Here is a 128,912-nt window from a genome sequence, read left to right on the forward strand (position 1 = left end):
ATGAATCCCTGGTCCAATTATAGAAATAGCTCCCCACTGTCAACAGACACCCCTGATACTTTCTTTGTAGCGCCTACCATGCTCTTCCTATGGTGGTCTTGGCAAATATCCTAACTACCCAAGACACTGGACCGCCCTCTTGGCCTATATAGTACTTCATTGATTATGTGCGGCACATGGCCAAGTGGTTAAGGCGTCGGTCTAGTAATCTGAAGGTCGCTAGTTCGAGTCTTAGCTGAGGCAGTGTGTTGTGTCCTTGAGCAAGGCATTTAACCACACATTGCTCTGTGACGACACCGGTGCCAAGCTGTATGGGTCCTAATGCCCTTCTCTTGGACAACATCGGTGGCGTGGAGAGGGGAGACTTGCAGCAGGTATTCCATACAACCTTGCCCCAGGCCTCAGTCATCGTTGAAAATCGATGGACAGCCGAAGAAGAAGATTTCATTGATAAGAGTATCCAAGTTATTTCCAGAAAAGATTAGGGTTCTCTACCAATCCCTGAAAGCCTTTCTCCTTCACAGCAGCCAAGCAGTGTGTTATTGTTGTGTGGCCACTAAAGGGAATGCCCTGCTCAATTTGGTGCAGGGCAAATTGTTGAGAGTTGTGATGACTAGGATTTGGACCCATTGGGAGCTACAGAAAACTCAGTTTTCTTCATTTTGTTGCCAGTCCAAACATTCTTTTGGCCAATATCTATATTTTTTCTGGGAGTTCCAACTGGAAATATAACAGTTTAGTGTGCTAAGAATTTCAATCACTCTGCAGATATGTTTGTAATTTACCAACAAAAATGGTTTATATTTTTCAGAAATATGATATCCAGCCAATAATGCTGTAGCCAAATGTTAAAGCTTTACAGTAAAAATAATCCAACTATTATTTCATTTGCATTGGACACACACGTTTCTGGATTTCTGAGGTCACAGACCAAGAATGTTTCAGCTTAACCTGGATCTTGGTGGATTTATTTTGGTAATGGAATGATAACTAGATTTGGTTGCAATTTTGTATTAATCATATTTGTGTGACAGGGCCATAGATGGAAGATGTCCTTGTTTTCAAACTTTTTCTCACTGTGGGGATCAGAATCAGTGAATGTTGAGGACAGAATTTTTGGAGGTTGTTTATGTGGGTGAGTGAATGTATGTGACAGTGTGCATGTGCCTGCCTGTGCATACTTACGTAAAGCCAAGATTTTTCTATTAATCAGCAACAGTCACCTCAGACACTCTGCAATGTAGGATTACTACAAGTGAGTTGAAACTGCACTTTTTTAAGAAAGTATTGAAGGCACCAGCATATTTTTATTTATTTTTTATTTGTTTGAGATACAGTGCAGAATAGGCCCTTCTGACTCTTCCAGCCTCGCTGCCCAACAACCCCCAATTTAATCCTACCCTAAGTAGGGGATAATTAACAACGACCAATTAACCTACCAACCAGTACATCTTTGGAATGTGGGAGGAAACCCACACGGTCATGGGGAGAAAGTACAAAATTTTTACAGGCAGCAGTGGGAATTGAACTTGGGCCACTTGTACTATAAAGCATTGTGCTAACCACTACATTACCATGTCACAGTTGTACGACCTTTCACAGTAGCTTCAAAGTCCGGCATATACTAAAAAAAATTGAAAAGTGCATTTGTTGCCAAAACAAATGTAGAATTCTACAGCTACTGGAAATCTGAAAACAAAAATGCTGGAAATACTCAGCAGGCCAGGCAATATCTGTGGAGATAGGCACAGTTGATGTTTCAGACTGATGACCTTTCTATTAGAGCTGGAAAAATGAGAAAACAAGCATATTCTATGCTGCAGAGTGGGGAATGGGTGAAGACCAAGATCGTCCAGATGCTGAAAAGAAGTATCAGTTTCATTACCTCGTCTAGAGTGAGATTTTGGATTCTGGTTGGTAGGAAGAAATACAAGGTCAGGTGTTGAACTTCCTGTAATTCTATAGGAAGGTGCCATTGGATGGGAGTGGGTCCTGCTAGAGATAAATAAGAGAGCAAAATCAGCAAGAAGGGGTAAGAGGAGAAGGTGTGTTTGGCTATAGCATTACCCGGAGGTGTAAGAAGGTGATTTGTTAGATTTGCTGGTGGAGCAGAAGGCAAAAATTGCTTTGGTTTGAAGGCTCTTCCTTTGTTCTCAGCTGAGGATTCTCTTTCTTTATGCCCAGCAAGGCCCTTAACCATATCCATTCGATATCTTAACTATACTCCTTATGGTCTCATGGTTCCAGTTCCCACACTTGGTTTTCACACACTCTGAAAACTGCAATCCTGTTTTCTGAGGGTGGCCTCATCCTGGCACAAGAGGAGGCCATGGAACACATCGGAACGGGAATGGGAATCGGAATATAGCTTTCTTGTGCGATACACACAAAATAAAGGACGAGTTCAGCAGGTCAGGCAGCATCTATGGAGCAGAATAAACGGTTGCTGTTTCGGTCTGAGACCCATGTAGAGTTTCCTTGTGCTTGCTTTCCTCTCTGTCAGCCCCCGCATTCAAAGAAGCATTCTCTGCTCTTTTTTTGACACCACCAAAATAATGTCACCACCAAGTACGTTTCCCTGCCAGCCTTTACAATATTTTGTAAAGAATATTCCCTCCGGAGCTTCGTGATTTACTTTATCACTGACATGAAAACCCATCTCCTTCCCATTCTCTTGCCTTTTTTACCTCTTCTCCTCAGGACCACACATGATCTCCAGATCTCTGCTCGTGCTACAGTTTCCTCAATGTCAAGAAACCAAATGCAGATTGATTGAATGCTCCGTATGACATCTCTGTTCAGCCTACAACCCTCTCTCTTTAGATCTGCTATTCTCCACTCCCTATCTCCTGCCTTTTACCCTATCGCAATAAAGTTCAGTCTAATCATGAGCACCTGATCTTTCATCTGGAAACGTTGCAGCCTTTGGTAATCCAACAATGAATTTGACGACTTCTATAGTCACCACTTCTATGTGGGAGACTAAACTAGCACAATCAGGCCCAGAATTTATGTCCCTCTTGCTACAAATGCTGCCTGGCCTGCTGTTCCAACAAATTCATTTATTTGCTAGTGATGTTATTTAGCACAACTCCAACAATTCAATTAGGAATTCCATGAATCCCCTGAACTATCCAAACATATATGAATATTTTTTCTGACTGTATTGCTAAATATTGTGACACTACAATTTTATCCCAGGACTAATGCTAGGAAACCTATGCCAGTTAGGGGTAGTTTGATTGTGGAATAACTCTGCCAGGATTTGCAGTATTATCCACCTGTATCTGTGGCTCCGCAGAGGCTCCAGGGCACTTCTGTTCATTGTTGACGTTGCTGTTTGCTGCCTTTCCGGTGTCATCTGGTAGTAGTGATGAAATAACACAGTTGATCACATTCCCTGCCTGCTCTTGACGATTATTCCTAGTAAATGTTGTTGCTGGCTTTCTTCTTGAACTGTCAATTCTGCAAAATATTCAAGAATTTGGAGAAAATCGAGTTTGGCACGATACACTATTTATCATCTAAATTACATTAGCATTACACAGAATACACAGATGCAGGCCGTTCAACTGATCTTTGCAGAATTTATGCCCCATGTAAGTTACCACCCATCCCTCCTCCTTCAGCCCATTTTGCACTCCCTTCTATTCATATCAGTTATTGTGTATCCAATGTGCAGTAACTCTGGGTGCTTCCATTTCCTCTCATAGTCCAAAGATGTACAGGTAAGTAAGTTAATCGGTCATTGTAAATTGGCTCGTGATTAGGCTCGGGTTAAATCGGGGTGGGGGGGTGGGTAACTGGGCGGCTTGACTCAAAGAACTGGAAGTTCCTATTCTGCACTGTTTCTCTAAATAAATAAATGAATATCCGGCTCGCTCCCACGTTCCGAAGGCAAACAGTTAAGGATAGGTCAGTCATGGGCATCTATGTTGGCGCCAGAACCATGGTGACACTTGTGAGCTGCCTCCAGTACAATCCTCACGGCTTTGATTCGAAGCATTCAAATGTATGTTTTGATGTTTTGATGTACATGTGACAAATAAAGGTAATCTTTATCTTTAGTAAAATCACAGCCAGTGGTTAACATCCAGGGACAAACCCAAATGAATTTTTTTTCTCGTCCTTTGTCTAAAACCTCTTCCAGCTACTTCCAAGCACCCTCTTGTGCATAACTACGCATCTATGTTATTGACTGGTGACCCACAACTATGTATTGTATATCTTTCATCCTGGAATTTTCTTTCAGCCCCTTTAATTTGCTCCTTAAAGTCAACTCTTTGATTAATCCTATTAGATCACAAGACCATAAGACACGAGAGCAGGTTTGGGCCATGCAGCCCATGAAGTCTGCTTTGCTATTCCATTGTGGCTGATTTATTATCCCTCTTAATTTCGTTCTCCTCCCTTCTCCCTATAACCCTTGATGCCCCTACTATTCAAGAACCTATTAACTTCCGCCTTAAGCATGCCCAATGACTTGGCCTCCACAGCCATCTATTGGAATGAATTCCATAGATTCACCACCCTCTTTCTAAAGCAATTCCTCCTCAACTTTGTTCTAAAAGGGCATCCCTCTATTCTGAGGTTGTGCTCTTTGGCCCTAGACTCCTCCATCATAGGAAACATTCGCTTCACATTCACTCTATCTAGGCCTTCCAATACTTGATTCAGTTCACAGATTTTTCTGGTTAACGCAAGAATGAGAGCCAGCAGAAATTCCAAGATGGTGGCGCGACGCAGCTTGCAATGGCCACTCCAGAGCTGATTATCTGTTATTTGTGAAGTAGGGTGCTGTGCGCAATCATAATCGATTGAAAACTGACATGGGAGCACGGAGGAACATCGGGAAATCTCCAGGAAGACCTTCTTTGTTGCTGCTGCTGCTGCTGTGAGGTCAGGGACTCTGCTGGGAAGAACAGGCCCCCAGTCCTCGGTGGCCGTTGGCAGGGCCATCTTAATACGCTCGGCAGAGGATGGTGCTCGGAGAAGCTGTGCCAGAGGGGATGGTCGTCGGCTCGGAGGTTCGATGGGCTCAGAGTCTGCTGCGGTCAGGTCACTTTTGGTGTGTGCTGCGTCTGTGAGGCTGGGTTTGACGGAGCTTTCATTGTGTGCTACGTCTGCGAGGCTGAGTCGGGCGGCACCATGGAAGTCCATAGCAGGGGTATTCCCTTCTGCCGCCGGCATGGGATGGCGAGTCTGTCAGGACCCTGGGGACTTGTGGAAACTGTGTGGTGATTTCTTTTGAACTTATAGTCCTTTAACATCTTTGGACTATTTTTACTGTGCCAATGGTCTGTTTTTTTTATCAATTATGCTATTGTTTGCACTGTTGTAACTATGTGGTTTTGTGCAGGTCTTGTAGCTTTAGCTTTTGGTCTTGTTTGTCTGGTGGATTTGGAGCTCCTTTCCGGGGAACGCGCTAGTCGATAGCCCAATATTAATACGCAGCAGCCTCTCCGGACTCTGGATTGGGGATTGCCAAACTTTATGTGGATATTCTGGTGCAGTCTGTTTTGTCATATGCTTTTGTGATATCATTCTATTGGAATGTCTCATTTTTTAACTGCATTGCATTTGTGGTTTCTAAATGACAATAAACTGAATCTGAATCTAAACTCATGACTTGTCTTCACATAGGTGTCACAAACAATATCCTTGTAGATAAAGAGCAGAAAGTAGACACAGCTGATGAATCTGGTTGGTAAGTTTTTAAACTGTTGAATTTTTTTTTCAAAGGCTGTATGTATTTTGTATGCATTGGAATAATTATTGCTTTGCATTATTCAAAAGACTATTCCAGCTAGTTAGAATAGAGAGACCTGGGGACACAGTGAGAAGTTCTCAGGCTAAGTGTTCAGTTCTATATCTGCAAAGGGTCTTTGACTTCTGAGTGAGGTTTATGGTATATTCAGAATGCAGGTCCAATATTGTATTCAATTCTAGTTGCCTCATTATAGAAAGGATATGGAAGCTTTGGAGAGTGCAGAGGAGATTAACCAGAATGCTGCCTGGTCTAGAGGACATATCTTATGAAGGTGCCTTGAGCATGTTTAGGCTTTTCACTTTGGGGCGAAATACATGTTTTCCAGTTGACAAGATGTAATCATAAGTGAATAATCTTGGTGAAGTCTCAACCTTTTAATTTGAGATAAAAATGATTTTGGTGAAGGTATATTTGCTAATTTTCTGATGATACATAGAGGGGCAAGAAATTGGTTGCAGATGTTGTTCCATTATTCAAGAAAGGGAGTAGAGAGAGCCCAGGAAATTATAGGCCAGTGAGTCTTACTTCAGTGGTTGGTAAGTTGATTGAGAAGATCCTGAGAAGCAGGATTTATGAACATTTGGAGAGGTATAATATGATTAGGAATAGTCACCATGGCTTTTTCAAAGGCAGGTTGTGCCTTATAAGCCTGATTGAATTTTTTGAGGATGTGACAGAACATATTGATGATGGTAGAGCAGTAGATGCAGTGTATATGGATTTTAGCAAGGCATTTGACAAGGTGCCCCATGCAAGGCTTATTAAGAAAGTAAGGAGGCTTGGATCCAAGGGGACATTACTTTGTGGATCCAGAACTGGCTTGTCCACAGAAGGCAAAGAGTGGTTGTAGATGGGTCATATTCTGCATGGAGGTCGGTCACCTGTGGAGTGCCTCAGGGATCTGTTTTGGGACCCACACTCTTCGTGATTTTTATAAATGACCTGGATAAGGAAGTGGAGGGATGGGTTAGTAAATTTGCTGATGACACAAAGGTTGTAGGTGTTGTGGATAATGTGGAGGAATGTCAGAGGTTACAATGGGACATTGATAGGATGCAAAATTGGGCTGAGAAGTGGCAGATGGAGTTCAACCCAGATAAGTGTGAGGTGGTTCATTTTGGTAGGTCAAATATGATGGCAGAATATAGTATTATTGGTAAGACTCTTGGAAGTGTGGAGAATCAGAAGGATCTTGGGGTCAGAGTCCAGAGGACACTCAAAGCTGCTGCGCAGGTTGACTCTGTGGTTAAGAAACCATATGGTGCATTGGCCGTCATCAATCATGGGATTGAGTTTAGGAGCTGAGAGGTAATGTTGCAGCTATATAGGACCCTGGTCAAACCCCACTTGAAGTACTATGCTCAATTCTGGTCGCCTCGCTATAGGAAGGATGTGGAAGCCGTAGAAAGGGTGCAGAATAGATTTACAAGGATGTTTTTGAGAGAACTCAGCCTTTTTTCCTTGGAGCGATGGAGGACGAGAGGTGACCTGGTAGAGGTGTATAAGATAATCAGAGGCATTGATCATGTGGATAGTTAGAGGCTTTTTCCCAGGGTTGGAATGGCTAATACATGAGGGCACAGTGCTTGGAAGTAGGTACAGAGAAGATGTCAGTGGTAAGTTTTTTACACAGAGAGTGTTGATTGCATGGAATAGGCTGCCAGTGACGGTGGTGGAGGTGGAAATGATAGGGTCTTTTAAGAGTCTCCTGGACAGATACATGGAGCTCAGAAAAATAGAGAGCTATGGTAACCCTAGGTAATTTCTAAGGTAGGGATATGTTCGGCACAGCACTGTGGGCCAAAGGGCCTGTTTTGTGCTGTAGGTTTTCTATTGGGAGAGAAGGCCAATCAGATTACTTTTTTATTACAGGGGTTACACCCAAGGATGCAGATAAATGTTCTATTTACACTGCTGGTTCCCCAAGTCAGTACAAAGGAGGCTATAAAAGGATATAGCTAGTTAAGTAAGTAAGAAAAGATCTGCCAAAATGAGTTAAATGTGGGAAAATGCAAAATTGTCCACTTTGGCAGGAAAATAAGGAAATGTACCTATCAAACTGGTGAGAGATTGCAGAGTTCTGAGATACTGAGTAATCTCCAGGCACATGATTCACAAATTACTTGTTTGCAGGTACACATTATCATAATTTGTTTCTAGTGGAACTAAATACTACAAAAGCAGAGAAATAATGCATCTGCCATATCAGGCACTGGTGAGGCCACATCTAAAGTATTGTGTGTGATATTGGTCTCCTTATTAAAGGAAGGGTATTAAAATGTTGGAAACAGTTTACTAAACTAATACCTGCAATGGGCAGGTTGTCTGGGCAGAAAAGATTGAACAAGCTACACTTGTCCATACTGGAGTACAAACAAAATTAAAACATATGCATCTTAACAGTAGATATGGTGAAGATCTTTCCTTTTAGAACATAGATCATAGAAATCTACAGCGCATTACAGGCCCTTTGGCCCACAATGTTGTGCTAACCATGTAATATACTCTAGAAACTGCCGAGAATTTCTCTACCACATAGCCCTCTATTTTTCTAAGTTCCATGTACCTATCTAAGACTCTCTTAAAAGACCCTATTGTACCTGCCTCTACCACTGTCACTGTGCATTCTACATACCACCACTCTACGTGTGAAATCTTACCTCTGACATCTCCCTTGTACCTACTTCCAAGCTCCTTAAAACTATGCCCCCTCGTGTTAGCTATTTCAGTCCTGGGAAAAAGCTTCTGGCTACTACACGATCAATGCCTCTCGTCATCTTATACACCTCTGTCTGGTCACCTCTCACCCTCATTCGCTCCAAGGAGAAAAGGTCAAGTTCACTCAACCTGTACTCATTAGGCACGCTCTCCAATCCAGGCAACATCCTTGCAAATCTCCTCTGCACTCTTTCTATAGATTCCACATCCTTCCTGGAATGAGGTGACCACAACTGAGCACAATACTCCGTGGGGGTCTAACTAAGGTCTTATATTGTTTTAACATTACCTCACAGCTCTTGTACTCAATCCCACAGTTGATGTAAGCCATCACACCATACACCTTCTTAACAACACTGTCAAACTGCACAGGAGCTTTGAGTGTTCCATGGACACAGACTCCAAGGTCTTACTGATCCTCCACACTCTCACCATTAATATTATATTCTGCCTCAAATTAGACCTACCAAAATTAACTACTTCACATTTATCTGGGTTAAACTCCATCTGCCACTTCTCAACCCAGTTTTGAACCCTATGATGTCATGCTGTATCCAGACTGTCCACAACAACCCCAAACTTTGTGTCATCAGCGAACTTACTAACCCACCCTTCTACTGACTCATCCAATTCACTTATAAAAATCACAAAGAGGAGGGATCCCACAACAGATCCCTGTGGAGAACCATTGGCCACTGTCCTCCATGCAGAATATGAACCATCCACCACCACCCTTTGCCTTCAGTGAGCAAGCCAATTCTGCATCCAGAAAGCAAGGTCTGCTTGGATCCCATGCCTCATTACTTTCTGAATGAGTCTGGCATGGGGAACCTTATCAAATGCCTTACTGAAATCCATATACACTACATCCACTGCTCCAGCTTCAGCAATGTGTTTTGTTACATCCTCAAAGAAGTCAATTAGACTTGTAAGGCACAACCTGCCCTTAACAAAGCTGTGCTGACTATCCCTAATCAGATTATGTCTCTCCAAATGTTCATAAATCCTGCCTCTCAGGATCTTCTCCAACAACTTACGCACTACTGAAGTAAGACTCACTGGCCTATAATTTCCTGAGTCACCTCTACTCCCTTTCTTGAACAACGAACACCATTTGCAACTTTCCAGTCCTCTCCCATTCCTGTTGATGATGCAAAGATCATTGCCAGAAGCTCAGCGATCTCCTCCCTCGCTTTCTACAGTAGCCTGCGGTATAGCTCATCTGGTCCCGGCAACTTACCTAACTTAATACCCTTCAACTTCTCCAGCACATCCTCTTTCTTAATGTCTGTACACTCAAACATTTCAGTCTGCTCTAAGTTATGATTGCCAAGGTTGTTTTCACTGGTGAATACTGAAGCAAAGTATTCATTAAGTATCACCGCTGCCTCCTCCAGCTCCATGCACGTGTTTCCACGATCACACCTGATTGGTCCTATTCTCATATGGCTCATCCTCTTGCTCTTCACATACTTGTAGAATGCCTTGGGGTTTTCCTTAACTCTCACCAAGGCCTTCTCATGGCCCCTTCTAGCTCTCCTAATCTCATTCTTGAGCTCCTTCTTGGCACCCTTGTAATTTTCTAGAGCTCTGAAAGTACCTAGTTTCTTGAACCTTTCTTAAGCTTTTCTTTTCTTAATTAGATTTTCCACATCTTTCTACACCATGGCTCTTTTGCCCTACCATCCTTCCCCTGCCTCAATGGAACATATCTATGCAGTATGCCATGCAAATGTCCCCTGAACATTTGCCACATTTTTGCTGTGCATTTCCCCAAGAACATCTGCTCACAATTTAGCATCATATTACCCCCCACTCCAATTCAATATTTTCCCAAATTGTCTGCTCCTATCCCTCTCCAGCACTATGGTAAAGGAAATATAGAGTTGTGATCACTACCTCCAAAATGCACTCCCACTGAGAGATCTGACACCTGGCCAGGTTCATTTCCCAATACCAGATCAAGTACAGCGTCTCCTCTAGTTGGCTTATCTACATATTGCATCAGGAAACCTTCCTGAACACACCCAACAAACTCTACCCTATCTAAAACCCTTGTTCTGAGAAGATGCCAGTCAATATTAGAAAAGTTAAAATCACCCATCACTACAACCCTATTATTCTTATTATTATTATTGCACTGTTCGAGAATCTGGCCCCCTATCTGGTCCTTGATATCCCTGTTTCTATTGGGGGTCTATCAAAAACACCTGGTAGAGTTATTGCCCCCTTCCTGTTTCTGACTTCCATCCCTCAATAACTCAGTAGACAATCCCTCCATGACTTCCTCCTTTTCTGCAGCTGGGATACTATCCCTGGTTAGCAGTGTCTCTCCCCCACCTCTTTTGCACTTGCAATTAAATGATTAAAAATAAATGGAGAAGCTTCCATTCAACAAAGCATAGTCACTGTTAGAACTGAATAATATAGTACTATTATTGCCAAATTTGATTTGCTCCATACAGAAGCGCCAGCTATTTTACAAACGATTTAAACCCATGGAGGCTCGAGCATCTTCCTCTGAAGTATCCAAATCTGTTCAAAGGAACAAGATATATCATTATGTTTGCATGGCACAAAGAACAGACTCTAAGGTGACTCAGAGTCATCTTTACATACAGAAGCTCCAGCGTCCCCCACTTTACAACTATCTCTAATTAGCCGTAAAATGGGAAAAATGTCCTCGAGCTACTTTCTGAAGATGTTACTCACTAAGAGCAAAATTAGCTCAGGTTATGGTAAAAATAAAACTCATTGGACTGCATAAAATGCATTTACACTGATGTATTGCCTCTGCAAGTGATTCACTAACACATAAAGCATCTCATTGGATGGCAGTTCCTACCGCTGTCTATAAGGAGTTTCTAAGTTCTCCCCATGACAGTGGAAGTTTCCTCCTGGTGCTCTGGTTTCCTCTCATATTGCAAAGACGTACAGGTCAGTAGTTTAATTTGTTACATGGGTGTAATTGGAAAGTGTGGGCTCCTTGGGTCTGGAGGGCCTGTTACCATACCGTATCTCTAACCAAAAATAAAAATAAATAAAATAAAGTCTACCTCAGAGTGCAGCAAATCCATACTAATAAAAAAAGAAAACCAGCTGACTCCAAAGCCATTCATCAGATATGTCAGTGTTACCAGTTCTCATGAATGCTACTAGTCATCTTTGATAGTCATAATTAGGACATATATAAAAAAGAGATTGTTAAAATGTTAGGAATATGTTTTTTATGTTTTGTAAAAATAAATTAAAATCATACAAACTCAGTTGAATATATGATGGATGTCTGTCTTTTTCCTGAGAGCTGATGTTCCCCCATTCAATAGCATGCGGACTGTCTTGCTTGTACCAGGTTTAATCCGGCACTTGCTCAGCAGGCATGGTTCTAGCCTAAGAGCTGGGAGGCTTGTGGGAGATTATGTTGCCCCATTAGACTCCGCAAGGAGCTCATCAGAACAAAACAGGAGAACCATGGCAAGCAGGGGCTGAGCAAAAGAGGCCAACTTGAGTTCAGCCAATACCTGTGCTGAGAACCAAAACCATATAACAATTACAGCATGGAAACAGGCCATCTCAGCTCTTCTAGTCCATGCCAAACACTTACTCCCACCTAGTCCTACTGACCTGTACTCAGCCCATAACCCTCCATTCTTTTCCTGTCCATATACCTATCCAATTTTACTTTAAATGACAATATCGAACCTGCCTCTACCACTTCTACTGGAAGCTCGTTCCACACAGCTACCACTCTATGAGTAAAGAAATTCTCCCTTGTGTTACCCTTAAACTTTTGCCCCCTAACTCTCAATTCATGTCCTCTTGTTTGAATCTCCCTTACTCTCAATGGAAAAAGCCTATCCACATCAACTCTATCAGTCCCCCTCATTATTTGAAATACCTCTATCAAGTCCCCCCTCAACTTTCTACGCTCCAAAGAATAAAGACCGAACTTGTTCAACCTTTCTCTGTAACGTAGGTGCTGAAACTCAAGTAACATTCCAGTAAATCTTCTCTGTACTCTCTCTATTTTGTTGACATCTTTCCCATAATTCGGTGACCAGAACTGTACACAATACTCCATATTTGGCCTCACCAATGCCTTGTACAATTTTAATATTACATCCCAATGTTCACAGAGTTGCTGGGATACGTGCTGGACTTAGCACTGTCATCAGGTCATCAGAGCTGCCACATTAAACACATTAAGCTGTCTGCTCAGCTGGATGCTGAATGATGTACTGCACTATTCAAGGGAAAGAGATGACCCATTATCACAGCCAACAGATCATAATGTTACATATCTTTGATGTTTTTATATATATAATGCACTCATGTTACAGCAGAAACTATACACTTTTGTAAGGTTGTCATGTAGTTTGAGGGAAATTTAACAGCTCATTTATTCTCACCAATGAGCCCAAGCAGCAACAATGGACCATCAAGAGGAGCTCCTTTTGATGATGTTGGGAGCATCCTAAGACCATAAGGTATTGGAGCAGAGTTAGGCCATTCAGCCCATCAAGTCTACTACACTGTTATATCATTGCTGACTTTTTCTCAATCCCATTCTCCTGCCTTCTCTCCATTGCTATTAAGATCTATCAAATTGTCTTTAGTATGAAGAAATACTAAAGGAGTCTGTATTCAGCCTAAAGTGAAATTGTCCAAAAGGTGTTATTACAGGTACTAAGAGCTCATATGAAAGAAGTTTTAATTTAATACGAGGAAATTCATATCTTGTAAATAATTATCAAGTGATGGAATGACTGTCCAAACAAACTCGTGGAGGATGACGGATTAAATGAAATGGATGAAATGATCTTCCTCATTCATGATTTTTTGATAAATAAGATTTTATTTTTTGTCTCATCTTACTCAATGTACATTTAAAGTCTGACATTACTTGGATGCATTGCAGTTTAATGTCAAAGTATAATTTTGTCATGACTTTGATTCAGCAGATAGTTGAAGGTACTGGATAAATATGAAGTAATCATAGTGTTGTACAGCTGCCAGCCATACACACGGTAGAAGAAATGTGTTGGAAAAGCACCATTCAGGACAGATCAGTCTAGTTCATCTATTCCTTCCACTACTAATGCACAGAGGTTGTAGTGTGTAGTATCTACAACTGGGCTACAATTACTTTTCTGAGCTACTCTGGCTCTTTGCTGGCTATCATGCTATAGGGGTGCTATGAGGTTAATAGCTTTTATATGATGCTGACATTTAACCCTTATTAACAATAGTAAATTACTTAGAAAAATAAAATGTCTTGAATATTTATAAAACATATAACTAGTAGCATTTGTGAATAATTAAAATCAATAAACTAAAACAAAATACTAACGCATAATTCCGATTTGGAGGATCTGGCTCTTAATATGAAGCACCTTACTGAGAGATGTGGGATTTTACCCTTGTACCTGATTAGATTTGACGCAGAATACAATCAAGTGAAAAATCTCCAACAAGATTACCTACAAAAAAATTATAGATACCCATAATCGAAGCAGAATAGAGATCAATGCAAACTGTAAAGGTACAACTCTGCTAGTCCGGTGGGTGAAAGTTTGTGTCTGCTGGTCCTGTGGGTGAAAGTTTATGTCCACTAGTCCTGTGGGTGAAGGTTTATGTCTGCCAGTCTGGTAGGTCAAGGTTTATGTCTGCTGGTAAGGTGGGTGAAGGTTTATGTCTGGTGGTCCTGTGGCTGAAGGTTTGTGTCTGCTAGTTTGGTGGGTGAAAGTTTACGCTGCCAGTCTGATGGGTGAAAGTTTATGTCTGCTAGTATGGTGGGTGAAGGTTTTTGTCTGCTAGTCCAGTGGGTTAAGTTTTATGTCTGTTGGTCTGGTGGGTGAAGGTTTATGTCTGTTGGTCCGGTGGGTGAAGGTTTACCTCTGCTGGTTATTTATTGCAGTTATCACTGTCAGCCTACTTACAAATCATTCTACTAAAAGTGGCCATCATAATTTGAAGACAGTATTTCCAAAACCTGCCGCAAGCAATGCCCAGGAGTTCTCCAGTTATAGATTGCTAAAGTTCGATTTCTGTATTGCCTAGCCACCTTCAGATGTGGTTGAATTGGTAACAGTAAGGTCTCATTTGAAGTCTTAATGCTGAGTGTTGTACCCATGGATTAGTTCACACAGGAGAAATGAAAATATGGCCTGAAATTATGCTCTGTAATATCTGGAGAAGTTCTTGAAGGACTGTCAGTTTATCAGTAATGAGCTATAACAAACGTTATTTAGGGACATTTTTTGCCAATGTTTAAGGGCAGCAAGTCTAGATGTGAATGCAAAGTCTTTCAGAAAGTTGAATCTGCATCACTGATTACTATTGTTGTTAAGTGAGTAATCTCAATCCCAAAAGGCTAGAATAATTTTAATAACAAAATTAATTTACTGATATTCATTTCATTCCTGTTCTTGTGCTTATATCTGTACCGAAGTTCCTGATGGATTTACTGACTATTTTATTTAATTTAATGATATGGAATAGCTTGGCATTAATAATCTTATTCTATTAAACACCATTGAAAATGGACAGCAAATTATATGCTTTCATAATATGTGGGTTGACTGACAACGTTCTAGAAATGTGTAGATGTAAGTGTAAATCAAATGCACATTGACAAGTAGAATGAGTCAATAATCATTGGTACTATAATTAATGGACAAGAGATGAGTATATGAAAAAGCCTAATAAATCCACTTACTGTGCTGGTGTAGGGCCAGAGCGTGACATCAACATAAGTATTATGAAGAGAAATATCATGAACACAGCAAGGCCAACCCAAAAAGCTATTACAATGGAATCTGGAAAAAGAGAACACAATTTGATGTACTACACCAACAACTGTTAAAATGTACCTTAAACATGCTAAGGAACCATCACAAAATCAAACACTCAGATTTTATATTTAGCATTAGAAACCATTGGAATCAATTCTATATTTAGAATGAAATATTTTCTCACCTAGATGGACAGTCTGTCTACAGACTGCAATGGCTAATGCGTCACCTGAGAAAAGCTCTTGATTCTTATTTGATCCACACCTTCATATGTGTTTTTAATTCTAATGTTAGTCTTCCAAAGCACAGGGAGAGCAACAATGAAAGAATATCAGATGTCTTACAAATTCAATGATTTGTGGATCTGAATGACCATGAAAGCCAAGTTTCTTTGACTTCAGTCCCTGTAGCACACATAAGATGATGTTTAATAGTTTAATTGAAGCTTTTTGCACTGAGTGCCACCTCACAACTGTAACCGTTTTTGCTCACTCTCCATTATTTGTTAATGGTCCTCTCCATTTTAGTGAGGTGACTCCACTTGCAGTGAGTCTGGACTGTATGACTGACTCACTAAGTTTTTCTGTGTTTGTTTCAGACCTCCAGTGAAGCAGAATTTCATTTCTTCCATTTTGGCATAGGCAATTCATATTTTTTCATGCCACAGCCACTTTTACATTTGAGAAACAAAATGTCGACCGCATGGCCACTTTGCGTGACATGCCCATTCAATCCATGAAGCTCACACTGAGTTTCCATCATCTGCCATTTTAAATCTCTGCTCTGGTTCCACTCAAACTTCTTTGCCTTTGTCCCAATACTGTCCTGAGGAACAGCATCTGATTCCCCAAACGGACATGTTGCAGCCCTTGGAATCTAATTTTGAATTCAAAGATTTTAGGTAACCAACTACTTTTCTCTTCTGTAAATTTCGCTGGAAATTTCAGTTTCAATTTGTTACTTTCTTGTCTGCTGGCTCTTAAAGTAATAGTTACCTTGACAACTTTGGACTGCACCATTTCACAGATAATTCACCTGTTCTTTCCATCCCATATGCTTGTTTTCATGCCTACAGCTTCTCCCACTTTCTCCAATCTCAAGGGGTACCAATGACCGCCTGCATGGGCCCCACCTATGCCTGCTCTTTCATTGGCTGAGTAGAACAGTCCACGTTCCAAGCCTAAATTCCCCAACTCTTCCCGCGCTATATTGACGACTGCATTGTTGCTGCTTTGTGCATTCATGCTGACCTCAACAATTTCATCAACTTTGTCTCCAACTTCCACCCTGTCCTTACATCCACTTGGTCCACTTCTAGCACCCCTCTCTCCTTTCTCGATCTTTTTGTCTCCATCTCAGGAGACAAAATGTTTACCAACATTTTTAAGGACTTACTAATCCCATAGCTATCCTGACCTCTTCCCACACGGTCTCCTGTGACAATGCATTGATCATGTGGATAGTCAGAGGCTTTTTCCCAGGGCCAAAATGGCTAACAGGAGAGGGCATAGTTTTAAGGTGCTTGGAAGAAGGTACAGAGGAGATGTCAGGGTTAAGTTTTTTTACGTAGAGGATTGTGGGTGCGTAGAATGGGCTGCCGGCAATGGTGGTGGAGGTTGATAAAATAGGGTCTTTTAAGGGACTCCTGGATAGGTACATGGAGCTTAGAAAAATAGAGGGCTATGGGTAACCCTAGGTAATTCCTAAGGTCAGTACATGTTCAGCACAGCATTGTGGGCCAAAGGGCCTGTATTGTGCTGAAGGTTTTCTATGTTTCTATGATTCAATGCCTTTCCTTTTTCTCAACTCCTTTGCCTCTACCACATCTGTTCCCAGGTTGAGACTTTCCTGTCTAAGACATCAGAGATGTTCTCCTTCTTAAAAGAACAGAGTTTCTCTTCCTGTACTATTGATGCTGCCCTCACCTGCATCTCCTCCATTTCCCGGACACGTGTGCTTATCCCACCTTCCCGCCACCCTAACAGTGATAGAGTTCCTCCCCACGAGCCTCCTCACCCAATACATCATTCTCCACCACACCACCATCTTCAACAAGATCCTACTACCAAATGCATCTTTACCTCCCCCCCACAACTCCCCCCCCCCCCTGCCGATTCCCTGGTTCATTTGTCGCTCCCCACTAATCTCCCTCCTGACATACCTCCCTGCAAGTGGCAAAAGTGCTACACCAGTCCATTTACCTCCTCCCTTACCTCCATACAGGACCCCAAGGACTCCTTCCAGGTGAAGCAACATTTCGCCTGTGGATCTGTTGGGGTTGTCCATTGCGGCATCCTCTAAACTGATGAGACACAATGTAAATGGGGACCGCTTTCTCAAGCACCTCCACTCTATCCGCCTAAAGCAGAAATCCGCAGTGGCCAACTATTTTAATTCCTATCCCCACTTCCATTCTGACATGTCAGTCCATTGTTTCTTCTCTTGCCATGATGAGGCTACTCTCATTTTCCATCTCAGTTGCCTCCAACCTGATGACATGGACATCGATTTCTCCTTCCAGTAATTATTCTTCTCTCATCTTCTATTCCATATTCCAGCCTCTTGCCTTCCTTTCACCTCCCCCAGTGCTCCTCCTCTTTCCTGTTCTCCTCTGGTCCAATCTCCTCTCCTATCAGATTCCTTCTTCTCTAGCCCTTTACCTTTCCTACCCACTTGGCTTCACCTATCACCTTCCTGCTAGTCCTCTTCCCCTCTCCACCCCCTCCCAACCATTTTATTCCCCCTTCCTTTCCAGTCCTGAAGAAAGGTTTTGGCCCCAAACGTTCACTGTTTATTCATTTCCATTGATGTTGCCTGGCCTGCTGAGATCGTCCAGCATTCTGTGTGAGTTACTGTGGTTTTCCAGCATCTGCAGAATCTCCTGATCTCTTACTATTCCAATTCTAACGAAGTGTCTCTGCCAATAAAGGGTTGTCTCTAATTCATGGCCCATTGTCCCTAGAAACCAGGATTTAAATTCACTGCAATAGCATTTTTCCAATTACTATTTCTTGTATTCAACTATTCCAAAAGGGGTTTACAAGTCAGCCAGCATGAACAAAATTTGCATCAATTGACTGAAATAGAATCAGAAACAATCTGAAATCGAGAGAGATATCAATGAAATGTTTGGTTTGGAAACACAATTGTATATTTTGATTTTCTGATTGGAGTCTGACTAACTGATGGATTCCACTATCAGCAAGCTTCTGTTAGTTCTTCGGTGTAAGCTATTAACAAATACTTCTTATTTTACAAATTATTAACATCTAAGAAAGTTAAACTGTTACTTATACATAAATAAACAGCATAGATTACATGTTGATAGTATTTATTAAAATATTTAATATTATTTCCATTTTTAACATTTGTGAAAGATTATAATGTTCACTGCCTTAAGTTTCCCAAATGATAATTGTCTATTAAAAATAGAACATCATAAGAATTATGTATTTTCAGATTTTAATGTAAGACACTTTTAATCTAATCAAAATAAAATTAATATTGTATAAGAGGTGAGACAGGCAGATAGAAATTTTTTAAGACATTTACCAATTCCTTGGATCCCTAATTGTTACTAAGAGTTAGAAATGAGTCACTAGCTTGAACCTCTGCTGTTTTGGTGGTGTAGGCTCACCCAGAGATGCAAGGCAAGGAGCTTCAAGATTTGGAACTAGTTACTTTAAAGGATATTTGACATAGAGTTGGGGATGACTTGGAACAAACTTACATATAGGCCAGTGATGTCGCCCATGTGCTTATGTCCTTTAATTTCTAGCTTGGTCAGGTACTATTTGAAAACCCCTGGCAATTTGCTACAGTGTAACTTGGAAATGAGACACATAGTGCGGGTTATGTGCCTGAGCTTGATGAAGTGAAAGTTCAGGTTGGTGGTTGGTGTCCCCATCAAGTAGTCTGCCTTTTCCTGGAAGCTGTTGAGTTTTATGAATATTCGTGGAGTGGTGGAATTCCAGTCTTGCCAACTTACATACCTCAACTTACATACGTCACCAGCCCTTGTTCCTCCTGCCTGCACAGATACCTGATCCCACAACCCTCCAACAGCTCGCTAACTTGGAGGGAAGGGCCACCTGCCCTTGTCTACCAGCTTGACCTCCGACCTCTGCCCTCCATCCCCGGTCCGCATCACTGGCCTTCGAGAGCAGAGCACTGGCCCAGACTCCAGCCTGACCTCTAACTCCCCCACACCTTAACCTGACTGCTCCTTCCCCTCCCTGTCCCCAAAACCATCCCTATGAACCTAAAAAAGTACACTGAGTCCAAACCACAATATCGACAGAGACTGCAGCTCAGTGCCATCTTGTCTCTTATTCATTATAAATGCCAAGAGATGAGCTGGACCCCACCTGACAATAATCCTCTAACTTCCTCTTGTTTGCAGTATTTATGTGGCTTGTCTAGTTAGGCATTGGTGACCCATGGATGTTGGTGATGGCCTCAGGATGATACATGCTGTTGAAGACCTTGCCTCAATCCTTATAGAACCAACTGCGTGTGTGTGTGTTAGCAGTGACCATGCAAATTTTATTTCATTTAGTACAGCTATTTTACTATCCTTCTGATAGAACAAGGAACAATGGTGATCTACAAATAAAGTTAACTAAAAAGTGTTTGCACGAATTGGAGAGTGGGCATCATGTGTGGCTCCATGAATAGAGGTCCCTACGAAATGATGAATGCCAGCTAGAATTAGGTGAAGAATGAATACTGTGTATGAGTAAGGGTTCACAGTGAGATGGAGCAGATGAATAAATCTGTGAATAAAGTAAGGGGTGGGAACACAATGGAGATCGTAAATTAGCAGTACTTAAAATGCCACGGTTATGGTTTAAGGGCTTGAGTTGTAAAATCTGATCAACTAGCAGTTTATCACATTGTTACAAATGTTCCGTGCTAAATTTTATAGAAATATACAACACAGAAGGTTATTCAGCCTAATATGCCCTCACAGGAATGGAATTTAGTATAATCCTGACTCCAAGCTCTTGGTCCATGGACTTACAGGTTACAGCTCATCTGAGTACTTTTTAAACTGCTAACCATTTCCAACAAGATCACTTGGGTAGCTCAGACACCAGAGCTGCTCATGTGTTTGGCCAATGGATTTCCAGTGGAACTAGTTGAGTGCCACATGCAACACTCATTGCACAGCCGACATTCCAAAATCCAGCTATTTCAGTGCTGACTCATTTTCCCTTCCTTCCTCGCTCACTACCTGAACACTCATTGAAGTGTCAATTTGTTAACAGAATTAACAAAGAAATAGTTCCTTTGAAAATAATTATCTTTTGTCTGTACTTAAGATAATTAATAGCTAATTAATTTGATTGCCAAAATTACCAGTATTTGTAAGTACCCAAGTGGTAAGGCAGAGCACTGTCGCTTGGACCTGCCACATTGAAAGGCCCACTTGGGCCTATTCCACGCAGTACCTCAATCAATCAATAAATAAATCATTTTGTAGAAAAAATTACAAGCAGGAAAAAAAAACAAGCAAAAGGCTGACAAAATGTCAACAACAGCAATCCCCATTTATGCATCATCTTTAAAGTAACTAAAATATCTCAGTATGTTCCATAGGAGAATTATTGCAATAAAAATATCTACTCTGTAAGTATAGTAAAGGCAAGAGGGTAATCAGGTAAGAGTAGTGCCCAATAGGAAACCAAAACAGGACCAGAGGATATAGGGAAGAGTCTCAATGAAAACTCCTCATCCATATTCACTAAAGAGAAAGACATTGTAGTTGATTAAAGAGCTTCATCCTCTCCAACATCAGATATCTGAATGGTCCTTGAACCCATGGTCACTACCTCATTATTCCTATTTTTTACACTATTTATTTATTTTGTAGTTTTAGTCATTTTTATTTCTTTGCGCTTAAGTGTTGCCACAAAGCAACACAATTCCTGTCACATAAGTCAATGATATTAAACCTGATTCTGATCTTGAGGGGGATAATAAAATTCCAGAATCATGAATCAGATCAGAATTAGGTTTACTATCACTGACATCAGTCGTGAAATGTGTTGCTTTGTGGCAGCAGTACAGTGCAGGCATAATAAATTACAAGTTACAATAAATAAATAAATAAACAAATAATGCAAAAGAGGAATAAAGAGGTAGTGTTCATGGGTTCGTGCATCATTCAGAAATCCAAAGGCAGAGAGGAAGAACCTGTTCCTAATATTGAGAGAGGGTCTTCAGGCTCCTGTACCTCCTCTTTAACGGTAGTAATGAAAAGACAGCATGTCTCAGATGGTGAGGTTCCTTAATGATGGATGCTGCCCTCCAGAGGCACCGCCTTTGAAGGTCTCCTCATTGGAGTAGAGCTTCTGCTTAGGATGGAGCTGGCGAGTCTACAACCTTCTGAAGCCTCTTGTGATCCTGTGCATTGACATCTCCATACCAGACAGTGATACAGCCTGTCAGATTGCTCTCCATGGTGCATCTATAGAAATTTGCTAGAACCTTTGGTGATATACCAAATCGCCTCTGACACGACTGCATCCAGGTGAGCCCAGGATAGATACTCTGAGATGTTGAAACTGAAGCTGCTTTTTTTTTCCCACTGATGGCACTTCAATGATTATCAGTGTGTACTCTCCCCAGTTTCCCTTCCTGGGTCCACAATCAGTTCCTTGGTCTTGCTCACATTGAGCACCAGGTTGTGTTGTCACACTACTTAACCGACCTACCTATCACTTCCCTGTATACTTCCTCATCACCATCTGATATTCTGCCAACAATGGTGGTGTCACTGGCAAATGCACAAATGGTGTCTGAGGTGTGCCTAGTGAGTAGTACAGAGTGATAAGCATACATCCTTGAGGTGAACCTGCATTGATTGTCAGTGATGTTATACCAATCCAAACTGACAGTGGTCTCCTGATGAGAAAGTCAAGGATTCTGTTACAGACGGAGGTACAGAGGCCCAAGCTTGTCAATTAGAATGCATCGCAATTAAAAAGGGTAAGGTATTAGATGGTGCAGTGACATCAGCACCGGACTCCAGAGCGGAAGTTCCCAAGTTCAAACTCAGTCGGGCTGCTCCCGGACACGCTCTCCACCCATGCCGGGTTGAGTGTTAAGCTCGCAACTCAGCCTCGTAAAAAAAAAAACACTGCACTGTGAGAAGGATGTGGGGGACCACTCACAGAATCTTTCCCTCAAGACAAACACTTGAAAAAAAAGTGGTTGCCGAGGCTCTGGCAGAGTATGGCACACAAAAAAAAATTGGATGTCTTGGCAGGATTAAGGGTGGAAAATCCTCAAGGGCCCAAGGGTGCATCGCAGGCTGCAATGGGTGAAAAGGGAGGAGACCGCTATGACCCTAACAGAGATCATTTAAATCACAAAATGCTGGAGGAACTCAGCAGATGGTGTATGTTGCTTTTGACTTCCCTATCTGCAGACTTTCCTCCAAAACCATACAACTTAAATAATTAATTAAAATTTACATCATTAACAAGGCTTTGAAATATGAATAAGGGAATAAGGCAACACTATGAAAGAATGCTACTCTGATTCGAAGAGAGTTCTAAGATCTCAAACCGCTGTCCGATCAATAAGTATAGGAGCCTTAGTTTAACCTCTCAGCCCATAATACCTGACTCAGTCCTATACTCAAGGATTGTGACTTGAATCACTAACTTTGATTCAGAAGTAAGAGCAAACAATGAAGCTAATGCTACATACAGTGGCATGCAAAAGTTTGGGTACCATTGTCAAAATTTTTGTTACTGTGAATAGCTAAATGAGTAAAAGGTGACCTGATTTCCAAAAGGCATGAAGTTAAAGATGACACATTTCTTTAATACTTTAAGCAAGATTACTTTTCTATTTCCATTTTTTACAGTTTCAAAATAACAAAAAAGGAAAAGGGCCCAAAGCAAAAGTTTGGGCACCCTGCATGGTCAGTACTTAGTAACACCCACTTTGGCAAGTATCACAGCTTGTAAATGCTTTCTGTAGCCAGCTAAAAGTCTTTCAATTCTTGTTTGGGAGATTTTTGCCCATTCTTCCTTGCAAAAGGCTTCTAGTTCTGTGAGTTTCTTGGGCCATCTTGCATGCACTGCTCGTGAGGTCTATCCACAGATTTTCAATATAGTTTAGGTTGAAGGACTGTGAGGGCCATGACAAAATCTTCAGCTTGCACCTCTTGAGCTAGTCCATTGTGGATTTTGAGGTGTGGTTAGGATCATTATCCTGTTGTAGAAGCCATCCTCTTTTCATTTTCAGCTTTTTTACATATGGTGTGATGTTTGCTTCCAGAATTTGCTGGTATTTAATTGAATTAATTCTTCCCTCTGCCAGTGAAATGCTCCCTGTGCCACCGGCTGCAACACGAGCCCAAAGCATGATCAATCCACCCTTGTGATTAACAGTTGGAGAGGTGTTCTTTTCATGAAATACTGCACCCTTTTTCCCTCCAAACATACCTTTGCTCATTGCAGCCAAAAAGTTCTATTTTAACTTAATCAGTCCACAGGACTGGTTTCTGAAATGCATTAGGCTTGTTTAGATATTTCTTTGCAAACTTCTGATGCTGAATTTTGTGGTGAGGATGCAGGAAAGGTTTTCTTCTGATGACTCTTCCATGAAGGTCATATTTGTGCAGGTGTTGCTGCACAGTAGAACAGTGCACCACTGTCTGCTAGAGTCTGCTAGATCTTCCTGAAGGTTTTTTGCAGTCAAACGGAGGTCTTGATTTGCCTTTCTAGCAATCCTACAAGCAATTCTCCTGGAAAGTTTTCTTGGTCTTCCAGACCTCAACTTGACCTCCATTGTTCGTGTTAACTGCCATTTCTTAATTACATTACAAATTGAAGAAACGGCTACCTGAAAATGCTTTCCTACCTTCTTATAGCCTTCTCCTGCTTTGTGAGCATCATTTATTTTAATTTTCAGAGTGCTAGGCAGCTGCTTAGAGAAGCCAATGGCTACTGATTGTTGGGACAAGGTTTGAGGAGTCAGGGTAGTTATAAAGCTTTGAAATTTGCATCACCTGGCCTTTCTTAATGATGACTGTGAACAAGGCATAGCCTTAACAAGCTAATTAAGGTCTGAGAGTTATCTGAGAGCTCAAATCTTTTGGGGTGCACAAACTTCTGTCTGGTGCTCCTTTCCTTTTTTTTCATTCCAAAATTGTACAAAGCAAAAATTACACTAATCTTGCTTAAAATGTTGAAAAGAATGTTTCATCCTTAACTTTATCACTTTTGGAGATCAGTTCATCTTCTACTCACTTAACTATTCACAGTAACAGAAATTTTGACCAGAGGAGCCCAGACTTTTGCATGCCACTGTAATTCATCCAAAGTTATGTTGCAATTTATACTATATTTTAAATTGTTTATCATGCAGAACATGCTGTGTTTGTTGAGAGTTCTTAGGCTGGTAGGTAATTTCAGAGATATCTCAGCTATGAATTAAGACCAAGTATAGCCTTCCTATTGAAATTATAACATTTACATTTATAGTAAAAAAAAGAGCACTAAACAAGGATGCTATGTAGATTTAACCTATATTTTCTCAGGTACCATATAAAACTATTACATTCCATGAACTGTCAATTTTAACTCACGTTTGGCCTCATTTTTAAAAGTTAACGTCAGCAAGAGATTATGCCAGTGCAATGTGGTTTTTATAGTTGTAGAAATGGAATGCAAGAGGCAGAAATACTGCCGAGGCTAACCCTTGATTGGGGGGGAGGGGAGGACACTCAGACATTTTGACATCAACATTGCAAATATGAGTCTTTGTAAGTAGAAAATAGCCTGTCTAAAGAACAAAGCAAAGTTACATCTTCTAAGAAAGGTAACCGGAGAAGGAATGTCATCTTCGCCTATTGAGCTTCATCATCAAAAATGAGCTAGTCTGTCATCTCAGCAGCCAGCCTTCCACAATTAGTGAATGTCTCGTGAATCCTCAGTTCATTCTAACATGGCTCTGAGTGAAAAATATACAGAGCGCATCTCAAATATTGGCAATCTTCCATTTGTACATTGGGAGCACACAGGAGTCCTGAATGACAGAACAACAGAAATGTGCCAACTCAGCAACTTCCCAAGTACCCATCCCATCAGGCATTCTCTTGTTGCATTGGTGAAAGAATCTGTGATTTCCACTTTAGGTGTTTCAGTCACCTCAAAACACAAAATCCTTGATTCTCAGTGCCACCTTAAGATAAAAAAGTTAGTCACACCCAAAGAACATTGAGTATTTCTGGACATTACATATTAGGAAAGATCTACGTTCCTTGGAGAGAGTCTGATATAAATTTACTGTACGATACTTGGAATTCAAGGATGAAATGGTAACCAGAAGAAGGGCTGTGTTTGTCTGACTTCATATTAAGGGAAGTGCTGAATTTTATTTTTCAAAATATTGAGAAGAATTCTTGTTAAACCAAGATAATTAAATTTCTGCAGATTATGGAGTCCAGGATGAGTTGATTCAATATACAAAATCATCCAGGCCTTCTAGATATGCCTATGAAGTATTTCAAAACATAAAAAGAGGCTGAAATGTGGAATCTCTTCCAGAAATGATAGTTGATAGCAGATCAATTGTAAATTTTAAAACTGAGATTTTTGTAAGTCACTGGAATGTTAAAGAAAATAAATGTGTTTGAGGATCGATCACTAATCTTATTGAATAACGGGGACCAGCTGTAAGGGTTAACTAGCCTCTAGCTTCTTCCTGTTGTTCCACACACTAAGAAAAAGGTAGAAACATATAAACATAAAGAAAGCTCTCAGCCTGAACGTGGACTGTTTATTCACCTCCATAGATGCTGCCTGACTTGCTGAGTTCCTCCGGTATTTTGTGTGTGCCGCTGAAGAAAAAATGAGGCAATGCATGCACAGCATGCTTGCATTTATATAGAGCCTTAATGGGACTTTTTGAAACACTACCATGGAGCACCAATAGCACTAGGCATTGGGCTCGTAAATAGGTAGGGGCAAGATGATGAAAACAGGTAAAAAAAATATATAGCCATCGAGGAAAGTCTTGGAGGAGAAGGGAAAATGGGGTTTAGATCTTTAGAGATGCGCATCTCGAGAGGTGAAAGCAGAGCTGTCATTGGAGCTGTGATTAAATCAATGATATATACACCAGAACAGAGAATCCTCCAGATCCTGGTCTGTCAAAAAATATCAGTTGGGCAACTCACCTAATCTGTCAGTTCCTTCAAAAAACCGCATCCATTCCGAGCGGATCCCGTTTCACCCATTCGTCGTAATTTACAAACCCGATACTTTTTAAAAAAAACTACAGCGGTTGAGACTCGCTGCCCCGCTGATTTAGGAAAGCCGAGTGTCTCGGTTCCGTGTGAAAACTGACTTACTTTACAGCAAAGCTTACTCACAAAATAATCTTTCGTACTCGTTAGTATTAAAACGACCAATCAATTACAAACATGGGTAAGTGATTCGAAGGTATTAACTGTGTTATGTTATACCCGGTAATTCTCCTCAATAAAAATCCATCGAGTTCCCGGGAATACTCACACTTATTCGCTTTGAGTCCGTCAAATGAAATATCAAAATCGTAATATTCGTAAGCGAACTCGTAAATTGGGCTATTAATGAACGATTCCTCTGAAGAGTTTCCGAAAACGGCAATTTTTTCAGCCTTGGCCATCCTGAAAATGCGAGCAGATCCAGACAGATACAATACACCGAGAGGCTGTGCTCAGCTGCTGTGCATCCACTTCAGTCACCTAACTCGACAGACAAAAATCTCAGCTCGTCCAGTGTCTCTGATGCTGTCGCTTCCTCTGTATGAGGTGGGAAATGATCTCCCTCTGCTGGCCAACATATCCTTTACAGTCGTTGAAAATGTACACACATATAGGTACTGTACCGTCCGATGTACCTAATAAAGTGGCCACAGAGTGTATGATCGTGGTCTTCTGCCGCTGTAGCCCATCCACTTCAAGGTTCGACATGTTGTGCGTTCAGAAATGCTCTTCTGCACACCACTGTTTTAACGTGTAATTATTTGAGTTACGATTGCCTTCCTGTCACCTTGAACCAGTCTGGCCATTCACCTTTGACCTCTCATTAACAAGCGTTTTCACCCACAGAACTGCCGCTCACTGGATTTTTTTGTGTTTTTTTTTGTTTTTGCGTCACTCTCTAGGTAAACTCTAGAGACCACTGTGCATGAAAATCCCAGGAGATCAGCAGTTTCTGAGAAATTCAAACAACACCTTCTGACACCAACAATCATTCCACATTCAAAGACACTTACATCACATTTCTTCCCCAATCTGATGTTTGGTCTGAACAACAACTGAACCTCTTGACTATGTCTGCATTTTTTTTTGCATTGAGTTACTATCACACAATTTGCTGATCCTACAAAATGTAGTGGATGCGGCCTAGTCCATCACATGTAAAGCCTTCCCCACCAGTGAGCTCATCTACACATCGCATTGTTGCAGAAAAGCAGCATCCATCAGCAGGAACCCAACACCCAGGTCACGAATTCTATTCACTGCTGCCATCAGGAAGAAGGTACAGGAGCCTCAGGGCCCACACCACCAGGTTCATTACCCCTCAACCATCAGGCTCTTGAATCAGAGGGGATAACTTCACTCAACTTCACTTGCCCCATCACTGAACTTTTCCCTCAACCTATGGATTCACTTTCAAGGACTCTTCATCTCAGATTCTTGCTATTTATTGTATATTTATTATTATTATTATTGTATTTTTATATTATTACTATTGGGACAATGTATCCTGTTCACGTTATATAGTCTTTCAATTTCCTCTTTTAATTCAGCATATTTCTGGTGTTTTTCACGTCATGATTTCTGTATGTTATGTGTGTTTGGAATCAGTATATCTATTAAGTTATTCTTGTTTTTTTATCCTGAAATCAAAGCTTCAGAAAGTTGTAACCAAAGTCAGCTCCACCCTGTGCACTAGCCTCTGTGGTATCCAAGACAGCGAGAACGAGTGGTGCCTCAGAAAGGTGGCATCCATTATTAAGGACCCAATCACCCAGGACATGCCCTCATCTCAATGTTACTGTCAGGAAGAAGGCACAGGAGCCTGAAGGCACACACTTAGTGATTCAGGAACAGTGAATTCAGGAACAGAATTCAGTGATTCTTCCTCTCTTCCATCTGATTCCTAAATGGACATTGAAACCATGAACACTACCTCACTTTCTTTTTATTATTTCTGCTTTTGCACTATTTTTAATTCAACTATTTAACACACATATCTATAAACTTAATGAATCAATTTACCTTTTATATTATCATTTATTGCATTGTACTGCTACCGCTAAGTTAACAAATTTCACGAGCAAACACGAGGAAATTTCATGACATATGCTGGTGGTATTAAACTTGATTCTGATTCTGATATTATATCCGAATGATTATTATGGATTGTCCTATCTACAATAATGGATCAGTCATAATATAATTTGTTTGACTCTGACATTAAAACTGGATCAGGCTTGTATTTATAAGGTACAGTGTATTCTATGAGTTTGTATTTTAAGGCAAGATTTTGGTGAATGATGTTTGCCACTTGGTTCTACCTGGTAAGTAAGCAGATTGAATTAAACTGCTTCAAGATCCTGTAATGTGTTGGATTGTTTCTGGTTTCTCTTGTCATTTTCTGTCTGCATTGAACTTCTTGGATTGGTTGGACTGATATTGATGCAACACATACAAAATGCTGGTGGAACGCAGCAGGCCAGGCAGCATCTATAGGAAGTAGTACAGTCGATGTTTCAGGCCGAGACCCTTCGTCAGGCCCACCAGCAATTTGTGTGTGTTGCTTGAATTTCCAGCGTCTGCAGATTTCCTCGTGTTTGATCTTTCATTATGTATTTTGATCTTTTTTTTTGTGTTAGCCACCTGGTCCAGCATTGCCACAAGGATCACCTCTTTCTGAGAACATAAGAAATAGGAGCAGGAGTAGGCCATCCAGCCCATCGAGCCTGCCCCACCATTCAATAAGGTATTGGGTGATCTGTCTGTAAACACAGCTCCATCTACCTACCTTTTCCCCATAACCCTTAAATCCCTTATTATGTAAAACCTATCTAACTGTTTTTTAAATATATTTAGTGAAGAAGCCTCAACTGCTTCCCTGGGCAGAGAATGCCACAGATTCACCACTCTTTGGGAAAAACAGTTTCTCCTCATCTCCATCCTAAATCTTTTCCCCTGAATCTTGAGGTCATGTCCCCTAGTTATAGTTTCACCTACCAATGGAAACAACTTTCCTACTTCCATATTATCTATGCCTTTCAAAATGTTGTATGTTTCTATAAGATCCCCTCTCATTCTTCTGAACTCCAGAGAGTATAGTCCCCGGTGACTCGATCTCTCCTCATAGGTGAACCCCTTCATCCCTGGAATCAACCTGGTGAACCTCCTCTGCACTGCCTCCAAAGCCAGTATATTCTTCCTCAAGTATGGAGAGCAGAACTGCATACAGTACTCCAGGTGCGGCCTCACCAGTACCCTGTATAGTTTCAGCATCACCTCCCTGCTCTTGAATTCAATCCCTTTAGCAATGAAGGCCAACATTTTGTTTGCTTTCTTAATAACCTATTGACCTGCAAATCAACTTTTTGCAATTCATGAACAAACGCTTCCAAGTCCCTCTGCACAACAGCATGCTGCAATCTTTCACTATTTGAGTAATAATCTGTTCTTCTATTATTCCTTCCAAAGTGGATGATCTCACATTTACCAACGTTGTATTCCATCTGCCAGACCTTGGCCCACTCATTTAACCTATCTATATTCCTCTGCAGACTCTCCACATCCTCTGTACAATTTGCTTTTCCACTCAGTTTAGCAAATTTCCACATCAGCAAATTTTGCCACACTAGTCAGTCGCCTCTTCCAAATTATCAATGTAAATGGTAAACAGCTGCAGGCTCAGCACCAACCCCTGTGGCACTCCACTCACCACAGACTGCCAACCGGAGAAACACTCATTTATACCAACTCTTTGCCTTCTATTGGTTAACCAATCCACTATCCATGCCAATACACTTCCTCTGACTCCATGCATCTGTATCTTATTTATAAGTCTCTTGTGTGGCACCTTATCAAACACCTTCTGGAAATCCAAGTATATGACATCCACCTGTTCCTCTCTATCCAATGCACTCATTATGTCCTCAAAGAACTCCAGTAAGTTTGTCAAACAGGAGCTGCCCATGCTGGATCCATGCTGCATCTGTCTAATGAAGCCACCCCTTTCTAAATGTTTTGCTATTTCTTCCTTAATGACAGCTTCAAGCATTTTCCCAATTACAGATGTTAAGCTAACTGGCCTATAGTTACCCGTCTTTTGCCTACATCCTTTTTTAACAAATGGCATGACATTTGCTGTCTTCCAATCCACCAGGACCTGCCCAGAGCCTAGAGAGCTTTGATAAATGATTACCAAAGTGTCTACTATAACCTCCGCCAATTCCTTCAGCACCCTGGGATGCATCCCATCAGGACCAGCGGACTTACCAACCTTCAGGCGCTTTAGTTTGCTCATCACTATCTCTTTAGTGACAGTGATTTTATCGAGCTCCTCATCTCCCATTTTGTCTGTAACATCCTTCTTTGGCGTGTCCACCGCCGTGAAGACTGACATAAAATAGTTGTTCAATACCTCAGCCATTTCATTATCACCCAATATCAATTTCCCCTTCTCGTCTTCCAAGGGACCTACATTGACTTTATATATTTATAAAATCTTTTGCTATCTGTTTTTATATTTTGTGCTAATTTACTTTCATACTCTCTCTTCCCTTTATTTATTTTTTAGTTGTTCTCTGTTGTTTTTTAAAATTTTCCCAATCCTCCAGTCTCCCACTACTCTTTGCAATTTTGTACACGAGCTTTTAATTTGAAACTGTGGTGACCCACCTTCTGCGCAGGCGAACAGGGTCGCAAATAGCCCGTGCACAGGAAGAAACTTTGGTAGTGCACCTCTGATGTCATTTCCGCCCTGCGAGGTCGGGCGCTAGGGATTAAAAACCAGCACCGCAAAGTTTGAATAAACTAGTCTCAAAACGATTGTCGTTGTTTCCAGCTCTGTATGTAGTACATCGCTACAATACTATCTTTTATTTCCTTAGTTATCCAAAGCTGGCTCTCCCCACACTTACTTTTGACTGGAATATACTTTTGTTGAGCACTGTGAACAATCTCTTTGAAAGTATTCCACTGTTCCTCAACTGCCATACCAAACAGCCTGTGCTCCCAATCCATATTAGCCAACTCCTCCCTCATCCCATTGTAATCTCCCTTGTTCAAGCATAATACACTAGTTTTTGATCTAACTATTTCATCCTCCATCTGAATGAGAATTTCAATCATACTATGATCACTCTTTCCAAGAGGATCCCAAGTCCAACTCCACATCCAAAACTCAGAAAACCTGGGCAAAATTCTCCCTCTCCATATCAGAATGATCTCACCAGCAATAAAAGGCAGTCTCCCGTCTCCATTAGACCGATCTCACCAGTGATAAAAAGGCAGGCATCCGACATTTCAATCTCCCTTGTCATTTTAATCGGCGAACAATGGAAGCTTTAATTGGCGAAATGAAGTCAAACATCGGCTAGCAGCCTTCTCGCCACGAGGTTCCCGTATGCTGCCTCTGCCTCCTGGAAAACCCACAAAAGTTTCAGAGCACTGGAACACCCAAATGATCTCCAAGCTACAAATCAGTCTTCAACAGTTCCAGAATCACATTCAAGATGAAAAATGTAAAAGACATAAAAGAGAAAAATATGGTTTCATAATCTATCCAGAAGATGTCAACCAAAGGAACATTGAATGCACGTATGCATACAATTGTATGCATCTTGACCAGAAGTATCAGTCTTTAGTATGTCAGCCTTTTTTCCATATGGGTCACCTGCTGCAAACTTACACCGCACTAAGACCATCAGTCATGAAATCTCCATAATGTCAGTGTTGATTACCAGCACTGAGCTTTGATGTACATCATCAGCTGTCTTCATAAAACTGTGAGTGTTTCATTATTAAACTTCCCATTTGCATTATATAATTCTGCTGACATTTCCAATAATGAATTTAAAATCCTTAATAATTTTGAAGCAGCTATCAGTCAATTGATTATTTTACAGCCTCTGCCACCAACTTATTTTATTAGCTTAAGCTAACACTGCGCACTCATTAACAGCTTTATATCAGAAGTATAGCTGAAGGTAAAGTCAGAGCTCTTCAATTACAAGTTCAAGTTTATCGTTATTCAACCGCATATATGTATACTGCCAAATAAAACATCACTTATCCAGACCAAAGTGCACATCATAGTACATATAATTCACACACAATACATAATATAAAGTAATATTAGCACAAATAAGTTAACAACATAGAGCTGGTCACAGGGGGCAAGAGAAGTAGCTTTGAGTTGGTGGACTCGGCTATGTTCAAGGACTCACCAATGGATCTGAATGAATACACCATGGTTGGCATGGACTTTATAAAAAGTACACCAGTACTTCCAAATCCAGAAGCCTCAAGTGAACCATGAGATCCACAATGTGCTGAGGACCAGATCAGCGGCATTCAGGTCTGGTGACCAAGTAAGATACAAGAGGTCCAGGTACGATCTCCAGAGGGCCATCTCACAGGTGAAGTGGTAATTCCAGACTAAACTTGAATCAATGAAAAATACTCAACAGTTGTGGCAGGGCTTGAAAGCTATCACCTCTTACAAAGTGACAGCAAGTGGCACAGGTAACAACAGGGGTTCACTTACAGATAATGTCAATGTCTTCGATGCTCACTTTGACTGATAAAATATCCCACAGCCCCTGATGACTCTATGAATTCAGCCTCTGAGGCTGATGTGAGAGCATCCTTCAGGAGGAAGCCTAGATGGGATACCTGGCTGACTTCTAAAGACCTGTGCTGATCAACTGGCTGGAGTGATTACTGATTTCTTTAACTTCTCCCTCTGGCAGTCTGAGGCACTCAAGAAGGCACCTGCTTCAAGAAGACTTCAACTATACCAGTGCCTAAGAAGAATGTGTTAGCCTGCCTTGATAGCTATTGTCCGGTAGCACTCACATCCACTGTGAAGAAGAATTTTGTGAGGTTCGTGATGAAACACACAAACTGCTGCCTGCGAAGCAACTCGGATATGCTTCAATTTGTCTACTGGCACAACAGGTCCACAGCACATGTCATTTCACTGGCTCTTCACTTAACCCTGGAAATTCTCAACAGCAAAGATGTGTACATCAGGATGCACTTGGTTGACTACAGCTAAGCATTCGATAATATCGTCCCCTCAAATCCAATCAATAAGCTTCAAGACCTTGGCCTCAATTCCTCCTTATGTATTTGGATCCTCAATTTCCTCACTTGCAGACCCCAGTCAGTTTAGTTTGGCAATAGCATCTCCTCCACAATATCCATCAGCACAGGTGCACCACAAGGCTTTGTGCTGAGCCCCCTGCTCTCCTCACTTTACACTTATGACTGTGTGGCTAAGCACAGCTCCAGGGCCACATTTAGAGTTGCTGACAGTCAATGGCTGAATCAAAGTTGGTGCCAACTCAGCATATAGGAAGGAGATTAAAAACCTGGCTGAGTGGTGCCACGACAACAACCTCTCTCTCAATGTCAGCAAGACCCAGGAGCTGATTATTGACTTCAGGATGAGAAAACCTCATTGTGCAATCAGAGATGGAGAGGGTCAGCGACTTTAAATTCCTTGGTGTTATCATTTCAGAGGACCTGCACGTAGTGTAATTACGAAGAAAGCGCAGCAGCACCACTACTTAGAAATTTTTGAAGATTTGTCATGACATCTAAAATTTTGACAAATTTTTATTGATGTGTTGTGGAGAGAATGTTGACTGGTTGCATCGCAGCCTGGAATGGGAACATCAATGCCCTTGATCAGAAAATCCTAAAAAAGTAGTGGACACAACCCAGTACATCATGGGTAAAGCCCTCCTCACCATTCAACACAGCTACACAGATCCAACATCAGGGGCCTCCACCACCCAAATCATGATCTCTTCTCATTGGTGCCATCAGGAAGAAGCCACACGGGCTGCAGGTCTCACATCATCAGTTTCAGGAACAGTTATTGCCCCTCAATCATCAGGCTCTTGAACCGTAGGGGATAACTTCACTCAATTTAACTTGCCTCATCACTGAACTGTTCCCACAACCTATGGACTCACTTTCAAGGACTCTTCATGTCATGTTCCTGATATTTATTGCTTATTTAGTTATTATTTTTTATCTCTTGTATTTGCAGTTTGCTTTCTATTACACATTAGTTGTTTGTCTGCCCTGTTGGGTGCAGTCTTTCATTGATTCTATTATGATTCTTAGACTTACTGAGCATGCCTGCAAGAAAACAAACCTCAGGGTTGTAGATGATGATATATACAGTGTGTACTTTGATAATAAATGTACTATGAACTTGAACTTTGCTTTGAAATAATAAAATATTTTGAAAGATTGACATTTAGCATTGCTCTTCTCCAATCTGGGCTATTAGAGGATCTCTCTCTAAAAAAAGTTAAGTACATGTTTTCTTTTATTTCCTCTTCTGGAAACTATCCAGATATCACCATCCTAGCTAGTTCAATGATTAACGTTCAGACTAGTGGGTCTTTTTCGTTGCTGAGCTGAGTATTTGACCAAGTGGATCTGATAAAAACTTTCAACAAATTTACTAGCTAAATGTGTGTAAATACAACAAAAAAAATCCTGAAAATTATGATTAAGCACTGACATCATGAATGGTATTTGCCTGTAACTATAATGCAATTCAGCAGAAATGTTACACTTGGAAAGTCGAATGCTCCATTGCAGTCCAAACATTCCTTGATTTATGTACAGTCAATTTGTAAACTTTCCCACAAGATTTCTTGCCATTTCTTGTAAAGGTTCAAAAGTGTTCAAAGGTTCATTTATTATCTAAGTATACAACTCTGAAATTCTTCTATTCTCCGGGTAGCTGTGAAACCAAGAAAGAAAAGAAAGGCAGCACGATCATCGACCCCCAAATCCTACCTCCTTGCAAAAAAACAAACAAAAATGGATCAGGCACATCAAACCCCAAATCCCTTTTCCCGCACAAAAACAGGAACAAAACAGATCAGGCACATTAACCCCAAAATCCCCCTCCCCGCATAAAAAATAATGAGATAATCGGGCAAAAAAGCACAAAATACTGTAAGATTGAAAGAAAGTGCCTAAAGCCCACATCCATAACCAAACACAGGGAAAAAACCTGGGCAACACTCTCCGGGCATAGTGGCAGGCTCTCAACTCTCTGGTGCACAGCAGCCAATCAAAAGGCAAGCCACCAGAGTTTACCCTCTGTACCTCACTTTGATCCTTCAATTGCCCTTATTGCTTTAATTGGCAAACAATGGAAGCTATAAGCAGGGAAATGGAGACGAACATTGGCTTGCTCCCTGATATTATAGGAGCCATTTTAAAATTATATCCATATAGTTTATTGTCATTCTGATAATTATTAGAAATTTACAAATATATTTTTATCTTTTAAATAAGGGTATATTGATGGAACACTATCCAATAATATAAGGAGGACACAAAAGTTTTTTTTCCAGATATATAAAGAGGAAAAGACAGGTGAGAGTCAAGTCAAGTCACTTTTATTGTCATTTCGACCATAACTGCTGGTACAGTACATAGTAAAAATTAGACAATGTTTTTCAGGACCATGGTGTTACATGACACAGTACAAAAACTAGACTGAACTATGTAAAAAAACAACACAGAGAAAGCTACACTAGACTACAGGCCTACACAGGACTACATAAAGTGCACAAAAACAGTGCAGGCATTTCAATAAATAATAAACAGGACAGTAGAGCAAGGTGTCAGTCCAGGCTTCGGGTATTGAGGAGTCTGATAGCTTTTGGGAAGAAACTGTTACATAGACCGGCCTTGAGAGCCCAAATGCTTTGGAGCCTTTTCCCAGACAGCAGGAGGGAGAACAGATTGTATGAGTCGATATTAGACTGCTGGAAAATGACGCCGGAGTGTTTGTAATGGGGGACAAGGAAATGTTGGACAAGCTTAATAAGCATTTTTCATGTCTTCACTATTAAAGACACCAGCAGCAGCCCAGAAATTTGATAGTATCAGGGGGCAGAAGTTTGTGAAGTTGCTATTACTAAGGAGAAGGTACTTGGAAAAGTGAAAGGTCTGAAGGTAAATAAGTCAGCCAGACCAGATGGACAACACTCTGGGATTCATAAAGAGGTAACTGAAGAGATTATGGAAGCATTAGTAATGATCTTTCAAGAATTGGTAGATTCTGGAATGGTGTTTAGAGGACTGGAAAATTCCAAATATCACTCCACTCTTTAAGAAGGGAGGGAGGAAGAAGAAAGAAGATTATTGGCCAATTACCCTGAAGTCAGTGGTTGGGAAGATGCTGGATTAGGAATGAGATTTTGTAGTACCTGGAGGAACATGATAAAATTGGCTTCCGTACAAGAAAATCTTGTCCAAAAATCTGTTGGAATTCTTTGAGGAAACAACAAGTAGAATAGACAAAGTAGAGTAGAGTCAATGGATCTTGTATTCTTGAATTTTCAGAAGGCCCTTGACAAGCTGTCATTCAGGATTCTGCTTAACAGGAGACCATAGTATTACAAGAAAAACATTAGCATGGATGGAAGATTAGCTCTCTGGCAGGAGGCAAACAATGAGAATAATGGGAGTCTTTTCTGGTTAGCTGCCTCTCACTAGCAATGTACCACAGGTGTTGATGTTGTGACTGCTTTTTTTCATATTATATATCAATGATTTGAATGATTGAATTGATGGCTTTGTGGCCAATACAAAGAGAGCAGGAGAGACAGATAGTGTTGAGGAGCAGGGAGTCTTCAGAAGGACTTAGACAGATTGCAAGAATGGGAAACAAAGTGGCAGATGGAATATAGTGTAGGGAAGTGTATGGTCATATACTTTGGTAGAAGGAATAAGGGTATAGGCTATTTTCTAAATGGGAAGAAAATTCAAAAATCAGAGGTGCAAAGGGACTTGGGAGTTCTTGTGCAGGATTCCCTAAATGTTAACTTGCAGGTGTTAGGAAGGCAAATGCAATATTTGCATTCATTTTGAAAGGACTAGAATATAAGAACAAGGATGTAATGCTGAGGCTTTATAAGACATGGGTCAGACCACACTTGGAGTATTGTGAGCAGTTTTTGGCCCTTTATCTAAGAAAAGATGTGCTGGCATTAATGGAGGTCTCAAGGGGATTCACAAGCATGACTCTGTGAATGAAAGGGTTAATGTATGAGGAGCATTTGATGGTTCCGGGCCTGTACTCACTGGAGTTTAGAAGAATAAGAGGGGATCTCATTGAATCATGTTGAATATTGAAGGGCCCATATAGAGTGGATGTAGAGATGATGTTTCCTATAGTGTGAGAGTCTAGGACCAGAGGGTACAGCCTTAGACTATTGGGATGTCCATTTAGAACAGAGATGAGAAGGAACTTCTTTAGCCAGAGGGTGGCTAATCTGTGGAATTCATTGCTACAGACAGATCATTGAGTATATTTAAAGCGGAGGTTGATAGGGTTTTGATTAGTCAGAACATCAAAGGTTATGGGGAGGATCGGGTTGGGAAGTATAACAAATCAGCCATGATGGAACGGTGGAGCAGACAATATGGCCTGACACTAATTTCCTGTCCTAAACTCATATTCCTGGAAATCTTTGTAATCCAAAAATCTGCACACCATTTGAATTGAGTTTCCACAACCCAGCCAGGTAAACAACTCTGTTTCACCAATCTATGAGGAAAGAAGTTTCTTTTCATCTATGTCATGAAAGGCTGACCCTTTATTTTGAGACTTTCTTGTTAGGAAAAGTGTCATCCTTCCCTTTACCCTGTCAGACTGTGTAAGAGCTTAATATGCTTCAATGAGATTAACTCTCTGTCTTCAGGAATCTAGAGCCAGTAAACTCTATCTCTTTACATAGGATAATCCATCACTTCCAGGAATCAAGTCAGTGAAGCTGTATTATACTTCCTCTACAGGACCGGTGTTACCAGAGCAACGTATCATCATCGTCATTATGTGCCCTGTTGTATGACGTAAGCAATCATGGGCTTGTGACCATGAATATTCTCGGCAATTTTTTCTCCAGAAATGGTTTGCCATGGCCTTCTTCTGGGCAGTGTCTTTACAAGAGAGGTGACCCCATTCATTATCAGAACTCTTCAGAGATTGTCTGCCTGGCATCAGTGGTCACATAACCAGAAATTGTGATATGCAGCAGCTGATCCTACAGCCATTCACAACCTGCTTCCATGGCTTCATGGGGGGATGAGGGGCTAAGCAGGTGCTACACCTCACCCTAGGGTGACCTGCTGACTAACAGAGGGAAGGAGAGGCCTACTCCTTCGTAGGTAGAGATGTTCCTTAACTAAACATGTTATTGTTTATTTTTAAGGATATTTTTATTGTTTATGAAATTATTGTTCAGTAATATTCCATAGAAATGTAATGTGTTCACAGGTCATTCCCTTTATTTTGTTTAAAGAGTTAATTGTCGCAAGCACTGACGTAGAACAATACAGTTCAGTACAGGCCCTTCAGCCCACAATGTTGTGCCGACCCTTAAACCCTGCTTTCCATTTAACCCCCATTTAAATAAGAATAAAACTGAAAAGTCAGTTACGGTTCTCAAGTAAATTCTCTCAGTTCTGCTCTATGAATTCTGTTTTTTGTGTGTCATATTTTGCCCTTTCAATTACTCTCTGTCAGGTGCCATATCAGCACAAAAGGAAAAGCATATTCTCCCTATGGAATCAGTGAAATCCCTCCAGGGGCTCTAGTTTCCTCCCACATCTGAAAGATATGTTGGTTAGTAGGTTAATTGGTTAGTGTAAAATACTTCAAGGTGGGTGGATTGTGAATCAGGGTAGAATTGACACCCATAGAGATTGCAGGGAAATTAATTGGGGTCTAATGGGGTCTAATTAATGAGTCTAATTGGCTTGAGAGCAGGCATAGATCTGATGAGCCTTTGGGCATCCTTCTGTATCTTTTAAAAAATATGAAAAAAAATAATTTGAGTAAAGTTTGTGTTTTCAGCAAAGAACATTTGCCCACAGCAATGCATATTGAAGCTGAATGGTTATGGCTAATAAATACCCGAATTTTCTGTGGGCACTGCCAACAACATTAAGCTTATAAAATTGGTAATTTATCTCTTTCCTCTTTCTGTTTAATGATTTTTTTTTTAAATTTTATTGAGATACAGCATGGAATAGGCCCTTCTGGCTCTTTGAGCTTCACCACCCAGCACTCCCCCCCCAATCCCCCTAGTCTAATCACAGGACAATTTACAATGTTCAATTAACCTCCCAACCAGTACATCTTTGGACTGCGGTAGGAAACCAGGGCCCCTGGAGGAAACCCACATGGTCACGGGGAGAATGTAAACACTCCTTACAGGCAGTGGCAGGAATTGAACCCAGGTACTGTACTGTAAAGCATTGTGCTAACCACTACACTACCATGCCACCCTAATGATAATGATAGCAGAAACTGGAAGGTCCATTCTATGCGCACATCCCTCTCAGTGACTATTCTGTCAATATCAGTTCTGCTTTTTCCATGTCTACTTTTATCCCATTGGTTTTCCATATGTAGAAACAGGATTGAATAAAATTTGTCCATTTTCTACTGCGTTGCCAATAGCCGAGTTTCACATCTTGTACAAAAGTGAACCACTTGATAGTTTGTCTTCTTAAGTTTTAAAATTGGATCCTCTATTTTTTGGCATATTATTTATTGGTGTTTTCCTCTGTTGACCAAATTGCAGATAACTCTTATTTGCCCTGAAGAGGCTTACCACCTGTCACTGATTCTTATTCATTGAAAAGTACTCTCTATCATATTTTACTTTGCATTTAGTAGTTAATATTATTACACCTTTTTGAAGATTAACATAACAAATTCTATAAAGGAAAACTCATTTATCAATTAAGATTAAGATTCAGAGACTAGGCTCAAAGACTAAAACTACTATTAAATGTCATAGGTTAAGTAAACACATAGTCTTAAGATGAGAACTAATCTATAAGTGAATTCAATTAATGTTGATTATGGCTCATACCTCTGGCTGGTCTGCATATCTTATATCAGTGTTCTGAGAACATAACTGGCTTAAATGCCACACCACAGAAAAAAAAATCCTTTTGGTTAACATGTTCATGCTGACCACCAAGTAACCATACGTGTTTGTGATGTCTGACTTTATGATTCCCTTAGAGATCCAACCTACAGGTAGCTTAAATGAAAAGTAGTTTCATATAAAACACATTCCAGTGCTAACTATAGAGCAGACTATACCAGATAAGACCATAAGATAGGGGGCAGAGTTAGGCCATTCAGCCCATCAATTCTGCTCTGCCATCTAGTCATGGCAGATTCATTTCCCTCTCAACACTATTTTCCTGTCTTCTTTCCTCCAGTATTGTGCAATGCGACAAAATTAATTAATTCTGGAGGCATCATCAGGTAGCAATATGACTGAATTTAATATTCAATTGGAGAGGCAGAAGGGTGGATTCAACACTACTAGTTTGCTCGCAAGTAATGGATGCTATATGGGTGTGCAAACAGAAATAAATAGAGTAATGACATAACCTGTATGAATGGCCTGCAAAACAAAGTTTTTCATTGTACCTTACTCAATACAAATGTAACTCTGATGGTCCCAAACCTGCATGTGAAAGGAGGAGGATTGGGCATGAATCGAGCACCCCCCATCCCATAAAATCCCAGAAACACCAACAGAAGCTCCAAAGACCTCATCCTTGGGAGAGGAGGAATCTTTGAAGATGGGCTACACCTGGGGACAACTTAAAGGACTAGTAGTGGATAGAGGACACTGGCGAACTGCTATTGACAGCTAGTGCCTCAAGAGGCATGATGGGCTGAGGTAATTACGTTGATACAAATGGCAATAATAAACCAATTTACCAATTTAAGGGGAAAGTCCATGGAAATGTAACATACAGTATAGGTGGATCTTTCAGAATAAATTGTGATGCAGAAGAGAAGTTTCATGGGGAGCAGCCACTATCAATTGTTAACTAAAGATAACACCAACACCATTAACTAATGATAGTATCAAATTTAAGAAAGCATACAATTTGGGTATCCAGTCAGAAAGATTGAACAGAATGTAAAAAGCAAACAGAAATAAACCTATTAGATTAATATAGATTAATTAGATTACACGGTAAGGTTAGTCAATAATATAAAAGCAAAGAGTAAACATTTTTATTTATTTAAAGTAAAAAGTTTAAAAAAAAGGTGAGACTTGTGCATTTAGAAGGTGAGTCTGGAGTTACTGATTGAAATCAAAGAGATGCACAGGAATTAACATGTATTTAGCACCAGTCTTCATGATAATGGATACAAAGAAAATAACTATAAATTAGAGAAGGAAAGAACTTGTGGAAGTTATCATCATCAGGGCTGTGGTATTGAGAAAACCACTGGAGCTGTCTGTGGTCTGACAAGTCTCTAATTCCTGGTGGTTACCCTCCTCGATCTTAAAATGAGTAAGATAGCAGCTTCATTGGTTTCCATTGCTTCCCAGAGGCAGCCTGGAAAGTAGAAGAATATAGATACATTTAAGGGTAAATTTAGTACATACAAAGGAGGAATTAGAGTTAGTGGTAAGCAGTGGGAGATGGAGATAATGGCTTATTTCTCTGCTGCAGATTACAGTGTACATAAATATACCCTATGATCTGTGCACTATATTGGAGTGACTTTTGAAAATGAAGTATTGACCAGGACTGGGTGGATGAGGCATCTGGGAATTGTCAATGGGTGAATGAAAAAGTATTGAAAACTAGCCTGGGAATCAGCAATTGAAAGGGTGAGAAGATGTAACTCACTCAGGTTTGCCAATTGAGTACATAAGGCATCGACTCACAACAGTTTGGTGTTCTGAGCAGCAGCTAATCAGCGATTGGGTTTGGTTGGCAAGAACAAATTGAAATGAGGCAGGGGCAAACAGAGCAGCCATTGTTGGAGAGAACAGTGTTTGCTTTAGATTTTCAAGGGGAGGCTTGAGTGAGAGAAGGCAAAAAACCTGAAGGCAGTTTTCTTTCCCCAGTTTATTTATTGTTTTCCTTCTTTATTTTTGCACAGTTGGATCTGTAGGGGTGCCAGGCTGGATAGTTGAATGCTCCTCTTGCAGGATGTGGGAAGACAGGGAGACCTCCAGTTTTCTATGTTTCTATAGCCTAGTAATTTCTAAGGTAGGGACATGTTTGGGACAACTTTGTGGGCTGAAGGGCCTGTATTGTGCTGTAGGTTTTCTATGTTTCTATGTGCATCCAGCTGCAGCTTCTAACACTTTGCATTGAGTTGGAGCTGGACCTGGATGAATTCCAGATAATTCGGAAGGCTGAAGGGATGATACATAGGACATATAGAGAGGTAGTTACCTCAAAGGTGCAGGACCCAGGGGACTTGGTGACAGTCAGGAAGAGGAAAGTGGTTAAACAGCTAGTGCAGAGTACACCTGTGGCCATCCCCCTCAACAACAGGTATACCGCCTTGGGTACTGTTGGAGGGGATGTACTAGCAGAGAAAAGTCACAGAGGTCAGGACTCTGGCACTGTCTGACTCTGTGACTCAGAAGGGAAGGGGAGAGAAGAGGTGAGCTGTGCTGACAGGGGACTTGTTAGAGAATAGAAAGGAGGTTCTGTGGATGAGAACAAGATTCCTACATGGTACGTTGCCCAGGTGCCAGAGTGCTGGACATCTTGCATTGCGTCTTCAGCATTCTGAAGTGGGAGGGTGTGCAGCCTGAGGTAATGGTCCGTGTAGGTACCAATGACATAAGTAGGACAAGGGACGAGGTTCTACAAAGTGAATGCAGGGAGTTAGGTGCTAAGTTATAGGACAGGACTTCCAGGACCGTGATCTCAGGATTGCTACCTATGCCACGTCCTAGAGTGGCCAGATGTAAGAAGATCATTCAGTTTAACGTGTGGCTAAGGATTTGGTGTAGGAGGGAAGGCACCAGAGGTTTGGGTCATTGGGCTCTCTTCCAGTGAAGGTGGAACATGCACCGAAGAACAGTTTGCACCTGAACTGGAAGAGGACTGATATCCAAGCTGGGAGGTTTGCTAGTGCTGCACAGAGAGGTTCAAACTATAGTTACAGGAGGATTAGAACCAGGTTTATTATCACCGGTATGTGACGTGAAATTTGTTAATTTAGCAGCAGCAGTACAATGCAATACATAATCTAGCAGAGAGAGAAAATAAACATAATAAATAAACAAGTAAATCAATTACGTATTGATGCACCATCAATAACTCTCGGAGACGTGAGGCGAGATATAGGCTTTATTGGCTGGAAGAAAGGACAAACAGCAATTGACCACCACACTACATCCTGGAGAGTGAGACCAGGGCTCAGGCTTCAATCGCCTTTATACTGGGGTCCGTGGGAGGAGCCTCAGGAGCAGTCAGCGGGGGGGGGGGGGGGGGCGTGTCCAGACTGGTATATGTAGCTCACCACACGTATATTGAATAGATTTTAAAAAAATGTACAAAAACAGAAATACTGTATATTAAACAAAAGTGAGGTGGCGTCCAAAGCTTCAATGTCCATTTAGGAATCGGATGCCAAAGGGGAAGAAGCAGTTCCTGAATCACTGAGTGTGTACCTTCAGGCCTCTGTATCTCCTACCTGATGCTAACAGTGCACCAGATGAGAACCAGAGTGCCAGATAGTGGAGAGGTTGTGGAGACTGATGTTGTCAAGACCTCAGACAAAGTCAGGAATCAAAAGGTTGAGCATGATGCGACTAATGTTCTGAGCTGCGAATATTTCAATGCAGGGAGAGGTTGAAATGTAGATGAGCTCAGGTCGTGGATCAACACATGGAATTATGATATTGTTGCCCTAAGTGAGATTTGTTTGCAGGAGGGGCAGGACTGGCAGCTCAATGTTCTGATTCTGATGTTTTATATGTAACAGAGTGGGAGGGATTGATAGGGGAGGGGTGGTGTTACTAGTCAGGGAAAATGTCACTGCAGTGCTCAGTCAGGACAAACTGGAGAGCTCATCTAGTGAGGCTTTATGGGTGGAACTGAGAAATCAGAAAGAGATGACCACATTAATGGGGCTATATTACAGACCACCCAGCAGTCAGAGGGATTTAGAGGAACAAATTTGTACAGACTGTTGCAAGAAACATAAAATTGTTAGGGTAGGTAATTTTAACTTTGCAGATATTGACTGGGACTCTCATACTGTAAAAGAACTAGATGGGATAGAGTTTGTCAAATGTGTTCAGGGAAGTTTCTTTAATCAGTACAAAGAAGTGCCAATGAGAGTGTACAATGTTTGATATGCTATTAGGGAATGAGACAGGGCAGATGAAAGAAGTTTGTTTAGGGGAACACTTTGTATCTAGTGATCATAATGTCATTAGTTTCAAAGTAAATATGGAAAAAGATAGGTCTGTCCATGGGTTGAGATTCTAAATGTGAGAAAGGCCAACTTCAATGGTTTCAGAATGGATTGGGACAGGCTGCTTTCTGTCAAAAATGTACTTGGTAAGTGGGAGGCCTTCAAAAGTGAAATTTTGTGAGTATAAAGCTTGTATGTTCCTGTCAGAATAAAAAGTAAAGATAACAAGCATAGGAAACCTTGGCTTTCAAGAGATATTGAGGCACTGATTAAGTAAAAAAGGAGGTGCATAGCAGGTATAGGCAGGTAGGAACAAATGAGATGCTTATGGAGAAATCCAAGAGAACACTTAAGAAAACAATCAGGAGGGCTAAAGAAGGAATGGTGTTGCTATAGCAGACAAGGTGAAGGAGATTCCCAAGAGATTCCACAGACATGTTAAGGGCAAAATGAATGCAAGAGACAAAATTGGTCCTCTGGAAGATCAGAATGGTAATCTATGCAGGAGCTAAAAGAGATTGAGAAGATCTTATCATAAACAAGAGAAAATCCACAGATGCTAGAAATCCGAGCAACACACACAAATGCTAGAGGAACTCAGCAGGCCAGGCAGCATCAATGGAAAAAAGTACAGTCAACATTTCAGGCTGAAGGGTTCCGCCAAAGGTTTTCGGCTGGATGCATCGACTAAAGTTTTTTCCATAGCTGCTGCCTGGCCTATTGAGTTCCTCCAGCATTTTGTGTGTGTCGGGGGAAATCTTAAATGGATTTTTTGCATCTGTATTTACTCAGGAGATGGGCACAGAGTCTATAAAAGTGAGGCAAAGCAGCAGCAAGGTTGTGGACCCTGTACAGATTACAGAGGAGAAGCTGTTTGCTGCCTTGTTCCCTTGGTGTTCCCTTGGACTCTGTGGGAGGCAAGTGCAGAACTTATACAGTCCTAGCAGAGATATTTAAATCATCATTAGTGACAGGTGAGGTACCAGAGGATTGGAGGATAGCCAATGTTGTTCCATTGTTTAAGAATGGCTCTAAAAATAAACCAAGAAATTATAGGCCAGTAAGCCTGACATCAGTAGTGGGAAAGTTATTGGAGGGCATCTTAAGGGACTGGAGATATACTGTAAGTATTTGGATATACATGGACTGATTAAGGATAGTCAGCATAGCTTCGTGTGTGGTACGTCATGTCTAATTAATCTTATCCAGTTTTTTGAGGAAGTTACCAAAAAAGTAGATGAAGACAAAGCAGTGGATTTTATCTACATAGATCTTGGTAAGGCCTTTGACAAGGTCCCACATGGAAGGTTGGTCAAGAGGTTCAGTCACGTGACATTCAAGATGAAGTAGCAAATCGAATTGGACAATTAGTGAGAGAAGCCAGAGAGTGGTAATAGGTGGTTGCCTCTCTGACTGGAGGCATGTGACTAGCGGAGTGCTGCAGGGATCGCTGCTGGGTCCATTGTTGTTTGTCATTTATATCAATGATTTGGGTGATCATGTGGTTAACTGAATCAGCCAATTTGTAGATGGCACCAAGCTTGGGAGTGAACTAGGAAGACTAGCAGAGCTTGGAGTGGGCTTTGGACCAGCTGGAAAAATAGGAGATGGAACTTCATGTAGCTAAATGCGAGGTGTTGTGTGTCAGTTGGACCAACCGCGCTAGGTCTTACACGGTAGGGCACGGAGGAGTGTGATAGAGAAACGGGATCTGGGAATACAGTCCATAATTCATTGAAAGTGGTGTCACAAGTAAATAGGATCATGAAGAAAGCTTTTGGCACATCGGCCTTCATAAACTGAAGTATTGGGTACAAAACATGGAATGTTATGTTGAAGTTGTAAAAGACATTGGGGACACCTAATCAGGAGTATTGGGTGCAGTTTTTGGTCACTGCCCTATAGAAGAGATCTAAAAATGATTGAAAGAGTTCAGAAAAATTTACAAGGATGTTGCCGTTACTGGAGCACCTGCATTATAAGGAAAGACTGAATCGGTTAAAAGTTTATTCCTTGGATTGTAGAAGACTGAGGGGGATATTTGCTAGAGATATAAAAAAAATCAAGGGTATAGGTAGAGTAAATGCAAGCAGGCTTTTTCCACTGAGATGGAGCGGGACTGTATCTAGAGGTTATAGGGAAAGGGTGAAGGGTGAAAAGTTTAAGAGGAATATGAGGGGCAACTTTTTCACTCAGAGGGCCATGAGAGTGTGGAATGAGCTGCCAGAGGAAGTGGAGCAGGTAAGTTTGATTTCAACATTTAAGAGAATTTTTGATATGTACATGGATGACAGGGGTATGCAGGGCTATGGTCTGGGAGCAGATCAATGGGAGTGGACAGTATAAATGGTTTGGCATGGACTAGATAGGCCAAAGGGCCTGTTTCTGAGCTGTACTTTTCTATATCTATGAGAAAAATCAACTGTTTTCATAACCTGTTTTCATCAAGGGCATACACTGGCATAACTTTTTTTTTAGTTTGAAAGGTATTTAGTTGCAATGGCACAGCTAAGATAGAATCCATTTCACTCTGCTATGGACCGGATGAGCAGAAAACAATTCTTGAGACCATGATTCACAAATTTCTTGTGTGTTTCTTCTTTCCTTGGGTGATGGCAAGCAAAGGCAAAATGGAAGATGGAAGGTTATAATATTCAAGTTAGTTACATGTATATTCCTGGCCCTTTGAAAATCTGGAAGTTTTGGTTACAAGTGTCCGGTGTGGCTCACAGACAACACCTTAACAAATTTGTACCTTAGAAAATTATGAAGTCATATTTAGTTTGTCATACATAAATTGTTACTACTTTTAAAATACTGGAATCAATCTTATTTGAATGGTCCATGAAGCTATGAACACTGCCTTGTCATCCACTCTTTGCACTATTTATTTATTTTGTAATTTATAGTAATTTAAAGTCTTTATCATGTGCTGCTATTGCAAAAGACAGATTTCACAATATAAAAGTCAGTAATAAATAACATGACTGATATTTTAGGATATCACCATGCCTGTTCTCCATCTCCCTCTGGTGCTTCACCCCCTCCCCCTTTCTTTCTCCTGAGGCCTCCCATCCCATGATCCTTTCCCTTCTCCAGCTCTGTATCACTTTCGCCAATCAACTTTCCAGCTCTGAGCTTCATCTCTCCCCCTCTGGTCTTCTCCTATCATTTCGCATTTCCCCCTCCCCCCACTACTTTCAAATCTCTTACTATCTCTCCTTTCAGTTAGTCCTGATGAAGGGTCTCGGCCCAAAACGTCGACAGCGCTTCTCCCTATAGATGCTGCCTGGCCTGCTGTGTTCCACCAGCATTTTGTGTGTGTTGTTTGAATTTCCAGCATCTGCAGATTTCCTCGTGTTTGATATTTTAGGATGTATTTTTAAAAACTGGAATTATGAAAGGTATTCAAGCTGTGAAGCATTAAAAGAAATCAACTTTACTACAATAGATCTGCACTAAATTAAAAGCTACAGCTATAAACAACCCAATAAAGCACTTTTTGGATGGAATATGTTCTCATGAGAATGTCAGAAAGATACTCCTCTCCTTGTGAGACTATAATAAACCTGTTTCCCAGAAAGATTCAAAATGTGTCAGAAATACATTGGAACTTTGGCTCATATCTAGAGTATAGTTACTTGAAAACAGGTTTCAAATATATAGTGAAAGTACAGTGTCTCAGAAGTTTTAAGTGCGTCATAAAATTAAGAATAAATTATCTGCAGTTTCCCGTTGACCCTCACCTTTTTATGCTCCCCTTTTGGATCATTCTGTGCTGCTTCACTATCAGTTCTCCACCTCCCCTTGGTTCTGGCTTCCTTTGAAATGTTACATACCCCGTAACTGGGTGTCTGACCAGCAGAGAAAGAAGAATCCATTGGAGTCTGGTGGTACTGTATTCAAAAGTATTTATTAGTAAAATAAGCAAATCAATACCAATAATGCAAATATATAGAGAACTCACGTCAGCAATAATAAACCTAAAAGTGTAGGATAATAGTAAGCAATAATAAACAAGCTCTATCAATGTCTAGGGGTAAATGAATTGTCATAGAATATAAAATTCAGTTCAGTTCATGCGTGCTGAGGTAGATATGGTTGTTGTGTAATCGTTGGAGAGAGAGAGAGAGAGCGCGCAAGTGAGATGTAACAGCTACAGTAAGGCAAACCTTCCTTTGTGTTCTTGATCCGTCGTATCGTTGTGGTCATTCAGTTATGATCATTCTGTCCTTCAGCTAGACCGTTCTTCTGTGGTGGACTCGTCAGTCTGGCATGAGTGGACACACACACACACACACACACAAGTCTCCACCGGCCCTGCTATAACACTGTGAGTTTAACTGACCGGTCTCCTGGTCCGGTCTCCGATGCCCCACACCTTCCCATGGGTTCCAACACTCCATCAGTGTCCACTAGTGTGTCTCCTGGTGTGTCTGAAGGGTGTCTCTCCAGACCTCACTTTTATCCCTGCTCACGGGGTCTCAGCTATCATCAATTTTGAATGGCTGTGTCCATCAAACCAGCCCCCTCCGGCTGTCCACTGAGGAATGTTAATGAACAGAATGGTATAAGACAAATAACCCTCTCAGAAGTCATAATACGGTGAATCAACAAGCCTCCCTCCCCTCTCTTATCTGTAGCAGATGTTCTGGCATGTTTTCTTTTCACCTCTCTCTCTCTCATGAGCAGCATAGCAACAGTAACGGTTTGTGATTCTCCCAGGAGGGGGGAACATGGGCAACTCTGCACCCTTCTGCCCATCAAAACTGTTCATCCTTCATAACACCCCCATCCTTCTGGGAATTTTCACCCAAGTGAAAATGAACTAATACAGCATCTTACAGAATTACAGAGTTTAACAAAATACAGAAGTGGTCTTAACTACAAAAACAATACAGATATACATTCAAATTAACATCTAGATAAGCAATCAGCAATTGCATTGTCACTCCCTTTAATATGTTGTATTTTAATATCAAATTCCTGTAACATCAGACTCCAACTTAGTAACCTCCTATTTTTATTTTTCATGTTAGCCAAAAATACCAAAGGGTTGTGATCAGTATAAACAATTAATGGTCTCTGTGCTGAACAAATGTAGACCTCGAAATGTTGTATCACCAAGGTAAGTGCCAACAATTCTTTTTCCACAGTAGAGTAATTTCTCTGATGCACATTGAACTTTCAAAAGAAATACGTCTCTGGGTGTTCCACTCCATCCCCTGCTTTCTGCAATAGGACTGCCCCTGCAGTCTCATCACTTGCATCAGTCACCAGGGAGAAAGGTTTCAAAAGGTCAGGTGCTTTTAACACAGGGTGATGGCACAGTATGGTTTTCAACTTCTCAAAAGCTTCCTGACAAGAATTGCTCCACACAAACTTTTCATCCTTCCGTAGGAGTTTTGTAAGCAGGAGGGCAATATCCTCAAAGTTCTTACAAAATTTTTGATAGTACCGCACCATGCCCAAAAACCTTCTCAATGCTCTTTTATTTGTTGGTACAGGAACCTCGGAAATAGCCTGTACTTTAGCCTGCACAGGAGCCAACTGCCCCTGTCCTACCACATACCCCAAATACGTGATCATGGCATGACCAAATTCACTTTTTGCGAGGTTCACTGTAAGATGGGCTGCAGACATTCTTTTAAACAGGTTTTCTACAGCCTCAAAGTGCTCATTCCAGGTGTCACTCCAAACTACTACATCGTCAATATAAGCCTTTGTATTTGGTAACTCTCTAATCACTGCATCGATCATTCTCTGAAATGTCCCTGGGGCATTTTTCATTCCGAACGGCAACACATTATATTCATAGAACCCGGATGGGGTGACAAAAGCTGAAATTTCTCGAGTCCTGTCAGTCAAAGGAACACACCAGTATCCCTTTAGCAGGTCAATCTTAGTGATGTATCTCGCTTTACTCATTTTATCAATACAACTGTCCACCCTAGGGGTAGGGTAAGCATCTGTCTGTGTGACAGCATTCACCTTTCTGTAATCTGTATAGAATCTTATGGTACCGTCCGGCCTTGGTATGACCACGCATGGAGATGCCCATGCAGAAGCAGATTCACGAATAATACCAGCAGCTAGCATATGCTCAATTTCTTTTTCCACTAGCTTGCTCTTTTCCAAATTAATCGATAAGGGGATTGTTTAATAGGCTAGGTTGAGGTAACAACAGCATCATGCCCTGTTCCTTTACACCACCTTGGAACATCTGAACATAAATCTGCATGCCGTTTAATGAGCTGTGTCAGCTGCTCTCTTTGTTCAGGCCCTAAATGACTGACTTTATCAGCAAGGTTGGCTAAAATAACATAACAAGTAAAGCTAGGAACCTTCCTGCCAGCCTGCTTTTCCTCCTCTTTACCTTTCCCACTAGCTCCCGGCTTATTCTCTACCTTAGCCAGTGGGCTTTCTCTACCGTCCCTACTGCCTTTCTGGTAACTCTTATTTGGGGGAAACTTTGTGGGTTAAGGCATATTCATCTGCTAACCTGGCAAATTCCGATATAGACTTATTCTTCTCATTCAGATACGTCTGGATATTATCCAAAACACAACCTTTAAATTCTTTGATCAGAATTAACTCTCTTAAACAATAGAAATCCTCCTCCACCCTCTCTGCAGCGCACCAACGATCCAAGAGCACACCCTTATCGTATGCAAACTCTGTAAACGTCTGATTCCACTGTTTCTTTAAATCCCTGAACTTTTGTCTATACGCTTCAGGTACCAACTCTTAGGCCCGAAGGATAGCCTGTTTTACTTCCTCATAACCCTCTGCAGACTCCTCAGACAACACCGCATATGCCCGTTGAGCCTTCCCTTTTAATACACTTTGTAACAAAGCCACCCACTTATCTCTGGGCCACTTCTGATTCACTGCCACCTTTTCAAAATGCAAGAAGTACCTATCAACATCCATCTCCTCGAATGGAGGTACTAACCTAAACTCCCTACTAACATTAAACTTCTCCTTCCGGTCTGACCCGCTACCCACATGTTGCTATTTCTCCCTCTGGAACTGCTGCTGTTTCTCTGCCTCCTCCCACTCCAGCTTCTTCCTTTCAACTTCCCCATCTGCTTCCATCTGTTTTAAATGAAGTTCATGGTGCCTCTGCTTCTCCTTCTCAGCCAATCTTAATTTTTCTATCTCTAACTGAACCTCACCGTCGGCTGGTTTCATCTCAGGGAACAAGTCCAATACATCCAATTGGAACACACCCGCAGATACATAATGCATAGCTATTGCTCTCTGTATCTCCAACTTCCTCATCGATGATTTCACCGCTGAGAGATTTAATCGTTTCACAACACTCACCAATTCCACCTTCCTGGCATCTTCTAATGCCCCCAAAGTCGGGTATTTTATAAATTTATCTATTTCCATTTCTGCTGGTTTCCCGTCTACTTATCCACACAACCAAATCAGATAAGGGACTTTTATCCCGATTCACTGGCCCCCCAATTTGGTAATCAAATCCCAGAAGATGAGGCCCCAATTTGTTACATACCCCGTACTGGGTGTCTGACCAGCAGAGAAAGAAGAATCCGTTGGAGTCTGGTGGTACTGTATTCAAAACTGTTTATTAGTAAAATAAGCAAATCAATACCAATAATGCAAATATATAGATAACACACATTATCAATAATAAACCTAAAAGTGTAGGAATAATAATAAGCAATAATAAACAAGCTCTATCGATGTCTAGGGGCAAATGAATTGTCATAGAATTTAAAGTTCAGTCCAGTTCATGCGTGCTGAGGTAGATATGGTTGTTGTGTTGTAATTGTTGGAGAGTGAGAGAGAGAGTGAGCGAGATGTAACAGCTACAGTCAGGCAAACCTTCCTTTGCATTCTTGATCCATCGTATCGTTGTGGCCATTCAGTTATGACCCCTCTGTCCTTCAGCTAGACCATTCTTCTGTGGTGGACTCATCACTCTGGCATAAGTGGACACACACACACACACAAGTCCCCACCGGCCCCTGCTATAACACTGTGAGTTTAACTGACCGGTCTCCAATGCCCCACACCTTCCCGTGGGTTCCAACACTCGATCAATGTCCACTAGTGTGTCTCCTGGTGTGTCTGAAGGGTGTCTCTCCAGACCTCACTTTTATCCCTACTCACGGGGTCTCAGCTATCAATCAATTTTGAATGGCTGTGTCCATCAAACCAGCCCACTCTGGCTGTCCACTGAGGAATGTTAATGAACAGAATGGTATCAGACAAATAACCCTCTCAGAAGTCATAATACGGTGAATCAACAAGTCTCTCTCCCCTCTCTTATCTGTAGCAGATGTTCTGGCATGTTTTCTTTTCATCTCTCCCTCTCTCATGAGCAGCATAGCAACAGTAACGGTTTGTGATTCTCCCAGGAGGGGGGAACATGGGCAACTCTGCACCCTTCTGCCCATCAAAACTGTTCATCCTTCATAACAGAAATAATTACATTTATATGTCCTCCAATATGCTAACACTCAAGCCCGCTTCTGACTCATCCACCCATTCTCCTGGATGTGGATCAGAAGTTGAACAATAGATTTTCAGTGCTCCAAGCTGACCTATAATGAAATTCATACTGCAACTGGGTAATCTTTTCAAGTCTGAGCTACATGCATGTTATATTCCCTATACTCCCCTACAAGTCGTTCAAAATTTTCCCGTACAACCACTTGCAAATTGTATGGTCTGGATGTCCGCATTAGGTAAAGGCAGTGTAGGATCTGATGCTTTTGATCCAAGATTCTTTTAGAATTTGGGAAAGAGGCACAAAACTTGGTGTTTCATGATTGTTTTATTAAGAGTTGATAGAGCAGAGGAAAGTTCAACAGATAGTGATAGGGTCTACTAATGAAGAGAAAGCTACGATTAAAGATACTAAGAAGATTAAGATGGTGCTACTTTATGTTTAGCTATTTTTTCCCATAGAGTTAAGGAAAATTCCATTCAAATTTGTAAATAAGAATTAACCCAATTAGAAAGATATTACTCAAATACCACAGTACCAAGATAACCAACAAGAAAACACTTACTCAAATAATACAAAACAAAGAAACTTGCAGACTTTTCCAGAATTATACTTTGTATTGAAACTAGAGGCATATTGAAATGTTACATGTGTATAAAAACTACTTAAAATACAGACAGATAGTTAATTGTTAAAATGCAAATTCATTAACAATTGAATAATCTAATCTAAGAATTAAACCCCCCCCCCCCCGATTCTAAATCACATGTTTAAAATCATTATATTAGATCGGAAAGTTCAGAGGCAAAAAAAACTTGTGATATCTACATTATGTGTGAAATAATCAAAACACTAAAGTTATGAAATATCAAAGGTGGATATTCTTCAAAATATTCATAAGATTATGTCACAGTTAGGCAGATTAGTAGGCTCAGTTATGTGAATTTGAAGTATTCTGATTGCCTTTAAACAAGTAAAATAGATGTAAATTATAAGACATATTTTAATGAATATTAGTACTCAAAATACATAGGCAAGGTTGACAAAAACTTACTAAAACATTTAGAATAGACTTCACAATGTCTAGTAGTTGTCAACTTCATTGAAGTCTTCAGGCTGGTTAGTGATTTGGTCACTGTAGCCCAGCAGCATTATTCACTGTGTCAGAGCTTACTAGCATTTGTTGTCCTGTTGGATACCACTTTAGCTTGCTTTCAGTGGCTGGCATGTATCTGCTTATTTTTGCCTTCTACTTTCTTCGTCATTGATTAGTGACAGCACCTGACAGAGACCTTCCCATCCAGCTCCCATCCAACTCCTTATGCAGTTTCTTAATTCTTCACCTCCTGTCATGCTACTCCATGCCTGATCACCTGGCTGTACTTCTACTCCCTGAGTAGAGGCAAAGGCTGAAGGTTGCAGCACCAGCAGTGAGGAGCACCAGGGTATGGACAAGGGAAGCACAGGAGCACCCACAGGACTGCTTTGAATTGGTGGACTGGACTGTATTCAGGGATTCATCTTGCTAACATTCCCTAAGCAAAAGCTATGGATGAATCAGGAAGTTCATCGTCTGCTGAGGCCTATATCTGTGGCATTTAAGTCTGGTGATCCAGGTCTGTACTAGATAACCAGGTACGTGGAGGGTTATTTCAAGAATGAAGAAATAATTCTGAGTGAGGTTGGAGATGACATCAGAGGCATGTTAACTCTGGCTGGGTTTGCAGGACATTATTCCTACAAAGCAAAACCCAATGGCATGAATCCTTCACTACCAGATGAGCTTGATGCCTTCTACGCCTGCTTTGAAAGGGAGAATATATCTACAGCTATGAAGATCCCTGCTGCACCTGGTGACCCAGTAATCTCTGTCTTGGTTGCCTTAAAGAAGGGTGAACTCTTGCAAGGTGGCAGGCCCCTGGTAAGGCTCTGAAAACTTGTGCCAAACAACTGGTAGGAGTATTCAAGGACATTTTCAACCTCTCACTGATACAGTTGGAAGTTCCCACCTGCTTCACAAAGGCAACAGTTATACCAGTGCCTAAGAAGAGTAGTGTGAGCTGCCATAATGACTATCACCCAGTAGCACTCATATCTATGGTGATGAAATGCTTTGAGAGGTTGGCCATGGCTAGACTGAACTCCTGCCTCAGCAAGGACTTGGACCCACTGCAATTTGCGTATCGCCTCAATAGGTCTACAGCAGATACAATTTCAATGGCTCTCACAAGGCCATAGATCATGTGGACAATACAATTCCTTGACAATAACTCAGCACTTAACACCATCATTCCCACAGTCCTGACTGATAAGCTACAGAACCTGAGCCTCTGTACCTCCCTCTGTAATTGGATCCTCAGCTTCCTAACCGGAAGACCACAATCTCTGTTGATCTGACGATCAACACTGGCATACTGCAGGGGTGTGTGCTTAGCCCACTGCTCTACTCCCTCCGTGTGGCTAGGCATAGCTCAAACACCATCTATAAATTTGCTGATAACACAATCATTATTGATTGAATCTCAGATGGAGCAGAGAAGGTATGCAGGAGTGAGATATACCAGCTGGTTGGGTGGTGTCGCAGCAACAATCTTGCACTCAATGTCAATAAGACAAAAGAACAGATTGTGGACTTCAGGAAGGGTAAGACAAGGGAACATGAACCGTACCTCAAAGAGGAATCAGAAGTGGAAAGAGTGAGCAATTTCAAGTTTCTGGGTCTCAAGATCTCCAAGGATCTAACCTGGTCCCAATATATTGACGTTACCTATAAAGAAGGCAAGACAGAGGCTATATTTCATTAAGAGTTTGAAGAGATTTAGTTTGTCACCTAAAACTCTTGAAAACTGTACCATGGAGAGCATTCTAACAAGCAGCATCACTGTTTGGTATGTGGGGGGGGGGGGCTTCTGCACAGGACTGAAAGAAGCTACAGAAAGTTGTAAATTTAGGCAACTCCATCTTGGGTACCAGCCTCCATGGTATCCAACACATCTTCTCTTGTTTTTGATAACAAACCTGATTCTGATTCCAATTCTTAATCAGGACCCACTCACCAGAAATCAGAGTGTGTCCTCATTGTGAAGCAAACTGGACAGCTTGGGTTAATTTCACACGATAGTTAACATCTATCTGCATAATGTGCTTATCAGCCTTTCTAGGATAGAGGGTTCCAGGCAGTGTGCGGTTACCACCCCAGATGGTCTTACTACAGTTTTCTTGTTTGGAGTTGCTCTGATACTACATAAGACCATAAGAAGAGCCCATAGGCCCTGGTATGTCCACTTCTTGATACTTTATCAATCGTTGTTTGATAGTTCCATTCATTTGGTTGAATTGTCCTGATGACTCTGGGTTATGTGAACAATGAAAAGACCATTGAATGTTCATCAGTCAACATAATTCCTGACAAACACTCCCAGTGAAACATATCCCTTTGATCAGAGTCAATGTGACAATGGCAATCCCCATCTAGGAATATAGTCCCTGAACAATGTTTTTGCTGCGTGTGTGGCAGTGGTTTCCCTTGCTGGAATAGCTTCCACCCATCTTGAAAGCTTGTCCACTATTACCAGTACATCTAAGTATCCTTGACACTTTGATAAAGAACTGTAGTCCACGCAGGTGTAAAAATGGACCAGGTGGGCAGGAACACTTAAATGAGGTAGCTGCTCTGCCACTCCAGGAAGGTTGTGCATCTGTCAGATGTTTGTTGAGTTTGTGCCCTGAACTTTGGATTCCACTAGCAGTAGGGCAATCTGTAAACCATCTTTTATAGCCCACCGCCCAGGTCATGCTCTCTCATCAGGAAGGTACGGAGCCTCAGGACTCATACCACCAGCCTCAGGAACTGATACTATCCCTCAACCATCAGGGCCTCCAACCAAAGTGTTAACTTCACTTGCCGTCACTGAAATGTTCCCATAACCAATGGAGACTCACTTTCAGGGACTCTTTTATCTCATGTTCTCAATATTTATTGCTTATTTATTTAATATTATTCTTTCTTTCTTTTTGTATTTGCACAGTTCGTTGTCTTTTGCACACTGGATGAATGAATGTCCAAGTTGGTGCGGTCTTTCCCTGATTCTGTTACGGTTATTATCTGTTTTCATTCTCTCGTTGCCTACGTTACCGCGCACCCTCGGTCCGAGAACGCGCAACATCGCAAGCGCGCGCACGCTCTGCCCGTTATAAACTGCGCTTGCGCAACGCGGCCGACTCAGTTTCTGCGCATGCTCGAAGGGGGTCAGCGGTTTGAAAGATGGCGGGAGTGACCGTAGACCTGATTACAGATGACGAGGAAGAGACGACTAGGAACTCGGCCACTTTTATTAACGGCGACTCGGATCTGCCCGTGGTTTTTCTGTGCTCCCAGTGTCGGCTGCCCGTCGGCGATTCGCTGGCATGGGCTGGAGCAAACCCGAAGGAAAACATGATCTATCTGAAGAGTAGGTGCTAAATAATTACTTTTTGACATGGTCTTTCTGTCAGAAACCTCGAAGTAGGTGGTCATGGTGGAACTAACAGTTCCTTGGGAAGACAGACAGGGGTGAAAGTCACAATGGGAGCCTGTGCAGGAGGTTTGCTGGCTACTCGTTCTACAAGGGGCTGCAAAGAAAAGAGCCATCAGGGCCTTCACAGAGGCTGCTGAGCCTCCAGATGGGCATGGATCAAGAGATGTGACCTGTGGACACAAGCCAGAGCCTGATCAACCCTTGCTGAGTCCCTTGGGGAAGAGTGTCTGATGTTGAAAGGCACGAAACACCAGGTTACATCGCTGAGATGCAAGCTCTTCGGCCCACCGTATCCATTCTGACCATCAAGTTGGCACAGACTACAAGGATTGGAATGTCATATTACTGTTTTATAAAACAGTGGCGAAACCTCACTGTGTGTGGAGTAGTTGCTACATTCTATTTTCATTTTTTTTAAAATTACCTTTATGTACTTCTTGGGTGGTATGCAAACATAAGCTTTTCATTGTTGTTTGCTACATGTGATAATTAATAATCTGAATCCCCGGCTATATAAAGGATGTCATTAATCTGGAAAGTCCACAGAAGTGATTCATGCCGATGTTACTGGGGCTGGAGCACTTGGGTTATAAGAAGAGATTGGATAGGCTGGAACATTTTTCCCCTCTGGAGTGTGGCCTCAGCTGATGTAACATCATGAGGGGCATGGATAAGGTCACAGTGTTCTTCCCGGAGTAGGAGAGTCTAAAACAAGTGTGCAAGTTTGAGAGGGGAAAGAGCAAGGTTATTTTTTCCCATACAAGAGGGTGGTGAGTATGTGGAATGAGCTATGAGAAGTGGGGAGAGGCAGGTACAACTACAACATTTATAAGAAGTTTAGACAAGATAGGAAAGGTTTAGATTGATATGAGCTCATTGCAGGCAAATGGAATTAGATGAAGCAGACAACTGGTCGGCTGGCTGAATAACTCTAGTACTTGTACCATTTCCAAGAACTTGGTCTGTAGTTTTCTATGCCATGTTGCACCAATTACTTATTGAAATATTTCTTAATTGTTGTGAGGGGCTCTGTCTACACCAAACAAGTACTGTGTGCCAATTGTCTGTATGTGTGTGGGACTTTTCTTCAAGCTTCCTTTAAACCTTCCCTTTCCTTTAAACCAATTCCTTGTGGTCTTTGGCATCTCAAAGGTAGAAATGAGATACACGTTTTATTACAGTAATGGTCTACACAGCTATAGAAGTGACATCTTGTAGACATTTTTGTAATAAGTCTACTTATTCTGACCTCTAACATTTGAAGAACAAGATTTTTCCAAAAGATGGCCTTGTATGCCTTTTGCTATATTTTATGAATGTTATGCCTGAAAGGTGAGATTCTAATCATATGATCCAAGAGGGCGGCGCGACGCAACCTGCAGCGGCCACTCCAGAGCAGATTATCTGTTATTTGTGAAGCGGGGTGCCTTACGCAATCATAATCGGTTGAAAACGGACGTGGGAGCACGGAGGAACATCTGGAAATCTCCAGGAAGATCTTCTTCATTGCTGCTGCTGCTGTGAGGTCCGGGTCTCTGCTGGGAAGAACAGGCCCCCAGTCCTCAGGGTCGCGTTGCCGATGGCCGTTGGTGGGAGCGTCTTAATATGCTCGGCAGAGGATGGTGCTCGGAGAAGCTGTGCCGGAGGGGATGGTCAGAGGTTCAACGGACTCAGAATCCGCTGCGGTCAGGTCACTTTCACTGTGTGCTGCGTCTGCGAGGCTGGCTTCGACGGAGCTTTCATTGTGTGCTGCGTCTGCGAGGCTGAGTCGGGCGGCGCTGTGGAAGTCCATAGCGGGAGTATTCCCTTCTGCTGCCGGTGTAGGATGACGAGTCAATCAGGACTCTGAGGACTTGTGAAAACTGTGTGATGGTTTCTTTCAAACTTGTAGTCTTTTAACATCTGTGGACTATTTTTACCGTGCCCATGGACTGTTTTTTTTAATCAATTATGCTATTGTTTGCGCTGTTGTAACTATATGTTGTATCTATGTGGTTTTGTGCAGGTCCTGTAGCTTTAGTTTTCAGTCTTGTTTTGTCTGGTGGTTTTGGAGCTCCTTTCCGGGGAATGTGCTGAGATGGTAGCGCGATATTAATACACGGCAGCCTCTCCGGACTCTGGATAGGGGATTGCCAAATGTTATGTGGATTTTCTGGTGTAGTCTGTTTTATCATATGCTTTTGTGATATCATTCTGGAGGAATGTCGCATTATTTAACTGCATTGCATTTGTGGTTTCTAAATGACAATAAACTGAATCTGAATCTAAACTCATGACTTGTCTTCACATAGGTGTCACAAACAATATCCTTGTAGATAAAGAGCAGAAAGTAGACACAGCTGATGAATCTGGTTGGTAAGTTTTTAAACTGTTGAATTTTTTTTTCAAAGGCTGTATGTATTTTGTATGCATTGGAATAATTATTGCTTTGCATTATTCAAAAGACTATTCCAGCTAGTTAGAATAGAGAGACCTGGGGACACAGTGAGAAGTTCTCAGGCTAAGTGTTCAGTTCTATATCTGCAAAGGGTCTTTGACTTCTGAGTGAGGTTTATGGTATATTCAGAATGCAGGTCCAATATTGTATTCAATTCTAGTTGCCTCATTATAGAAAGGATATGGAAGCTTTGGAGAGTGCAGAGGAGATTAACCAAAATGCTGCCTGCTCTAGAGGACATATCTTATGAAGGTGCCTTGAGCAAGCTTAGGCTTTTCACTTTGGAGCGAAGGAAGATGAATGGTGACTTGATGGAAATGTATAGGATTAGAGGCATAGATAGAGTGGATAGATAATGACATTTTCCAGGACAGAGATGGCTAATGTGTAAAAGAGGTGATGATTTTAAGGTTTGAGGAAAGTATGGGGGGGATGTCAAAGATAATTTTTTTTCCACTCAATGTGATGGGTAAGTGGAACGTGCTGCCAGGGGTCGTGTAGAGGCAGATACATTAGGGACATTTAAGAGACTCTTAGATCGGCAGATGGATGAAAGAAAAATGGAGGGCATGTAGGAAAGAAGAGTTAGATTGATCTTAGAGTATTGTAAAAGATTGGTTAGCATCATGGGCCCAAGGGCCTGTAGTGTGTGATAATGTTTTTTGTTAATACTTGTATTTCCCATGAGCTTGTGGGGGTTACAGATGGTACATTGACAGCACCCCACTAGGTACAGGACGGAGTCCATCACCAGCTGTAAATTTTCTTTACTTTGTTCCTGCAGGCACAGTGATTGACTCTTTTTTTTAATTCCCCCAGCATTTACGTTTTGCTTTCCTGTAGTGGCTGCTCTCTTTCACTGGGTAGAATGTACCTAAGCACTCCAGCCCACCTTGACTTCAAGAGGAATATATATTGCTTGGCAGTGGCCTATATTGAAAGGCAAGTGTAATATTCTCCTATCTACTGTCGATGTATACACAAGTTAAATTTTTTTTAAAACCTTGTAATAGCATCAATGGCACATAGCATTAAAGACAACATTCACAAAAAAAGTTATACTTTTTTTTTGAACATCATACCAGGAAGAACACAATTAGAATAAAAGGAAAAACTAAGTCCGTTGTTGTGCAATGTGGTCATGGTGTTGCTATAATGAGGTGGTGATTAGGTTGTACAGGTTGGTTCAAGAGTTGAATGATGGAAGAGAAGTGTCTTGAACCTGGTGGTCTGGGAATTTAGGTATATACAAAGTTTTTTTTGTTTTAAAATTTTAATTGCAAGAAACTTCACAGAATTTAGTACATTTACCTGTTTGGCAGTTCATAGTAATTGCAAATTATTGTACTAGTTATTTATTAATGAAATTTCACTAGTCATTGAATTTTGCAAATGTTTTAACTGTGAGATGTTTAATTTTTTAATATTTTTGAAAAAATAAAACTCAATTGTTGAATGAAATGAATTTGTAAGATTATAATCATTTAAAAAAAATTAGATGCAAGCAAAGTTTTATGGGTTAGTTGAGTGTCAGGAACACAGCTTTATAACCCTGCTTGTTCATCTCAAGAGCTGTTGAGAAATTGGTTTAGGTAGAGTTTCTGTTTGCCAAACACGGAATCTAATAATTGTGCAAACACACACAGTTTATCTAAGTCCATAAAGCTTAATTGCCGGTACTTTATTCATGATCACCATGCTTTTAAATCATTCTACTAGACCAGGGGTCGGCAACCCGCGGCTCTGGAGCCACACGTGACTCTTTCATCTCTGTGCTGCGGCTCCCCGTGGTTTGTTAGTTTTTGAAATGTAATTCGAAATTTGAAGATTATGGTGATCTTGTACAATCTAAATAAAACGTTGTGGAGACCCCATTTCCTGGCACATCCGAACCGGCTCACAATTAGCCACCGTTCCGGCTAAGGGAGATAGCCTACGGGGGTTTGTGAGTACGTGTCTTTTGGAGCATCCGCGCCCACGGGGACGGGTTGAGGGAGGCTTTAAAGCAAGGCTGTTTAGTTCGAATAAGGTTATCTTTATCTGCAGTGTCATTATTTTAGCTGCGTGTAGCACACCGCTACAACGTGTTTTTTTATCGCTATTAATATACATCACCACTGCCAATGCCTGACACCCGCCAGTGCGCGCTTTCTTTTAATTCTTCGATCCAAGGTAGGCTAACTATGGAGTAACCTTCAACCCAACGTCTTTTTTTCGGAGTTCAAAATGTTTTTGTTGCATGCAGAAATGTAATTTCGTTTTCTCTGCAGGAGTTCATCAATTTCATAAATGCAACACATTATAGTTTGTTTATACATAGCATAAAGGCAAAAAAAAAACCGTTGTATGCAGTGTTATTTCATTTTAAATGTCAAACGGGTTTTGTGGCTCCCAGTGTTTTCTTTCCTGTGGGAAATGGGTCCATATTGGCTCTTTCAGTGGTAAACGTTGCCGACCCCTGTACTAGACCAATAATTGTTACATGTTTTTCATCGAGGAATTTTCTCAGCAAAGGGTCATGATCAAGCATAAACTCTGCAAGCCAATAATTGTCCTGCGTTGTAGGCTAACAATCGAGACCATCAAGCTTGCTCCAGTAGTTATCACTATGAATATAACAAAGAGATCTTGTTGATGTCAAGATCCTATGTTAAAATTGAACTGTTAGCTTCAGCTGAAACTCCAGTAGTGGGTAACACAAATGGCCTTTATTCAGGTGAATTTAAAATATACTTGTTCCTCCTGTTTGATATGCAGCGTTTTGTGTTGGACAGTGTACCTGTGTGAATGAATTGAAAGATGGCCATTGAAATGAGGGTGTTGAGCTCACTGGGCTACGCCAGAGGAAAGTTGAGAATTAGCACAACCTGAGGCTGTACATAAACCAAGGAAGTGATATCCATCTTGAATATAAATATTGTTAATTGATGAATTAAGTAATTAAGTAGAATAATTTGTTTTACAAAACAAATCTTTAAAGTAATCTTTGCTTTAATTTATAGTTATGTCCTTGGCTCCACAACAAAAGCAGAACTTGTAGATGACAGTAAAAAGCCAGTAGTTCTAGAAACACAAGCTGAAGTCCTTGGAGAACTAGCAAAGGTAATGTGTGGTATATCTACAGTTTAATAATTGTTTTTGTAGTTTTCCTTTGTTGTCTAGAACATATACCGTGCTTTGAAGAAGTATTCAATCCCCATCCCTTTGTTCACATAAATGAGTATTACAACCAGGAATTTTGATTCAATTTAACTGAGATATTTTATTTATGAAACAAATGCTTCCTTTTTTTACAGTAGACCCCCAAAATATGAAGATTATAAAGCATGAAAAGCTAAAAATAAAAAAAACTGAAAGGTCAGCAGTTCAAAAGTAGTCATTCCTCTTTGCTCGGTACTTACTTGAACCATCTTTGGCAGTATTTACAGCCAGTAGTCTTTTTGAATAAGTATGTATAATATAATGGAGCAAGATTTGCCCATTCCTCCTTTACAAAATTGCTCAAGCTGTATCAGGCTAGTTGGGGAGTGGTGGTGGACTGCAGTCCTGAGGTCTTGCCAGATATTTTCAATCGGGTTAAGATTAGGACTCTGGTCCACTCAAGGAAGCTTCTTCATTTGAAGCCACTTCATGGTTGTTCTGGCAGTGTGCTTTGAGTTGTCATCCTGCTGAAAGACTAACTTCCTTCCCAGATTAAGCTTTCTGACAGAGACCAAGCTGTTTTTTTTTTTATCCAGGATCTCTCTGTTGTTACATATCCCGTAACTGGGTGTCTGACCAGCAGAGAAAGAAGAATCCATTGGAGTCTGGTGGTACTATGTTCAAAAGTGTTTATTAATAAAATAAGCAAATCAATATCAATAATGCAAATATATAGATAACACAAGTGAGCAATAATAAACCTAAAAGTGTAGGAATAATAATAAGCAATAATAAACAAGCTCTATCGATGTCTAGGGATAAATAAATTGTCATAGAGTATAAAGTTCAGTTCAGTTCATGCGTGCTGAGGTAGATATGGTTGCTGTAATCGTTGGGGGGAGAGAGTGAGCGAGCGAGATGTAACAGCTACAGTCAGGCAAACCTTCCTTTGCGTTCTTGATCCGTCGTATCGTTGTGGTCATTCAGTTACGACCCTTCTGTCCTTCAGCTAGACCGTTCTTCTGTGGTGGACTCGTCACTCTGGCATGAGTGGACACACACACGTCCCCACCGACCCTGCTATAACACTGTGAGTTTAACTGACCGGTCTCTTGGTCCGGTCTCTGATGCCCCACACCTTCCCATGGGTTCCAACACTCCATCAGTGTCCACTAGTGTGTCTCCTGGTGTATCTGAAGGGTGTGTCTCCAGACCTGACTTTTATCCCTGCTCACGGGGTCTCAGTTATCAATCAGTTTTGAATGGCTGTGTCCATCAAACCAGCCCACTCTGGCTGTCCACTGAGGAATGTTAATGAACAGGATGGTATAAGACAAATAACCCTCTCAGAAGTCATAATACGGTGAATCAACAAGCCTCTCTCCCCTCTCTTATCTGTAGCAGATGTTCTGGCATGTTTTCTTTTCATCTCTCCCTCTCTCCCTCATATGAGCAGCATAGCAATAGTAATGGTCTGTGATTCTCCCGGGGGGTGGGGGAGATATGGGCAACTCTGCACCCTTCTGCCCATCAGAACTGTTCATCCTTCATAACACTGTATTGAGCAGCATTCATTGTCCCATTAATCCTAACTAGATTTCCAGTCACTGCTGCTGAAAAGCATCCCCATAGCATGATGCTACCTGTACAATACCTTAGGATGGTGTTACCTGGCAGTTGCACAGTATTAGACTGGTGCCACATGTAGCATGTGGTTTTGAGTCTAAAAGGTTCCACTTTAGTTTCATCTGACAGCAACACCTTTTTTCACTGCTTTACAACATCTAAATGATTTGCAAAGTCTTGACGTGCATGGATATGCTTTTTTTTAGCCAGGGCTTCTTCCTTGCCATAAGTACCTTTTTTGTGCAAGGTCTTGGAGATGTAGAGCTGTGATCTTCATTTCCAATTGTAACCACTGACTTCTGCAGCTCGCTCAGAATGACTGTTGGTGTCACAGTAGCTTCCCTTACAAGTGCCATTCTTCTCTGGCAATTAAGTTTAGAGGCGCAGCCTGACATAGGCAGTGTGGCTGTGGTTTTATATTTTTTCCACTTTTTCACAAAGGCCTGCACTGAGCTCCAAGGTATGTTCAATGCCTTTGAGATTGTCTTTTACCCTTCCCCAGATTTCCGTTATCATTTCCCTGACTTGTCCTAAATGCTCTCTTGCTTTCATTTTGGTTGGGTTTATTGAAAATCTATCATATTGTTCAGCATTGCAGAGAGAGGGGGTATATACTCTTACAAATTCATTGAAACGAGGTCATCCAATTTTCTACTTCACATTAGTTGAGTTGGTAAGGTAAGACAGTATACTGCACCTGAGGGAAGTTATTGTAGCAATTGCATAGGGGATGAATACTTATTCAACTTACAATTTTGGTTTTTAATTTTTAGTAAATTGTTGACAGGTTTTGGAATGTTTCTTTTGATTTGACATGATGCACAATATTTTGTAAATTAGCTCAAAATCCTACTTCAGTATATTTTAAATTTAGAAAATGTGAAAATAGTTGTTGGGATGAATAATTTTTGAAGACGGTGTAAATAAACTAAATTTAATAATAAGAATGAGGTATTTGAAGAAAGCAAAGCTACAGCTAAATATTTGAAATTTAAGCAGATAATTGAAAAATGGTTTTGAAATTTTCACCCAAATTTCCATTTTTATTCTGAGAGTTAAAGACAAGTATTTGTAATGCAGAGAAATTATAACTGGGAAAGGGATTTGTTCCAGTGATATTTTCATGTTTCACTCATAGAATCTCTTGCCTTTAAAAAGGGAACTGATATCATGTGGTATTATTTTTAATCTAGTCATTGCATTGTCATTTACAGAAAAACATTGCTCTTTGCCTTTTTTTCCATTTTTATCACATTTGTCAAAACATTTAGTGTTAGTTAGCATTTACAAATACACCTTATGGCATTTCTTTGAAACAGTCTCGGACGGTGCTGAATCTGATGATTACAAGGCTGGCGGCTGTTGAAGAGAAGTTGCGATCATTAAAGAGTGCAGAATGATTCTAATATGTTATGTTGCAACTTATGCAGATGAAGACACCACATTTTGAAGATGTTAGCAGTTGTCTAAATTTGATGTCAATTCGTTATATAGTATCCTTTAGCAGATTTTTTCTTTTTGCTGTGCAATGGGTTGTTGACTTAATGCAGAGTCACAAGCCTTAACAATTGTATCTCAAATATTGTATTGTACCAGCTGCTAAATATATTTTTCTTTTCTTAGAAAGCATCATTAACCAACAAGTAAGTTGATATTATAATCTACCTTTAAATGTTTGAATGATTGTTTAATTAAAGTGTAAGATATTTTGTAACCATTTCATCTCTATTATTATCTTTACCAGATTGTGTTAAGTGTAGTTTTCTTTTTATTAATTTTGTTACTGTAGAAAATAAAGCTATTTCCATAATTTTGATGCATACTGGTTATTCTTTAATTTGTCAATTATTATTTTGTAGAACATGCAATATTAAGTCACAATTACTCCTTAGCAATAAAGCTGCTGATAAATAAGACTCAGTTTTCTACATTTCAAGCAAAATATTGATTTACAGACTTTTAACCTGGGTTTGGAAAGGCAAAGTACATGTATTTAATTTCATGTTAAACAGCTAGCAGTTGTTTATATTTGCTGTACATTATACAGTCGGCCCTCCTTATCTGCGAGGGATTGGTTCCCGGACCTCCCGTGGATACCAAAATCTGTGGATGCTCAAGTCCCTTATATAAAATGGTGGTGTATTTGTATATAACCTACGCACATCCTCCCGTATACTTCAAATCATCTCTAGATTACTTGTAATACCTAATACAATGTAAATGCTGTGTAAATAGTTGTTATACTGTCATGTTTAGGGAATATTGACAAAAAAATTTACATGTTCCTCCTCAAAACACAAGCAGCAAACAAATGAGACGTGAGGCAAACAATGATCAAATGAGTAAAACTTTTAATCATCTCTAGATTACAGAACTTATAATACCTAATACAATGGAAATGCTATGTAAATAGTAGTTACACTGTCTTGTTTAGGGAATATTGACAAGAAAAAAATATATATTTTCCTCTCGCTCACAAGACAAGCAGTAAACGAACAAAACAGGAGGTGAACAATGATAAAACAACGAGTAAAAATTGTAATATGCTGTACAGTAGTTGTTACACTGTCTTGTTTAGGGAATAAGGACATTTTGGAGGAGGCTCAATAATACTAAACTCAGGAACTGTGGAGGTTGAGGGCTGAGGATCTTCAAGCGTTGAACACCGAGACTTCAGAATTGCAGATGCTTTGTAGCCTTTCTCTTCTGTAAGATTCTTGAGCTCCTCTGGTAATGCTGCTACGGCCTCGGCATTAGCTGATGCGGATTCTCCTGTGATCTTTATGTTCTCGAGACTGTAGTGCTTTACTTAGCCAGCCAGCCATCCCTTACTAGCCTTAAACTTTTCTCTTGCTCTCATCAACCCCGTCATAGTAATGCTCATAGAGACTAAGAGCTTTTTCACGTATAATTCGGCCATCGACAGGGATATGATTCTGTTACATGACCTCTAGCCACCCACTCTTTGAGAGATAGCACTTTACGCTCCCTCTTGGCCTTTGAGGAATTGCTTCGACTGCGTAATTGCTTTTTAGGATCCATTTTTTCACAGGAACAAAGTAGCGAACGAATGAGACGCGAGGCAAGCAATGCTTAAACAACGAGTGCTGGAAGAGCACTTCCAGGTTTTCTCGATTCACATTTGGTTGAATTCGTGCATGCAGAACTCATGGATAAGGAGGGCCGACTGTACTAAGTTGTATTAATTAAAGCCAGACACTCCGTTGTACCATAAGAAAAATGCACATCTCCATCTGGAGATGGCGCCAATGTCCTGACAACAAAAATGAAAGAAAATCAAAGGCTGTCTCCTTTCAAAATTTACAGAAGTTATCTTCTAAAATAGGTGTGTGGTTATTTTTCAAATGTGCATTTGAGCTTTCTTCAACTGCAGGAAAACCTTATTAAATAGCAAACCCATGAGTATCATCCAAAGAAAATGCCCCATCTAACTGTAACTCACAATATGGATTTCACCCTTATGAAGGAGACCTCTTTTAGTGGAGCTGGGAGTGGAATACCTGATTGGTGAGTCTGGTGTTAAGCATGTAAATAACAAATGGCAATCAAAGTAGGCTAAATGTACTTGCGATCTGGATGGGCAATATTTTCCTGTCCTGCCAATGGATATTGGAAAATTTGGGGATATGAATTTTTAGGTGCCTACTAAATTGTTCAGAAGAGTGTGGATCACTGAAAAATGACTAATCTTAATGCCATTTTCATGCACTATCCTTACAATTAAAGTTCTACAGCCCCTTTGAATAAATTACTTTGAATTTCAGTCCTAATGGCTTTCCCATTTATTCTGAGACTGATTTCTTCTTGTTTTATTCTCCTTATGCAGGGAAACATTCTTGCTTCCAACCCCATACAATTTTATAAAATTTCAATGAGATAATTTCTCACTTTTCTCAACTACAAAGAACACAGGCCTCGTCTACTCAGTCTCTATATAATAAGCACACCATCAACAATTTGAATGACTATTGTCTGGTTGCCCTCACACCAACAATAATGAAGTGCTTTGAGAGATTGGTCCTCTCACACATTAAAGTCACTATCCCTGCTACACTGGACTCACACCAGTGTAGTCACACTATAAAGCAAACGGGTCCATGGAGGATGCCATCTCATTAGCTTTTAACACTGTCATTCCCAGCAAGCTCATCTCCAAACTCCACCAGCTAGGCCTCAGCTCATCACTCTGCAACTGGGTCCTGAATTTCTTGTCAAAGCGTTCACAGGCAGTGAGACTGGGCTCTCACCTGTCCTCCACTGCTATCCTGAACACTGGTACAGCACAAGGTTGTGTATCGAATCCCATACTCTACTCCCTCTTCACTTACAACTGTGTACGTGCATTTGACACCTATACCATCGTCAAATTCGCAGGCGACACAGCAGTGATCCGGTTGATCTCCAACAGAGGGGAATCAGTGTACAGAGCGGAGGTACAGAACTTAGTGAGCTGCTGCTCAGAGAACAACCTATCTCTTAATACAGCAAAGACCAAGGAGCTAATTATCAACTTTGAAAAGTCACAGGATGACGAGTACGCACCAGTCTACATTAACGGAGACAAAGAGGAGAGAGTATCTGGGAATACACATCTCAGAAGGTCTTACATGGTCCACTAACACCACAACAATAGTTAAGAAAGCCCAGCAACACTTGTTTTTCCTCAGGACGCTGAAGAAAGCTGGTCTACCTGAACAGATGCTGGTAATCTTTTACCGCTGCACCATAGAGAGCATCTTAACATACTGTATCTCTGTGTGGTATCTCAGTTGTACAGCAGCTGATAGGAAAGCTCTTCAGCGGGTCATCTATAGCGCCCAGAAGATCATCGGGACACAGCTCACAGCCCTGGAGGACACCTACAGCTTAGGCTGCCTAAGGAAAGCTACTAGCATCTGTAAGGACAATACAGACCCATGCAATCATCTGTCTGAACTTCTTCCATCTGGCAGAGGTTATAAGATTTTCTATGCCCACACTTACAGACTGAAAAATAGCTTTTTCCCCAGAGCTATAATTGCTCTGAAACAATCAATCAAGCATCATGCATAAATTTGTTATATTGTTACTTTTAATACTGGTTTTATAGCTGTCATGCATCTGAGTTGCGCTTTTGTACTGCTAGACATTGCTTGTACTGGCTGGTTACTTGATTTTATTTATTGTTTATTTGTTGTTTTATAGCATTGAGTACAAGAGTGGCAAACTCATTTCCGCTGTATTGGTGCGTGACAAATTGTACTATGCAATGACAATAAAGGTATTTCATCTCAGGAACCAGTTTAATAGTGCATATTAGGAATGAGTTGATAGAAGTACTGGTTGATGCAGGCACATTAGTAATGTTTAAAAACCAAATAGATAATTCATGGATAGAAAAAGGTTTAGAGAGCTATGGGCCAAATTCAGGCAGATGAGACTAACTTGCCTGGCAAAACAGTCAACAGTTAGGCCAAAAGGACTGCATAGCTCAGAGTCTATAACAGGCAACCCGAAACCTGGGCTAATGCTTGGGTCATTAAGAGGACATTTATGAAAAAGCCGTCACCCAATCTACTTGTTCACCCTATTATGGTGACATAGAAGGGACCATTATAGCAAGTGCACAGCAGGGCCTAGGTATTAAATCGCAATAAGTAGAACTAAATCATTAGACTGGGAATGATGCTGCTTTTACTGTCCTACCTACCAAGTATTTCTAGACTACTCTATTTTTGTTCTAGATTTTGGCATCTGGAAAAAAACCCTCAAAACTGGAGGAATGCTTCTGTGGAGGGAAAAGAACGTTTGGCATTTCGGGTCAAGATCCTTCATCCAGACTAAAAGATAGGCCAAAGCTTGCTAGTATAAAGAAGTGATGAGAGAAGGTGGAACAGGTTGAGGAGGGATGATAGGCAGCTGGAAGAGGGAAGAGTGGAAATAATGACAGGCTGGGAGGTGATAGATGGAGGTAACAAAGGACTGTAGATGGTGGTATCTGATTGAAAAGGAAGGTGGAGTGTGAAACTAAGGGAGGTGAGGTGGGCAGATGAGATCAGTAGAGAAATAAGACTACATGGGTAATGGGCGGGTGATGGGCGGATGAAATGTGTAGGCAGAGGGCAAAGAACCATGGTAATGGGGGCAGTAGTTGGTAAAACTGAGTAGATCAGGAGAAATTGTTAAGGGACAGTATTATGTTCAATTCCGGTGGCCTCATAGAAAGTATGTGGAAGCTTTAGAAAGCACGCAGAGGAGATTTGCCAGCATGCTCCCTAGATCAGAGAGCATGTCTTTATGAGGAAACATTGAGCGAGCGAGGGCTTTTGTCTTGGGAGTGAAAGAGGATGAGAGCTGACTTGAAATATAGAAGATGAAAAGAGGCATAGATAGAGTGGACAGCCAGCACCTTTTTCCCAGTGTTGCAATGCCTATAACGAGAGGGCAGAATTTTAAACTGATTGAAGAAAAGAATAGGGCGGATGTCAGAGGTAAGTTCCTTACACAGAGAGTGGTGGATGTGTGGAATGGTGGTTGAGGCAGATATATTGGAGATATTTAAGAGACTTAGGCACATGGATGTTAGAAAAATAGGAGAGCAATGTGGGAGGGAATGTTAGGATTAATCTTGAGTAGGTTAAAAGGTCAGCTCAACATTGTACTGTGTTATATGTTCTATGATTGGAGGGGGAGCAGTTTATCTGAAATTGGAGAATTCAATGTTCTCCACCATCAGGGTGAGTCTAGACACATACTAGCAGAACAGCAGCTCATAGTCCACCTAGATATCTGCAGCATGATGGTATATGCATTGACTTCTTCAGTGTCAGGAAAACTGTTTCCCCCCCCCCACCCCCGATCCACCCAGTTACTCCCACAGCTATCCCAGCCTGACACCACCTTCACCCTCTCCATCTGCCCATCAACCACGTACTTTTTCCAATGGGTCCCCTCCTCAACGGCTCCAATCTGTCCACCACACCACCCTTATTCGATTCCATGCTCCACCTTCCTGTCCACTAAATTTCTTCATCTGCACCCTTTGATGTCTCAAATGTCTCCATAGCTGTTGCCACTCATCCTTCCTCTATCTGCTAATCTCCTTTCATCACCTGTTCAACCTATCGCTTGTCAACTCTTGCTTCACCCCTCCTTTCACCTCTTTATACCTCTTTCTTTCAGTCTAGGTGAAGAGTCTCGAAATGAAACGCCAACTTTTCATTTCCCTCCATAACTGCTGCCTGATCCACTTCTTCCTCTATCTTGTTTGTTGCTCCAGATTGCAGAACTTGTAGCTTTTTGTGTCTACTCACAGCATCTGCAATTGTTTTTTAATGATTTGCATCATATTACTCAGTACTCATGTCTAATAAAAGATTACTATATTGTTTATCCTGAGCTGGAATTACTTCCAAGTCAAGTCATTTTATTGTCATTTAACTATGTACATGTATGCCATCAAACAAGACACTTTACTGGATCAGGGTGTAAAGCATCCTGGTACACATAACACACAATAAACTGGGAGTAGAGAAGTTGCTTCCCACACAGAATGACTGGCCTTTCTGTTAGAAGTCCAGGATCCATTTGCAGAGGGAGGTGTTGAGACCCAGCAAGGGCAGTTTCCCCACCTGTTTCTGGGATATGATGGTGTTAAATGCTGAACTGCAGCCTGGCATATGAGACCCCATTTTCCAGTTGGGACAGGACAGATGGAGGACAGGGGCTATGGCATTGTCAGTGGATTGATTCAAGCAAGAAGCAAACTGGAAAGGGTCCAGTGTAGCAGGGAAAAAAGGCTTTAATGCGTACCATGACCAACCACTCGAAGCATTTCATTAAGGTTGATGTTAAAGCCACAGAGTAAATCTAAAGTAAGAGTGGGCTTATCAAATAGAACCATTTAATGGAAAAGTTTATTTTGTCATTTTTGTTGGTCAGTGTCAGAAAATAGGTCAAGCAGAATGTAAATCAAAGGGGATTATATTCTATCTACATGTAGTTTAAAAGCAATAGAATGAAATGATGCACATTAAGGTAAGGCTGCTCTAGACCTAACAATTTTAATAAAAGTAATGCAGATTACAATTTTATATTGTTATTAACTATTTTGGTGAAAGTAACAGCAAATGTAATTTTAACTCCAAGTGTTCAATATCCTTTTCTGAGCTCTTGCTTGTGACTAGGATTTTCCTGGAAGAGAAATTTGCCATACTATGCATGATGAAATGAGTCCTGAGCTTTGGCGATTCTGTGTGGCTTTGTGCACAGGCACTTAGTTTTATAATAGCAAATCATATGCCAGGTACCAGCTGCATAATTATATAGTGCTAATTATAAATTTCAACAATGCAAATTACAGACTAAATAAACTCGCATATCAGCAGCATTTGGAAAATGCTGACATTTTGTGACTCTGTCCACAAAGAAAGAGCTAAAGTTTGTTTTGCACAAAAGTGGACTTTGTTTTCTTTTGTTCCAATTATTTTTCTTCTTGTAAAAGACATGTATAATTTATTTTTAATTACTATTTTCCTTTGAATGCTGCCTCTGCAAGTAAGCTTCTGATTGCACCTGTGCATACACGTACTTGCACGTATGACAATAAAATCTGACTGACTTTGATTCTTTACTGTAGCAGTGCAATTATTAGAGTTGAGTATGAGTTTTCCCTAAGGGGTTTTCTCTTGGTGGGTCTTTAGGTGGCTGTAGAGGCTGATCCGGGATCCACATATTCTGGTGCAGTGTGAGCAGGAGTGGCTGTGGTTAGTGGTTGGATCTTTTGGTTTCTCAGTCTCTACTTTCACAGCTGCCACTTGTTCTCTGCAGCACAGCGGAGGGCTCAGTTCCCTCTTGAACAGATTTCCTTCATGTGTATCTGTAAAGTGCAATGTCTTCCCAGTTTTTAGATATAATGGCGCATTTCTTCAACCTAATTTTAATGTTTTCATTTCTTTTGCCCACAAGGGGCTTGCTGACCTTCCTTAAACTAGGAGTAAAAGATCTGTTTGGGGAAACATGAGTTAAGCACCTAAATGACATGACATTTCCATCAGAGTTGGTATTGCTTTATCATGGTGGAGACGCTGTTGACATTGGCATCCTCCAGTACGGTACTGCGTCTGCCCTTTACAAATCTTATAACACAACTCCTTATATACAGCCTATTCTGCCAGTCCTGGTAATAAAATACAGTACTTATAAGAGATAGGTAAATCTAATGTAGATGCTGCAGATAAACCATTTAGAGGGTTAAAATACTTCTGGTTGGCCACATCTAATGCCATCATTTCCAGGATCTCCCAGCTCTTCACAGAAGGAGTCAATTACAGTCATTATGTGGCACCTAATTGTCATGATTTCAAGAATGCTGGCTTCTATTTTTGTGTCTGAAGATTATTCTGTATTTCACATTTAGATGACGTATATATGAATGGGACATTACATTCTGGAATTTTATATTGGTGCAGTTACAGAAATGCTTGTTTGGTACGTGCAAGAGCCAAGAGGTGGTTGATGCACATTCAATGGGTACATTTAATGTTAGAAATATATACAATATACTGTACATCCTGAAATTCTCATGAGAAAGCAATGAATATCTTAGGCTTCTTAGGCAGCGTGGCACACAGCAGCAGCGGCCTTTCAGATCTGGTTCTACTTTAACTTAGTTTACTTTAATTTAATTTTGTTTTTTCATTTAATTTGAAGGCACAATTAGGGTTTAGAGTGATGGATAACAGAGTGACTATCTACCATCGCCAGATACTACTACAATACAGAGATCGTCCAAAACCAAACCTTCATGAAAATCTGCTGGTTAGATTGTGCGACCTCGGCTTGCTGAGGGAATCGGGCCTGCAGTCCTCGGAGTCGCCTGATGCCGGTGGCCGGAGGTAGGGATGTCGCAAGCAGTGTGTGAGGAAGTGGAAGCAAGGCTAGCGGGCAGGGGTCTGTGCCAGGAGAAAAGCAAGCCCTGGCCGTCCAGCTCTCCCGTCCATTCTGCTCTCCAATGGACATTAAATTGGACTACATCTGTGGCTACAAAATATTCGGCAGGAGTACAGAAATGGACAGAATCCCAGACGCCGCCATTCAGCTAGTTATTTATGTAACAGATTTTCCCCCAAGCCATCGGACTACCAACCTACTGCCCTCTGCTGTGCCTATTGTCTTGTTTATTATTTATTGTAATGCCTGCACTATTCTGTGTACTTTATGCAGTCCTGGGTAGGTCTGCAGTCTAGTGTAGTTTTTGTGTTGGTTTACGTTGTTCAATGTAGTTTTTATATTGTTCATGTAGCACCATGGTCCTGAAAAACATTGTGTCGTTTTTACTATGTACTGTACCAGCAGTTATGGTCGAAATGACAATAAAAAGTGACTTGACTTATCAGAACGAGTATGAAAAAATAAAACTCTTAAAAGCTGACTTTTCTTTGCAGGTTACTAGGTCTAACACAATTTGTGGCCAAGACGAATAACAGGTGAGCTGCTTCAAAATCCGCTGTTTTCAAACTTACATTTCAGATCCACTAAGGAAATGCCATATCTCTCTGTGACACCCAACACTACAGCACAGTTCAGAATGTGGAAGACTGCAGAACTAAACATTACAGCTGTGCATACTAATCAATTATTTTGATTAGTGGGTTTTTAAATAGCACCCCTAATATAAATAATTTGGAAATAATTTAGAATGACTAGGTAGAAGTGAAAGGATCTAGTGGAAATGCAGGAAAAAATGGCCAAAGATGAGTCTACGAAAAAACAAACGATATGTAACGATTTTGGAAGAGAGTTCCAAGAATTAGTAAGCAACCAGATTAGAATCAGAAACATAAATGCACACGCGAGTGACTTTTGCTTTACGCAGAGTTGATGAAGGAACTGAAAAATTCAGTGGGCCACTGGAGACCCACTGAATAGAACGATAGTATTAGGTCTCTTGAGTGTGTGTGTGTGAGACAGAGAGAAAGTGAGTGCTTTCTACATTTTCTTTACAATTTATATTCTTACATTGAACATAAGCACAGAAGTAAAACATACAGTTTTACAGCTTGGCTTTTTTGTTTTCTAAAGCTTCTTCCCATTTTTGCTGATCCATCAGCGTAATCCTTAATTATATTCATAGAAACATAGAAAATAGGTGCAGGAATAGACCATTCAGCCTTTCGAGCCTGCACCACCATTCAGTATGATCATGGCTGATCATCCAACTCAGAACCCTGTACCTGTTTTCTCTCCATACTCCCTGATCTCTTTAGCCACAAGCGCTATATCTAACTCCCTCTTAAATATAGCCAATGAACTGGCCTCAGGTGTTTCCTGTGGCAGAGAATTCCACAGATTCACCACTCTGTGTGAAGAAGTTTCTCCTCATGTCAGTCCTAAAAGGCTTCCCCTTTATCCTTAAACTGTGACCCCTTGTTCTGGACTTCCCCAGCATCAGAAACAATCTTCCTGCATCTAGCCTGTCCAATCTCTTTAGAATTTTATACGTTTCAATTAGATTCCTCCTCAATCTTCTAAATTCCAGCGAGTATAAGCCTAGTCAATCCAGTCTTTCTTCATATGAAAGTCCTGCCATCCCAGGAATCAATCTGGTGAACCTTCTTTGTACTCCCTCTATAGCAAGAATGTCTTTCCTCAGATTAGGGGACCAAAACTGCACACAATACTCCAGCTGTGGTCTCACCAAGGCCTTGTACAACTGCAGTAGAACCTTCCTGCTCCTGTACTCGATTCCTCTTGCTATGAATGCCAACATACCATTTGCCTTTTTCACCGCCTGCTGTACCTGCATGCCCACTTTCAATGACTGGTGTACAATGACACCCAGGTCTCGTTGCACCTCCCCTTTTCCTAATCGGCCACCATGCAGATAATAATCTGTTTTCCTGTTCTTGCAACCAAAGTGGATAACCTCACATTTATCCACATTAAATTGCATCTGCCATGAATTTGCCTACTCACCTAACCTAGCCAAGTCACTCTGCATCCTCTTAGCATCCTTCTCACTGCTAACACCGCTGCCCAGCTTCAAGTCATCCGCAAACTTGGAGATGCTACATTTAATTCCCTCGTCTAAATCATTAATATATATTGTAAACAACTGAGGGCCCAGCACTGAGCCTTGCGGTACCCCACTAGTCACTGCCTGCCAATCTGAAAAGGTCCTGTTTATTCCCCCTCTTTGCTTCCTGTTTGCCAACCAATTCTCTATCCACATCAATGCCATACCCCCAATACCGTGTTGCTTTAAGTTTGCACACTAATCTCCTGAGTGGGACCTTGTGAAAAGCCTTTTGAAAATCCAAATATACTACATCCACTGGTTCTCCCCATCCACTCTACTAGTTCCATCCTAAAAAAATTCTATAAGATTCGTCAGACATGATTTTCCTTTCACAAATCCATGTTGACTTTGTCCAATGATTTCACCTCTTTCCAAATGTACTGTTATCTCATCTTTGCTAACCGACTGTAGCATTTTCCCCACCACCGATGTCAGGCTAACCGGTCTATAATTCCCCGGTTTCTCTGGCCTCCCTGCCACATTCAACGTACCCCATCCCACACCTTACTGTAGTAGCAAGCTTTTGACCTCTCGTTTTACTCTTTCTTGCAAACATAAATACTCTTTCTACGGGCTTATCATTTAAAAACTTTGATAATGTAAGCATCTCTTTTAAGTCACCCCTTAGGCTTTTTCCTGTCAAAAAAAGTCCTAACTTGTTCATTCAGTTCTGTTACCACCTTTGTGTAATTTTTCCCCCGACTGAGTGTTTCCTCTGGCTAGAGAACTCATAATGGGGGGTGGGGGATGGTCAAAATTTTAAAGTTGTCATTAAGGAAGGAATTACTATAAATTTATGCATGTAAAGAGTTGTCAGAGAATGGATCACTTTACCATAGGTTTCAGGGAGTTTATTACATAGCTTCAGGGAAAAGAGGTTAATATTTAAAACAAAGGGAGGTACAGAGATATGACTGGCAGATGGTTTGGACACTTAGCAAAATCACTTCAGATAAAGGTTTTGCTATAATTTGTTTTATGCCTCTTATTTTTGTCATAATGGCAAGAACTGTACACAGCAGTCTAAGTGCAGTGAGACGAAAGTTCAATGCAATTTTACCCAATTACTTCTCAATTCTATTCCTGTGGAAACAAAGCTTATTTATAGTCATACTACATTGCTACTTTTTGATGATTAATGCATTTGTTCTTCTAACTCTCTTAGTTTTTCTACTGCATTTAAATTCTTAGTTTCCAAATACCTGGAAGTACTTATTTATATAATTTTACGTAATTTAAACCATTAGGTCCCTCATTGTAAAATGAGGCAGCCATCTGAAGTAATAACATTTGAAACTCGGCAGCTTTACGTTTATGTCCTTTGACTTTTGTGAGGCATCACAAAAATATTAAGTTCCAATTCTGCGTTATACACTGATTTATTTCTCAATTACTAGTGACACAGTAACTATTTTTTTTATTTGTTACAGTTTTGACATTGAATATCAAAAAATATTAATGAAATAAAAATAAATTGACTTGAAGAAAACATTTTATTTTCTCTCAAAAAATGTGGCCCTCGTGTTATTTTATCATGTTGCAATGATTATTGCCTTTTAAGCAGATGAAAAACAATACTCATAACCATGCCTAAGTTAATGGGCCTATCAAGGGCACAGAAGGCTAAATGGCAATTAAGTAGGGTTTTTTTTAAGTTACAGGTTTTCTTAAGTAAATAAAGAAAGATTGTTTCCTTTGGCTGCAGAATCAGTAAGCAAGGTGTTAGCAATTTAAAACTGTAATTAGGGAAAAAAGATTGGCATGAATTTATTTCTGTAGAGTTTTTAAATGGCTGCTTTAAATTGTAATTGGTAACAAAGAGATTATTGATTAACTTGAAGTGGTTTGGGAAGATATGACTAAGCTTGTCTTTTCATGGTAATCATGATGTAGTTGGTGAAGTGGTTTTTTAATGCAGGGTAGTACCAAGGTTAAAAAAAGTTTTAAAAAACTACCAATGTTGGAAATCTAAATATGCTGAAAATACTCAGCAAATTGGGCAGCAAACAAAGAGAAAAACTGCAGCTAATATTTCAGGTCAATATCCTTTCATAAGATCTGGCTCATGGAGAGTTCCTTTCCACACATGACAAATTTCTCTAAATAGTGACATTCATAGTGAAAGCACATCAAAACAAAATTATATATTCTGTGCACATTAGTTAGCAACAAGCAATTTACCTGCATAGCTTTATTGTTCATGTGTGTCCATCTGAGACTCTACAAACTTCTCAAGATGAGAAGAAACATGTCTATTAGTAAGAACTGGAAGAGATAACAAGAAATGACTACATGGGGTTTGATTAAATGAAGATGAATGCAAACAAGCAGAGATAAATCAATTGATTTGGTTAGATAAGGATTTTAGGATTTATTATTCTAACCATTACAATTATTATCGAAGGTTAGCTCTGAGTTAGAATTATGTAAGAAATATTTATGGATTATAAAATTAATGACATGTTTATACTGTAGATACACTTTACAAACACCATGTATTAATGATTTACACTTTAAAACATGCATAAACTACCTGATGCTTAAAATATTAGCAATTACAAGCAGGATGTTCAAACTGAGCAAGGCAGTGAATGACCCTAGTTCTGGAAAACTTTGGATTGGAAGATACTTATTTATTTATTGGTGAAAAATCACTGCTTAAGAGGCCATTGTCCAGAAAAGCTAACCGTCTTCACAGATGCTGACTGACCTATTGAAAATTTCCATCATTTTCAGTTTATAAATCAAGCAGTTAATCTGATCAACTATTCTCGTTAGCTGAACCCATCCACACACTCCTCCCTCTATTATCTCAAGCACTGTACAGTAAGCACATAAAACCATTCTTATATAGCTGTTTACATTGTAAATACATGATGACATTTATGTATTTATGCCCACTTTATTCCATATTAGCACTTACAAATTTATTTATATATAATTCTTTATTCAGTTTAATTGTCATTTTATACATCACAGCAATGTCCTAATACAATAGATTCCAGTTAATTGGGACACATCACGACCAGTACGTTTGGGCTCTACTATGCAGCTGGCCCAGATAACTGAAGTTTTATGGAAATAATTAAAAAGGTATAGAAAAAGACAAACTGGGTAACAAATATTATTATTATTAATAATAATAATAATAATAAGACCATAACAAGATATGGGTGCAGAATTAGGCCATTTGGCCCATCGAGTCACTATTTCATCAAAAAATAATTGGTCCCAACTCAGACCCCTGTGGAATAGCACGAATCACTGGCAGCAGTCAGAAAAGGCTTCCTTTATTACAACTCTTTGCCTTCTGCCAATCAGCCACAGATTTATCCATGCAAAGGATAAATCTGTTTGTCAAAGGCCTTCTGAAAATCCAAGTACACAACATCAACCAATTCTCCTTTGTCTATCCTGCTTGTTATGCCTTCAAAGGATTCCAACAGATATGTCAGGAAGATTTTCCCTTCAGGAAACCATGTTGACCATGGCCTATTTTATCATGTGTCTCCAAGTACCCTGAGACCTCATCTTTAATAACCAATGTCAACACCTTCCCAACCACTGAGGTTAGACTAATCGACCTATAGTTTCCTTTCTTCTAACTCTTTCCTTACTTGAAGAGTGGAGTGACATTTGCAATGTTCCAGTCTTCCGGAACCATTCCAGAAACTAGTGATACTTGAAAGACCATTACTAATGCCTCCACAATCTCTTCAGCCATCTCTTTCAGAACCCAGGATTGTACACCATTTGGTCCAGGTGATTTATCTTACTTTAGCCATTCCAGTTTCCCAAGAAGCTTCTCTCTGTTTATGGTAATTTCACATAATCCATGACACCTGTAACATCCACCATACTACTAGTGTCTTCAGCAATGAAGACTGGTGCAAAATACTTATTCAGTTTGTCCACTTTTTCATTGTCCCTCATTACCATCTCTCCAGCATCATTTTCCAGTGGTCCAATATCCTCTCTCACCTCTCTTTTACACATTATGTATCTGACAAACTTTTGATATCCTCTTTAGTATTATTGGTTAGCTTACTTTTGTATTCTATCTTTACCTTCTTAATGACTTTTTTAGTTGCCTTCTGTTGGTTTTTAAAAGCTTTCCAATCCTCTAACTTCCCACTAATCTCTGCTCTGTTTATATGCTCTTTCTTTGGCTTTTATGTTGGCTTTGACTTCTCTTGTTAGCCATGGTTGTGTCATCTTTCATTTAGAATACTTCTTCCTCTTTGGGATGTACATATCCTGTGCCTTCTGAATTGCTTCCAGAAATTCCAGCCACTGTTGTTCTCCCATCATTCCTGTCATTGTTCTTTTCCAATCAATTCTGGCCAACTCCTTTCTCCTGCTTCTGTAATTCCCTTTACTCTATTGGAATACTGATACATCCAAATTTAGCTTCTCCTTCTCAAATTCCAGGGGGAATTCGATCATGTTATAATTACTTGCCCCTAAGGGTTCTTTTACCTTAAGGTCTCTAATCAATTCTGCTTCAATCCAGAATCACAAGCAAAAGAAAACCTGTGGATGCTGGAAATCCAAGCAACACACACAAAATACTGGAGGAACTCAGCAGGTCAGACAGCATCTATGGAAAAGATTACAGTCAATGTTTCGAGCCAAGATCCTTTATCATGACTGGAGCAAAAAAAGATGAGGACTCAGAGTAGAAGGTGGAGGAGGGGAGATAAAAAAAACAAAGTGATAGATGATACCGGGAGGGGAGAGGGGTGAAGTAAGGATCTGGAACGTTGATTGGTGAAAGAGGTTCAGGGCTGGAGAAGGGAGAATCTGATAGGAAAGGACATAAAGCCATAGAAGAAAGAAAAGGGAGAGGAACACCAGAGGGAGCTGATGGGCAGATAAGGAGATGAGGTGATAAAGGGAAAAGGAAACGGAGAATGCTCAAATGAGGAGGGGCGTTACTGGAAGTTTGAGAAATCGATGTTCATTCCATCAGGTTGGAGGCTACACAGATGGAATGTAAGATGATGCTCTTCCAACCTGAGTGTGGCCTCAACACAACAGTAGAGGAGACCCTGGACTGACATGTCGGAATGGGAATGAGAAGTGGAATTGCAATGGGTGACCACTGGGAGATCTCACTTTCTCTGGCAGATGGAGCATAGACGTTCATTGAAACGGTCTCCCAATCTACGTTGGGTCTCACCGATATACAGGAGGCTACAACGGGTGCACCTGATACATTAGGTGATCCAAACAGACTCACAAGTGAGGCGTCACCTCAACTGGGAGAACTGTTCAGGGCCCTGAATAGTAATGAGGGAGGAGGTGTTGGGGCATGTGCAACATTTGTTCCGCTTACAAGGATAAGTGCCAGGACGGAGATCAGTGGGGAAGGATGAGTGGACAAGGCAGTTGCATAGGGAACAATCTCTGTGGAAAGCAGAAAGCAGGGGTTGGGGTGGGAAAGATGTGCTTGGTGGTGGGATCCCATTGAAGATGGCAGAATTTATGGAGAATTCTGTGCTGGGTATGGAGGCTGGTGGGGTGGTATGTGAGGTCAAGAGGAAGCCTATTCTTGTTGGGGTGGTGGAAGGATGGGGCAAGGACGTGCAAAATGGAAGAGATGTGGTTGAGAGCAGCATTCATGATGGAGGAAGGGAAATCCATTTCTTTGAAGAAGGAGGACATTTCCTTCATTCTGGAATGAAAAGCCTCATCCTGACAGCAGATATGGTGGAATCGGAGGAATTGAGAGAATCAGGTGACATTATTACAAGAAACAAAGTGGGGAGAGTCATAGTCCAGGTAGCTGTGAGAGTCAGTGTGTTAATAATAGATAACCTGTCTCTAGACGGAGAGATTGAGAAAGTTGGGCGGTGGGGTGGGAAAGTGTCAGAAATGGATCAGAGCTCTGCAGAGAGGTCTGGAGTGGGATGAGGAGCTGACGGCAGTGTGGACAGGGCCAACGAACTTAACCTGTTCTTCAACAGATTTGACACTGTGGCCCCTGCCCATCCCCCACATGATTCAACTGTTGTCGGCCCCCAACCAACACATACTCCACTCTCCCCTCCTACCCCTCCTCACAGCCCCCCACCCTGCTCTCGTGACTACACCCCTCTCCCTCCTGAAACCACCACGGTGGGCTTCACAGCTGAACAGGTGAGAAGACAGCTGAAACGTCTCCACCCACACAAGGCTGCAGGCCCGGATGGTGTCAGCCCCAGGGCGCTCAAAGCCTGTGTCCCCCAGCTATGTGGAGTACTTCACCATGCCTTCAACCTGAGCCTGAGTCTCCAGAGGGTTCCTGTGCTGTGGAAGACGTCCTGCCTCGCCCTGATCCCACATCATGAAGACACTGGACAGACTTGTTCTAGAGCAGTTCCAGCCTGTGGTTAGGCCTCACTGTTGATTCTGTTGGTGTCTGCTACCCTCAGCCTGCTGCCCCAGCACACAACAGCAAACATGATAGCACAGGCCACCAGTTCACCTACCAGCCCCGACTAGGAGTTGAGGATGCCATCGTCTACCTGCTGAACCATGTCTACGCCCTCCTGGACAAGCCAGCGGGCACTGTGAGAGTCATGTTTTTTGACTTCTCCAGTGTGTTCAACACCATCCGCCCTGCTCTGCTGGGTGAGAAGCTGACAGTGATGCAGGTGGATGCTTCCCTGGTGTCATGGATTATTGATTACCTGACTGGCAGACCACAGTACGTGTGCTTGCAACACTGTGTGTCAGACAGAGAGGTCAGCAGCACTGGGGATCCACAGGGGACTGTCCTGTCTCCCTTTCTCTTCACCATCTACACCTCGGACTTCAACTACTGCACAGAGTCTTGTCATCTTCAGAAGTTTTCTGATGACTCTGCCATAGTTGGATGCATCAGCAAGGGAGATGAGGCTGAGTACAGGGCTACGGTGGGAAACTTTGTCACATGGTGTGAGCAGAATCATCTGCAGCTTAATGTGAAAAAGACTAAGGAGCTGGTGGTGGACCTGAGGAGGGCTAAGGCACAGGTGACCCCTGTTTCCATCCAAGGGGTCAGTGTGGACATGGTGGAGGATTACACGTACTTGGGGATACGAATTGACAATAAACTGGATTGGTCAAAGAACACTGAGGCTGTCAACAAGAAGGGTCAGAGCCGTCTCTACTTCCAGAGGAGACTGAGGTCCTTTAACATCTGCCAGACGATGCTGACGATGTTCTACCAGGCTATGGTGGCCAGTGCTATCATGTTTGCTGTTGTGTGCTGGGGCAGCAGGCTGAGGGAAGCAGACACCAACAGAATCAACAAACTCATTCGTAAGGCCAGTGATGTTGTGGGGGTGGAACTGGACTCTCTGACGGTGGTGTCTGAAAAGAGGATGCTGTCCAAGTTGCATGCCATCTTGGACAATGTCTCCCATCCACTCCATAATGTACTGGTTAGGCACAGGAGTACGTTCAACCAGAGACTCATTCCACCGAGATGCAATAATGAGCATCATTGGAAGTCATTCCTGCCTGTGGCCATCAAACTTTACAACTCCTCCCTTGGAGTGGCAGACATCCTGAGCCAATAGGCTGGTCCTGGACTTATTTCCACTTGGAATAATTTACTTTATTATTAATATTATTAAATTATTTGTGGTTTTATATTGCTATATTTCTACACTATTCTTGGTTCGTGCGACTGTAACAAAACTCAATTTCCCTCGGGATCAATAAAGTATGTCTGTCTGTCTGTCAGGTAAATTTGAGGCCAGGGTGGAAGTTGGAGGCAAAGTTGATGAAGTCGATGAGCTCCACATGGGGACAGGAAGCAGCACCAATGCAGTCGTCAACGTAGCATAGGAATAGTTGGGGAGTGACACTAGTGTAGACATACTAGGGGATCAGCTAGACTGGATTGGGTGCTTTGTAATGAACTGGATGCGATTCATGAGCTTAAGGTAAAAAAATATTAGGAGGCAATGATCACAATATGATTGAGTTCAACTTGAAATTTGATAGGGAAAAAGTGAAGTCTGACATAATAGTATTTCAACAGAGTAAAGGAAATTACAGTAGCATGATAGAAGATTTAGCCAGAGTAACTTGGATAGAGATGCTGCTAGGAATGACAGCAGAGCAGCAATGGTGAGAGTTATTGGGAAAAATGAGGAAGGTGCAGGATATATGTATTCCAAAAGTGAAGAAATACTCAAATGGCAAAATATTACAACCGTGGCTGACAAGGGAAGTCAAAGCTAATGTAAAAGCAATAGAGAGGGCATACAACAAAGCAAAAATTAGCAGGAAGATAGAGGACTGGGAAGCTTTTCAAGTTGGCTGCCAGTGACTAGTGGTGTTCCCCAGGGGTCAGTGCTGGGACAGGTTCTTTTTATGCTGTGTATGAATGGTTTAGATGATGGAATAGATGGCAAATTTGCAGATGATATGAAGATTGGTGGAGGGGCAAGTAGTGTTGCGGAAATAGGTAGGCTATAGAAGGACTTAGACAGATTAAGAGAATGGACAAGAAGTGGCAAATGAAATACAGTTTTGGAAAATGCATGGTCATGCACTTTGGTAAAAGAAATAAATGTGCAGACTACTAAATGGGGAGAAAATCCAAAAATCTGAGATGCAAAGGGACTTGAGAGTCCTTGTGCAGAGCACCCTAAAGGTTAACTTGCAGGTAGAATCCGAGGTAAGGAAGGCAAATGCAATGTGAGCATTCATTTCAAGGTCTAAAATACAAGAGCAGGGATGTGATGCTGAAGCTTTGTAGGGCACTGGTGAAGCCTCACCTTGAGTATTATGAACAGTTTTGGGCTCCTTATCTAAAAAAAGATATGCTGGCATTGGAGAGGTTTCAGAGGAGGTTCACAAGGATGATTCCGGGAATGAAAGAGTTATCCTACAAGGAGCATTTGTTAGCTCTGGATCTGTACTGACTGAAATTTAGAAGGATGAGAGGGGATCTCATGGAAATATTTCAGAAGTTGAAAGGCCTACACAGAGTAGATGTGGAAAGGATGTTTCCCATAATGGAGGAGTCTAGGACAGGAGGACACAGCCTCAGGATAGAGGGGCATCCTTTTAAAGCAGAAATGGGGAGAAATTTCTTTAGCTGGAGGATGGTGAATTTGTGGAATTTATTACCACAGGCAGCAGTGAAGGCCAAGTTGCTGAGTGTATTTCTTTCTGGACACCAGACCCAACCAGTTCCCCTGCACCACCACTCTCCTCTGTCTGGCAGAACTTATCCTCACTTTCAATAATTTCTCCTTTGGCTCCTCACATTTCCTTCAAACTAAAGGTGTGGCCATGGGTACTCAACTGTCTTTTTGTCAACTCTGTGGAACATATGAGGAGAATTAGGTTATTTGGCCATCGAGTCTGCTCTGCCATTCAATCGTGGGTGATCCTTTTTTCCCCTCACTAACCCTACTACCCGGCTTTCTCCCTGTAAACTTTGATGTTGTGTCCAGTTAAGAACCTATCAAGTTCTGCCTGACGTACACCCAATGACCTAGCCTCCACAGCTCTGTCCTAGACTCCCCCACCATGGGAAACATTCTTTCTACATCTACTCTGTCCAGGCCTTTCAACATTTGAAATGTTTCAATGAGATTCCCCCTCATCCTTCTGAATTCCAGCGAGTACAGACTCAGTGCTATCAAATGTTCCTCGTATGATAACGCTTGCATTCCCAGAATCATCCTTGTGTTCATAAACAGGAATTATATCTCTTGTTGAGGGAAGTGGCCACAGGGGTGCCCTGCACTGGCTCCTTAACCCCTTTCCTCTTCCAGTCACCCTGTTTCCTGTGTTCTGACCTTAGGTGTAACTGCCTCTCCATATGTCCTATCTATCACCCCTTCATTCTCCTAATGATCCGGAGTTCATCCAGTTCCAGCTCCAACTCCTTAATGCGGTTAGTTAGAAGCTGCAGCTGGGTGCACTTCTCACAGTTGTAGTCGTCAGGGATACTGGTGGTCTCCCTGCCTTCACACATCCTGCAAGAGGAGCATTGCACTATCCTGCCTGGCATCTCTACCTAGATGAGCAGATATAAAGAAGAGAACAATAAAACCTGAACATTTCTTTCCTTTGTTTTCTCTGACTGAAGCATCTCTTTAGTGAATCCTCAAAGAGCTAAAGCCTCTCGATCACCACTCAGACGATGGCCACTGTGAAGATGGTCACTATGTTTGCCCCTGCCTTCCTTTAATTTGCTCTTTCTGTTTAATCCCTAATACTGATTGGCCATTGGTCAATGCTCTATTACAATGCTGCAAACTGCTGGTGCCTTTTGTCCTCAGGCAGAGCAACTGACTGAAGAACCTTCCCCTCCAAAATGTATTTAAATGAGATACAGAAAAAATTAGAACACCACCAATACTACTACAGTACTATAAAACTCTGTGTTAGTTCCTAATAGTTATCAAGGGAGGAATTCATCCAGTGTACACAGTGAACAAATGGTCTGATAATGGTCTGACTTCATACAATGCTATCAATGACTGCATCCTCAAAATGTTCATTTTCACTGTAACATTCAAGATGATTGTTGACACTTTTAAATTCTTCATAGTTCATAACTTGTTGAAGTCGTGAAATCATTTCTGTTTCACTCTCAGCTGTCTCGGGCTACTCCTAGGCTCAATGCTTGAAACTGCATTGAAACTGCAATGTGAGCAAAACATTTCTGAATTGTCTTACTGCTTACTTCTCGCCAACTATCAGTGACAAAAATCACTGCTTTTTGAACACAAACACACACACTGACACTATTTAAAAACTGTTCACTCTAAGCACGATGTAGTGCCTAATGGCCACACAAGTGTGTGTGACCGATGCTAGTTAGAACCTGTTTGGCAAAAGCTTCCTGTCTCAATTAACCAGCATATTGTCCCAAATAAACAAAGGGAATCCTGGCCATTTTCTCAATAAGTTTTTGTTCTTTAAGAGTTGCCCCAAATAAGTGACTTCCTCGATTAATCCATAGCCCAATTAACTGGAATCCACTGTACATGAAAATACATATGGTGAAAAAAGTTGATCTTTGATTCTTGAGAATTAGCTGTAGCATCCCTTGGGAAACATCAGGATACGTTGACCCTGGGGTTTTTAGCAACCTGCAGAATGAGTGCAATACAACTCCCAATGTGCAATGATTAAGTTGTTGCTTACAGTCAGATGCAGTGTTCAATTGCAAAGGACCCTCCACGTTACAAGCTGCAATATTCTGAAAACATACCCTAAACCCACTCTGCTCTGCCTTGCCAGGAACTGCCATAGGGACTGTAAAGCATTTTACAGAGCGTAACTAGCTACTTCAGCATGTGCAAAAACAGTTGTAACTCACAAAATTCACACACATGCAGCGCAAGTTGCCTGGGAAATAAAATTTAATTTAGAGTTGAAAGATTACATCAGGCTCCATAAGTACATAACACTAAACTGTACAGTACAGTACAGGCTCTTTGCCCATGATATTGTGCTGAACTTTTAAACTACTCTTAAGATCAATCTAACCCTTACCTCTCAAATAACCCTCCACTTAGCTTTCATTCATGTTCTTAAGTGTCTTTTACATATTCTTAATGTATGTGCCTCCACCATTTATTTGTAATTCATTTATTTAAAATGTTTTTATCTATTTTTCTTAATTTGATATGCATTATTGGTTTTCATTCACTTCTTACATTTCCCATATCTTTCTCTTCTTTTGCTTTCCCTGGTTATATTGCAAAAGTTCTGCTGCCCATTCAAAAGCAACAAACTCCTTGTGAGACTGGGTTTTACTGTCTTCCAAAGACATTAAATGTTCAACTATATTTCCCCTCTCTGAAACATACACTCTGTAGTCACTTTATTAGATACACCCTAACATCAGCTCATTAATGCAAATACCTAAACAACCAATCATGTGGCAACAACTCAATCCATAAAAATAAGCGTGCAGACATGGTCAAGAGGTTCAGTTGTTCAGACCAAACAGCAGAAAAGTGGAGAAATGTAATCTAAATCACTATGACCATGGAATAATTGTTGGTGCCACATGGGGTGTTTTGAGTATCTCAAAGCTACTAATCTCCCAGGATTTTCACGCACAACAAACTCTGGAGTTTACAGAGAATGGTGTGAGAAACATCTGGTGAGGGCAGTACTATGGGTGAAAATGCTGTGTTAATTCGAGAGGCCTGAGGAGAATGGCCAGACTGGTTCAAGCTGACAGGAAGGCAACAGGTACTCAAATAACCACATGTTACAACAGTGGTGTGCAGAAGAGCATCTCTGAATGGACAATATGTCAAATTTTGAAGAGGATGGGCTACAGTAGTAGAAGACCACAAACATGCACTCAGAGGCCACTTTCTTAGGTACCCTCCACTCAATGAGGTGCTACTTTACAGATTCATAGTCTCTGTTCTTTCCTCAAACAGCTTTACCCTAGCCATGAGCTTGTTGCTTCCTGCAACCTTTAGTTCCTATTCATGTGCTGAGATCTTTGTGTTGCTGGGTAGGTCACCATGTATCGCTCATCCCTAATTGCTTTTGATGAAATGGTGGTGAGCCTTCTTCTGAATCACTGCAATCCTTCTGGAGCTGTTGTTCAGGAAGATCCAGATTTTGGACTTTGACGAAGGACCAGTTCAAGAAAGGAGATGAGTGATTTGGAGTGGACCCTGCAGATAGTGATGTTCCCATTTGCTTGCTACCTTTGCCTTGGTGCTTGAGACCACAGGTTGTGAGGCACCCCCAGAAAAGAGCATTGAATGATAGAGCATTGTTCAGGCTTAACAGCCACAATGTTATACCGACCATTTAACATATGAAGGGTAATTGATAAGTTCGTGGCCTAAGGTAGAAGGAGTCAATTTTAGAAAACCTAGTACATTTATTTTTCAACATAGTCTCCTCCTACATTTACACACTTAGTCCAGCGGTCGTGAAGCATACGATCCCTTCTTTGTAGAAGTGGTTCACAGCAGGGGTGATTGATAAGTTCATGGCCTAAGGTAGAAGGAGATGAGTTATTAACTTCAAACTTTCTGCATAATCACTCAAAGACTTGAACTGCACGTGCATGTAACATGAGCATCTTGGACCTACAGGTGGTCCACAGCAGGGGTGATTGATAGGTTTGTGGCCTAAGGTAGAAGGAGATGAGTTATACAGCTCTCATTACATGCATGTGAAGTTCAACTCTTAGAGTGAATGCAGAAAGTTTTAAGTTAACAACTCATCTCCTTCTACCTTAGGCCACGATCTTATCAATTACCCCATGCTATGGACCACTTCTGGAGGTTCAAGATGCTGACTTCTACAAAGAAGGGATCCGTATGCTCCACAACTGCTGGACTAAGTGTGTAAATGCAGGAAAAATAAATGTAAATAAAAAACACAAAATGCTGGCAGAACTCAGCAGGCCAGACAGCATCTATGGGAGGAGGTACTAACGACATTTCAGGCAGAAACCCTTCATCAGGAGGAAAAATAAATGTGTTAGGTTTTCTAAAATTGACTCCTCCTACTTGGCATTGCCATCCTGCGAATAAGCTGGTGGCTGTCCACTCTATCTATGCCTCTTATCATCTTATGCACTTCTATTAAGTCACCTCTCAATCTCCTTCACCCTGATTCACTCAACCTTTCAAATGTAACAGGAGCGAGCAGCTATAGTGGATTCTGTAGATAGTGCACAGTGAAATCATTGTATGCCACTGGTGGAGGGAGGGAGTGTTTTGTTGTGGACGGAGAGCCAATCAGATGGCTGCATTGTCCTGGTTGGTGTATTCATCCAGGCAAGTGGAGAATATTCTCTCACACTCCTAACTTGTGATTTATTGGTGGTGGAGAGCCTCTGGGATGGTGGGAAATGAGTCATTTCCTGCAGGATGCACAGCCTCTGGCCTGTTTTGGAGCAGTGGTATTGTTGAGATTGGTCTGGTTGAGCTTCTGGTCAATGTTACTTCCCAGGACTCCCAGGTGGATTCAGCATTAATAATACTATTGTATGTCAAAGAAAGATAGCTTGATTAATTCCAAATGGAAATTTTCATTGCCGGGCACTTATACAGCACAGAAGTTACTTGCAAGTGATCAGCCCATGCTTGCATTTTGTCCAGGTACAACTTGTGAGGGGAGTTATGAATGGTGTCGAACATTTTGGAATCATTAGTGACTATTCCCACTTCTGACTTATAACCCCATAGAATTAGGGCATTCTACTCCACCATTGTGTTGTAGCTGATTTATTCTCCCTCTCAACCCCCATTCCCCTGCCTTCTCCTTGTAATCTTTGGCGACCTTACTAATCAAGAAATTATTAACCTCTGCTTTAAATATGGCTTCATCTATGGCAATGAATTCTGCAGATTCACAACCCTCTGACTGAAGAAGTTCCTCCTCATCTCTGTTCTAAAGGAGCATCCTTCTATTCTGAGGCTGTTCCACATGGTCCTTGACCCCCACACTATAGGAAATATGCTCTCCACATCAATTCTGTCCAGGCCTTTCAATATTCAGAAGGTTTCAATGATTATGATGGAAGGGTGATCAGTAATGAAGCAGCTAACACAGCTGGGCCTTTGAGTTTGCTGAAGAACTTCAGCAGTATTGTCCCAGTGATTGATCCTTTCTTGGTGTACTCAATGGGTTCCTTTGTTAGTCATTGCCTTCCTCTGTACCGGGAGTTAAAATTTCAAAGTTCAAAGCAAATTTATTATCAAAGTACCTGTATGTCAGTATATACCGTACAACACTGAGATTCATTTTATTACAGGCATTCTCAATAAATCTATAGAATAATAATCATAACAGAATCAATGAAAGGCCATACCAAATTGAGTGTTCAACCAGTGTGCTAAAGACAACAAACCATACAAATACAAAAAGAAATAAACAATAAATATCGAGAACATGAGGTGAAGAATCCTTGATGGGTTGAGTGAAGAGCCAATGAAATGGCATCTGCTGTGGACCTGTTGCGCCAGTAGGCAAATGGGAGTGGATCCAAGTTGCTTCTCAGGCAGGAGTCAACAAATTTCATGTCACATGCCAGTGATAATAAACCTGATTCTGATTCTATTTTGTTACCAATCTTCCAAGGCATTTCATCATTGTGGATGTAAGTGCTGCTGAAAGATAGTAATTGAGGCAGGTTACGACATTCTTCTTAGGCACCAGTATGATTGTAGCCTGCTTGAAGCAATTGGGTACCTCAGGTTAAAAATCTGTGTCAACACTCCAGCCAGTTTATCAGCACAGGGCTTTAGTACTCAGCCAGGTACCAGATCTGGGCCGGATACTTCCTGTGGATTCACTCTCCCGAAGAGTGCACTCACATCAATCTCAGAAACTGAAACCACAGGGGCATCAGGGGCTGTGGGAGATTGTGATGTTTCCTCCATGTTTTGACAGTCAAAATGAGCATAGGAGGCATTGAGCTCACCTGAAAGCAAAGTCCTGTTGTTACCCATGTCGCTTGATTTCACTTGATAAGAGGTCAAGTCCTGCCTCTCTATTGAGCGCCCTTCATTGATTCAAGTTTAGTCCAGAATTCCTATGAGATGGCTTTCTGGAGATTGTACCTGGACCTTGTGTAGCTTTCTAAGTCCCCAGACTTGAACACCTCTGATCTGGCCCTCAGCAAATTGCAGATTTCATGGTTCATCCAGGGTTCTGGTTGGGGAAGACAGAATAGTTTTATGAGAATACACTTGTCTACAAATGTTCTTATAAAGTCTGTGGTGCATTCATTCAGATCCACAGGAGAGTCCTTGACAACAGCTCAGTCCACCAACTCAAACCAATTCTGTGGCTACTCCTCTGACTCCCATTACCACCTCTTTGTTGTCCTGATCTCTGGAGTATATCTTTGGAATATAATTTGTTCTAAAATTGAGTGAAAGTACAGTATATTTTAACAATACTTTACAATGTTTATACATACCAAAAAATACAATTCTAAAAATTTATTAATCCTGCAACCGAGAATACCCTGGATCGTGCTGTAACTTTTCCATTGTGTCAGAGTACTTGTTCAACATCAATTCTCGAATAACACACTTCAGCGAAAGGTGAGTACCCATGTCAATGGTGTTGCTATTGGTTAATTATTGTCACATGTACTAAGAAAGAGTGAAAAACGTGTCTTACCTACTGTTTATGCAGTGCAGGTAAACAATAAAGTGCAAGATCATGATGAAGAACCACTGCATGCCCACTCTATTAGGACCACCTGTACACCTGCTCATTAATGCAAAATATCTAATCAGTCAGTCATGTGCAGCACTTTAAAGCATAAAAACATGCAGATGTGGTCAGGAGATTCAATTCTTGTTCAGACAAAGCATCAGAATGGGGAGGAAATCTGATATAAGTGACTTTGACCACGGAATGACTGTTGATGCCCAATCAGATGGTTTGATTATCTCAGAAATTGCTGCAGCTCCTGGGATTTTCACACAGGCACCAATCTCTAGAATTTACAGAGAATGGTGTGTAAAACATAAGAACATCTAGTGAATGGCAGTTCTGTGGGTGAAATTGTTTTGTTGATGACAGAGGTCTGAAGAGACTGGCCAGACCAGTACAAGCTGAGAGGAAGGTGACAGTAACTCAAATAACCAACAGTGCATTCCAACAGTGGTGTGCAGAAGAGCATCTCTGAATGTACAACATGCTGAACCATGAAGTGGATGGATTACAACTGCAGAAGACCACAGACGTACACGCAGTGGCCACTTCATTACGTATAGGAGGTACCTAATAAAGTGGCCACCAGAATATATTTTGAGGCTAACAGTCCATCTATCTTACACAAGGCCCTTTTGAGAGTCAGTGGTATAGAAACTATCACTGGGCCTGCTGGTATATGATCTTACGATTTTGTATCTTTTTCTCGATGAGGGAGCAGAGCAGAGAGAATGTCTGTGATGACTGGACATTCAATACAGTCTGCCTTCTTGATTGAGGGCCATGTGGATTTCATCATTGCACATGCAGACTGCAATGATACAGGAGTGAAATTAACTGTGTGCTTCACAATGACTGAGGTCACTGTAGTGTGTCCACTGGCCTCCGTGTGTATGGGCGTGGAACTCGGATTCAAATTCTTCTGAAGTTCTGTGCAGTGGGAGGTGCTGACGTGGTTAACAATGCTTCACACTTTGGCACAAAAAAAAAATCAGGTACTTTGCTGTTGAATATCTAGACCTTTACACCTCCTCTTAATCCCAAGAATTTGTTTTGCAATTTGGCATAATTTAATAGGTTCTGTATCCCATAACAATGCAAGTAGCTGTTGCTGAGTGATGATTAATATTTCAATTTAGTCATTAAATTTTCAGTGACAATTGGTGGTGTATTGGGCATGGTTTCCTGGTGAAGCCCGACATGGCACCAGCTGATTTGAAAAGAGTAATAGGAACGTAGGAGGAATGTAACTGCTCTCTTCACTTTAGCTGCTGCTGCCAATGATTTCAGAAATCAGTCATCATCCTTTCTTCTAATTAATTGTTTGATTCTGGTTAATTGGTGAGCTAATTGCTACAAGGTCATTTGAATTTTCCCATGTGCTTGTTAGCAGATATTTCGGAGGAAGAAAGTCACTTGCGTTCCAGCTGCAGGACAATAACGCCACCTGATCTTTTGTCTCTGATAAAGCTCAATTCTGGATTATACCGCCATTAAAACTAATCAGAAAACATCTCCACAGAGCATGTGTCGGCCATAAGCTCTGACATTCTGAAGGAAGGAGAGGTGTGTAACACATAAGGATGGTTGGGAAGACAGGAGGGAAAATGATTCTGTTGAGAAGTAGATTTTCAAAACAAATTTTTTTATCATTATTGCAGGGCATCTGTAATCTGGAAAATGGCATAATCATTCCTCATGGAACCAGACAGTGACAGTTTATATAAAATATCAGTTAATAAATCACAGTAGTCTAATTTTAAGTAGCTGTGATCATCAATGTATGTAGTAGATGTCAAATATTATGTTCATCATGCAACTTCTCTTTCCACTTAAGTGAAGATGTCTACTGCATATTTCTAGCATTTTCTGAACTTTCATCATTTTGGAACTTTTATCTTGTTGCTTAACGTAAATGAATAGTTTGTGTGTGTTGTTATCCACTAGAAGTCACATGAACTGAAGTACTCTCAGTGGTTTTTTGGTTTCCAGACCTCTTAATGCTTCCTTTTGCTTTGCTTGTATATTTTTCTGGAATGATTCAAACTACAGTCCACTCCTGTCTGTAAAAGGGACAGATGGTTACAGGGACGTTATTGACAAATGTGATAAGAAAATATGGTCCTGTGTTATTCGCGTTGCGGACAACATGTCTCTTCATTAGCTGTCATTTATTGCTAAAATGTGAAACAGAAGGCTAGTCATTAGACCAGATGGCCATCACAAGTCTTACTGGTCTACATTATAGTGCTATTATTAGACAGCAGTTTGAAGATTAATGATGGATATGTTTCTCAGTAGCCCTTTCATTTTCAGATATACACTCACTGGCCACTTTATTAGGTACATTTGTACCTAATAAAATGGCTACTGAAATACGTTCATGGTCTTTTGCTTGTGTAGCCCATCCACTTCAAAGTTCAAGAGATGCTCTTCTACGCACCACTGTTGTAACGCATTGTTATTTGAGTTATTGAAACCTTCCTGTCAGCTTGTCATCCTTTTTACTTAACACAGGAGTTCTCTGGGGTCATTCTGGTGGGAGTTTACATTCCACATCAGGCCAATGCCAAGCAGGCTTTAGATGATCGGAGCAATGGGATCAATGCGCATGAAACAGTGCACCCTAATAATGGCTTCACCATCATTTTGGGAGATTTTAACAAGGCCAGTCTGAAAAAAATCACTAAGCAATTACCTTCAACAGATCACTTGCAATACCAGAGGAAACAACACTCTGGACCATTGCTACACCACCATCAAGAATGCCTACCATGCTATTCCACGCCCTCATTTCGGGAAGTCTGATCACCTGGCTGTACTTCTACTCCCTGAGTATAGGCAGACACTGAAGACTGCAGCATCAGCAGTGAGGACCAAGAAGGTATGGACAAGGGAAGCACAGGAGCACTTACAGGACTGCTTTGAATTGATGGACTGGACGGTATTCAAGAATTCATCTTTGAACCTGGGTAAGTATGCTGCAGTTATCACCAACCATTAAAACCTGTGTGGATGAGTGTGTGCCTACGAAGACTTACCGTACATTCCCAAACCAAAAGCCGTGGATGAACCAGGAGGTACGTTGTCTGCTGAAGGCTAGATCTGTGGCATTCAAGTCTGGCGACCCAGGCCTGTACCAGAAAACCAGGTATGATTTGTGCAGGGCTACTTCAAGGGCAAAGGGACAATTTTGAACGAGGTTGGAGGCGATATCAGATGCACGGCAACTCTGGCAGGGAGACATTACTTCCTACAAAGCGAAACCCAATAGCATGAATGGCAGCGATGCTTCACTACCAGATGAACTCAACACCTTCTATGCACCCTTTAAAAGGGAGAACACAACTACCTCTGTGAAGATCCCTGCTGCACCCGATGACCCTGTGATCTCTGTCTCAGAGGCTGATGTTAGACTGTCTGTAAAGAGAGTGAACCCTCTGTGGTAAACTATGTATACCTGTCTGGACACGCCCCTCTGCTGACTGCTCCTGTGGCTCCTCTCATGGACACCTGTATAAAGACGATTGGAGGCACTGCTCCCCCCTCAGTCTCTGTTATACGTTACCTTAAAGAGTAACATATAAGAAGTCTCAAAGCCATTCTTTCTTCAAATCATTTTTCCTTATCATCAAAGCATTGCTTCTTTGCCCATCCTTACCTCATAAACATATTCTAAGATGCAGAAAGATCAGTTTCAATTTTGTACCACATTTCAACGTTCAAAGTAGATTTATTATCAAAGTACATACAGCATATGTCACTTTATACAATTCTGAGATCTGTTTTCTTGTGGGACTACTCAGTAAATTCAAAATCCATAACAGAATCAATGAAAAACTGTAGCCAACAAGGCAGACAAACAACCGATGTGCAAAAGACAGCAAACTGTGCAAATACAAAAGAAGAAAAATAAATAATAATAGTATATAAATAAGCAATAAATATCAAGAATGTGATGGAGTCTTTGAGAGTGAGTTCATAGGATGTGGGAACAGTTCAGTGGTGGGGCTAGTAGGTTATCCCCACTGGTTCAATGATTGAGGGTAATACCTGTTTCTGAACATGGTGGTGTGGCTCTTATGGCTCATATGCCTTCTTCCTGATGGCAGCAGTGAGAAAAAGGCAAGGCCTGGGCATTGGGGTCTTTGATGATGGATGCTGCTTTCCTGTGACCGCACTCCATGTAGTTCTACTCCTAGTTCAAGTTTAATTGTCATTCATCCGTACATGAAAACCCATGAGTACAGCCAAATGAAACAGCGTTACTCTAGGGCAAAGGTGCAGAACGCAGTACCAACAGTCACACACAGCACAAGGCATATATAGTACATATAAGATGGCAGTAAAATACAGTCTCTCTCTCTCTCTCACACACACACACACACACACACACACACACACACACACACTTCCAAACTTTACAAGGTTTTTTGTTCTGCACCTTCAATGTCGGGAAAAGATAGCTATAACATTACCAAAGTATAAAACTGTTGCTAGAAATCTGAAATAAAAACAGGACAAGAGGCCATCTGGGGAGAGAGAAAAAAATTTGAGAGTTTACAGCCTGACTAATTGAGTATTTCCAACACTTCATGTATTGTTTTCAATATTTAGTACAACCAGTATAGGCTTGTAATCATTTTACTTAAAACATTTTATTGATATAATTTGTTCTGACTCCTGTCACCATCAGTCCTTGAGCACGTTATCCTAAGAGTCATTCGATGCAAGAAAAGCTGCACAATTGTGTTAGTAAGCTATTCAACAGAGAGACATCACAGCCAAGCTAAAATGATTTTTGCTAGATATCCACAAATACTGGTGAAGCATCACTGGCCAACAGTAAAATGAATCATGATTATTTTTTTTTAATAGTTCCCACTCCCATTACGAACTAAACCATGTTCAATAACGGTAGTTGCCGGTTCAACATTGATTAGGAATCCATCCTTCTGTTACATCTGGAACAAAGCCAGTTGATGCGGTAGTTGACAGATTGAGCTTAAGTTCATAGCACTTCCTCCTATTAGATCAGTCAGTGATGGGTTCAGGTTCCACTCTAGGCTCGAGTGCAAACTCTCCAGTACTATCAAACCCATTGGACTGCATTGGACCTTTATCAATCACTCTAAAAATAAACATACTTCTTATTACCATTTGAGGAGCATTTTTCTTCATAAACTCTGTAATGTATGGATCTATTTCTTTTAGAGCAATGACTCTTTTTAGCACTGTATATTGATCTGTGGTCTATACATGGGTATTAATCCTCAGTCTCTCCCTCTCTCTCTCTCTCTCTCTCTCTCTCTCTCGCTGCAATGTGAATACACCAGTTAAAGACATCTCCCACATGAATGCTTTTATTTAATTGATATGTAATTGCAAAGACACAACAAATTGGCAACTATACAAACCTGAATGTCAGAGAATATCACCAACTGCACCGACAATTATGAGACGAAATAGCAAGAGGGAAGAGTTAAGCAGTATGGAGTACACCATCACGGATGCTAACAAAGAGACACGTGAGTAAATGCATAGGACACAGTGAAATGTGGTGATAGCTTTAGTTGGGAAAGTTGTCAATTCAGTAGTTAGCAAGAGGGTTGGACTGTATTGTAAAGCAAATGACATGGATGAGCAAAGGAAAGCCCCCACCATACTTTTTAGCTTAATGGGTGTTAGGATGTACAGTCCCTTACACAACCTAGTAACCTCTAAAAAACCAGAATATTTGATAAAATTGTTACAATTTTACAAAATCATTGGTAATAGCAGGGATTTTACAAAAGAAACGAGTCAAATGATGAAAGTGTTTCCAAATACATTGCAGAACTGCACAAACTTTCCCAGTACTGTGACTTCAGAGGTGGACTTTCTGACACATTAAGGGACAAACTTGTACTGTATGCAGCATGCATAGTCAAAGCACTCAGTAGAGGCTGCTGTCAGAAAGAGACCTAACCTTAGAACGGGCATTGACCATTGCAATATCATTAGAGACTGCAGCAAAGGACGCAGAGGGACTACAGAAAAGGAGTTTAGAATGTGAAAAGCACAAAATGTCCCTGAATGGTGCAAAAAGCCAAAATTCTTATTAATGAAGCAAATCCTCCCATTTTGCAAAGAAAAAGTTTGCATTAAGTATCACAGACAAGGTCACAGAGAATGTACAAGTCAGATAAATAGCACAGCCAAAGAGAAAAACCACACCGAGTGAAAAGTTTCAAACACAAAGCTAAGAAATGCATCAAGTGACCAAATATGGAACAGAATCAAAAAGAGATTCTGATAAAGGTGAGCTGTCATGCTTAGACCTGCATAGTATTACTGAAGCAGATCATAAAATCATATGGATCACAATAGATGTGTCTGGTGTAAAACTGAAAATGGATCTGAATACATGGTTAGCTTTGTCCATAACTTCAGAGGCTGATTACAATAGACTGTTTTCTAAGCTATCATTAGAAAAGACCTCAGTGATGCTAAAGACCTAAACAGGTGAAAAAGTGTCTTCCAAAGGCAAACTGAAAGTGAATGTGACGTATGGAGGCCAAACACAGCAGTAAGAATGTTATGTATTGAAAAGTGGAAGGCCAGCACTTTCTGGACGTGAATGGTTGAGAGAAATCCAACTAGACTGGCAAACAATCAAAGCTCTCAGTGTGTCATCAACAGACAACTGCAGCCCAAATGGTAACACTAACCAGAGACCATCACAGCTACATACAACTGATGAGAAGATGTTTGAGAAGTGTATTGGTAAACTCAAAGGCATGAAGGCTAAAATTGAACTAGATGAAGCAGCAACACCAAGATTCTATAAAGCGACTCCAGTACCTTATGCACTGTGTCCTAAGGTGGATGATGAACTGCAGTGCTGGGAGGCATCTGGAGTTCTCCCCAAGGCTGAGTGGAGTATTTGAGCAATACCCATTGATCAAGAAGGGGAGGGCCAGAGTCACTCAAAGTGAGCGTTGATCTGGTGCTGTGTCCTTTCCAATATCCCCTGCTACAAATAGAAGACATTTTTGTATCTTTGGCAGGTGGGGAGAGTGTTTCAAATCGGAAAATGTAGCCTTGTAAGTTACTACTATGGGTTTCTCCCAAACACTGTTACAGTGCTGCACCCCTTGTATGCACTGTTTCAGACATGAGCAAAGTGGGAATGGTCAGAGAGAAGTGAAAGAGAAACTAATAACATCAGATAAACTGCTCATCCATTATGACCCATCTCTGCCCATTCAGATTGGCGTGCAATACGTCCTCTTATAGCACTGAAGTTGTTTTGACACACACTATGAAAATTGGATCTGAGTGCCTGATTGCATTTGCGTCAAGATCACTGATGAGTGCACAATGCACAGATCAACCAAAAGGGTCTAGTATGGGGAATAAAGAAGTTTCTCTGCTACCTCTACAGACAAAAGTTTACACTAGTGACAGATCACCAGTCCCGGTGTCCATTTTCGATGCCAGGAAGGGAATTCCAGTGATGACTGATACCAGGTTACAACATTCAGCATTGTTCCTGGAGCTCATTCTTAAAACATAGAGCTCAAGGTACCAAACAATGCAGCATGTCTTCCACTGTTGGTGACTGAAGAAGAAACATTTTCATACTGCGACCGAGCTGAAGTGTTCCACAGAGCACTGGTGGACGAGTTGCCGGTAACAAATTCAGAAATGAAAAGAGAAGCAAGGAATGATCTGACGTTGTCAAAAGTCTACGACATCACCATGCAAGGATGGCCAGCTCATGGTAATCCTGTGTTCCAGAGTTCTCAGTGAGATGAAACCAACTGTTGGTATGTTAAACAACCCTGATGTGTGGATCTTGTGTTCTAGTTCCCTCTGAACTGTGGACCAGAGTGTTAGAGAATCTGCATAAAGGACATCTGGGTACAGTCAAGATGAGGAGTCTCGCACGGAGCTATGAGTGGTGGCCTGGAATAAACAGATTGAAGACTAGGTCAAAAGCTGTCCATGATGACTAAAAGTTCAAAATGCACCCCCACAGGCACTGTTACACCCATGGGACTGGCTGTTATCACCATGGCAAAGAGTACGAGTTGAGTCTGCTGGGCCATTCATGGACTCCATGTTTCTGATTGCTGTGGATGCACATTTGAAGTGGCCGGAGATTATACCAATGAAGTCAATGATCTCAGTAAAGACTGTCTCTGCCCTGAGGGCTACCTTCACCAGAAGTGGCTTACCAGAACAAATTGTGAGTGACAATGGACCACAATCCATGAAGTAAAATGGCATCAGACATTTCAAGTCAGCTCCTCACCACTCAACAACCATGGGTTAGCAGAAAGGTTTTTCCAAACATTCAAGAAGTCTATTTTAGCTATGGACAAGGAGAACATTTCTCCAGAGCATAAAGTGGACAACTTCCTTTTTGTGTAGTGGAACTCTGTTCATGCAACGCCAAATCAAACACTCGCAATGCTGTTCATGAGCAGGAATCTGAGATTTCACATAGACCTCCTGAAAGCAGACCTACAGAGGGAAGTGCAGAATAAACAGTTCAACCAGTTGCCAAGTGAATCAGCAAGGAGCTTCAAGGTTGGACAGGAAGTCCTAATGCATGATTATCAAGAAGACAATTTGGACACCCAGTAGGATAGCTACAAGAACTGGACCACCGAGATGTTGGAGATCAGACATGGAGATGTCATGTGGACCAGATACTGGATGCTCAGCAAAAGAACACACCTGAGATAGCTGCATCCAACAGGACGGACACATTACAGCTACTGAACTTACCTCTCAGTGATGATCATGTCACTAACAGCAACGTGATATTGGCAACTGAAAATGTTGTCTTAGACGAGACACTTACCAAACCTGAATCCACTCCACAGGTCCAGAGGCACTATGCTGAAAGCAGCACAGCACCACACAAAAGACTGAATCGTTAGAATAATGAAGTCACTTATGGACTGTTATTTTGAAAGCATGTTTATTTGGAATATGGTTTGTGAAAGGGAAATTGAGTGTTTTGTACAAATATAGCTTTATGTTGCATTAATCTAAAGGGGAAGGAGGTGTAATGTGTGGATCTATTTCTTTTAGAGCAATGACTTTCCTTAGCACAATGTATTGATCTGTTGTCTACCCACGCATATTGATCTGTGCATTGATCGCTCCCTCTCTCTCTCACTGCTATGCCAGTTAAAGCCATCTCCCACATACGTGCTTGTATTTAATTGATAAATAGTTGCAAAGACACAAGTAGTTCAACCAGTGAGCAGGGCCATAGTAATTTAAAAAGTACAAGAAAAGAAAAAAATGTTACTGATATATGCAGTAAAAAAAAATCAAAGGTCAATTTTGTTAACTTTAAAATACATAGAGTAGCTGTTGGCACAATTTCTTTACAGTGCATTGATCACCAATCAGAGTTCAATTCCCACTGCTGTCTGTAAGGAGTTTATACATTTCCCCCCATGACCATGTGGGTTTTCACCAAGTGTTCCAGTTCCAGTTGCATTCCAAAGACATAAGGATCAGTGTTAGTGAGTTGTGGATGTTGTACTTTGGTGCCAGAAGCGTGACAACACTTGTGGGCTGCCTGAGAACACAAACCTTATTGATTTGATTTGACACCACTGACGCATTTCACTGTATGTTTGATGTTTTGATGAAAATGAAGATAAAAGTGAGAAAACATTCATATGCTACACAACTTAAGTGAATTTCAAATTATTCTATACTGTATCCTCATCAAAATAGTTATGGAAAGTGCTTACCGTCTGGGATTAATCTGGATCACTCCGATCCACCAATTCACAACCTTCACATTACAGTCCAAGATGATTTCAGACTTAAAAATCGTTGAACTAACATACTTGGTGATTTATGTATTACAGAATTGCTGATTTAAATTTCATTACATAACTAATATGCATCACGGCTGGGTATGGAAGCACCAATGCCCAAAAGTGAAAAAGCCTACAAAAAGCAGTGGATACAGTCCAGTCCATCACGGGAAAAACCCTCCCTGCCATTGAGTACATCTCTGAGTAGCACTGCCACAAGTAACCAGTATCCCTCATCAGGAACCTCCACCATGCTCTCTACTCACTGCTGCCATTGGGAAGGAGATGCTGTAGCCTTAGGCCCCACACCAGCAGAGTCAGGAATAGTTATTACCCTTCAACCAGCAGACTCCTGAACTAGTGTGGATGACTTCATTCACCACAACCTTTATGTATTCACTTGCAAGAGCTCTACAACTCACATTCTCAGTATCATTTATTTGGCTGTTTTTCATATTTGCACAGTTTGTCTTTTGTACATCAGTTTTTTGTCAGTGTTCGTTCATAGCTTTTCATTGATTCTTTGTTTTCCTGTAAATGCCTGCAAGAAAATAAATCTCAGGGTGGTATGTGTTGACAGATACACACCTCAATAATACGTTTACTTTGAATTTTGAAATTATGGTGTTATTGAAAACCAAATGAGATCTGGTTTTATACTTTTATATCATCAGCAGCCACTTGATTAATTTATTGCCTTGTATTTCAATGCCAATGTTTACTTTCTTTCATTTCTAATCAAATAAAACTCAACAATTTTGTTACCTAATCCATTCATTTCACTAGGAGGTCATCTCTGTAGAGTAGAAGATTCTGTCAGAAAGTTCACCAACATGTAGTGGTAATCCTTCACTATGCCCACTCTCCATTTCAACATTACTGGGACCACTTCTGATGCCTACTCAAATACCAACTTTATACAAAAGAACTTAGCTCCAAGGGATCAGTGCTCAACCTCTGGTGCGATCCAAAGTTGGAGGCCCAATGTCTACGAGCCTGAAAGTCAGGGGCCAACAATGAAGGCCTGGAGGAGACCTGTCTCTGTGTGTGAGGGGCTGGGTGAGTAGGAAGTTTTACTGTGAGTAGGTGAGTTTTACTGCTGTTTTCTTGTTTTTCTGCTGTTTTGTTGCTGCTGTTGTAGATGCACTTGTGCTGTTAGGCTGAACATTCTGGTTGGTGTCAGAATGTGTACTGATACTTACGTGTGTGTTGGATGTTAATGCAAACGACGCATTTCACTGTAGGTTTCAACATACATGTGATAAATTTTTCTGAATCCGATTTTTTTCCTGTTTATAAGGCTATAATTTCTGCTACTTAGTGCACATATAATTTCTGAGAAATTTAGAATTGGTATTCGTTTTAACCTAAAACTTCATGCAGTGTCAATCTACTGGGTTATTTTTGTTAAATTGCTGTTGTCAAAATGCTCTTATATGATAGATCTTTCAGATGCAAATAAAAGATCAAAATTAAAAGTAATATTTAAAAATTAAATATATGAGTATACAGTGGATTTCAGTAATTAGGACACATTAGGAGAATAAGAGGTCAGTTATTTGAGAATAAGAGGTCAGTTATTTAAAACAGAGTTGAGGAAGAGCTTCTTCTCCCAGAGAGTTGTGGAGGTGTGGAATGCACTGCCTCAGAAGACGGTGGAGGCCAATTCTCTGGATGCTTTCAAGAAGGAGCTGGATAGATATCTGATAGATAGGGGAATCAAGGGATATGGGGACAAGGCAGGGACTGGGTATTGATAGTGAATGATCAGCCATTATCTCAGAATGGCGGTGCAGACTCGAGGGGCCGAATGGTCTACTTCTGCACCTATTGTCTATTGTCTATTTTGGCCCAATTAGCTGAAGTTTGATGGAAATAGATAAAAATGTATTAAAAGACACACTACCATTTTACTGAGTAACAAATTATGCATTTAACTAAAACACAGAAGGAATTAGAACACTATCAATACTACTACAGTACTATAAATGTGTAGTTCCTAATAGTTACTGGTGGAGGAATTCATCTACAGTGTATGCTGCTCCATGTCTTTTTAATTAACTGTGAACATAGCAGCATGGACCACTCGTGCAGACTGCCTTCATAGAATGCATTTGATGATTGCATCCTCCAAATCTTCATTTTCATTGTAATATTCAAGATGATTGTTGAAACCTTCAAATTCTTCTTAGTTCCTAACTTGTTGAAGTAGTGAAATCGGTTCATTTTCGCTCCTGGCTGTTTCTGGCATTTCCAAGCAGAATGCTTGAAACCACAGTGAGCAAAACTGTTCTGAGTTGTTTTACTGCCTATTTCTCACCAACTATCAGTGACAAAAATCTCTGCTCTTTGAACACAAACACATGCAGATTATGCTATTTGAAAACTGTTCACTCTAAGCACTGTATAGTGTTTAACAGCCATAGTGTTGAACTGATGCAACAGCCTTCAGCACCAGTCTCCTGGCCCGATTAAGTGTCATAGTGTCCCAAATGATTGACGGGAATCTCAACTATTTGTTTTTCAATTAGATTTTGTTCTTTAATAATTGTACCAAAGAACTGGGGGCCCAACTAACCAGTGGCCCATTTAACTGGAATACATTGTATATCTATATTGCACGCTAGCATTTAACCCCAAGAACCAGGTGAACATGTGAGGAAAACCGTAGACTTGTGAAAACCTGCAGGTAGTGTGGACACAGCTCAACACATCACAGAAAACAATTTCCCTTCATGGTCGCTTATCTAGACTTCATGCTGTGTTGGTCAATCAAAGATGCCACCACCTCAGATCTTCTATATTCTACCCCACCCCATTGGGAAAAAGATACAAAAGCCTGAAAGCGTGAATCGCCAGACTCAAGGACCCCATTATCTTGCTGTTATTAGACTATTGAAGTGTTTCCTGGTACAATAAAATGGACTCTTAAACTCGCGATCTGTCTTATTATTATCTACACTTTCTCTGTAATTGTAACACTTTATTCTTCATTGATATTTTTTTACCTCAGACTATCTCAAAGCACTGTTGTAATGAATTGTCATGTTTGAACAGTGTGCAAGACAGGTCTTTCACTGTACTTCAGAAAAGCAATTTACCAATATGTGTGTCAAACTGGATTGGAGTAGTCTGGCTGAAACATAAATACAGAATAATCTGATGTCTGAATGACTTTCTGATAGTTTCATTGCGTTTCTAGCAACCAAAGTGTAAAGGATACAGGTCATTTAAGCCTTTTCAGTGGTTTTATTGCTACATACAGTATCTTCATGTAGACTGTGACTTTGCAGCAGTGTGTGAAGGAAAGCTGTAGAGATAGTATCTGGCTCAAGGCTGTCAGCAAGTTAAAGTGTATATGGGATCCAATGGTTTGATCTAAATAGGGACATATAAAACCCTTCTAAAATTAGAAGTGCCAAAAGGCCTTCTTGAAAATCCAACGTCATCCAAAGGCTCCCTGACAGTTCTATACATTATTTAGTATTTAAAGATCATTCATATTCAAATTGATGATATGATTATATCATCATACTTTACCACAGTACAAGAACAGATATACTGTAGGGTCATACAGCACAGAATCAGGACCATCAATTACCTGTTGATGAGTATTTGGCCATAGCCTTGGGAAATGCTTTTCTAGGTACTTTTTCAATGTTGGGACAGTACCTGCTTCCTCCAGCACCTCGGGCACTGTGTTCCAGATTCTAAATGCCTGAGGAAAAGAAATGCTTCTTTCGATCTCTAAACCTTTGCCCTTTACTCTAAGCCTGTGTCTTTTAATTTCAAGCTACTCTGTAACGGGGAAATTTTTCCTTTAACTTCCCAGCCTAAGCCCCTCATAGTTTTCTACACATCTTTTGTGCCAGAGAAACAAACCTAGCCAATCCAGTTTTTCATCTCAAGGTAACAGTCCATCCGAGGCAACATCCTAGTTAAGCTTCCCCACACCCTCTCTAGTGCACTCATCTTTCTGGTAAAGTGCCATGACCAGATCTGCACAGTACTGTGGCAAAACCAATGCTTTATAAAATTATTCCATAACATCTCAGTCTCATATTCTACGTCCTGGCCAATGAAGCATCTTCTTCAATGTCTTATCGATCTGTACTGTCACCTTCAGGGTCCTTTTAGTTTGCACACCAATATCTCTGTCCCTCAAAACTGCCAATGGCCATTAATAGATGAAGAACATCACTTCACACTTTTCAAGATTAAATTCCATTGCTCTACTCAGTTTACCATTTGATCAATAATATCTTTCTCACTATCAACACAACCAATGTTGATGGCATTTGCAAACATACTAATCATATCTCCTATGTATAGTCCAGTCATCAAGGCACATAACAGACACTAAAAGTCAGAGCACTGTGCTCTACCCCCAGACTTCCAATTGTTTTAAGAAGCTGTTTTTCTGAGGATCAAAAGTAGTGGATTCCCTCTGCTCATCATCCTCTTGGTTCTACCTATTAGTAAGCAGCCTCAATCTTAGCCTCCTCCCCTCAAATCTTGTTATTTTTTTTCTTTTCTCCTTTCGGTCCTGATAAAGGGTCTCTGCTGAAAATGTTAAATTGAACCTTTTGCCTCCACAATTGCTACTTGAGCCCCTAAGTTTTTACAGAATCTTTTGTTTCTATTCCAGATTCTAGCAATAATTTATGCTTTGCCTTAGTGGTCATGACCTAGAATATCCCAGATTGTCATTAATGTCTTTCGGGAAGGAAGAAACTGTTCTTACATGATTCTGTCCTGAGAGATAATTAATTCAAACACACTATGCTGGATGCACATCGACCGCAATGCTTGCCTATTTAAGAGTAACTTTATTCTGTTCATTTGCAGAGATGTTTTTGGCTATGAACATGAATGTAAATTGTTACTTTACTTCCATTCAGGACTCAAATGGTGGCAATTCAGTCTCCCAGTGTGCCTTCAGATTTTAAAAGAAAATTAATGAATCCCACAATCCCAATAAGAAAGCATGCAGAAAACAAGCAAGAGAATTTGAACGTCGGCCAGAAAATTGTAAAAACTATTCCCTCTGGGCATGGTTTTAGATAGAAACATAAGATTACTGTTTTAAAGATACCATCCCCTTGCTGAAGTCAGAGAACTATTCTCATGTTAACCAATGACATCAGTTTCCATGCTAATTAGTTTGAATCCAGTCAGTAAAATAAAATAGCTCTTTACTAATTCCATTGGTAGATTATTGTAGGGCGAGCTGTGTGTTTCCAAAAGATATGCTGGCAATTTAAAAAAATTATAAAGAGCTTTGCAATGTTATGACTTTGCAAGATAATATACTAACATCATGATAGCATGTTAATGCTTGATGGTTAGGAGACCATTGGGAGAGTGAAAGGGAAATCCCTTGTGAAATTAGAGTCACAATTGGATACACGGCAGCTGTGGCATAGTTTTCATGACATTATTTCATAGATGTTAAAACTTAACAGCATAAATAGCAGTGATGCTTCACTCCCTGATGAGCTTGGTGCCTTTTATGCACACTTTGAAGGGGAGAATGACATTACACCAGTGTGAATCCCAACAGCATCTGGTGACCCTGTGAAATCTGTCTCAGAGGCCAATGTCAAAATATCCTTCAAGAGGTAAAGCCTCTAAAGGCATCAGTCCCCAGTGGTATACCTGGCAGGGTACTGAGCATCTGTGCTGACCAACTGGCTGGAGTGCTCAAGGACACATTCAAACTCTCACAACTTCTTATCTGCTTCAACATGGCATCAGTCGTACAGATGCTGAAGAAGCGTAGGGTGAACTGCCTTAATGACTATCCCCCATAGCACTCACATCTACTGTACTGTCATCTATGTTTAGGAAAGAGGCTGAAGAACATGAACTGCAAGGTAGTAATCTCTGGATTACTCCTGGTGCCACATGCTAGGCAGGGCAGGAATAGGATGGTACAGATGAATGAGTGGCTGAGGAATTGGTGCAGGGGCCAGGGATGCTGGTTCTTCGATATGGAACCTCCTGTGGTCATGATGACCTGCACTAGAGGGGTAGGTTGCACCGAAACTGGAGGGGAACAAATATCCTGGCTGGGAAGTTGGCTAGTGCTACTCAGGAAGATTTAACCTAGTTTGGCAGGAGGATGGAGATCAGAGCACCAGGTCAGAAAGTGGAGGGGTGGAGAGGAAGGTAGATATCAGTTTGAAATGTCTGTATTTTAATGCTAGTGGTATTATGAGTAAAGGTGACAAACAGAGCATGGATCAGTACATGGAAATATGATGTTGTGGTCATTACAGAGATTTAGTTGACAGCAACAAGAATAGGTGCTTAATGTCCCAGAGTTTCGATGTTTTAGAAAAGATAAAGAGGTGTTACGTACACCGTAACTGGGTGTCTAACCAGCAGAGAAAGAAGAATTCATTGGAGTCTGGTGGTACCAAACTAAAGGTGTTTATTAATTAAAAATAAGCAAAAACCTTATCAATAATGCAAATATACATATAAAACAAGTTAGCAGTAATAAACCTAAAAGTGTAGGAATAATAATAATCAATAATAAACAAGCTCTATTGATGTTTAGGGGTAAATAAATTATAGAAAAGTATAAAGATCAGTTCAGTTCATGAGTGCTGATGTAGTTATGGTTGTTGTAATCATTGGAGAGAGAGAGAGAGAGAGAGCGAGTGAGATGTAACAGCTACAGACAGACAAACCTTCCTTTGCTTTCTTAATCCATTATATCGGTGTGGTCATTCAGTTATGACCTCTCCATCCTTCTGCTAGACCTTTCTTCTGTGGTGGACCTGTCACTCTGGCATGAGTGGACACACACACAAGTCCCCACCGGCCCTGCTTTTACACTGATAGCCTTCCTGACCGACCTCCTGGTTCGGTCTTCAAAGCCCCACTTTTCTTGTGGGTTCCAACACTCAATCAGTGTCCACTGGCATGTCTGGAGGGGGTCTCTCCAGACCTGTCTTTTATCCCTACTCACAGGGTCTCAGCTATCCATCACTCCTGAATGACTGTGTCCATCAAATAAGGCCACTCCTTCAGTCCACTGAGGAATGTTTATGAGCAAACTATTGTCCTTGCAGTGAAACAGTAAATAATTCAAAAAAGGAGTCACAATATGGTTAATCAGCAATTTCCCCCTCTCTGTTATCCGTCGCCGATGTTCTTGCTTGTTTTTCCGTCTCTCTTTCTCATGGTCAGCATAGCAACAGTAATAGTTTGTGGTTCTTAGGAGGGGATGGTTAACTCTGTACCCCATTGTCCATCAGGTCTGTTCATCACTCATAACAGAGGGACATTGAGGAACAGATATGCAAGTATATTAAGGAAAGTGGAAAAACAATAGGGTTGTTGTCATGGAGTCCTGAATATCAATTGGGGCAGAATTTATTAGGTGCATTTAGGAGGGTTTCTTAAATCAATATGTAACTGGTCCAACAAGAGGAGGGGCTGTACTGGATCTTCAGTAGATGAACAATTAGGGAGCAGTAACCACAATTTCTTAATTTCTTAAATAGTTATTGATAAGGATAAGTATAAACCTAGTGGGAGAGTATTAAATTGGAGGAGGGTATTAGGCAGGAACTGGGAAGATTTAATTGGGAACAGCTGTTTCATGCAAGTCCACATCCAACATGTGGAGGGTGTTTAAAGCCCAACTGCACAGTGTAGAGGGGAGGAATGTTCCAGTCAGCAGGAAGGACAAGGATGGCAAGAAAACAGAACATTGGATATTGAGGGAGGTGATGAATTTAAAGAAAAAAAGGGAAATTATGTAAAGCTTAGAAAGCTAAAATCAAACGGAGCCCTTGAGAATTATAAAGAAGCCAGAAAAGAACTCAAGAAAGGAATTAGGAAAGACAGGAGAAACAATGAAAAGGCCTTGCAAGTAGGATTAAAGGAGTATACCAAGGTTTCTATAAACACACCAGGAGCAAGAAGATAACTAGGAAAAGAGTAGGACAACACAAGGATAAAGGGGAAACATTTGCTTGGATGCAGAAATGTGAATGAGGCCCTTAATGACTACTTTATATTAGTATTTATCAAGGAGAACGACATGGAGAAGAGGAGATCAGTGCCAAGAGTAGTGAAGGGTTTGAAACATAGGCATAATTCACAGCCATTGACATTGAGTTGGTGTTCACTTTAAGAGGCTGGCCAGATGTAATTAGATGTAGTTTATTTTTACCGTGATTTATATTCTGTGTTTGGAGGATAATAAAGGAATTGTTACAGTTTCCCTTCGACTTAAAATGCTTCTGCTGTTTTATTTTCAGTAACCTATATTTGTGACCCCCATGCTCTAGGATGCTTCCAGAAATATTCAATAGTTTGGTCAATGAAGTCGCTTTGAAACTGCCAGAGTTTTGGGAACAAAATGCCGTTGCTCGGTTTGTACAAACTGAGGCCCAATTCATGCTACGAGAAATCTCGATGGACAACACCAGGTATTACCATATAGTAGCGTCACTTCGTAGATCCATTGCAGCAAGAGTGGGAAGTCTGCTCGAACACCACCTGAACAAGATAATAATGATTGCTGAGAACTCACCTTTTATGGATTTTTTGGATTATCGGTGTCAGTTGCTGTCCTTGCCCAGCCTGGGGAATGTTAGGCCTTAGGAGCTAGTAGACCACATGCTATTTCTCCTGGAAAATCACCATCCTTGTTTTATTTTTAAACAACTCTTCGTTCAGCAAATGCCTAACCAAGTTCGTATAGCCCTCGTTAATGGACACTTGAAGGATTATATGCTCCTTGCTAAAATGGCTAATAGTCTACACTCAGCCAGGCAGAGATGCATAATTCCTCTTCTTTCCCTGCATCAATAAGTCCAGTCATCAGGGCCTCCAACACATGCATGCCCATGACTGCAAAACAAACAACACCAGGTTTGTATTTTTACCATGTTCACTTTGGACTTACGGAACACAACTCTGGCTTGGCTAAAGTAGCTAGACCTCTGCTTGGCACAGGTTTCCTGTGTGCCCAAATCTGTTAGTTGATCTTAAGAACTGCTGGCTTGCAGGTGTCAAGGATTTTGGGTTATAAGAACATAAGAAATAGGAGCAGGAGTAGGCCATCCGGCCCATTGAGCCTGCCCTGCCATTCAATAAGATCATGGCTGATCTGTCCATAAACTCAGCTCCATCTACCTGACTTTTCCCCATAATCCTTAATTCCCCTGCTATGTAAAAATCTATCTAACTGTATCTTAAATATATTTAGTGAAGAAGCCTTAACTGCTTCCCTGGGCAGAGAATGCCATAGATTCACCACTGTCTGGGAAGAACAGTTTCTCCTCATCTCCATCCTAAATCTTCTCTCCTGAATCTTGAGGCGAAGTCCCCTAGTTCTAGTCCCACTACCGCTGGAAACGACTTTCCTACTTCTATCTTATTTATCCCTTTCAAAATTGTGTATGTTTCTATAGGATCCCCTTTCATTCTTCTGAATTCCAGGGAGTATAGTCCCAGGCGACTCAATCGCTCCTCATTGGTTAACCCCTTTATCTCTGGAATCAACCTGGTGAACCTCCTCTGCACTGCCTCCAAAGCCAGTATGTCCTTCCTCAGGTATGGAGACCAGAACTGCACACAGTACTCCAGGTGCGGCCTCACCAGTGCCCTCTACAGTTGCAGCATGATGTCCCTGCTTTTGAATTCAATCCCTCTAACAATAAAGGCCAACATTCTGTTTGCCTTCTTAATAACCTGTTGTACCTGCAAGCCAACTTTTTGCGATTCATGAACAAGCACTCCCCAGTCCCTCTGCACAACAGCATGCTGCAATCTTTTGTCATTTAAATAATAATCTGTTCTTCTATTATTCCTTCCAAAGTGGATGATCTCGCATTTACCAACATTGTATTCCATCTGCCAGACCTTGGCCCACTCACTTAACCTATCTACATCCCTCTGCAGACTCTCCACATCCTCTGTACAATTTGCTTTTCCACTCAGTTTAGTGTCATCAGCAAATTTTGCTACACCACACTCAGTCGCCTCTTCCAAATCATCAATGTAAATGGCAAACAGTTGTCAACCCAGCACTGACCCCTGTGGCACCCCACTCACCACTGACTGCCAACCGGAGAAACATCCATTTATACCGACTCTCTGCCTTCTATTGGTTAACCAATCCACTATCCATGCCAATACATTTCCTCTGACTCCATGCATCTGTATCTTATTTATAAGTCTCTTGTGTGGCACTTTATCAAACACCTTCTGGAAATCCAAGTATACGACATCCACCTGTTCCCCTCTATCCACTGCACTCATTTTGTCCTCAAAGAACTCCAGTAAGTTTGTCAAACAGGACCTGCCCTTTCTGAATCCATGCTGCATCTGTCTAATGGAACCACTGCTTTCTAAATGTTTCCTATTTCTTCCCTAATGGCAGCTTCAAGCATCTTCCTGACTACAGCTGTTAAGCTAACTGGCCTATAGTTGCCCATCTTTTGCCTACATCCTTTTTTAAAGAGCGGCATGACATTTGCTGTCTTCCGACTACTCACCCAGAAAATTCCTCATAACGACTCTGTCAAGCACATGCACCACCACACTGAACTGCTGGGTGAATTCCCAGCCCACATTCTCAACTACAGTCAGAAAACATGGGTTCAAACACTACATTTCACATCTGGCTTGCTGGTTCATGCCTGCGCACGTGTGCTGGACCCAGAAAAGTTGGCAACTATGAAGGCTGAGTGTGCCAACATGCAAAGATGGCATTACATGCCAGTCAAATAGGCCCTGTGCTTTGCCCTTCCATATGGTCCCTATGTTCAATGGTGGTTGCCACCCATGTGGCAATTACTGACACCTTAAGAAGTCACCACCGCCTGATCATTACCTAGTCTCACCCATCTCAGCATGTTAGTCCGAGAGTTAATTTTTTCTGATGTTAACTTAGTTAGGGGCTATGATCAGCTGCCCATGTGCTTGGTGCACATTCACAAAACAGCTGTGATAACCCCATTTGGCCTCTCTGAGTTTCTGTGCATGCCATTTGGGCTGAAAAATGCAGCACAGACTTTCCAACAAGTAATGAACTCTATACTAAAAGGCTTGGATTTTCTCTTTGTTCACCTGGATGACATACTTGTCATCAGGGCATGCAAATCCGAACACATATCACACCTCTGCACACTTTGAGCATGTAAGCCAACAGGGGTTGATTATTAGTCCTGCTAAATGCCAGTTTGGGTTGTCAACCAGTAATTTCCTAGTAAATTATATCAACTGCTCTATTGTTATCATAAATTTTAGTTGCCTCTTTGTAGAACTCCAGCATATTAGTAAAATACGATTTCCCCTTGCTGAACCCATGCTGGCTTTCTGCTGACATGCCTGAACTTGTCAGCTGCTTTTCCATCCCATGCTTTATTATTGTTTCCATTATCTTGCCTGTGATACACTTTAAGCTTACTGGTCTGCAGTTACCAGTGTTAGTGCCGTCACCCTTCTTATATACTGGGCCAACATTAGCCCATTTCCAGTCCTTCGGGATTTCACCACTCTTCAGTGACTTTTGAAAAATACACATTAGGGATTTATATATATAATCACAAACCTTTTAAAATACCCTTGGGTATATGTTGTCTGGCCTTGGAGATTTATTAACTTACAGCCTTTTCTGCTGAAGCAGGACCTCACTTTCTAAGATCTCTAAGTCACTTAAAACAACCTTATTTTTCTCGACACTTACTGGTGTATTGCTAACATCTTTGAAAGTCAATACCTTAGCAAAATATGAGTTAGGAGTATCCATTATGTCTTTTTCTGCATAAGTTAACACCCCCCACCACCATTATTCCTAATATAGTTAACTTCCTCCTTGACTTCTCTTTTACTACTAAAATATTGAAAAAATCTCTTCTGGTCAATCTTTGCATTATCAGCAATATCCTTCTCAACCTGCCTTTTGGCAATCCAAGTTTCCCTCTTAACTATAGCTCTCATATTTTCTTATGCCTTACAGTTAACGTTGTTACAATTTTTTCTGTGTTCCTTATATAGCTGTCTTTTTTCAATTATTTTTAATGTATATCTTTATTCATCCATATAGTTGAACTATTATTGTTTCCCCAACCTTGGGTACGAACATGTCCTGCACAGCACATATTACCTCTTTAAATCAACCCCATTGTTCCTCAACTAACTCAACGTCAAACAGTTCCTTCCAGTTTACTTTCTGAAGTCTTTGCTGCATCTGCACAGAATTTGCCTTTCTGAAATTCAATTTAATGGCTTTAGTTTTTACTGATACACTCTCCCAAACACTTTGAGACTAACAATGTCATGATCACTTGTTCCTAAAGGATCAATAACTTCCATACTCAAAATTTTGTCCTGGTTGTTACAGAATATCGAATTCTTCATACTTGTTCATGCTTGCACCTTCTCCTTATACTTGTTCCACTTCTGCAGTAACATCCATACTTCCTAATACCTGCCCAAGCTGCAAATTAAGTTCCTCACTAAGTTATCTTCAGTAGTTACATTTCTGTCTCCACATTACACAAGGTAATTTCAGACTTCATCTCTTTGCCCTCTCTCCTCTTATTTCATTGGCTTCTTATTCTTTGTAAATGTCTACCTCCCATAACAATTCTCCTACAACACTGAGATGCAGCAGGTCCTGTTGGTTTCAATCCTGAAATCTGTGTGTAGTTCATACATTCTGAGCATGTGAGTATTCCAGGGTTCTCTGAGTTCCCTTCCACATCCAAAAGAAATGGTGGATGGTAAATTAATTGCCTCTAGTGTAGCTGGATCATACACATACAGGATGGAGTTCATGGACATATGATAAAGAAGAGGAAATGGTTAAATAATGGGAAAATGTAGTTGCTCTGAGAGCCTTGCAGAGACACAAGAGAATTCAGATGCTGGAATCTGGAGCAACAGTCAGCCACTCCTGATGAAGGGTTTTGGCCCAAAATGTTGACTCTTTTTTTTTCCTCTCAGCAGATGCAGCCTGACCTGCTGAGTTCTTCCACCACTTAATGTGTGTTAATCTGCTGGAAGAACTCATTGGGTCAAGAAGCATTAGTGGGGGGAAAGGAATTGTCAATATTTTGGCTCAAAACCCTGCATCAAGACTAATGGCTGAATGATCTCTTTCAATGTTATAAAAGCATACAGCATGAGCCACACACTGCAATTCTGTCTTATGTAGTCTTTTTATTGTTACATCTATGATCATGGCCCTGTTTTCTTTACATGTATATTCAACCCTTTCTAAGTGTACATGGGGAAAGGACTCTTAGCATTGTACTTCTAAAATTTAGCTAGTTACCCACTTGTGACTTATACAAATGATTATGAAGCTGTGCCATCACCTCATCCACTCTATCTTTGAGTATCAAATATTCAGGCAAATATTAGGGCAAGAAATTTGTTTCTGGGTTGTAGCACGAGGTGGGTGCTAGAATATTGTCTCTCAGTTGTATTTGAACTGTATTTCCTTTCCAGTATTGGTCTGCATTGCTGAGGAGCAGCCAATGATCTCAACCCATTTTACCCAATTGATCTAAAATGAACTTTTCCCTCTTTGTTTCCCCGCCTTGGTCTCCTGACCTGAGATTTTACCTGATTACGATTCACTGTGGTACCCTGGAATTTTGTATTTATATTCAAGATGCTTCATATAGCCTTTGTTCATTTAATATCCGCCTGAAGCAAAGTATGGACAGTTGTATTCTTTTTATCATCAAGTAATTCATAAGCCTTTTTGCTTTGCTTATGAAATGTACTTTTTCTGTAATTCAAAAGCCCTTTGCTTCAAAAATGTCATGTAAGCTACTATTTATTGCAAATTGTTATCTATTTATTTATTTATTTATTTATCTATCTATATATGTATGTATTTATTTTAGCTATCAATTATTTATTTATTTATTTGTTTGTTTGTTTGTTTATCTATCTATTTATTTATTGAGATACAGCATAGCATAGGCCCTTCCAGCCCTTCAAACCACACCGCCCAGCAAGCCCCCGATTATTCCCGGCCTAATCACGGGACAATTTACAATGACTAATTAACCTATCAACCAGTACACCTTTGGAATGTGGGAGGAAACCAGAGCACCTGGAGGAAACCCATACAGTCACAGGGGAGAATGTACAAACTCCCTACAGAGAGTGGTGGGAATTGAACCCAGGTCACTGGTACTGTAAAGTATTGTGCTAACCACTAGGCAAAGTGCAAAAGCCTTGAAATATATTTTAGACAACATGCAAATATCTGAAGGCTGACTAGATAAAATTGACATTAATTGACCAGCTGTAGTTTTTAACTTTTATCAAAATTCTGAATTCAGAAGTCGAATTTCTTCTTTCAAAGTATTGTATATAGCAGAGCATTTGAAAGTTAGAATAAGGGACAGGGTCCTCAGAAATATAAACACATTTAGACCTTATTGGAGGAAGCACAAAATATAAATACATAACATACATAACATGCTGGTGGAACTCAGTAGGTCAGACAAGGGGTAAGACAGTCTGTGTTTCAGGCCAGAACCCTTCATCAGGACTGGTGTGGTGTCATGGTCCGAAACATCCACTGTTTATTCCCCTCCATAGATGCTGCCTGACTTGCTGCGTTCCTCCAGCATTTGTCCATTGCTTTGGATTTCCAGCACCTGCAGAATCACATGTTTAAGTTTAACTAAATACTGCATTACAATTATATAGTACATTATTCCTTCTAATTACATTTTATTTTTCACCTCAGTAGCGGAGCTCTCAGGATGCTTTGATTTTGAAACTGAATGTGACCTTGGATAGATATAAAAGCTTCTATAACAGTATCAAGAAGAAAACAGATGAGAATTTAAGTTGGACTGATAACCCACAGATGTTGGTTTGTAATCAGCCATCTCATCTGTCTTTGAAGTTATTACAAGCAGCGAAGCAAAAGAAAAACACATTTGTTGAACTTAAAGGTGAATTCCTTTCTGGTTCTGCAAAAATTACATAATAAAAGAAATAAATTAAGTGAAGAAAGAAAGGTTCCACCGAATGACTACTAATGGGTCAGTAAAAGTGAAGCATGCTTGCAGTGTTCTCGCTACTATGGTATTCATTGTACTCAAGATTTTATAGTTATAATGATGAATAAATTCCCATTGTTCCCACATTATATTACAAAGTTGATAACAATGTTTGGAGTATCTGCATGTGCACTTCTATATATAATCCAAGTTTACCTTGCATCTCCATGACATGCATAGAAATGGAAATCTTTCCAAATCATTGAACTGAAAGGAGCTTCATTTCTCATATTATTCTTACCATAAACTCACCTAATGTTAAGTCTTGATGAAAGAGGTGTATCCAAAGAACTATAGCATATCACATTATTATTACGTGTCAGAAAGTTAACCGTATGTATGTAGAATTAAAATCCTCAGATTAAAATTTTAAATACTTTGAAGCTTAAAGGAAGTAAATTTAATTGCTTTTTAAAGTTTTCTTATGTTTCAGTTTTGACACATATCTTTCAATGAGAGATTTTTGAAAGGTGCAATGCGAATAAAAATTGTTTCTTGCCTTACTGAATTTTTAAAATTTAAATTAAGCACAGAACTTGTTTTCTATTGATCACTATGCTGCCTGAAATTGTGAATGATAATGCAAAAAGCTTGGACGGCATTGAGCATGGATCAGTACACAGAACTACGACGTTGTAGCCATTACTGAAACTTGGTTAAGAGAGGGGCAGGAATGAACCAGGCTTTCAAAGTTGTAGAAAAGACAGAGGAGGAGGTAAAACAGGGGGTGGGGTTGCACTACTAATCAGAGACAATATCAGAGCAGCATTCAGGGGAGTCCGACACTGAGTCCATTTGGGTAGATCTCAGGAATAGGAAGGGTGCAATCACTCTGATGGGATTGTGCTGCAGACCCCCAATAGCCACTGGGACATTGAGGAACAGAAATGTAATCAGATTATGGAAAAGTGTGAAAATAATAGGGTTGTTGTCATGGGTTCCCTAATATAAACTGGGACCTTCTTAATGTAAGGGGTTTAGCTGGGGCTGAATTTGTAAAATGTATTCAGGAAGGTTTCTCAAATCGGTATGTGGACAGTCTAACAAGAGGAGGGGCCATCCTGTACTTGGTATTGGGCAATGAGCCTGGCCAGGTGACTGACCTCTCAGTGGGTGAACAGTTAGGGAATAGTGACCGCAACTTCTTATCTTTCAGGATAGCAACAGATAAGGATAGGTAGGGTCCTTGTGAGAGAGTTTTAAATTGGATTAGGGCAAATTGCGAGGCCACTAGGCAGGAACTAAGAAGCGTTAATTGGGATGGACTTTTCTTTGACAAGCCCGCATCGGACAAGTGGGGGGTGCTTAAAGATCAATTACAAAGTACAAGAAGGAAGAATGGGGAGGGAAAGATAACAGGATAAAATAATGAGAATGAGATAAGAGAATAAGTTAAGATGTCCGGAGAGGTGAAGAATTTAGTCAAGAAGAAAAAGGAAAAGTATGTAAAGCTTTGGAAGTCAGGATCAAATGATGCACATGAGGAGTATAAAGAAGCCAGAAAGGAACTAAAGAAGGGAATTACGAAAACCAGGATGGGCCATGAGAAGTCCTTGGCAAGTAGAATTAAGGTGAATCCCAAAGCATTCTATGCATACATCAAGAGCAAGAAGATAACTAGGGAGAGGGTGGAACAACTCAGTGATAAAGGGGGGAACATTTGCTTAAATGCAGAGTGTGAGTGAGCTACTTGATGAGTACTTTGCTTCAGTATTTACAAAGGAAAAGGATATGGAGGACCAGGAGGTCAGTACTGAGTGCGTAAGTATGTTAGGGTGTTTAGAGGTCAAGGAGGAGGACGTGGTGGGCCTCCTAATGAGTATTAAGGTGGATAAGTCCACAAGTCCTGAAGGGATTTACGCCAGGTTATTGAAGGAGGCAAGAATCAAGATTGCTGGGTCCATGATCAGTATCCTCTTATCCTCTCTAGCCACAGACAAAGTCCCGGAGGACTGGAAAGTGGCTCATGTTGTACTTCTACTTAATCAGGGAACAAGGGAAAATTCCAGGAACTATAGACCGATGAGTCTTACATCATTTATAGGGAAATTGCTGGAGAAAGTTCTTAGAAAATTCAAATATATGAACGTTTGGAAACCCATGGTCTAATTAGAGAGAGCCAGCATGGTTTTTCTGTGTAGCAGGCCATGCCTTGCCAACTTGACTGATTTTTTTACCGAGGTGACGTGAGAGATTAATGAAGGTAGGGCAGTGGATGTTGTCTACATGGATTTTAGTAAAATGCTTGACAAAATCCCTAATGGGAGGCTAATCCAGAAGATGAGGATGCATGGGTAAGCAGTGAATTTGGATGTTTCTGGCTGTTTGGATTCAGAACTGGTTTTCACATAGAAGACAGAAGGTATTGGTTGAAGGGACTTATTTGAGCTGGAGGTCTGTAATTAGTGGAGTTCCACAGGAATTTGTGCTGGGACCTCTGCTGTTTGTAACATAAGTAAATGACCTGGATGAAAATGTAGGTGGGTAGGTTAGTAAATGTGGTGGAGTTGTGGATAGTGTAGAAGACTGGCAAAGAATACAATATGATAGAGATCAATTGCAGATATGGGCTGAGAAATGGCGGATGGAGTTTTAACCAGATAAATGAGAGGTGCTCCACCTCAGGAGGGTAAATGCAAGGAGACAGCAGAGAGATTTTGAGATCCAAGTTCATAACTCTTTGAAAGTGACTACACAGATCGATAAGATGGTTAACAAGGCGTATGGAATGCTTGTTTTTATTAGCCGAGGCATTGAGTTCAAAAGCCAGGAGGTCATGTTGCAAATTAATAAAACTCTGGTTAGGCCACATCTGGAGAATTGCATACAGTTCCGGTCACCCCACTACAGGAAGGATGTGGAGGCTTTGGAGAGGGTGCAGAAGTGGTTTACCAGGATGCTGCTTGGCTTAGAGGACATGTGCTATCACGAGAGGCTGGATAAACTTGGGGTTTTTTTCTGGAACGTCGAAGGCTGGGGGCAGATCTGACAGAGGTTTACAGGATTATGAGAGGCATAGATAGAGTGGACCGAGAGTATCTGTTTCAAGACTAAAATGTCTAATGCCAGAGGCCATGCATTGAAGATGAGAAGGGATTCCAGAGGGATGTGAGGGGTAAGTTTTTTAATCAGAGTCATGGATGCCTGGTATGGTGGTAGGTGCAAATACATTAGGGGTTTATAACAGATGTTTGGATACACACATGGATATAAGGAGGATGGAGGAATATGGACATGGTGTAGGTAGGAGGAATTAGTGTTTGGGTTTTTTTGATTTGGTTTTTAGCTGGTTCAGCACAACAGTGTGGGCTGAATGGCCTGTTCCTGTGCTGTACTCTTCTAAGTTCTATATTCCAGCTGACCCAGAAAACATTCTTTGTATTTCTAGCTTGAATTCTGTCATTTAGAATTAAATTACACACTATACATAATCAACCCTCAATTATATCTATTTAATACTTCATTTTATTTCTGCCTTCCACCAATTTAGCCTTTATGTCATAATTTTCATCTGCCTTGAAAATATTTAATGTTATATGTCATGAAGCATGACTTTAATGTTATGAGTTAACTCCCTGCTTGGGAGGAAACATAATGGGAAAGTCATTTTGACCTTTGTTGTGAGAATACAAACTTCATTCTTGCTTCCACAACTATCAGTCACTGAACAGAACTATATATCTGCATCTAAAACAGTGAAGGCATGAATTTATTCCACGCTCACACACTGGAACTGTAGCTAAATTCTAATTTTGCAATGTTGCGGCTGAGTTAGTTTGTTTTCTTTACAGACATTTACTTCATTTATTGGCATCAAAAGGTTTAGGATCTCTCCATTGTGGAGTTCCTGTTGACAAAGCGGCCTATTGGGATTCACATATACATGTGGCTCCCAGTCGCTCACTGATGGTTTGTCAACCCTAGCCCTTCAAGGCCAAAGTTGCTTTGTTGTGCTGAGAGAGAGAGAGCAAAATTAGATGCTATCTTGGATGTAATGTAATCTATCCTCTCAGATGTAAAGACCCAATACAAAAGTTGAATAGTTAGCTCCACATAATGATTAACATTTATTCCTCCATTTGACATCATGGCCAAAGGGTAGGAATTGCTATTATTGGTAGGTTGTTGACCACAATCTGCCTGTCCTATTTCATAAATTACAACAGAGTATATACTTCAAAAAAGTTCTTCAGTGACTGCAAAACATTTTGGCTTTTACATCGGTCCAGCACATGCAAAGCCCTCCAGTTCACTGAGAACATCTACAAGGAGCGTTGCACAAGAAAGCAGCGTGACTCATCAGAGGAGCTACAGGAGTCTTAGGTCCCACACTAACAGGCCCCAGAACAGTTATAACTCTTAAACGATGAGGCTCATGAACCAGCGTGGATAACTTCATTTGCCTCAACTCTGAAATGATCCCACAATCAATGGACACACTTTCAAGGACTCTACAACTCACATTCCCAGTACTATAAACACAAGAGTATCTCCAGATTCTGGAAATCCAGAACAACACACACAAAACACTGGAGGAACTCAACAGTGCAGTCAGCATCTATGGAGATAAGGGAAGGGCAAGCACAGTGGCCGCCGTCTGAATGAACAGAATGGTGGTCTTGAGGATTTAGCTCTTCGAAGCTTCAGCCAGAGAATGCAAAAGAAATGAAAGCTCCAGGTTAAGATTTTTTTTTCCCTTCCCTTCCTGATATCTGCTCAGCTAGGACAGTAGAGATGCCAGACAGGTTAGCTGAACGCTCCTGTTGCGGGATGTGGGAAAGCAGGGAGATTGCCAGTGAGCATGGTGTGACTAATGTCCTGAGCTGACTATATTTCAATGCAAAAAGTACAGTAGGAAAGACAAATAATTGTGTTGAAGATGAGGTAGCTGGCTTATAAACAGAGGCAATGTATAGTGAGGAGAGGCTGTTGAGAGGGCAAAATTGCAGTCTTTTAAAAACCAACAGAAGGCAACTAAAAAAGTCATTAAAAAGGTAAGGATGGAATACAAAAGAGAGGAAAAATATATGGGTTTATTCAGAAATCTGATTGGATTCTGAATTTTCTTTTAATGTTGTAAAACTTACATATAAGCAAGTTCTTCTTTCATAAACTTCAATACTGATGGCCAGGGTCATAGACAGGTTCAACTGGCAACAAGGACCCCATCTTTGAATGGGTTGTCACCTTTTCACAATTCTCCTGTGAGAATTAATGATTAATCTCTAGAAAATTACTTTAATCAATCCAACAGGAAAATTACACTCATAGTTTTTTTAAGTGTTCCTTGAATCTTTCAATAGTTATAAAAACATTGGAGTTGTGGAGTTGAGGGGAAAGTTAATGTTTTACCAACTCTACAAAATTACACAACTAGATATCAAAAGTGTTGGCCATTTTCTGATTGAGCTGAGAAGAGAGAGAGTGTGGAATGAGGTCCTTCAGCCCACTGAGTCTGCACCAACCATAAAGCACTTACTTTGATACAAATCTTATCATTAACCATTCATTCTTTTCACATTTCTATCAACTACCCCCGCCCCCAGTTTGTACCACTTAACAACACAAAATGGGCCATTTACAATGGTTAATTGACCTACAAACCCACACGCCTTCAGGGTGTGGAAGGAAACCACAGCACCCAAGGTCACAGGGAAAATGTGCAAAATCCACACAGACAACAGCCGAGGTTGAGACTGAAGCTGGGTCTCTGGAGTTGTGAGACAGTGGCTCTAATAGATACAGAACTGTGCCATCCTGACAGATGTCAATAGAGGAATACAAATAGGATAATATTTTGTGCAAGGATAAACTGTTATACTTGTAACTCCCTGGGTCGCCTCAGGCTCGCTCAGCTCGTTCTTGTCTAGGGGGAGCAGCCTTCGGCCCCGCCAAACTGGGTAATCAGCTGGTGTGGATGCTGTGTGATGTCCCCGCCTCGCCCAAAAACAGACAGTACACCATATGCGATTAAATGAGTACAATTTATAAAGGTTACTATAACTAAGTGATTAATAACGATACAGTATATATGAAGAGAAAATTAAAGAAAAGGCGCCAAACTTATCAAAGTCCAAACCACTTCGTGCACAACCGTTGGAGCTCAATTACTGAAGTCTTCTGGCCACCATTTGATCCCCTCCGAACTCCTCGACTCACAGCTCAGGACCCTCCGAACTCCTCGACTCTCCAAACAGCTCAGGACCCTCCGAATGGTCAACCAAGCACATCTAGCTTCATCCCCCCCCCTCGGAGAATCTCCCGGCCTCGGACCCCCCTTTGGGGTCCGATCCTCGCCCAGCTTAGAGCATTGCGTCCTCTCTCTCGACCCCCTCGCGCCGATCTGCCCAAAAGCCCGTCAACAAAAGCTTACAGACTCAGAAGAAAGAACATTAATCCCCATTTGGTTTACAAAGGAATACCATTCTCGATATCAGTAAATTAGCATTCCTGCTAGTTAACAAAAAGAAACCCTTTCCCAACAGTAACAAAGAAAAAAAAAGAAACCCCCTTTACATACTTTATATCACATTGAACTATACCATAAATCCCGCTAAAAACCAGCTTGCTTTAATGTAGTTTCATGGTCCAGGTCATGTACTTTTAAAGAACAATGCACTAAGCAGAGTCTCTTTCACTACTTCTTCTAATTCATTTCCCGATAGGGCCAATGTATGCTTAGCATTTGAACTGCATATGTGCATAACATTATAGTTTTCCAAGTTCATTAGGTACATTTAATGTATACAATATAAATCCTGTAATTCTTTTTCTTCGCAAACATCCATGAAAACAGAAGAGTACCCCAAAGAATGTATTTCCAGATATTGGCTTCAAGCAACCACTTCTCTGTCCCCTAAGTTCCTATTTCTCACATTTATTGTCTGTTTTTCCTTGGACATGTCATAACTGCTGAAATCTACCAACGTCTCCAAGTTCGCATCCAAGACAATATGTGTTTTTCCTCTATATAAACGCTTAGCCTTGTAACACCTGCAGCTACAGCTACATTATAAACAAGCATAATAAACAGGTTTAAGGTGCTGGGGAGTAGGTACAGAGGAGATGTCAGGGCTAAGTTTTTTACTCAGAGAATGGTGAGTGTGTGGCATAAAAAAGCATAGCAAAAGCATAATAAGAAGGAGCACATGTTCTGGCAATTTTTTCTATGATCTTTTTGACTAAAGTTGTGGTGACCTGGATGAATATTTTTCCTATGTTATAAATTTCTATAATTTTGTGATTTTTTAAAACTTATTCCTTTGACAAAGCCATCAATATTAACCTTGGCTTATGGAAACCATGTCGATAAGCATTTCTTTGAAACACTTTGTGCTACTTTGCAATTTTAAAGACTCAGTATAAATGAAAATAGTGTATATTGACACGTTCACTGTTGTAGAAGGAGCAATGCTGAATTATATTCACATGTTCCTCATCCATCCCCACCAGCTGGGGATAACTTGTTGCTTTTTTAACATGTAAAATAATGAAGAAAGAATTATCTGCAGTGGTCCTGTTGTATTGTAGCTGATGCATGTGTGATAGGTCAGAATGGAAGGGATGAGCAGGATAAAAGTTAAAAGTTCAACGTTCAAAGTATGTTTATGTCATCATACGCTACCTTGAGAAACATTTTCTGAGGCATTCACAGTAAAACAAAGAAACAAAATAGAATTAATGAAAAACTCTACACATTAGTTGTCAAAATTCAGCTCAGATACTTTGCAGTCTCATCTCAACGAAGGCCATGAATTACAATAACATAAATCCAAAACCGAACCTGGTCAAACACCACAGTGTTTCTACCTCATCAGTTATAATTTACTTCAAAGGTTATTTTGGAAAGCAAAGAAACTGTCTTTAGGTGGCTTCTACAGAATAAGCAATAACATTGTCACTTTTAGTCCAGATATAACACTGCCCCTAGTATAAGTTGTTTACTCATTGTAAACAAAGTGTCAGACGGGATCCATTCTTCATCGCGAGTCAGTGGAAGGAGGCCCGTCTAGTAGCATAACTGCTCTTGTAATGCAAACAAGAAAATAAATAGCTTCTTCAAATCCATGGTGCTATTTCATTCTCTGACATGCCAGTTAGATCCTGTGCATGTAAAGAAAGCGTATGTTTGAAGAGAAAGCTTTTGAAGATCAAAATATTTGCTCAGAAACATTTTTAAAAATGTCATGAATCATTGCGGCAGAGATTTTTACAAATTAGAAACATTCCGACGCTGATAAAAGAGATGGCAGATGCTGGAATCTGGAGCAGAATAACTGCTGAAGGATATCAGTGGATCAGGCAGCCCTGGTGGAGAGAAATACAGAGTCAACATTTTGGGTTAAGATCTTCATCTGGACCACAGATGCTACCTATGCCACCAGGCTCTTCCAGCAGATTGTTTTTTTTCTTTGTTCAACATTCCAGTGCCAATAATTTAATTCATGTTTTTAATGTAATTCCTTGTAAGAATTAAATGATTTCTGAAGTCAAGTGTTCGACATTATGAATGATACTATAGGGGCAGAAGTGAAATAAAAACACTACATAAGGGATCCTAATCCTAATGCTTCATTAAGCCGAGGCTTTGTGGGTTGCTGGTGCCAACCTTGTGTGGGTCCCAATATTCCACGCTACGTAATACCCAAGCTTAGTTTATTCAAACCTACTAAGTTACATCAGGGTTCTCAATATCATAAAACAAACTCCTGCAGAACCCATATGAACCGAGGGAGAGTTTTTGCTACATTAAAGAGAATCCACAGTAGCCTGAGACTATACTGCTTTAGGGGAAATTAAGTTTTATATGATTCAAATTTGAATTAGTAAAATAATTCAGGTTTAGGCTCTTAGTAATTAATCTGTCAGCCAATAAATAGATTGCTTCCATGATGAAGAACTGCTGATAAACAATACTCATCTGCCACGCTGGATTCACATGGCAAATTAAAGGATTACATCATCCTTTGTATACAGTACTGTGAAAAGCTTTTGAAAATAAGCAAAACAATTTCTTCACATTTGGAGGAAAGCAGAACATTTTAGACTCACCCTGCAAATCCATCAGCAGACTCATAGAGTCTCTTCGGCCCAAATGATCCATGCAGACCAAGGTTTGTATGTAGGCTGGTCCCATTTGCTCATGTTCGGTACATATCCTTTTTTATGCCATGGACCAATACCATTAAGCAAGGGGTCCATGGACACTAGGATGGGAACCCCTGTTCCAACCTTTCCTGTACATGTCCAAATTCTTTTTAAATACTGTTAACGTAACTGCCTCAACCACTTTCCCTGGCAGTTCATTCCATATACTGATCACTCTCTAGGTGAAAAAGGTTGTCCCTCAGGCACCTGTTAAATCTCACCCCTCACACCTTAAACCAATGTCCTCCAGATTCCCCAACTCTGGGTAAAAGAGTGCACACGTTCATCCTATCTATGCCTTTATGCTCATCTACAACATCACCTCTCATTCTCCTTTGCTCCAATGAATAAAGTCCCAACCTGCTGAACCTATCTGCATAAGTCAGCCCCGTGACTCCCGGCAATATCCTTGCATATCTCCTCTGCACTCTTTCCAGTTTAATGTCATCTCTCCTATACCAGGATAACCAAATCTGAGCACAACATTCCAAACGTGACCTCTCCAACATCTTGTACAACTGCAATGTGATAGTCAAACCTCCATACTCATGCCTGGATTGAGGAAGGCCAGCATGGCAAAAACCTCCTTCAGCATCCAGTTTACCTGCGACTTCACTTTCGGGGAACCATGTTCTTGTACTCCTAAGGCTGGTGTAATAAGGGTTCTGGCGAGAGGATATTCAGAAAGTTAAAGGTCAATGTGATAGTGCAGAGTAGAGGGATGAGTAACGAAAACCAAAGTCTATCAGGAATAGAAGGAGCATATTATCATAAAAATATTCCTCCATTTAGAATGAGAGAAAGAAATTGTGAAAACTGCAAGCTGAACATAACATTCTCTGATTCACTAAAGGCGCAGAAAGAAAGAAATGGATGCGACCAATAGTCATTATGAGGACACTTGTAAAGTGTCCAAGGCTGGGATTTAAATATTTCAGAATACCTAACATCCTGGGTAAGTGGCAAAGTAGAAAGGGAAAAATAAGAATTAAAAAAATGTAATTTCAGCAGAAGATGGATGCAAGATTAGTTTGGGTGCAGCTAAGAAATTGCACAGGACAGAAAACATCAGTGGGATTTTTTGTAGAGTACTGAGAAGTAAGCACATGTAACAAGCTTAACACAATAATCATCAGGCATTTTAGTCTACATGTGTAATACTGTGCAAAAGTGTTCGGCACATATACCTAGCTAGGGTGCCTAAGACTTTTACACAGTACTGTATTTGTCAACATGGAGTGGAAACCAAGTCTGTAAATCAGGCAGGAGCAAGGAATGCTGGGAATAGTGAGGGTGGAATGCCTTGAGAGGGCTGTGGGGTCGTTGGCAGAGAAGGAGTGGGAGGGAGGTGGTTGTGTGCATGTGAGTGGGTGGGAAGTTCTTTTTTTTTTGTTGTTGTTTTGTTGCTTCTGTTGTTGTTTGTGTAGTTTTGCTCAACATTGTGGACATGCAAATTTGGTGCCGGAATGTGCTGTGACTCTTGTGGGCTGCCCCCAGATCCTTAGATTTTGTTGGCTGTTGTCGCAAATGACACATTTTACTGTACATGTTGATATGCGGTACTATGCAAAGGTCTCAGGGACATAAATATAGTAAAGTTGTGTAAGACTTTTGCACAGT

General features: G+C 40.8%; 2 protein-coding genes across 8 annotated transcripts; one reads left to right on the forward strand and one right to left on the reverse strand.

Annotated features, from left to right (window-relative positions):
* Positions 1-1,332: 1,332 nt before the first annotated feature.
* On the reverse strand, positions 1,333-27,057 carry LOC132392391 (melanocortin-2 receptor accessory protein 2-like). Of its 4 annotated transcripts, none has more exons than XM_059966212.1 (4): positions 26,820-27,057; positions 15,207-15,306; positions 3,282-3,465; positions 1,333-1,995 (listed from the first exon to the last, which is right to left on the reverse strand). In XM_059966212.1, the coding sequence occupies exons 1-4, from the start codon at positions 26,950-26,952 to the stop codon at positions 1,960-1,962; spliced, it is 453 nt and encodes a 150-aa protein (XP_059822195.1). In that variant the 5' UTR covers positions 26,953-27,057; the 3' UTR covers positions 1,333-1,959. The 4 variants fall into 4 exon arrangements, with proteins under 4 accessions (XP_059822195.1, XP_059822196.1, XP_059822197.1 ...); XM_059966213.1 differs by adding an exon at positions 17,496-17,584 and having other exon boundaries at positions 1,333-3,465; XM_059966214.1 differs by lacking the exon at positions 26,820-27,057 and adding exons at positions 17,496-17,584; positions 26,483-26,508 and having other exon boundaries at positions 1,333-3,465.
* Positions 27,058-57,536: 30,479 nt separating this feature from the next.
* Positions 57,537-75,312, forward strand: mis18a (MIS18 kinetochore protein A). 4 transcript variants are annotated; one of them, XM_059966215.1, is made up of 5 exons: positions 57,537-57,740; positions 60,098-60,161; positions 61,063-61,185; positions 63,246-63,345; positions 74,722-75,312. In XM_059966215.1, exons 1-5 carry the CDS (start codon positions 57,554-57,556, stop codon positions 74,908-74,910), a joined length of 663 nt encoding a protein of 220 aa, XP_059822198.1. In that variant the 5' UTR covers positions 57,537-57,553; the 3' UTR covers positions 74,911-75,312. The 4 variants fall into 4 exon arrangements, with proteins under 4 accessions (XP_059822198.1, XP_059822200.1, XP_059822201.1 ...); XM_059966217.1 differs by having other exon boundaries at positions 61,087-61,185; XM_059966218.1 differs by lacking the exon at positions 74,722-75,312 and adding an exon at positions 66,330-66,760.
* Positions 75,313-128,912: the final 53,600 nt, after the last annotated feature.

The sequence above is a fragment of the Hypanus sabinus genome, chromosome 4, assembly GCF_030144855.1.
Source record: "Hypanus sabinus isolate sHypSab1 chromosome 4, sHypSab1.hap1, whole genome shotgun sequence".
In the NCBI taxonomy this organism is placed as follows: domain Eukaryota; kingdom Metazoa; phylum Chordata; class Chondrichthyes; order Myliobatiformes; family Dasyatidae; genus Hypanus; species Hypanus sabinus.

Excerpts from the sequence above, each read along its gene's own strand:
- LOC132392391 (XM_059966211.1), bottom strand. The coding sequence starts at position 26,952 with ATGGCCAAGGCTGAAAAAATTGCCGTTTTCGGAAACTCTTCAGAGGAA. Across the intron at positions 15,307-26,819 it reads CGGACTCAAAGCGAATAAGT|ATTCCATTGTAATAGCTTTT; the intron begins GTGAGTATTCCC and ends CTCTTTTTCCAG. Across the intron at positions 3,466-15,206 it reads TCTGGCCCTACACCAGCACA|AATTGACAGTTCAAGAAGAA; the intron begins GTAAGTGGATTT and ends AATATTTTGCAG.
- mis18a (XM_059966215.1), top strand. The coding sequence starts at position 57,554 with ATGGCGGGAGTGACCGTAGACCTGATTACAGATGACGAGGAAGAGACG. Across the intron at positions 57,741-60,097 it reads AAACATGATCTATCTGAAGA|GTGTCACAAACAATATCCTT; the intron begins GTAGGTGCTAAA and ends GTCTTCACATAG. Across the intron at positions 60,162-61,062 it reads ACAGCTGATGAATCTGGTTG|CATTTACGTTTTGCTTTCCT; the intron begins GTAAGTTTTTAA and ends TAATTCCCCCAG.